Source organism: Hyla sarda, chromosome 8 (assembly GCF_029499605.1).
Source record: "Hyla sarda isolate aHylSar1 chromosome 8, aHylSar1.hap1, whole genome shotgun sequence".
Classification (NCBI taxonomy): domain Eukaryota; kingdom Metazoa; phylum Chordata; class Amphibia; order Anura; family Hylidae; genus Hyla; species Hyla sarda.
In genome coordinates, this window is record NC_079196.1 from 86,249,891 (window position 1) to 86,394,069 (window position 144,179).

Sequence of the window (144,179 nt, forward strand, 5' to 3'; positions counted from 1 at the left end):
GTGTCTCCAGCTGTTGCAAAACTACAACTCCCAGCATGCCTGGACTGTAGTTTTGCAACAGCTGGAGGCACCATGGTAGGAAAACACTGATCTATGCCCAGTCAATCTATCTATCTCAGTGTTTACCAACCAGTGTGCTTCCAGCTATTGCAAAACTACAACTCCCAGCATGCCCGGACAGTCTTTAGCTGTCCGGAAGTTGTAGTTTTGCAACAGCTGGAGGCTCCCTGATTGGGAAACACTGCCTTAATGGATTAATGATAAATAAATAAGCAGTGTGTCCACATGTTGTGGCCCCAGTGGGGTCACTTTCCCTCCTGCGGGGTCCACAGGTCACCTACAGGTCACATTACAAGAACAATTTTTTGAAAAATCGCGGCAAAAATGATGCAGTTTTACAGCGATTTTTCGAAATCGCAATAAAAACCACGCCATTTTTGCCGCAATTTGCCGCAAATTGTTCTTGTAATGTGACCTGTAGGTGACCTGTGGACACCGGAGCAGGGAAAGTGACCCCACTGGGCTGCTACCCCCAAGCCCCAGGTATACTGCTAGTGAGAAGAGAGGCAGGACAGGGGACATAACTTCCCCTCACAGCCGCTGTGCTCCTGGGAGGCCTGTCAGCTCTCGGCCTCCGTCCTCTTCCTGTGCTGGGGGCGGAGCCATGAATCAGATACCTTCATCCCTGCGATACTGCCTGTCTCCCTAATGATACCGGAGCAGGAGCAGCGCAGGGATTGTAAAAAAAAAAATAGCACTTGTCTGAGTGGGGATCGGGACAACTGTCCTGGATCCTCACCAGCTGCACCTCTCTCTCAAGGGGGCCCTTGGCCAGTGCCTGAGGGCCCATGTGTAGTGGCGGGCCCCTGTGCAGCTGAATATGCTGCACATGTGATTTGTCTGCCCCTGAGCAGGAGGCCAGCTGATCTTAGGCAGCCTCCTTACTTTTCCCTATCTATAGTGACACAAATTGGAATAATGCCTCCCTTAGTGTTTTGCACAGTAAAGTGTGTAGGTAAGGGGGATGAGCAGGTAGACCCCACTATTAGGTAGGTAGCTCATTGCAGTAGGTAACCTACCCCATTAGTTTTGTTGCCACAGTAGGTAATTTCCCCATTAGCCAGGTCCCTCCAGCAGTTGCTCATCAGGCCAGATTCCCCATGTAGGTTGTTTCCCCCATTAGACATGCTCCCCCTCAACAAGATTATAAACAAAATACCCACCTAACCTTCTTCCAGCTAGGTGGATCCTGGTTTTCAGAAATGTTTTATACTTTGTAGGGGTCTCAATGACAATTAAAAAGAACAGAATTGGCAGGGTAAAATACTTAGCTTACCTTTCTTTCTCCGAGATCCCCATTGTGAAGTCTTCCTGTCCACCTGCTAAGCATTACTGCTGCTACTTCCAAGAGGAACTTGTCTTGCGCAGGGACAACCCGCTCAGTCAAGCACCAGCTGCAGTGCTGTCCCTTCTCAGTTGTTGATTGGCCGAGCTGGGCCCTACTGCCAAGACAACTCCGTCTTGAAAGTAGCAGCTGGAGCATTCAGCGTGGATCAGAATACTTTACAAGGGAATCCCTAAGGGAGCTAAGTAGGAAAGTATATGGCCCCAGTATCCTGTAAAAAATTCTGCAGCCCACAATACTCCTTTAACAATAGAGCCAGTAAAGTAAAGAGTGGACTCTCTGAAACTGAACATTTGTTAAAGGGGCTATCCAGGAATCTAAAAACAGAGATACTTTTTTTTCAAAGACTGCTCCCTGTCTGTCTCCAGGTTGGGTATGGTTCTACAGCTCAGTTCCATTGAAGTGAATGGAGCCAAATTGTAATACCACACCCAAAGTGGAGACAGACAGGGAGCAGTCTTTGAAAGAAAATATGTCTGTTTTTTGATTCCTGGATAACCCCTTTAACCTCATCCTCCACACTAAAATACCATGAATGCAGCAGGAGCACCTGCTGGCTTGTTTTTTCTTACAGCATTCATTAGATTCCTCTAGTTATAGGTTTGTTTTTGTTATGAACTCTCTTTAAGTATATTGGCGCTCTCTCTCGTAATAAGCCATGCACCTGTGTCATTTGTACATTAGTGCCAATTAATACAAAAAGCATCAATAACATCCTCATAAACATTGATATTGTGCAACATGAGCATTAATATCACAGAATTAAATTAATTAAGAAATTAAGACTGTGCAATTTAATTACTTTAGTAGTGCACAATAAAGGGGCATTAATACAAAGCAATAACATAAACACTAATATCTCAAATTTAAATGAACATTAATAACGCATAATAAGAAATTGTGCTCGGGGTGTCACACTGGTGCTTGTGGCTGCAAACGTTGCATACAAACCTGAATATATATAAACAATAACTTACCAAAGCGGTTGAATTTTGCCATTAAAGGGGTACTCGGAGATACTCCCTTGTCCCTCATCGTGCCCACTAGTGACTTCACTCTACCAGGCACTCACGGATCTGCACACACCAGCGGGAACCAGTGGGGTAGAGATGCCACCGGCCGGGGCTCTCTCCCTATTTTCTCTGGGTCCCCCCTTGCAATCAATCCATCTATCGGCATACCCACAAGATAGATTATACAGCATTTCCATCCTACCTGACTACTGTACTATCATCCTCCCGGACTTCTGCAGAACGTTGCACCCGGACACTGCAGAGCAGCGAATCCTGCAGAAAAACCCGAGGAAACATCAGCAGGGCCGCGGACTTCAACAACCCCATTCATGAAGATACAGGTATCAATGTGAGTTTAGCACAGAGGATACTTAGTAACTTTGTTGCCAATTACAAGTTATATAGTGTTGCAATATTCTGATATAACATAACATCACATAGTCTCCCTAAGCGCTCATCCATATTATACTTCTTAGTGTTTTATAAGTGGGAAATTTTTCTATCACTTAATACTGTATGGTTTTCGGGGAAACATACAGGAGTGAGCAGCTAAGTGAGCAAAGCACTCTCCATCTGACAAGCGCCTAGGTATATTTATTTTCTTACCCTAATTTACAAATCTGTTTAACTTTCTGCATTGCACATGTAACTTTTTATTACTGCGTGTACGCTGCCATAAATAAGTATATTCATATGCAAGATAGCCCTTACCATTTTACTTTACTTAGTGTTGATGCAATGTTCACATTACTACAGCCAACATACCACGTATACATTAGTTTCATCACGCATATGTGTACAGTTATATTATGTGCATGCGTTACTACAGCTGATATACCGGTCATTCGTTCCACTGCTGATACGTCACACAAGTTATTATTAGTATTTCACATTTTAGTTACCAAGACAGCATTACGGTCATATGTTAGCATCTGTATCCTGACATCTCACACTCAGCTTCTACCTCCAAACCCTTTTTGTCTAAGGGTATGCACTAAGTTATTGCTGAAGACACATTTTTTATTTTTGTTTTTTGCATGATAACATCATGACACATAAGCAGTGGTTTACCCATCATACCTGCCATGTCTGCAGGGGGTTACACAGCGTAGTTGTTGTTTCTGACACGTCTTCAGAGCAACAACATCACGACACAGAGGTGGTTGTATACCCGTCATACCTGCCACGTCTGCAGGTGGATGCACTACGTAAGTGGTTGTTACTGACACGTCTTCAAATAGACAATCATCACGACACATAGGTGGTTGTATACCGTCATACCTGCCACATCTGCAGGGGGATGCACTACGTAAGTGGTTGTTACTGACACATCTTCAGAGCAACAACATCACAACACAAAGGTGGTTGTATACCCGTCATACCTGCCTCATTTGCAGGGGGATGCACTGCATAGTTATTGTTCCTGGAATAGGTCATAGAGTAAAAGCTTCATAAAAAAAAAAGACAGTTACGCTTTTCATGTCTACAGGCACGATGGTTTCTCAAAGACCTGTCACATCTACAGGCACGATGGTCACGCAGAGACCTGTCGAACCTACAAGTATGATGGTTATACAAAGATCTGTCACATCTACAGGCACGAGGTTTATACAAAGACCTGTCAAGTTTACAGGCACAATAGCTACACAAGGCTTGTCAAATCTACAGGCACAATGGTGACGAAGGGACCTGTCACCTGCAGCGGGCCATCACTCATGAGACCAGTTTGGGTTGGAATGTACAGTTTAGGGCATGACTGACTGTACAGTCCAGTTTAAAGGGGTACTCCGGTGGAAAACATATTTTTTAAATCAACTGGTGCCAGAACGTTAAAGGGGTTATCCAGGAAAAAACTGTTGGATAGGGGATAAGATGTGTAAGCACCGGAGTACCCCTTTAACTTAACTTAATATCGCTACCAGGGGCAGGCAAAGGCAGAAAAAGACCTGCTGGTTTAGAACGAGGGGTCTTATCCCGGGCACAGACTGAGCATGAATGGACAAAATCAACGACATCCTGTTTTAAGATTGGCCACCAATATTGTCTAAAGATGAGCTGTAGGGACTTACGAATTCCAGAATGACCGCCCATAAGAGAGGAATGGCCCCATTTCAAGACTTGGAGTCTCAAAAGGGGAGATTCGTAAGTCTTACCAGGAGGCAAATGCTGAAAACTTGCTGGCTCTGCTGAGATGAGACACTCTTGAGGAATAATATGCTGAGGAGGAGATTCATGGTCAAGCACATCAGAAGACCTGGAAAGAGTGTCAGTTCGTAAATTCTTCTCTGCAGGATGGAAGTGAATGTAGAAGTCAAATCTGAAGAAGAACAGAGACCATCAGGCCTGCCGTGGGTTGAGACGATGAGCTGTCTGAAGATAGAGCAAGTCAGAATATATAGTAACAGGATGTACAGAACCCTCCAAGAGATGACGCCATTCTTCCAAAGCCAGCTTTATAGCTAAGAGTTCACTGTCTCCAATTGTATAGTTTTACTCCATGGGAGAGAAGGTTTTAGAGAAAAAACCACAGGTTACAATCTTTCCCTTAGAGGACTTTTATATTACGACAGCACTTGCTCCAACTGAAGAAGCATCCACCTCTAAAAGAAACGGCTTGCCAGAATCGGATCTAGACAAGATCAGAGTCGAAGTGAAGGCAGTCTTTAACTGTTTAAAAGCATTTTCAGCCTCTGGAGTCCAGACCTTGGGATTAGAAGTCTTCTTGGTGAGAGAGACAATGGGCGCTACCAAGGTGGAGTAATGAGGAATAAATTGCCGATAGTAATTGGTAAAAGACGAAGTCAGACTAAGCAGAAGATCAAGGCAGGCAGCAAAGGTTTGTAGTCTAAATAACATAGCAGAGGGGTCAGAACACAGCAAGGCAAACATACAAAAGGGTACGCTTAATCTCAGGCAAATGGCACTGAAGATCCGGCCGGGAAGAGGGGGGAGGAGCAAGCGTAAATAACCTAGCAGAAGGACCAGGCACCAATAACCGTTGCGCTGGCCCTTCAAATCTTAGGAAGCCGGTGCGCGCGCCCTAGGAGGCAAGGTGATGTCAATTTACGGTCCGGAGCACTCACCGTAACATCTCTAAAATATTCGTGGTTGATATTGAAGTAACGTATGCAATAAAATGACCGCTTATGCGAACAGATGCACAATGTGAAAGTAAGTTTTTATTTATTTTTTATTAAATGTATAGCACAGTATAAAGCTAAGAAGAAGGTATATATGGTATATATGATATTAATGTAAGCTATGAAACTATGCACTGTGTAAATTACAGAAGCATGCATGATATACGTTCTACAAAGTCTGTACAGTAGAGCTGCTGATGTATATGCAGTGTGAATGCTACAAACGTCTGAAGTATAAACTAAAAACATGTACCCAATATAAACTATGTAGTCTGCACCATATGAATTACGAAATTATAAATAGTATGCTGCTGCAAACGTATAGACAGTACAATGCTATCAATGCATGCAGTGTGTAAATACCATTTATGCATGGTATGAATGCTATGAACGCATGGACAGTATAAATTTACAGTATAGATGCGCAGTATAAATACTATACACGTAAGTATGATAAAATGATATGAATGAATGCACAGTATAAATACTATGGATGAATGCAATATAACGCTATGAATTAATGCGCAGTATGAAATCTATGAGTGACACAGTATAAATACATAGTGTAAATGCTGTGAGTGACTGCACGGTATAGAAGCAATGAGTAAATGCATGGTAGAAATGCTATAAGTAACTGCAATGTATGATGCTATAAATTATGCACGGTATAAATTCTAAGAGTAAGTGCACAGTATGAATGCTATAAGTGAATGCACAGTATGAATGCAATGTATAATGCTATGAATTATGTATGGTATAAATGCTATGTACAATTTGAGTGCCCCATATAAATGCTATAAGTGAAGTCACAGTAGAATGCAATATATAACACTATGAATTATTGCACGGCACGAACGCTATGAGTAAGTGCACTGTATGAATTCAACGTGTGATGCTATGAATTATGTAAGGTATAACGCTATGAGTTAAACACAGTATAAATGCTATGAGTGAATGCTCACTGTAGATGCTAGGACGTAGGAACCCCCACAAATCTGGGGGGGGGGGGGGGGTTGCATTGCAATTGGGTGTGGCTTTGCAAAAGGTAGCGACATAAAAGGGGAGGGACCAAAAGTGGCGGAACCACTCAATTTTGCATGACAATACAGGCTCCTCATCACAGGTAACTTCAGGGAGCAGTGAATTCAAGATATAGGGTCTTGTTAGGACTGTGGGAGGTAGGCTGTATGCGTGTGTGAGGTCAGGACGAGGGGCACCATTAAAGGGGTATTCTCTCTACCTATTGCGCTAATGTGTAATGTGTTTTAAAATAAGAATTTACCTATGTTGGTTATAGTCCATGGCATGAATTTTTAGTTTTTCCGTCAATAGTTTCACCCATTTCCTACCAATTCTCACTATCTAGTTAACCATCCTTGAAAATTCCCTCTGTCTTCCTTCTGTAGACAGGCAAACATGGTTCCTATTGTGCATCACAATGCCAATTCACAACAGGCAACTACATAGTTAAAAAAATTTGCACCAGTTTAGCATTTAGTTATGTAGTTCTGTCATAAAGGGGACATGTGGTGTGAGGGTAGTAATGCCTGAAGTTTTACAAGGTGCTTTGTGGTTTACACAGACAGCAGAGGGCCCCTGTGCAAAGAATGTGCCGACAACTCCCCCACCCCCCCAAAAAAAGAAAAAAAAAGTACTATGCCATAAAATGGAACTGCAACTCCCATTAATCTGCCACATTAGTCCCCACATTAGGTAGCATAGTTTCCCCACATTAGGTTGCATAGTTTCCCCACATTAGGTTGCATAGTTTCCCCACATTAGGTAGCATAGTTTCCACATATTAGGCAGCATAGATTCCCCACATTAGGTAGCAGTCGCTTTAGAACAGTGAGCAGCGGCGGCGCAGCAAAAGGGCGGCGGGCCCCCTCACACGCTGGGCCCCTATGCAGCTGAACCGGCTGCACAGGCGATATGTCCGCCCCTGGGGTTGCCAGGAAACGCCTTATTGGAGAGGATGTCTATCAAGGACTTCCACATACTGGTCCGAAGCCTGCTATGAAACTATTCCATCACTGACGGTCCAGACGTTGTGGAGGAAGACGATTAACTCCCCTCTTCTTCCTCCTCTCCCTTTGTGTGTTTTGTCTCTCAATAAAGCTTTGGGCCTGTTATCCCCTGTCCCTACCCCCTTTTTTCCCAACGCCATCCCATATCACTGTCTGTAATGCCTTAGGCTATGTTCACACGTACGGAATCGGAACAACGGGATTCAGGAGCAGCGGAATGCAACGGGATTCCGTAACACAAATTCAGTTTTCTGTGTTCACAGAAAGAATGAACCTGTCCATTCTTTCTGAGGGCTCCGCACGGAATGCATAGCTATCTATGTCTATGAGATGGCACATTACTGTGTGGTCCTAGCGCCGGCATATCCCATGAGGAATTTGCGTGTGGACATTCTGGATGTGGGAATATAGTCTTATTGTTTGATGTTGAAAGTAATGACTGGGACATAACCATACCAGGGTACTCTTTATACAGAAGAGACAGAGAAGGTAAGAAAGGAGGAGGAGTGGTCCTGTATGTGAAAGATAGCATAAAATCTAACCTAATACGAGTTAGTGAGGCCAAAATAGAATCAGTTTGGGTTACCTTGCAGTTTGATAATCATGCAGTAACCCGTATAGGTGTGATATATAGACCACCTGGCCAAGTTAAAGAATTAGATGATCTACTAGTTGAAGAAATAGCTAAAATGACAACTAAAGGAGAGGTTATCATTATGGGAGACTTCAATCTCCCGGATATAAACTGGAAAACCAAAATAGCTAGTTCTGCCAGGAGTACAGATTCTAAATTGCCTACTGGGGTTATCTTTACAACAAGTGGTTGAGGAGCCAACCCGAAGGGAGGCCATTTTGGATTTGGTATTCAAAAATGGGGATTTGGTATATGATGTTATTGTAGGCAAAAGCTTGGGCTCTAGTGATCACCGGTCAGTGTGGTTTAATATAAGAACAGTGAAGGAGTCACACCACACACAATCGAGAGTTTTAGATTTTAGAAAAACACACTTTTCAAAAAACACTAGTCATAAATGAGTCCCTATCAGAGTGGAACGGATTACATGGAGTCCAAGAGAAATGGGACTACTTAAAAGACGCATTATTGAAGGCGAAATAAAATTGCATTAGACTTGTAAGTAAAAGGAGAAAAAGGAAGAGACCCCTGTGGTACTCAGCAGAAGTTCCCAAAATCATAAAAAACAAAAAAGATAGCTTTTAGTAATTATAAAATAACCCAGAGCAATGAAGTTAGTGAAATCTACAAGATTAGGCAGAAAAAGGCCAAGCAAGTTATAAGAACTTTTAAAGCGTAGGCAGAAGAAAAACTAGCTCAGTCTGTGAAAAAAGGGGATAAAACATTATTCAGATATATAAATGAAAAAAGGAAATTAAAACAAGGTATAACTAAATTAAAAACAAAGGAAAGAAGGTATGTAGAGGAGAATAAAGGGCTAGCCGACTGCTTTAAAGGGGTATTCCAGGAAAAAACTTTTTTATATATATCAACTGGCTCCAGAAAGTTAAACAGATTTGTAAATTACTTCTATTAAAAAATCTTAATCCTTTCAGTACTTATGAGCTTCTGAAATTAAGGTTGTTATTTTCTGTCTAAGTCCTCTCTGATGACACCTGTCTCGGGAAACGCCCAGTTTAGAAGTTTGCTATGGGGATTTGCTTCTAAACTAGGGGTTTCCCGAGACAGGTGTCATCAAAGAGGACTTAGAGAGAAAAGAACAACCTTAACTTCAGAAGCTCAGTACTGAAAGGATTAAGATTTTTTAATAGGAGTCATTTACAAATCTGTTTAACTTTCTGGAGCCAGTTGATATATATATATAAAAAAAGTTTTTTCCTGGATATCCCCTTTAATGAATACTTCTGTTCAGTTTTCACAGAAGAAAAAGAAGGAAAAGGACCTCCATTAGGGACAAAGACTAATGAATCGTTTGATGCATGTGTCTTTACAGCAAGAGGTTCTACGTTTGCTGTCTAAGATGAAGACAAATAAGTAACAGGGGCCTGATGGGATATGCCCAAAATTATTAAAAGAGCTTAGTGGTGAGCTAGCAAAACCGTTAACAGATTTATTTAACCAATCACTGGCAACAGGAGTCATCCCGGAGGATTGGAAATTAGCAAATGTCGTGCCCATTCATAAGAAAGGTAGTAGGGAGGAATCAAGCAACTAGGCTAGGCCAGTAAGTCTGACATCAATAGTGGGAAATTAATGGAAATCCTACTAAAGGATAGGATTGTGGAACATCTAAAATCCCATAGATTGCAAAATGAAAAACAACATAGGTTCACTTCAGGGAGATCATGTCAAACAAATCTTATTGATTTTTTTGACTGGGTGACTAAAATAATAGATGGCAGTAGACATTGCATATCTAGATTTTAGTAAGACTTTTGACACTGTCCCATATAGAAGCCCTATCAATAAACTGCAGTCATTGAGCTTGGACTCCCATATTGTTGAGTGGATTAGGCAGTGGCTGAGTGACAGACAACAGAGGGTTGTAGGCAATAGAGTATAATCAGAGTAAGGTCTTGTTACCAGTGGGATACTCAGGGATCTGTACTGGGACCAATTTTGTTTAATATCTTCATTAGTGATATTGCAAAAGGTCTCAATGATAAGGTATGTCTTTTTGCTGATGACACAAAGATATGTAACAGGGTTGATTTTCCTGGAGGGATACGCCAAATGGAAAAGGATTTAGGAAAACTAGAAGAATGGTCAGAACTCTGGCAACTGTGATGCAATGTGGATAAATGCAAGATAATGCACCTTGGGTGTAAAAACCCAAGGGCAGAATATAGAATATTTGACACAGTCCTGACCTCAATATCTGAGGAAAGGGATTTAGGAGTAATTATTTCAGAAGACTTAAAGGTAGGAAGACAATGTAATTGAGCAGCAGGAAACACAAGCAGAATGCTTGGATGTATAGGGAGAGGTATAACAGAGAGAAAGAGAGAAGTGCTCATGCCGCTGTACAGAACACTGGTGAGACCTCACTTGGAGTATTGTACGCAGTACTGGAGACACAATCTCCAGAAGGATATAGATACTCTATAGAGAGTTCAGAGAAGAGCTACTAAACTAGTACATAGATTGCAGGATAAAACTTACCAGGAAAGCTTTACCTCTTAAGGACGCCGGGCGTATGCATACGTCCTGCATCCCGCTTAAGGACGGGGGGTGTATGCATACGCCCGTGGGAATTCCGGTCCCCGCCGCTAGCCAGTTGGGGACCGGACCAGGATGCCTGCTGAAATCATTCAGCAGGCATCCCGCACATCGCCGAGGGGGGTCGGCAATGTCGGCAATCGCAGTCGGCAATCGCAGAAAATCGCATGTCAATTCAGACATGCGATTTTCTGCTATTCCGGGCTGATCGGGTCTCTGGTGACCTGATCACCCGGAAAATAGGGATGATCGGAGCTGTCAGTGACAGCCCCGATCATCCTGAGGGATAGGAGCGAGGTCGCAGTGCTGCGATCTCCTCCTATCCCCTGCCATTGGTCAGAACTGATTCTGACCAATGGCAGCGCAGGACACTGGGTTGTCATGGCAACCCCCCATTCTGCCCACTCCTGGATGTCGGGCAGAACGGGGGGAGTAGATGGAGGCCTGTACCTGCAAAGAAGATGCGTGGGGACCGAAGATCATCGCAGAGACAGCGGAGATCACGACGCAGGTAGGGAATCGACGGTGGGGGGGGAAAGGAAGGGGGCAGTAAGCGATATTTACTGCTGCCCTTCCTAGTGGGTGCCAAACTGCAACTCCCAGCATGCCCAGACAGCCAAAGGCTGTCTGGGCATGCTGGGAGTTGTAGTTTTGCAACATCTGGAGGGCCACAGTTTGGAGACCACTGTTACAGTGGTGCCCAAACGGTAGCCATCCAGATGTTGCCAAACTACAACTCTCAGCATGCCTAGAGTGCCCAGGAATGCTGGGAGTTGTAGTTCTGTAACATCTGTCCCTTCAGATTTTGCAATTTTCATGAAAGGTTTGAAAATTGCTGCTCTACTTTGAAGCCCTCTAATTTTTTCAAAAAGTTGAAATATGTCCATTGTATGATGCCAACATAAAGTGAACAAATTGTATTTGTGAATAAAAATAAAATGTATTTGGAATATCCATTTTCATTACAAGCAGAGAGCTTCAAAGTTAGAAAAATGCAAAATTTGCTAAATTTTCATGACATTTTGGGATTTTTCACCAAAAAAGGATGCAAGTAACAACGAAAATTTACCACCAAAATAAAGTAGAATATGTCACGAAAAAACAATTTCAAAATCAGAATATTCGGTTAAAGCGTTTAAGAGTTATTAATGCGTAAAGCGACGGTGGTCAGATTTCCGAAAAAGGGCTCAGTACTTAAGGTGAAAAAGGGCTGCGTCCTTAAAGGGGTACTCCGGTGAAAACCTTTTTTCTTTTAAATCAACTGGTGGCAGAAAGTTAAACATATTTGTAAATTACTTCTATTTAAAAATCTTAATCGTTTCAGTACTTATTAGCTGCTGAAAGCTACAGAGGAAATTCATTTCTTTTTGGAACACTGATGACATCACGAGCACAGTGCTCTCTGCTGACATATCTGTCCATTTTAGCAACCATGCATAGCAGATGTATGCTAAGGGCAGCATGGTGGCTCAGTGGTTTGCATTGCTGTCTTGGGTTAGCACTGTTGCCCTGCAGTGCTGGGGACTTGAGTTCAAATCCCACTAAGGACAACAAAAAATAAAGCGTTATTATTATTATAATAATGTTAGCAGAGAGAACTGTGGTCGTGATGTCATCAGAGAGCATTCCAAAAAGAAAATAATTTCCTCTGTTGTATTCAGCAGCTAATAAGTACTGGAAGGATTAATATTTTTTAATAGAAGTAATTTACAAATAGGTGCAACAGGTGCGGCACAGCTCACTCGATCGCCCCTCCCGCTCACGGACCGGACCGGACCTCAGTCCATATAATAGTGGAAAGAAATGGAGTTGTCCAGAGCAGGATGTCAAGCAATACGATATTTATTCAGCGGTAACTGTGGGTGATGACAAGGTGACGCGTTTCAGCCGCACTCAGCAGCCTTAGTCATACAAAACAATAGTGCAAGTGGCTTGCTTATATGGGGGTGGAAAATGGGGTCCGCCCCGATGGGAGTATTCACAGGGCTTAACCCATTATTCACCTCCATCCAGCAAGTATAGTAAATATAGTAAAAACGCACATATAGTGTGAACAGTAGTCAACATATTAAAACACTTGGGTTACAAGCAATAATGTAGAAAAAGACATACGTTAGTACTAAAAATACAAGAACAAATTACAAAATGTCAGATAATATATACATGTGCGATCCCAAAATGGAAGCGGAAAAAAGGGAGGATTTCCAATAGAAAAATCTATATAAATATTACCCTATATCATATCATATGAATCTAGATGAATTCAAGTAACCAATATGGTTGTATGCACTACCATAGGACATGAAAGAAATTTTTTAAATTTTTTTTTATTTTTTATATTCCAATTATATAATAGGATCGCAAATGGATATACGGACTAATATGGAACAATTGAATTGTCTCCACTCTCTCGGAATTACAACAATTGACAACATCCAGAAAACATATAGAACCCTCCTTCCCTACCCCCAACCCCGAATTTTATCCCATCATGTCCCGCACACCTGTATTGGAACAGTTTCAGAACTTAGTGGAAAGGGATCTATACAAATTATGTCAAAATGTCACAAACATTGAAACAATGAAACATAATTTAACAAAATGCGCAAAAGTGGCCCTGAAAGAGTTGTCTGAAACCAGAGATATAGTGATTTGTGGAGCAGACAAAGGTGGAGGGGTTGTGGTGTTGGATTCTAAATTATATAGAAAGCTTAATATGGACATTTTGTCGGATATAAATACATACAGAGTATTAAAAATGAATCCAACACCACAATTCAAATTGGAATTATATAATCTGGTAGATTTGGGAGTAAAGGATGGCCATTTCACATCTAAGGAGGCAGATTATATTAAAATAACTAACCCCGTCATGACAATTTTTCATTCGCTCCCTAAAATCCATAAGAACACATTTCCTCCTCAGATGCGTCCTATTGTAGCGGGGATTGGCTCTCTCAATGAGAGACTCTGTGAGTGGGTCGATTCCAGACTTCAGCCGTTGGTCCCTGTCATCCCGGGTTTCCTCCAAGACACCAGGGATGTCCTGGTTGCCATGGACAACATCCGGTGGGAACCCGGGATGAGATGGATAACAGCTGACGTCACCGCTTTGTATTCCGTGATTCCCCACAAGGAGGCACTGATTGCCCTCAGATGGTTTTTGTCCATTTATGCCCCATACTCCAGTGACCTGCAGAATTTCATTATTTTGGTGGTGGAGTATTTACTCACTCATAATTTTTTCATGTTTGATGGAGATTATTTTCTGCAGATCACCGGAGCATCTATGGGTGCTAAATTCTCGCCTTCATTGGCAAACATATACATGTGTTGGTGGGAAAGAAATTTTCTTTTCTCACATGACAATCCATTTGGGGAGCACATCCTGTGGTATGGTCGGTATATAGACGATCTCCTGTTTATCGGGGGGTCGTCTATGCCGACCATACAGCAGTTTGGCCTGTACCTCAATCAGAATCCTTGCAACCTCAGATTCACACTTCATAGTGATGAGCATGAGGTCAGTTTTTTGGATCTGATATTGAGGGGTGATCCTTTGAATTATAGGGTCACCACTTCTACATACCGTAAAGAATTGGCCACCAATTCGATACTGCAAGCAGCATCGTGCCACCCACCACATGTGGTCAAGAATCTCCCGGTAGGAGAAATGATTAAAGCCAGGAGGAATAACTCCACATTGGAGTTGTTTGAAAAGGAAGCGGAGGATATATCAGTGAGGCTGAGTCAGAGAGGTTATCAGACTTGGTCATTGAACCGAGCCAAGGACATTGCTAGGAGAAAAAATAGGTCTGACTTGGTATATGGCATCAAAGAGCCATCATCCCAAGTTCCTGAAAATAATAGTGAAGCAAAACCCCTTGTTTTTTCCACAAATTATAGCCATGATTTCAAACCAATATGTAAAATAATTGAGAAATATTTACCAATGGTAGCTAATGATGGCCAATATATAAAAATTTTTGAACATGGGTATAAATTTGTGTCACGGAGGGCTGGTGAGATTAAGAAACCCACCTGGCTCAATACCAAGGGCAATTTCAAATGTGGACATCTAAAGTGTATTTGTTGTAAAATCATGAAGAATTCCAAAACCTTTATGTCCACAGTAACTGGAGAAACATTTGGTATGTCAGAATATATTAATTGCAACACGAGTCATGTGGTTTATCTAATGACATGTAACATCTGCCAATTACAGTTTGTGGGGTGCACCTCCAATCCCCTGAAGGCTAGAACCAGAAAACACCTGTCGGACATTCCACATTTCCAGACCCGACATCTTTCCATGGTTAGTAAGCATTTTGCCGAAAAGCATGAGGGTGATTTTTCTGGTCTCAGCCTTCAGGGGATTGAGAGGGTCACCAATAATATTAGAGGAGGCAATATCAAGCAAAAATTATTGGATAGAGAAGTCTTCTGGATCATTAAACTTCAAACCAGGTGTCCCCTTGGCTTAAATTTAAGACAAGATGTCATTCTCCATTATTGATCTGCTGTTGTTCCCGTATAAAATTATACATTTTTGGTTTCCCTTGGAGTTTTGGGGGGAATTTTATTTTTATATAAATTATTTTTTTTTCCCACAATCATTTCCCGCACATATGATAATTAATAGCATATGTATAACTGAGTATTAAACAATATTTATACCACATGTGGGGATATTTTTGAGACAATTCAATTGTTCCATATTAGTCCATATATCCATTTGCGATCCTATTATATAATTGGAATATAAAAAATAAAAAAAATTTAAAAAAATTTCGTTCATGTCCTATGGTAGTGCATACAACCATATGGGTTACTTGAATTCATCTAGATTCATATGATATGATATAGGGTAATATTTATATAGATTTTTCTATTGGAAATCCTCCCTTTTTTCCTCTTCCATTTTGGGATCGCACATGTATATATTATCTGACATTTTGTAATTTGTTCTTGTATTTTTAGTACTAACGTATGTCTTTTTCTACATTATTGCTTGTAACCCAAGTGTTTTAATATGTTGACTACTGTTCACACTATATGTGCGTTTTTACTATATTTACTATACTTGCTGGATGGAGGTGAATAATGGGTTAAGCCCTGTGAATACTCCCATCGGGGCGGACCCCATTTTTCCACCCCCATATAAGCAAGCCACTTGCACTATTGTTTTGTATGACTAAGGCTGCTGAGTGCGGCTGAAACGCGTCACCTTGTCATCACCCACAGTTACCGCTGAATAAATATCGTATTGCTTGACATCCTGCTCTGGACAACTCCATTTCTTTCCACTAATTTACAAATATGTTTAACTTTCTGCCACCACTTGATTTAAAAGAAAAAAGGTTTTTACCGGAGTACCCCTTTAAGGGGTTAAAGGACCTTAACATGTATAGTTTGGAAGAAAGAAGAGACAGAGGGGATATGATAGAGACTTTTAAATACATAAAGGGAATCAACATGGTAAAGGAGGAGAGCATATTTAAAAGAAGAAAAACTTCCACAAGAGGACATAGTTTTAAATTAGAGGGGGAAAGGTTTAAAAGTAATATCAGGAAGTATTACTTTACTGAGAGAGTAGTGGATGCATGGAATAGCCTTCATGCAGAAGTGGTCGCTGTAAATACAGTGAAGGAGTTTAAGCATGCATGGGATAAGCATAAGGCTAACCTTCATATAAGATAGGACCAGGGATTATTGATAGGTTTCAGATTATTGGGCAGACTAGATGGGCCAAATGGTTCTTATCTGCCGACACATTCTATGTTTCTATGTGTGCAGGAATGTTAGTGTAGATTGTGATATGATGTATAGCGTATGTTGTACTTACTTTGTACTTGCTGTATGTTGTACTGTCATGCTATTATGGTTATTGTATTAATTTATTAGTGTGCGGTCTCCTAGCCTGCAGTCGCAGTACACTGTATGTATATTTATGACGACTGATTGCTAATAAAGTTATTTTCAATAAAAAAAGTATTTTTGATGTACCACAATCTTTTGTCTAATTAAGTTTTTTCCTTACACAAAGCCAAAGCAAAGGTTTCATGAAAAAACTTTAACTTTACGTAAAGAAGTACACTGGGATATAACTTGCTCAGAACTCCAAAAAACTGCTGCTTCCCCAGTGCCTTCGATATCCAACTCTCAGCCTCCGCAGTGATCCTCTTCCTTCTTCTTGTGGTCGTCATGTCACACTGCCGATCAGCTAATCACCGGCTGAAGTGATATCCCACCACAGCCGGTGATTGCATTGTAATATATTTGTAATGTCCCAGTACAGGACATGGTCCTGCACTGCACTTAGGCCCTGTCAGGTTGAGTCCCTTAATGACCTAGGGGCTCTCCTGCAGTGTCTCTCCTGCTGTTATTATAAGTGTCAGTTATTGTCATAGAATTATAGTCAGTGTCCTAATCTATAGCTAGTCTAAAGGACCTGTGAGATGTCTGAAGGACCTGTGGAATGTCACATGTTATGTTGTCATATGATGTTACCAAGAGAGCACCAGCTTAACCTATGACCCGCAGCTTGACCAATGGGCCTTAGTCCAGCCCCCCACTATATATAGGGGCGGCCATTACAATTTCTCTCAGACTCTTCCTTTACTGAGAACCAGCCAGTTCAGATGTCTCAGTGCTAGTGACCAGCATCTGGAAGGCCGCAAAGCTACAGTGATTCCAGTAAGTCAAAAGTCTATGTCTGCTGTCACTACAAATAGTCAAGCCCAGCCTATAGTCAAGCCTGAAGTCAAATCTCTAAAGACTATTACAAGTCTAATTGGTCACAGCAAGCTGCTTGGTCCTTCTGGGTTCCTGGCCACCTTTCTGGGAATCTGGCCTAGCTGTGAAGATAATTCCATCTGTCGTAACTCAGTAAAGCCTCCGTTAAACCATAACTGGTTGTGGACACTCCTTTCACTACCTAGCCATTGGAATAGTGGAGATACCGTTCGTGTTGTTCCAGGTACCCAAAAACCACTCTGGCGTCATGAACACTAGGGGTTAACAACATCTTGCCCCAGAGGTAATACCATCTTGCCCCACCACCTACACCGCTACACCCTGTGGTCCCACCATACACCATGGGTCACCACATATTGATCCTGGACCTGGTCTTCTTCCTGGTGGTGGGGTCCAATACACCCCACTGCTGATCACTGGCCAAGGCAGGACATTGCTGCAGCTGGTGATTAGCTTAGCCTCAGTGTGATGTGTCAAGCACAAGAAATAGGAAGAGGATCACTGAGCGGCATATCAGAGGCACCGGGGGGGAGCAGAGGGAGGTAAGTCCATTTTGGGAAAGTTAAAAAAAAAAAATGATATCCTGGAATGCTCCTTTAACTTCTTTGCAATTTCCAGAAAATTCAGTCACTTATAAACATCTTAGGTAGTACAGCTTTAAAGGGGTACTTCGATGGAAAGTTGGAAGAGTTGAAATTATTTTCTGTCTGTCCACGGTGCTCTCTGCTGACACCTCTGTTCATGTCAGGAACAGTTCCTGACATGAACTGATGTGTCAGCAGAGAGCACTGATAAGTACTGGAAGGATTAAGATTTTTTAAATAGAAGTAATATACAAATCTGTTTAACTTTCGGGCACCAGTTGATTTAAAATAAAATGCTTTCCTCCGGGGTACCCTTTTAAAGGGATTGTCCCACCTCTCGGTTTCAGTTTTCTAGCCAGATCCTGTCTACAGCCGCAGGAGGTGGTAAATAAATTTGGAAGCAGCTGAAGCAACTTGCATAACTCCTTTTGATTTCAATGGGGAAAGCAGAAACAGCGTAACCCTGCGAGCTATAATGCTTACGTGACTCCTGATTTTCTTCTTCTCTGACTGCTCATTTAGTGTATCCTTTTTTTGCTTTACTTCTTCTCTCCTTCTCCTTGTTGTCATGAATCCCCAAAGATCAGTCTTGGGTCCTCTCCTCTTTTCTCTTTACACAGGCCCCACTGGTCAAACAATCAGTAGATTTGGTTTTTAGTACCATTTCTACACTGATGACACTCAGCTCTATACCTCTTCCCATGATTTAACTCCTGCACTCCTACAAAATACCAGTGGCTGCCTCTCTGCTGTCTCAAACATCATGTCCTCCCTATAGCTCAAACTAAATCTTTCTAAAACAGAACGTCTTGTATTTCCTCCATTGAATAAACTACCCAAACCTGACATTTCCATCTTGGTGTGTGGTACTACCATAACTCTCGGGCAGCATGCTCGCTGTCTTGGAGTTATGCTAAACTCTGATCTATGTTTTGCTCTTTATCAGTCGCTTAATATCTGAACCTAAAAAACATCTCCAGAATCCACCCTTTTCTCACTGTTGAATACCCCGAATCCTCAGACCTATACCCAAAATTCACAGTTTTAAACGTGCCCTAAAGACATATCTCTTCAATTAGGCCTGTAACTTTCCCTGTTTTATATCCCCCACTACCATTTAGCAGTGTCTCCCTATGCTTCCTCATCATTTAGCAGTCTCACTTTATGCTCTCTGCACTTCAAACACTAGAGATTGACTGGTTTACCCACCTTTATGTAACTTATTGATAAAACATGGCTGGACCATTGAATATATAAAGCACTTGCTATCTTTTGTCCCAACCCAATGCCTCATAGACTGTAAGTTCTTGTGAGCATTGCCCTCACTCCTCTTGTGATCAGTGTGTATTATTGTATGTCTAATTTTGTCCTCATTTGTACCCTTAAAACTGTAAAGTGCTGTGTTATTTATTAGTGCTTTATAAAGTCTCTCACTAGAAAATCTCACTATATAACTCTCGCTCACTGGGTTTTGCAGGGTTGCTTACAAAGCAATAGGTGGTGTTTTACTCTCAGAAACATAAGAAACAAGTCCTTCTTCACATCATTGAAAAGTAAGAAATAAAGGTGGCACTCACCAGGTCTTTTTGCTTCAAGATGTATTCAATTCATACACAGGTACTTGACTCCAGTGTGTTTGTGGTCTGAGTGGTGACAGCTGTTATTAAAGAAGAAGTATCGTGGAAAAAAACGTATCCCCTGAAGGATAAGAAGTAAGTTTTGGATTGCGGGGGGGTCTGACCGCTGGGGCCCCTTGTGATCTCCTGTATGGAGCCCCCGCTCTTCTCCACAGTGGTGCGTCACGACCCCCACCCAAAGTAGGGGCCACCAAGCCCTCTTCATATATGGAGTAGGCGTGGAAGCCCCCGCTTCGGTCTTGATGCACCGCTGTGAAGGAGAGCAGGGGCTCCATACAGGAGATGACAAGGGGCCCCAGCGGTTGGATCCCTCAGCGATCTAAAACTTATCCACTATCTGCAGGATACATTTTTTCCCACGAGACTAATTAAGTGTTAAGTAGGCAGAGCTTCTCAAGTGCTACAGCCTGGAATACCTCCTTGCTGGCTGTGTCATGTATTAGGTTTGAGCCCTGCCTTCTTCCTGGTGCCCAGACGGGGTTAAGTGTTTAAGAGCTGAATGACCCCTTTACATTTTTGTATTTTCTCACACTAGGCAAACTATTCTCTTATTCATATTTCATAATGTCAGTGATGTGCCTCATGTGACACCTTCACTTTGCCATGGATTGTGCTTCAATGCACATTGGGGGAGATAAACAAAAACTGTGTGGTTCTTAGACATTTAGGCGGAGATTCAGTAAAACTTGTAACTGAGGAAAGGCTGACCAGTTGCCCAAAACAGCCAATCAGATTGCATCATTTATTTCTCAGAGGCCTTTTCAAAAATGAAAGAAGCGATCTGATTGGTTTCTATGAGCAACTGGTCGACTTTTCCTCAACACAAGTTTTTATGAATCTTCCCCTTAAACTCTACAGAGACATGACAGTTTGAGGCTATGTTTACATGGTGGAATGTCCGCAATGAAAATTTCCATGTGGACATTCCACTGCCAGCCAGCAGAGCATGCCGGAGCTAGGACCGCTTGGAAATGTGCCATCTCATAGCTGTCAATGCATTTCCGTGCGGAATCTGCAGAAAGAATAGACATGTCTATTCTTTCTGCAGACACCGGAATCTGGATTTCTGCCAAGTGAACAGTGTAGCAGAGTCCCATTGAAATCAATGGGACTCTGCTGCTGCACAATGTCTATGCAGAATATTTTTGTGGAATTCCGTGCGGACATTCTGCTGTGTGAAAAAGAATGTCCAAAAATCATGTGGGACAGTCTTTTCTGCAAAGTACACCAGCGCTTATATATAGAGATAAAAGATGGGGATAGAGCAGATTCAAGACAGTCTGGTGGGGGGGAATGGTATATGTATGGAGGGAAAATAGAGCCCATACAGTGAGGCGTGGAAGCAGAAGTAAGCACATTTTTTTATTTATATAAATGTATATAGTAAATTGTGTGACCATAGCCTTTATTTTTTCCACCATATACAGTATTATGCATACTATCTATCTTCTTTTAGAACACCACCACACCTAGAAGTCTATTTGTTAATGTCATTTTGAGTGGTCGTTTTAAAGAAGTTTCACTGTGCTTAGATCTACAGTAGCACATATACTGTTTACACAAGGAGATGTCCTGCACCGGCTAACAAACAATGATTTTATTGTCTATATAAAAGATGCGATCACTGCAAACAAACCAGAGTTTGTTTGTTTGTCTGCTGAGTGCTGGGATGTGTACACTGGGCAATGATCAGAAACCAATGTTCAAAGGAACGCTTGATCATCGGCCCATGTTAAAAGAGCTTTATTTCTCTAGGAGAAAGCCTTCAATACATCATTAATATATTTACTCAGAAGTAACCCAAATCCCTCCTGAAAAATGATCTGCAATGAATCTGTTAAGTATGAAAATGCTCATTTAGTTTCTTCTAAGGCTTTGTCCTTTTCGTCTGCATTTTCTTATTGGCCACTAGAGGTCTCTAACATACCATAAACAGTTTTATGATGGCTTTATATGTATTTTTTAAAATCTCTTGTAAATTTGGAAGGAGAAATCCTTGCTCAATTATTTTGTGTCATATCAGTGTGAGCATTGTGAGGGTTCATGAATCAGACCCTGTGAATTTCTGCATTTAAATGGAAGTTGGAGAGTTAAAATCCCTGCATACCTGCCCCACTGCAGAAAAGCATTGTTCATAGGGTACAATTTGGCTTATTATTTGTTGTTTTTTTTTCTTAACCCCTTAAGGACACAGCCCATTTTCACCTCTAGGACGCAGCCCTTTTTTGCACATCTGACCACTGTCACTTTAAACATTAATAACTCTGGAATGCTTTTACTTATCAATCTGATTCCGAGATTGTTTTTTCGTGACATATTCTACTTTAACATAGTGGTAAATTTTTGTGGTAACTTGCATCCTTTCTTGGTGAAAAATCCCAAAATTTGATGAAAAAATTGAAAATTTTGCATTTTTCTAACTTTGAAGCTCTCTGTTTGTAAGGAAAATGGATATTCCAAATATTATTTTTTTTGGATTCACATATACAATATGTCTACTTTATATTTTCATCATAAAATTGACATGTTTTTACTTTTGGAAGACACCAGAGGGCTTCAAAGTTCAGCAGCAATTTTACAATTTTACACAAAATTTTCAAACTTGCTATTTTTCATGGACCAGTTCAGGTTTGAAGTGGATTTGAAGGGTCTTCATATTAGAAATACCCCATAAATGACCCCATTACAAAAACTGCACCCCCCAAAGTATTCAAAATGACATTCAGTAAGTGTTTTAACCCTTTAGGTGTTTCACAGTAAAAGCAGCAAAGTGAAGGAGAAAATTCAAAATCTTCATTTTTTACACTTGCATGTTCTTGTAGACCCAATTTTTGAATTTTTACAAGGGGTAAAAGGATAAAATTTATACTTGAATTTGTAGCCCAATTTCTCTCGAGTAAGCACATACCTCATATGTCTATGTAAATTGTTCGGCGGGCGCAGTAGAGGGCTCAGAAGCGAAGGAGCGACAAGGGGATTTTGGAGAGTACGTTTTTCTGAAATGGTTTTTTGGGGGCATGTTGCATTTAGGAAGCCCCTATGGTGCCAAAACAGCAAATAAAAAAAACATGGCATACCATTTTGGAAACTAGACCCCTTGAGGAACGTAAAAAGGAATTAAGTGAGCCTTAATACCCCACAGGTGTTTCATGACTTTTTCATATGTAAAAAAAAAATAAAAAATTTTCACTAAAATGTGTGTTTCCCCCCAAATTTCACATTTTTGCAAGGGTTAATAGCAGAAAATACCCCCCAAAATTTGTAACCCCATCTCTTCTGAGTATGGAGGTACCCCATAAGTTGACCTGAAGTGCATTACGGGCGAACTACAATGCTCAGAAGAGAAGGAGTCATATTTGGCTTTTTGAGAGCAAATTTTGCTCAGGGGGCATGTCGCATTTAGGAAGCCCCTATGGTGCCAGGACAGCAAAAAAAAACGACATGGCATACCATTTTGGAAACTAGACTCCTTGAGGAACGTAACAAGGGATAAAGTGAACCTTAATACCCCACAGGTGTTTCACGACTTTTGCATATGTAAAAAAAATAATTTTTTTTTTACCAAAAATGCTTGGTTTAGCAAAAATTTAACATTTTTAAAAAAGGTAATAGCAGAAAATACCCCCCAACATTTGAAGCCCAATTTCTCCCGATTCAGAAGACACCCAATATGGGGATGAAAAGTGCTCTGCTGGCGCACTACAGGTCTCAGAAGAGAAGGAGTCACATTTGGCTTTTTGGAAGCAAATTTTGCTCTGGGGGCATGCCGCATTTAGGAAGCACCTATGGTGCCAGGACAGAAAAAAAAAACACATGGCATACCATTTTGGAAACTAGACCCCTTGGGGAACGTAACAAGGGGTAAAGTGAACCTTAATACCCCACAGGTGTTTCACGACTTTTGCATATGTAAAAAAAATATATTTTTTTTACACTAGCATGCTTGTTTTCCCCCAAATTTTACATTTTTACAAGGGATAATAGCAGAAAATACCCCGCAAAATTTGTAACCCCATCTCTTCTGAGTATGGAAATACCCAATAAGTGGACGTGAAGTGCACTGGGGGCGAACTACAATGCTCAGAATAGAAGGAGCATCATTGAGCTTTTGGAGAGAGAATTTGGCCATGTGCATTTCCAAAGCCCCCCGTGGTGCCAGAACAGTGGACCCCCCCACATGTGACCCCATTTTTAAAACTACACCCCTCACGGAAGGTAATAAGGGGTGCAGGGAGAATTTACACCCCACTGGCATTTGACGGATCTTTGGAACAGTGGGCTGTGTAAATTAAAAATTTTATTTTTCATTTTCACAGACCCCTGTTTCAAAGATCTGTCAGACACCTGTGAGGCGTAAATGCTCACTGTACCCCTTGTTACATTCCGTGAGGGGTGTAGTTTCCAAAATGGGGTCACATGTGGGTATTTATTGTTTTGCACTTATGTCAGAACCGCTGTAAAATCAGCCACCCCTGTGCAAATCACCAATTTAGACCTCAAATTTACATGGTGCACTCTCCCTTCTGAGCCTTGTTGTGCGTCCTCAGAACACTTTGCGCCCACATATGGGGTATCTCCGTCCTCAGGAGAAAATGCGTTACAAATTTTGGAGGCTTTTTTTCTTTTACCGCTTGTGAAATTTTAAAGTATGGGGGCAACACCAGTATGTTAGTGTACAAAAATGTTTTTTTTTTACACTAACATGCTGGTGTAGACCCCAACTTTACCTTTTCATAAGGGGTAAAAGGAGAAAAAGCCCCCCAAAATTTGTTAGGCAATTTCTCCCGAGTACGGCGATACCCCATATGTGGCCCTAAACTGTTGCCTTGAAATACGCCAGGGCTCCAAAGTGAGAGCGCCATGCGCATTTGAGGCCCAAATTAGGGATTTGCATAGGGGTGGACATAGGGGTATTCTAAGCCAGTGATTCCCAAACAGGGTGCCTCCAGCTGTTGCTAAACTCCCAGCATGCTTGGACAGTCAATGGCTGTCCGGAAATGCTGGGAGTTTTTGTTTTGCAACAGCTGGAGGCTCCGTTTTGGAAACACTGCTGTAGGATACGTTTTTCATTTTTATTGGGGGGGAAGGGGTGGTGGTGGGGGGGGCAGTGTACGTGTGTATATGTAGTGTTTTACTCTTTATTTTGTGTTAGCGTAGTGTAGTGTTTTTAGGTTACATTCACACTGACGGCGGATTACACTGAGTCTCCCGCTAGGAGTTTGAGCTGCGGCTACTGCAGCTCAAACCTGAAGCAGGGAATTCACTGTAATCCGCCGCCAGTGTGAATGTAACCTGTACATTCACATGGGAGGGGGGGGGCAAAACTACAACTCCCAGCATGCACTGACAGAACGTGCATGCTGGGAGTTGTAGTTTTGCAACAGCTGGAGGCACACTGGTTGGAAAATACTGAGTTAGGTAATAGAACCTATTACCTAACTCGGTATTTCCCAACCAGTGTGCCTCCAGCTGTTGCAGAACTACAACTCTCAGCATGTACTGATTGCCAAAGAGAATGCTGGGAGATGTAGTTATGCAACAGCTGGATGCACGCAAGTACAACTCCCAGCATGCCGAGACAGCCATTTGCTGTTCCTGAATGCTGGGAGTTGTAGTTTTGCAAGATTTAGAGGGGTTCAGGCTGGAGATCACTGACAGTGGTCTCTAAACTGTGGCCCTCCAGATGTTGCAAAACTACAAATCTCAGCATGCTAAGACAGCAAACTGCTGTCTGAGCATGCTGGGAGTTGTAGTTTTGTAATATCTGGAGGGCTACAGTTTAGAGACCACTGTCAATGATCTCTAGCCTGAACCCCTCTAAATCTTGCAAAACTACAACTCCCAGCATGCCAACACAGCAAACAGCTGTCAAGGCATGGTGGGAGTTGTAGTTTTGCAACATCTGGAGGGCGACAGTTTAGAGACCACTCTCTAAACTGTCGCCCTGCAGATGTTGCTAGGCAACAGACTCTGCACACGCGGCGTCATACTTACCTCCACCGCCGCCGTGATCACAGCCGCCGCCGGGTAAGTGATCACCGCCGCCGCCGCCGCCGCTACTACACGGTTCCCCCCGCTGTGCCCGGACACCGATGGGCGGGCATAGCGCGGGGAACCGAACTTTAACCCCCCCGCCCCCAGTCTGCTATTGGTCGGCCGCTCCGCCAATCAATAGCAGGGATAGGAGGGGTGGCAACCCTGCCACCTCACTCCTATCTCTTCAAGGGGGATCGAGGGTGTCTTGGACACCCCCGATCCCCCTTATTTTATCGCGGCGCCGCGATTGATGGGCAGGGGGAGAGCGCTCCCCCTGCAAACACCATAGATGCCGTGATCAGACTGATCACGGCATCTATGGGGTTAATGCTGCCGGGACCGGCGCGATCGCGGCCCCGGCAGCTGCGGTGGGACTCCGGCTGTTATTGACAGCTGAGTCCCACCTGCGATCTCCTGCGCTGCCCGCGGCAGAGCAGGAGATCGCTTGGACGTATGCATACGTCCATTTGCGCGAACGTGTAATTCGCCTGGACGTATGCATACGTCCAATAGCGGGAAGGGGTTAATTAAGCATATTATTGCAGAATGTATACAACTTGCAGACAAACCTCCCCAATTACAAAACTCGTCACTCATGGTCAATAAATAAAATAAATAAATAATGCATCCAGACTGAAATGTCAGATTGATGGAAAACTTGATGAAGGGAGATTTATCAAAACCTGTCCAGAGGAAAAGTTGCTGAGTTGCTCATAGCAACCAATCAGATTGCTTCTTTCATTTTTTAGAGGCCTTATCAAAAATGAAAGAAGCAATCTTATTGGTTGCTATGGGCAACTCAGCAACTTTTCCTCTGGACAGATTTTGATAACTCTCTCCTGATGTGTTTATGTCTCAAGCAGATGTTATTGATTATAGGTGTTGTCTGATTAGACACTGTGTCTTACCACATGAGGGCATAAAATGCTTCCTCTGACACACTTTCCTGTTGGAATTCCCTCCCTCCGACTACAAGTCTCAGGATCCTTTGTTCTCCCTTCCACACATCAGTCACCCCACCCTTCACTGCACACCTGAGCTACAATTCCCTGCAGCCCTGTGGAGAATGATCTCCTTCCCCCCTATCGGTCGCTTCACCCATTGAAGCAGACAGGCTCCCTTTTAACACCTGACTAGTCATGTAATCTCTAGGGCCGCACTGCAGCCTGGGAAAATCTGAGACAACACTAATTTTGTATTGTGTTAAAAAATAAACATCGGGGCAAAGATTCATCAAAACCTGTGCAGAGAAAAAGTTTACCAGTTGTCCATAGCAACCAGTAAGATTGCTTCTTTCAGTTTTGAGAAGGCCTCTGACAAATGAAAGAAGCGATCTGATTAGTTGGACAACTGGTCAACTTTTCCTCAGCACAGGTCCTGATGAATCTCCCCTACAGTGAACAGGCTCCAGATGGCCCGACAGACCATCAATAATGAGGATTGTTAAATCTGCCAATAAGCATCAGCACCTCCTACAGTTTCCTTGCCTACCCTCAAGACACAGGTAGCACCTTCATTACACTATCCTGTCTCTGCCCAGACCATTTCCAGGCAAAATTTGGTGTCACTGTGCCCATTATATTTCCTGCCATTGACATAAAGCCTCCGTCTTCCTTGCTTGCAGTGGTTTCATATACAAGAAACCTGGACTGCTATGGACTGGAACTGTATCATCTTTAGCGACAAGTCAAGGTTCTGTTTGGGATCTGGCAATGGTTGAGTTCTAGTTTAGAGGCCTTGTGGTGAGTACTTTAATCCTGTCTCTGCTGAGGAGGGACACACTGCTCCAACTGCTGGTGAGATGACCCAGGGAGTCATTGCATACAACAATCGGTCACCCCCCATAGTGAAATGAGACACACTCACAGCTCAGTGATATGTGCAGGACATCCTGCGTCCACATGTGTTGTAGCTCAGCGATATGTGCAGGACATCCTGCGTCCACATGTGTTGTAGCTCAGCGATATGTGCAGGACATCCTGCGGCCACATGTGTTGTTTCTTGTGGCAAGGCTTCTAAGGCTCCTATCACTATATGAAAAGGAGCAAAACTGGCATTTTTCAGGAAGACAATACTCATACTTTCGATGTCTCAGCCAGACTGCAAGGATTCCTTGTCCTGCTGAGTCTCCAAATTTAGTCTCCTTCCTTTATATGTCCTATTCCTTTTGAATACACTTCTCGCTTTGGCTCAAAAACTGCGTGGAAAAGGTGGAAACTTAGCCTAATACCGGCAACCTATAAATGTGTTTGGGTCAAAAACTGCAGTGGTAGTTTTCCAAAAAATGCCCGAAAAAAACCTGTGTGGAAACAGAGCCTAATTGCCAAACATTATCCCTGTAATAAAACATCACTGTCAGCATTATTACTGCACTGTGTCATCATTGTGTGGGTAATCCCTGTGCTGTGACATCCCAATGGACATTAGCAGGGGCGGACCGACTTGCCAGTCCAAATGGATGTTGTCTGAGGGCCCGCCGCTGCCTTCTCCTGTATGTGCGATACACGCATGTACAGGAGAAGGCGTCCCCTCTGTGTGAGCCGCATCTGCAGCGCAGGCCCCGATGACGTCACTCATCGGTGCCAGCTCTGTGGAGGAAAGAAGATGCGGGCCCCTGCTGCCTTCACCCTCTGGGGGGGGGGGACGCTAACTCTGCTGCCTACACCTACTGGGGGGACGCTAACTTTGCTGCCTACACCTACTGGGGGGACTAACTCTGCTGCCTGCACCTACTGAGGGGGGGACTCTAACTCTGTTTCCTACACCTACTGGGGGGACACTAACTCTGCTGCTTACACCTACTGGGGGAACTCTAACTCTGCTACCTACACCTACTGGGGTGGAGGAAGACTCTAACTCTGCTGCCTACACCTACCGAGGGGACACTAACTCTGCTGCCTACACCTACTGGGGGGGGGGGGACGTTAACACTGCTGCCTACAATTACTGGAGGGGGACTCTAACTCTGCTGCCTACACCTACCGAGGGGACGCTAACTCTGCTGCCTACACCTACTGGGGGGGACGTTAACACTGCTGCCTACAATTACTGGAGGGGGACTCTAACTCTGCTGCCTACACCTACTGGGGGAACACTAACTCTGCTGCCTACACCTACTGAGGGGGAGGAGGACTCTAACTCTGCTGCCTACACCTTCTGGGGGGGACTCTAACTCTGCTGCCTACACCTAACCGGGGGGGGGGGGAACTCTAACTCTGCTGCCTACACCTACTGGGGGGACTCTAACTCTGCTGCCTACACCTACTGTGGGGGGATCCTGCTGCCTACACCTACTGTGGGGGGACCCTGCTGCCTAAACCTACTGTGGGGGCCCTTCTGCCTACACCTACTGTGGGGGACCATGCTGCTTACACCTACTGTGGGGGGACCCTGCTGCCTACACCTACTGTGGGGGAACTCTGCTGCCTACACCTACTGTGGAGGAACTCTGTGGCCTACACCCCTTATGGGGGAACTTTGCAGCCTACACCCACTATGGGGAACTCTGCTGCCTACACCTACTATGGGGGAACTCTGCTGCCTACACCTACTATGGGGGAACTCTGCTGCCTACACCTAATGTAAGGGAACTCTGCTGCCTACACCTAATGTGAAGGACTATCTACTATGTTCCTGCCTAGCTCATTTGGGAACAAACTACTAAACTAATAGGAGGGCTACCTACTACCTACATAGGGGTTTTTCATAATGCCCCTCCTGAGACTTGACTCTGGATCCGCCACTGGGTGAGGGGGTGCTGTCTGCCTACTTGACTAACTCCCTGGCTAACTTTGCACCTGGATGCCTAACCAATTACCTACATACCTGGTTATCTAACTACCTACATACATGACTGTCTAACTACCTACATATCTTGCTACCTTCCTACATACCTGGCTACCTAATTATGTACATACATGGCTTCCTAACTACCTGGGAAGCAACCTACCTACCTGATAGTCACCTACCTACATATCTGGCTGAGGGCTTTATAACAGTTAGCGCCTTATAGATGGAACGATTGTGTAGAGGAAGGGGGGGAGGGCACTGGAAAACTGCAGAGTCTAACATGTTTGTCCTGCAGATGTTAAGAGATTGACATGGCAGTCTGATCCGGATGGGGAAGAAAAGGAAAGAGGACGACACTGATCAGAAAATATGTAATTGTGAGTTCCTAGATGTAACTGTAATCACTTATATGGTGTACAGATCCTGGGTACAGCTGATATCTATCCAGTTATTGTGTGGTGATAAATATTTACTTTTTATTATTGGTCATGGAAAATTATTTTACCTACCTTAGGGTATGTTCACACTGAGTAAATCAAGTGTAATTCTTTCCGAAAAATTTACAGGCGGAAAAAATAATGTTATTTTTGCGCAAAATCGGCAAGCAATTTGCGTGCGGAAATGGGGGAGTAAGAAGTGAAGGGTTTTTGAGCCATTTCAGCGCGAATTCCGCGTGAAAATGATGTCGGGTGGAATTTTTTTTTACCATTGACTTCTATTGATTTCTGCTAGCGGATTCCGCTTGAAGAATGAACATGCTCATTCTTCAAGCAGAACGGAATTCAGCGTCGGAATTCCGCTAGCAGAATTTCCGCAGTGTGAACAGGACAGCGGAAAAAACATTAAAGTCAATGGACAGAGGAGATGTGCATTAGTTTGGAGCGGATAATTCAAGAGGAATTACTCAAGTAAATTCCTCTTGAATTACTCAGTGTAAATGGGGCCTTAAAGTGTTTCTTATATATAAAATTTTGTTTATTTTGTGTGTAGGGCTGGTGGAGGGATTTGGGTAGAATAGGGGCAGAAGTGTGACCAGCAGCAGAGCATCGCAGGGGGCCATTACCTTTTTTGGTCCAGGGGCCCTGAGTGTTGTCAGTCCGCCCCTGGACATTAGTGACTCAAATAAGCACATGCATTTCTAGACTTGCTGCTGAAAGTGTTCATAGTTGAGCGGGCCCCATGGTTTTTTAGATACATGGTTGTACCCCTAATCATTAGCATGTATTAGGACTCTAATAGCCAATAGACATTTATGGCAATACACAATTTATATAGCTTCATGTTCTTTTTTCTTTTCACCAAAAATCCCTTTTTTTTAAATCTTTTTTGTTTATGTGCTATGTTCCAAAAACCATAACTTTTTAATTTTTCATCTGACTGCATTGTGTGAGGCCTTTTTTTCTTGTGGGACTGGCTGTAAATTTTATTGGTACCATTTCCCTTTTGGATAATTTTTATTCCACATTTGGAACCAAAATTAGATTCTTTTTTTTTTTCTTCACAGTGTTTACCATGCAATATAAATAACATTATCATTTTATTGTACAAGTCATTACAAATGTGGCAATACCTATTATGTAAATTGTATAGGTTGTGTGTGTGTGTGTGTGTGTGTGTGTGTGATAATACAGGGCCTTATTAGGAAAGAGGCATTTATTTAATTTTTTTTACACTTTATTTATCCAGCCTATGGCTGGACCTCACAGGCTGCCGTACTTGGCAGACAAGAGGCCATCAGCTGGCCTCTTGCTGCTATGGCAATCATTGGGACTGTTGATAGAGGACAGTCAGTGAACCCTCCCCCTGTCATTCCTATAGATGCCATGGTGAGTACTGTGATTGACAGCTGGCTCTTGCCACTGATGTCCTGCTGATCTATCGTCACACAAAGCAGGAGATCAGATGGATACGTCTAGTTGCGTGAACATGTTAGCAGCTGGGACGTATACATACATCCAGAAGCTGGAAGGGATTAACAGCCAATGGAATTACATCTTATGCACTATGAATTATGCACTAATAAACTATAATATAACACAATAGAAGGAAAAAAATGGCAGATTTTACAGTGAGTGAACAACAGCCTTATACAGTGAACCCTTGACATACGATGGCCTCATCATGCGATAGTTTCAACTTATGACGGGCTCTTATTGTAAGTTGAATGCGGTATCAACTTACGATGCCTTTGTCTGTCGGGGCCATTATGCAAAACCGCTATCTGAAAAGCGCAATCAGATTGCTTTTTTGATGTTTAAGAGGCCTTTTTAAAAATAAGAGAAACAACTTAATTAGTTGCTATGGGCAACTGCACCACTCTTCCTCTACACAGGTTTTGATAAATCTCATCCAGTGAGTCCCCATTGCTAACCTCAGCTTCCTTGTCTGTTGCGCAGTCCTCTCAGTTGCCCGGTGCTCTCAATGAGCGCTGCTCTCCTCTTCCCTCAGACACTAGTGTAGTGACCCAGTACAGAATATAGCATACTGCCCATCCTGTGTGGCAGATGTTGCCTTCAGTGTCCTTATAGGGCCCACACTACTCAGCACTCTATATCTACTACAGTCAATGTATTTTCATTTATTGTATACCTGTTGCTTTAAGCCCTGTTCTTAGAAACATTGTTGTTAGGGGAGTGTGTATGAGGTGAACCATGTGATTTATCTGCCCAATGGGAATGCTCCAAATCTGCTCCATATATAGTGTGGTAGGAGTTTAGAGTTCAGTTCTCTGCTGAGGTACAGTTTGGAGAAGTGTGAGGTGATCTGAGGAGGTCTCAAGTCTAATCCTGCAACCACGCATCTGCTAAGTCATAACCCCAGCACCCAGGTGAATGTCAAGCCTAGCAGTAAGCACTTAAGTCTCAGTGATTTAATTCAAGTCAAGTCAGTCAAGTTAGTCAAGTCCAAGTCACTAAAGTCAAGCGTGGGATGCCATACAGCAAATCAGTCATATACAGCACCATCAACTATAAATCCCAGCGAGCCGATACATTTTCAAGGTTCACCCTGCACCTCTCTTTATACCAATCAGAGCTATAAAGGATTTTATCATCTTTCCTGCCTCAGTAAAGTCAGTTTCCATGTAACCTTACATCTAAGTACTTATTGACCAAAGCCTGGCCCAGGAGAAGCTGGCTCAACCTCGGGTGAAGTATAGGTTAACTATGCCTTGGCATCACAAAAAGGTTAATTTGCACATTACCCTCACCCGACACTACAACTTTTCCACAACAGGATAAGGGTGTGTGCCTTATGCAAGAAAACACCCCCAGTCTGAACTGTGTCCATAGCGTGAGACAAATCGTGCAACAATTACTGCGCCAGACCGCAAGCCTGACGTGCCTCGTATTTTTTGAGAAAGCCATTCACAATGGCGAAAAGGTTTAGAGGAGAGGTGTAATGTTTTAATAGCATGCTTTGCCAGTGTCCTTTCTAGTTAGTACGCCGGGTGTCCGAACTGCAGCCGGACAGCGGAATACACTGGACATACCTAAGAATCAGTAGTCTCTATAGCAGACACTTAAAAAATTTCTTAGAACGGAAATAACTGATCACAGTGTTGCAACTTTTAAACATCACTGCCATCTAGTGGTAAGAAGGGGGAGGCTCCCCTACACGCACATTGAAGAAGGGGGAGGCTCCCCTGAAACGCGTAATCCTCCTATTTTATTGTTTTATGGTTTATCCAATAAACTGTCCAGTGTTTTGTACTACCTGCATCTCTGGCTACAGTTTGTTACCCACACCATTGGAACCAGCAGCGCCATCCAAAGGTTCTTTTTCGCTCTGCTATTGATTGTTCTACTCAGGAGGCGGTTTCACCACTCCTGCAACCTAAGGCTCAGCAGCGGTTCCGGATTCTTTCCCCAAACCCTGTTGTGGGTTGATATGCAAGTTTTTACTTGCTGCAAGGTGAGCAGTCACTACCTAGGGGTCTAAAGAGGCCCCATCTTTCTCGCTCTCTCTCTCTGACTACTCTTACGGTATCACACGAGGCGCCCCCTCTGGTCTCCCTATTTTTTTCTCCCTCTACAGATCCCATCATATAAACGCCTCCAGTAGACTGATAGATACTCACAAGACGCTAAAGACAATGAGCAGTGGTCCTGCAGTGGCAGGAGGCTGGGTTTGTGCTCCCACGCTCCCGGGGCCATTGTGAACTTACAATACTGCTGCATGTGGATAAGAGTCTTTATTATCTGCACACATACTGCCTTTTGCATATCCTATTACTATTTAGAGAGGGGGCCATTGTGTGTATAGTCTGCTCCATCATGTTATATGCCCTGCATTAGGGTAGTTGGTCCACCTTGATGCATTTGTTGTGATCCTAATACTAATATTCAGTTGTGAACACACAAGATATATTCCCCATAGGACATCCCCAAGTGTGATGTTTATACACTGGGGATAGAAACGTTCATTGGGAACAGCTATATTACTATTCTTGTAATTCATACTATTTTTATGACTAAGGTTTGCCATTCATATAGGCAAATGCATTACAAAATATTTTTCCTATTGTGTGTATTATTCTAACCAGTAAATATACTACTACAACTTTATCACGGTATTAATACTGATGTGAAATGAGATCAGTGGATCTTTGATATCTTTTAACTATAATGTAACTGGTGTTTGGAAATAACGTTTTCTTCACTATAGGGGACATGATATTCTAGACAATTTAAAGTATACCATTAAAAGTTAGTTTTTAAATTGGTACTTCCCTCCGATTTTTGTTAAGTTGGTAATGCCTGGGAATCACTTGTATGTGGTTTACAGATTGCCCAAATTCTTATATGTGTTGATTACCATATATAGTGTGCAGGCCCGTCGCTACAGGACAGGCAAACCAAGCAGAGCCGGTGCTTGTTGTGTCGGGCTGTCCTCCTGCCCCTCTCCCGGTTTGGCAGCTCGCCCTGTTGGCCGGCCTGGCCAGCAGAGCGAGAGGCAGAGACTAAAGCCGCTCGGCCTCCAGCTCCTATTTTGTGTGCCCTGCTAACTTGTAGTTGCCGGGAACTCAGGATGTCACCACCCCCAGTTAAGTGCTGTACAGCTACGCGTGTCGGTCTCATATTGACGTTCGCTCACGTCACGTCACACTCCCAGAATTCAAGGGCCGGCGTTACTACGTTCTGACGCCGGCCCTAGGTATTGAGAGAGTGTGATGTGCGCGAACATCATTACCGGTCCGTGCGTAGCTGTGCAAGCCCTTATTTGGGGACTGGGGAAGGTTCCAGCCTGAATTCCCAGCAACTGCAGAGCCTCTCTTCAGCAGAGGTACCAGCCGGGGGGGGGGGGGGTAAGGCTTGGGGGGTCTAATCTAGGGGTACTACCTGCCTACTGGGGGGAGGGGGTTAATCCGGGGGTACGACCTTCCTACTGGGGGAAGGTGTTAATCTGGGGGTACTACTTGCCCACTGAGCGGGGAGTGGGTTAATCTGGGGGTACTACCTGCCTACTAGGGGGAGGTGAGGGGGTTAATCTGGGGGTACTACCTGCCTACTGGGGGGAGGGGGTTAATCTGGGGGTACTACCTGCCTACTGGGAGGAGGGGGTTAACCACTGTATGATTTATTTAGTGGTACATGTGTTTATCAGGGGAAATTGTCCTACCTATGTTAATGTATGTGTGTGTATATATATATATCTATATCTATATATATATATATCTATATATATATATATATATGTATAGAAACAATCCAAGTGAAGAAGCACCATGCGTGGCTGTTGCCAAGGATTCCAGATCCCGTTGGGTGCTCAGCTCCAGGGTCCGACTCAGGCCCCAAGAAATTCACCACAGAACAAAGAGAGCTGCACTCCAGATACATATAACCCCGTGCGGGTGTATTTATTCACACATCTGTAGGAAAGCGCTTTCCTACAGATGTGTGAATAAATACACCCGCACGGGGTTATACGTATCTGGAGTGCAGCTCTCTTTGTTCTGTGGTATATATATATATATATATATATATATATATATATACATATATATATATATGATTTCTTACTTTTTTTCATTATGTACCCTATTATAACTAACTATGATTGACATTTGGTCCCTCTCTTTTTTTTGGCTCTGCCTTCACATAGCCACACCCATTTTGCTTGGGGCCCCCAAATTCCTTCAAACGGCCCTGATAGTGTGGTGGGTGAGAGTTCAGTTCTCTGCTGAGGTACAGTTTGGAGAAGTGTGAAGTGAGTCTATGAGGTGATTTTGAGGAGGCCTCAAGTCTAATCCTGCAACCACCAAGTCACTAAAGTCAAGCGTGGAATGCTATACAGCAAATCAGTCTTATACATCACAATCAACTATAAGTCCCAGCAAGCCGATAAGCTTCCAAGGTTCAACCTGCACCTCTCTTTGTACCAATCTGAGCTGTAAAGGATTTTATCATCTATTCTGCCTCAGTAAAGTCAGTTTCCATGTAACCTTGCGTCAGAGTACTTATTGCCCCGTGCCTGGCCAAGGAGAAGCTGGCTCAACCTTGGGTGGTGTACAGGCTAACCACGCCCTGACATCAGAAAAAGGTTAATTGGCATATTACCCCCACCCAACACCACACTAGGGGTCCCACTGTACCTCTAGCGTGCACAGCGAGCATCGAGACGTCGACCCTTATTACCTATTGAAATCCAGCGGGGGTCTGTACTGTGGGCTGAAGCAGGACACTTTTGATAAATTAGGTGGCCTGGGTAAGAGCTGGTGGCCGGTTTGTTCCTGAGAATGCCTGCATTGTGTTAGTTTGTGATGCCAAGTTGTAATGTCCTGAACTAAAAGTCATCCTCAGGCTTGAAAAAAAGTTAGAGGCGATCTCCATCTATATTTATTATTTAAAAGAAATCTGATTAATAGCACGGCCTTAGCTAAACAGTGCGATAAGGAACCACCAAACCTCTCTTTCCCAATCAGGGTGCCTCCAGCTGTTGCAAAGCTACAGCTTTCGGCATGGCCATCCAGCCAAAGGCTCTCCGGGCATGCTGGGAGTTGTTTTGCAACAGTTGGATGCACACTTGTTGGGAAACACTGCTATTCTCTATGCTCACTACTGACAGTGTTCAAAACATAATAACACTGTACAATACTGTTCATTTTTCTTTCTCAGCCAGGAACTGATGTCAACATCTAGGGACATTTCGTTGTATAACCTCTTCCTTGCCATCTCCTCTCTCTGGGACTCTGTAAGCATTTCTTTTGCTGGCACTGTCTGGTCTGGTATGCAAATGGTTGAAAAGGGGCAATATTTTTTTTGCTGGCCAGAACCAGAATTCCATTCTGAAATTCTGCAGCAAAACTTCCACTGCAATTCCACACAAATGCAGCTCCAATTTCGTTCAGAATTGAAAAAAGCCACACATTTCTGAAAAAAGCGGTGGATTAAATGGGCACTGTCAGATTCAGAAACTTTTTATATGTTGTACATCTTGGAAGAACATTAACCTTTCTAATATACTTCATAAGACAATTTTATTTCCTTTTTATAGAAATCATGGCTTATAAAATCATGGCTTTGTACAAGCTGAAGCACAGGCATGGACAAAGTCCAGTAAGTGAGGGTGGGCTAGCACTCCTCCGTGTCTGAAAGGACAGGAGAGAGCATAGAGGAGTGCTATCAGACAGGAGAGAACACAGAGGAGTCCTATCAGACAGGAGAGAGCACAGAGGAGTCCTATCAGACAGGAGAGAGTACAGAGGAGTGCTATCAGGCAGGAGAGAGCACAGAGGAGTGCTATCAGACAATAGAGAGCACAGATGAGTCCTATCAGACAACAGAGAGCACTGAGGAGTGCTATCAGACAGGAGAGAGCACAGAGGAGTACTATCAGACAGGAGAGCGTACAGTGGAATACTATCACACAGGAGAGAGCACCGAGGAGTGCTATCAGACAGGAGAGAGCACAGAGGAGTACTATCAGATAGGAGAGAGCATAGAGGAGTCCTATCAGACAGGAAAGAGCACAGAGGAGTCCTATCAGACAGGACAGAACACAGAGGCGTCCTATCAGACAGGAGAGAGCACAGAGGAGTACTATCAGAAAGGAGAGAGCACAGAGGAGTCCTGTCAGACAGGAGAGAACACAGAGGAGTCCTATCAGACAGGAGAAAGCAAAGAGGAGTACTATCAGAAAGGAGAGAGCACAGACAAGTGCTATTAGACAGGAGAGAGCACAGAGGAGTCCTATCAGACAGGAGAGAGCACCGAGGAGTGCTATCAGACAGGAGAGAGCACAGAGGAGTCATATCAGACAGGAGAGAGCAAAGAGGAGTGCTATAAGACAGAAGAGAGCACAGGTGTGCTATCAGACAGGAGAGAGCACAGAGGAGTCCTATCAGACAACAGAGAGCACAGAGGAGTGCTTTCAGACAGGAGAGAGAACAGAGAAGTCCTGTCAGACAGGAGGGAGCACAGAGGAGTCCTACCAGACAGGAGGGAGCAAAAAGGTGTGCTATCAGGCAGGAGAGAGCACAGAGGAGTGCTATCAGACAAGAGAGAGCACAGAGGAGTCCTATCAGACAACAGAGAGCACAGATGAGTGCTATCAGACAGGAGAGAGCACAGAGGAGTACTATCAGACAGGAGAGCGTACAGAGGAATACTATCACACAGGAGAGAGCACCGAGGAGTGCTATCAGACAGGAGAGAGCACAGAGGAGTCCTATCAGACAGGAGAGAACACAGAGGAGTCCTATCAGACAGGAGAGAGCACAGAGGAGTACTATCAGACAGGAGAGAACACAGAGGAGTCCTATCAGACAGGAGAGAGCACAGAGGAGTACTATCAGAAAGGAGAGAGCACAGAGGAGTCCTGTCAGACAAGAGAGAACACAGAGGAGTCCTATCAGACAGGAGAAAGCACAGAGGAGTACTATCAGAAAGGAGAGAGCACAGAGAAGTGCTATTAGACAGGAGAGAGCACAGATGAGTCCTATCAGACAGGAGAGAGCACAGAGGAGTCCTATCAGAAAGGAGAGAGCACAGAGGAGTGCTAGCCCACCCTCACTTACTGGACATTGTCTATGCCTGTGCTTCAGCTTGGACAAAGCCATGATTTCTATATAAAGGAAATACATTTTTCTTATGAAGTAAATTAGAAAATTAGAAAGGTCAATGTTTTGCCAAGATATAAAACCTTTAAAAAGTTTTTGTATCTGACAGTTGCTGAATTTCAGTAATGTTTCAACAGTGACTCCTACCTACCTAGTTTTTGCCAGACTCCTAAATGTCAGATTTGCTTATCAGCAAAACCTCTTTGAGAAGACCACCAACAATTGCATTGTAAATTGGTCTTCTCAAAGAAAATTTCCTCTATAAATAATGTATGGATGTGTAAAGATAGTCACATGAAAACTTGTCTAGACAAAGGGGTACTCTGTTCGAGGGGTGTGATTGTAAAGGCTTTCTTCATACTACTGCATAGAGTGCTTACGTTCCTTAGTGGGTGTAAGCAGATGCATGAAACTATTATTAAAATCAGTTTATGCCTGAAATAATACTGGAAACAATACTGGAAACAATTCAAAGTAACATTTACAAAAAAAATCTAAATGCTGGATTTTACAGGAGTAATTATAGTCATTAATAAGCCCCATACACGCGGAATATAAAAGTTCTCTTCTGCTATTGCAGAACACCCTTTATTCTTCACCACCCAGCTATTTCACAAATGTTGTGTTCATTAATAATAATAAAAAAGAAACCAAATTAGCTTGCTACCCGGTAAAGACCAGACACTTGTTTCCCCTGTATTGGTCCCAGCTTCATTAGTGGAGAAGGTATCCAAAAATATTCCAAATACTACAGATACCTGGCGTTGGTAACTGTCTTAGTGTATGCCTTTTAGGGGCAAATGCTGCATAGAGGGAGAGCAATGGGAACAGTTTATTTTTTCTTCTTATAGCTGCAATGACTATGTGAAATACAGGGTTCATTATTTAATTTCAAGAATATTTGGGGTATATTTTAAGAGTAATTGATAAATGTAACATTTTAAAGGCACATATTATTTGTTAGATTAAAGTGTACCTCTAATGTTTTTAATACAAATTACTATAATGCTGCACAGTGCAACTAGCTGTCAAAGAGATTTTTGATTTTTTTGATCGGTCTTTTTGATCGCTTTTTATTCATTTTTGAAGGTATAAAAAGTGACCAAAAAGACGCTTTTTTTGACTTTGGCATTTTTTTGCACACACACCATTGACCAATGCGGTTTAATTAACAATATATTTTTATGGTTCAGACATTTACGCACGCAGCGATACCATGTTTGTTTTTATTTTAATTTACACACTTTTTTTATTTAATGGGAAAAGGGGGGTGATTCTGATTTTTATTAGGGAAGGGGTTAAATCACATTTATTCACTTTTTTTTAAACTTTTTTAATGCAGTGTTATAGCCCCCTCTAATGGCTATAAAACTGCATGCACTGATCTCTTACACTGTTCAATGCATTGCCATAGGAATGCATTGATCAGTGTTTTCTGCGCTTGATTGCTCAAGCCTGGATTTCAGGCTTGGAGCAATAAAACGCCGACCGGATAGCTGGGAGCAAGGTTAGACACCTCCCACTGTCCTGGCAGCTATTCAGGATGCTGCGATTTCACCACGGCGATCCTGAACAGCTCCAGCAGTGTATCACGGCGTCTAAAGGGATAATACCGGACATCAGCCCGATCGGCAATTAGCCGCAGGTCCTGGTTGCTGATAGCAACCGGGACCTCACAGATACGAAGCACGCTCAGCTTCTGATCGCGCTTCAGATCCGGAGCCGGCCACAGGATGTAAATATACGTCCGTGGTCGTTAAAGGGGTACTCCGGCGCTTAGACATCTTATCCCCTATCCAAAGGACGCACCACCCCAGTTAAAATCAGCCCCCGGAGCTCCGGGCCTGATTACCGGTTACCACAGGTCCGGTGGCGTGTGACGTCACGCCTTCGCCCCGTGTGACGTCATGCTCCGCCCCTCAATGCAAGCCTATGGGAGGGGGGACTTCTGCTCTGGTCTGAGATCGAGCAGAATAGAGCAGAAGATCACCGATAATACTGATCAGTGCTATGCCCTATACATAGCACTGAACAGTATTAGCGATCAAAGGATGGCTATAGCTAGTCCCCTATGGGGACATAAAAAGTGTAAAAAAAAAAACAGTTGAGAAATGTAAAAATAAAAAGTAAAAAAAAAAAGTGAAAAATCCCCCCCCCCCCAATAAAAATGAAAATTGTCAGTTTTTCCCATTTTACCCCCAAAAAGCATAAACTTTTTTTTGTAAACATATTTGGTATTGCCGCATGTGTAAATGTCCTAACTATAAAAATATAATGTTAGTGATCCCGTAGGTGAATGGCGTAAACGTAAAAAATGTAAAAGTCCAAAAATGCAGTTTTTTGTCACATTTTATAAAAAAAATGAATAAAAAATTATCTAAAAGCTTTATATATGCAAATGTGGTATCAATAAAAAGTACAGATGATGGTGAAAAAAATGAGCCCTCATACCGCCTTATTTATAGAAAAATGAAAAAGTTATAGGTGGTCAAAATAGGGCGATTTTAGATTACTGATTTTGTACAAAAAGTTTTAGATTTTTTTTAAGCGGTACAAAAATATAAAAGTATCTAGCCATGGGTATCATTTTAATCGTATTGACCCACAGAATAAAGAACACATGTCATATTTACCGTAAAGTGTACAGTGTGAAAACAAAACCCTTCAAAATGTGCAAAATTGTGGTTTTCATTTAAATTTCCTCCCTAAAATGTTTTTTATTTGGGTTCGCCGTACATTTAATGGTAAAATGAGAGGTTTCATTACAAAGTACAATTGGTCAAGCAAAAAACAAGCCCTTTATATGGGTCTGTAGATGGAAATATAAATGAGTTATGGATTTTAGAAGGCGAGGAGGAAAAAACAAAAATGCAAAAATAAAACTGGCCTTGTCCTGAAGGTGAAAACGGGCTTGGTCCTTAAAGGGGTACTCCGGTGCTTAGATATCTTATCCCCTATCCAAAGGATAGGGGATAAGATGCCTGACCGCTGGAGTCCCGCCGCTGGGGACCCCCCGTGATCTTGCACACGGCACCCCATTTGTAATCAGTCCCCGGAGCATGTTCGCTCCGGGTCTGATTATGGGCGATCACAGGGTGGGCGGCGTGTGATGTCACGCCTGCACCCCCGTGTGACGTCATGCGTGTATTTAGAGTCTAAAGTAGAGTTTCACATGTTTGTGCCCTAATTAGGGCTAATAGATGCACCTTATATGCTTTTGAAACTGTTGTGCACCACAGACACGGACAAGCTACTGTGGTATCTGCCACCTATTTTAGCAACCCCAATGCATGATATGTGTATGGTATGAACTACAGAGACTCAGGAACTGCAATCTGAAATCAGAAACTGTCACACTGCAACATTTTTCGCCACTAACACTGTGGCTTTCTCAAGGAGAACAAATTTATGACTCCTGCAATTCTCCCTGGCATGCTGGATATCAGCTTTTGGGCCACATGTTGCATTATTGGTGTTCAGAGTTTATCACAACTTCTGTGATTTTGTTTGTGCATGCACTTTTCGAGGATTGACCACAAGTTTGGTATGTGGTAGTCTGTAATTTATGAAGATACAAAAATACAGCACAAAGCACAAAAATCACAAATCTCCACTACTCCAAGCAGAGATCTAGAAAAAGACCTAGTTATATGTTTTTAATCTCATAGCCTTCTTTAGTGTACTTGTGATAAATTTCCCTCAAGTTAACAAAATTCAATGCAAAAAAAAAGCACAAAGAAAAGCAACTACACACAATGACAAATTATAAACTCCCAATTATCCTTTGGATAGTGGATAAGATGTGCCCTTTTAAGGCTGGATTTGCACATTGTACTGTTCAGTATTTGGTACTTATGTTTTTTTGGTCAGAGGGAACATAAGCTACGGTTACAAATCATTGATTCACATGATTAATAAATTACGAGTTGTAATGAGAAAAGTGAAACTGACAAAATGTCACAAAAATTGCATCACAGAGAACAGAAAAACAGGCATTTTTGGGCTTTTTTTGTAAAAAACAAAGCAAAAAAGATGAACATAAAGATTGTGTGTGAAATCAGCCATAACATGGTTTCTTCTGTTTTATATTTTGATTATATCTAATTATTATTTTGCACATATATTGCATGTAGCATTAATATATATCACAATAAACAATATAATAAACAATGTCTGAAGATATTGGTAAACTGAAAGGAGTTAAAAGTGGTGAATGCAAGAAGACTGTACTAAAGAAAAACACAAAGCAAGTAATGAGACTAAATATGTCTTTAAATGTCTTGTTTGCTGAAAGAAAGTAAATGTGAAATGAATGGAAATGGAAATAATCATAGCAGCTGGTTATACAGAAAAACATTAATTCATGAAAAACTGTGGGTGCAAAAAACTGTGGGTACAAAGGTTGGTACAAAATGCTGTTTAACCTTATGCACAAATAATAAGTTGATTTTAAAAATGGGTCATTGGAGGCGTTTGCTTGGGTAAAGTGGGTCTGTGGAAGAAAATTGTAGCTGTGTTAGTGTTAAAATGAGGTCAAAATAAGCAGATGCACACAAAGGCTTTAAAATTAGCATTTGAAGAAAACAGCTTTTCCATTTGGAACCTCCTCCTCTATAGTCTCCATTTGGAAATTATGACGTGTTGTTATTTTTGGTCCTTATAAAAAACAAGTCATACAAAAGTAAAAAAAAAAAAGTTAATGAAAAGCAATATACAGTGTACTATATATACAGTATACTATATATATATATATATATATATATATATATATATATATATATATAGTGTATAGTACTAAATAATGTATTCTCCATAGGATAGTTGTAGAGTGCCAATGTGTAAAAACATGACTAAATAGATCTCTGTTAATATATGTGTACATTGTGATCAAATCGCCCCTAAGACTTCTTTCTTCCAAACTAAATAACCCCAAGCTTGATAACCTGTCTTGGTCCTGTAATTCATTCCCTTAATTACCTTGGTCACCCTTCTCTGCAACCACTCCATTTTAGCCATGTCCTTCTTATAAGTGCTTTTGTCATTGAATGTAAATAAAATTGGGCACATATTTTCCAACTTTTGTTCTGACTTTTCAAGGTCAACTGTTGCCTGTTTACCGAAGTTCATGTACCACAGAGAAATGTAGAGTTTCCGTACTGTTATCCCACATAATTTCATCACTTAGCTAAAAACAATTTTCTGACATCTTTATGGTTTTCTTCTATGGACTTACCCCAGAAAAAGATTGTATTGTGAAGCTTGTGTTTTCAACATCATACATTTTACTTACACCGTATTTGTTACCTTGACGAGCTCCTGTGACAAGTCCCTGTCAGCTGCAGCAGCTCCGGGCAACTTCCTTCACTAGTATCTTTCTTCTTTGCCTCTACCCCTGCCCTGCTGTATGTGGCATTTCAATGCCTGAATAACTGATGCCTGATAATGATGGCAGGCCTCACATTCTTTTTAAAGGGGAATTGCCCTGCCATGTCTTGGCCACTAATTGCAATTTCCCTCCCTAGCTCTTGACTCTGATACTGACTCATGTTTTACCCTGACCTTTATCTCTGTCTTGTCCCTGGAAATTACTTCTGCTTTGCTCTTGAGATTTTTTTACCTGGCACTGATGGTTGTTTCTGTTCCTGAATATGTATTCCTCTCCTTCTTTAATTTGTTGCATACAGACTGCTCTCTATGGACCACAACCTGGAAATTTGTATAAGAAAGTCCATATCTCCTTCGGGTAAAGTAAAGAGTAAAGGAAAAAAATGTATACTCTGTATCACAATGTAGCCATTGCCACCCTGTTGGTGACTTAGAGAATCCACATATCCGGTAAAAGACAGTACAGGCCATGGATTCCAATAGCACATCAATCTTTACTCCCCTGCCTGCAGATTGTTATAAACCTGCTAAACAAGTGTTCCAACTGTGCTCTTGCCAGCAAAAAAGATCTTGATCATTTGATGTCCCTAGGTACTTGGCTTTCAAATGAGGCCTTAAAAGAAGGTATACACTTGCTGGTATTCCTGCCTGGCTCCAGACTCCTATAATCCTTTTGCTGCTGTTGCAGAGAAGCCCATGTAATTGTATCACATAGCTTTGTTCTGAGAAGGAAAAAAAATTCTTGTTTACTTTTCTTTACTCTGGACATAGAGGTTATCTGCAAGTCAATTATTTTGTTTGTCCTGTAAACCAGAAAATGTAAATGCCTAGGTGACAGCAGGGAATCATCTTAGGCCTGACTAATTGTTGGTTGCTGTCAGCTCAAGTTTAAGAGACTCAATAAATCGTGCCTTGCTTTCATGGACTCAAGAGTTGCAGAAGGACACTCGATTCCATTCCACTATAAATTAGTCCTCTGGTCAGATTGTCTGCTAGTGTACCCCCTGATTCTAGCACTGCCTTAAAGATCTAGTTGGCACTTGCCTAATCTCACTAAGGTCAATTTCATCTCCTGCTGGTGCCCCTGATTGGCATCAGGAATCTGCATGTGTCTTCTCCAAGAAAAATCAGAGACCCTTCAAGGGCACCTTTTTTACGATTGTGCCATTCCACTTCTGGGCACGAGTAGGGTACATTCACTCCTCCTACCACAGACTGTGGCAAGGTGAGACTACTTGAAGGAGAATCGGATAAGAGATTTCATATGGAAATATTCTGCTGCTGGTGTCCAATTATTTTTTGTTTAAAAGGACAGGAGGGTTTACATCAAATACCACAACTTGAAAAAGATCACCGTAAAGAATACGCACCTACTTTCAGTCATCTCAAAGCAGTTTGATTGCACTAAGGAATGTATATTTTGTCAAATTTGAGTTAAAGTGGTGTTATGGCCAAAGATTATTGATGGTCTTTGCCGATTGGTAGTGTGCCAGGTGTCCCACTGGACAGTTGATTGTTGGGGCTGCCTGGTGTCAGCATCTTACTGTATCTAGACAATGATTGTGTTGGATTATACACTAATAAACAAAAAAAAATAATAAAATAATGCACCAAAAAGGAGTTGAATCAAAGTCCTTTTGTGCACATAAGTGTTTTAAAATATAATTGCGAAAATATACATTTAAGCTCTAAGGGGAAGAGTTAAAACCTGTCCAGAGAAAAAGTTGCTGAGTTGCCCATAGCAACCAATAAATCTCCCCCTAAGTGTTAAAAGAAAGCCCTAGTATTCTGTTGGACTGCCTCTAGAAATCACAAAAAGAGACAATATTGACTAGATACTTGTATTAGGGCACTGTAAAAACCTATTACCATCAGGAATATGTAGACCTGCCATAATGCTGCTAAAATATACCAATTGTAAGCCCTGTCACAAGAGGCAACACACATGGCCACATGATGTCCTGCAAATATAGTTGTACTGTTAGTGTTCCTTGTATCACTACTGAGGTGACCAACTGTTGTATGCAATGGCTCACAGATCATCACACCAGTAGTTGGGGCAGTGTATGACTCCACAACATAGGCAGGATTTAAGCACTCACCATAACGCCTCCATACTCCACTGCAGACAATGTTGGCCAGACTATTAATGGCAGGAAACCTAATAGGCACAGTGACACCAAATTTATTTTTGCTAAGCTTTTGAAAATGGAACGGGCAGGGACAGGGGTGTTTAGTGAAGTTGCCACCTGTGTCTAAATAGTGTGTCTAAATGGAGCCTTTCATTCCTGTTGGCTAATCAACCAATTCACTTTTCTGGTGGTCTGCATGGACCACTTCTCCCAACTCCTGCACTGCTCCCAACTCCTGCTAACAGCTTGGTTAGGACAGCCTTGATGATTCGTCAAAAGGACCACCCTGCTTTCCAATGCTTATCAAAGTCTATTAGCTGGGAAAAAGGGGAGATTTATCAAAACCTGTAAAGAGGAAGAGTGGTGCAGTTGTCCATAGCACCAAATCAGATTGCTTCTTTCATTTTTCACAGGCCTCTTGAAAAGGGAAAGAAGCAATCTGATTGGTTGCTGTGGGCATCTACTCTTTCTCTAAGCAGGTTTTGATAAATCTCCCCCAATGTCTTTAAGTATTGTAGAAACATGTCTAACAGTCAACAATCTCTCACCAAGAGATACTATACCCAAAAGTAGCATCTGAGAGACTTTTTGCAGGGCCCTGCCGAAGCACTTTTACACCATCTTGTGGCAAGTACTAATTTCTAATCAGACCACACCTGTAATCATTTACTTATCTGAAACATAACTGCATGCCAAATTTTGCTTCAATGTAACATTTCTATCTAGGTGTATTATTTTGTCAATGAGTGTATACCATAGTCTGACAAGACAATATCCATTCCAAGGATTTAAAGGTGTACTCCCAGTAGGATTTTTTTTTTTTTTTATATCAACTGGCTCCAGAAAGTTAAACAGATTTGTAAATTATAAGTAAAAAAATAGATTACTCAGTCCTCGGTACACTAACCAAAATAGGAAATGTGATGGATGGATGGTTCACATCGGAGAAAAAATGCAGATTTCCAGATCTATTTAAGATAAAATGTATTAAATATGTATAGTTAATATATCAGGTATATAGAGTGACAGCCGCAGGGCCCTACGGCTGTATACAATAAACATAATAATGTTCACAAGTGTAACAAAGATATGTAAGCCTAGAGAGAAAGTAGAACATATAGAACAATATAACCAGATTAGACTGTGTGGACAAATTAAACCTGTAAACCTGTAAAAGAAGGATGAAACACAAAATAGCAATATGTATTTTTGCTATTGCAAAATGTTGTTGCATCCTTCTTTTACAGGTTTAATTTGTCCACACCATCTAATCTGGTTATATTGTTCTATATGTTCTATTTTCTCTCCAGGCTTACATATCTTTGTTACACTTGTGAACATTATTATGTTTATTGTATACAGGTGTAGATCTTCAACTACAGACTGTCACGTGAAAGACGCTATGTGGAGTGCAGGCAAATGGCGGATCTTCACATGGCCAATCCAACTGCACCCGCATGTGGTTGATCAGGTTGTTAAGGCAGCTGTTGTTCTCCACAACTTCTTCCTAACCTAGGAGTCTCCCCCAGTGATCATGAAGAAGTGGAAGCAGCTCTGCCTGGCCTACAGCAGTCATCAAGAAAATCAACCCAGTCCATCACGCTTCTCGGAGACGATTTTGCACGGTATTTACTGACAGAAGCTGGCAGAGTGTCTTAGCAGGATCATATGTTCTGAGCTTTCTTGGACATTTTTTTTTTAACCTCTTAAGGTTAAAAAAAAACGTTTTTGCATTTTCATTTTTTTTCCTCATCACCTTCTAAAAATCATAACGCTTTCAATTTTGCACATAAAATTCCATATGATGGCTTACTTTTTGTGCCACCAATTCTACTTTGCAGTGACATTAGTCATTTTACCCAAAAATCCACGATGAAATGGAAAAAAAATTCATTGTGCGACGAAATTGAAGAAAAAATTTCATTTTGTAACTTTTGGGGGCTTTCGTTTCTACACAGTGCATTTTTTGGTAAAAATAACACCTTATCTTTATTCTGTAGGTCCATATGGTTAAAATGATACCCTACTTATATAGGTTGGATATTTTCGTACTTCGGAAAAAAATCATAACTACATGCAGGAAAATGTATATGTTAAAAATTCTCATCTTCTAACCCCTATAACTTTTTTATTTTTCTGCGTACGGGCCAGTATTAGGGCTAATTTTTTGTGCCGTGTTCTGAAGTTTTTATCGGTACCATTTTTGTATTGATCGGACTTTTTGATCGCTTTTTATTCATTTTTTCATGATATAAAAAGTGACCAAAATACACTATTTTGGAATTTTGAATTTTTTTGCGCGCACGCCATTGACCGTGCGATTTAATTAACGATATATTTTTATAGTTCGGACATTTTTGCAAGCGGCAATACCACATATGTTTATTTTTATTTACACAGTTTTTTTTTATGGGAAAAGGGGGGTGATTCAAACTTTTATTAGGGAAGGGGTTAAATGACCTTTGTTAACTTATTTTTTCACTTTTTTTTGCAGTGTTATAGCTCCCATAGGGACCTATAACACTACACACACTGATCTCCTATGCTGATCCCTGCAAAGCCATAGCTTTGCACGGATCAGTCAGATAGGGGCTTGATTGTTCAAGCCTGTAGCTCAGGCTTGGAGCAACCAATCGACGATTGGACGCCACGGAGTCAGGTAAGGAGACCTCCGCCTGCGTCTCAGCTGATCGGAACATCGAGATTTTATTGCGATGTCCTGATCAGCCCGACTGAGCTGCCGGGAAGCGTTTACTTTCGTTTTGAGATGCGGCATTCAACTTTGATCGCCGCGTCTGAAGGGTTAACAGTGCGCGGCACAATGATCAATGCCGCGCGCTGTTAGCCCAGGGTCCCACAAAGTGGCGCAACATGGTCCAAAATTGTACTGTGCAATTCAAAAGAAATTATCCAACTGGAATAAAAAAATGAAATCTAGATGAAATATGGAAACACATTTATGCAAAAAAATTTAAATACTTACACTGGGCCTTGGAGAACTTCGGCTCCGATAATCCGGTTCCTCATCCTCCGATGAGGTTGGGTCTACAATCTGTAAAATACAAATTACCCCCCCCCCCAAAAAAAATTATTAAAAAATAATAGCAATTATATAATGTCAAAATAATAAAATAAATAATTCCAAAATGTGAGAACTCCCCTTCTTTTCTGCCTGCTTGGGCTCTCTTGTTTTTTTAAATTATTTTCTTAGGCATTCGGTCTAAAAAAAACATTAAAAAAAATAAAAAATTAACAAAAGTGCACATTAATTATAGAAAAAAATTAAAAATAAATAAAATAAAAGGACAAAGTTGCACCTCACGGTACAAAATAATTCTGTACACTACCCTAGCCAAAACATTCATGCCCCCATACAAACTGCATGCAAAAATGCCCATGTCCTGCAAAAATGCGAGGACATGGCAGACAGAAGAATGCCGCAGACTGGCACCACACGGTCCAAAATGATCATGCACACTTCGCAACCAAAAACATTCATGCCCCCAAACAAACCGCGGGCAAAAATGCCTGTGTCCTGCAAAAAAGCAAGCACATGGGGGACAGAAAAAGGGCACAGAGTGGCACCACACAGTTCAAAATAATCATACACATTTCCCTACCAAAAGCATTCATGCCCCAATGCAAACTGTGGGCAAAAATGCCCGTGTCCTGCAAAAATGCAAGCACATGGCAAGCACTTGGCAGACAGAAAAATGGCACAGAGTGGCACCACATGGTTCAAAATGACCATGCACACTTCCCTACCAAAAAGCATTTATGCTCCCATACAAACTGCAGGCAAAAATCCCTGCAGCTACAAGCACATGTTCCAACATACACTGAAAAAGTCACAAAACATACCGCGTAGGAGCCATCCATGTACCCACCTTCAGTCAAAAAAGATTTTTCCAGTGAAAAGCAAAGGATGACGAAGGATTGTGTTGGAACCAACTTCAATGCTGCCTCCTGCAGGATCCAGAAAGAAGAGAGGGGGTGTGACAGGGGTTGTGAGCACTACACCATGTGACTTCAGGGTCGTGAAGGCTTTACTGAGCATGCTCAGTAAAAATAGCGGCCGTTATAATAACGGACATTAATGGATGTATTTGCTAACGTCCCTCAGCCATAGACCTCAATGTTAAAAATAACGGCCGTTAATTTATCCGTTTCTTGTGACGGAAGAAAAATTAGTGCATGTTCCGTTAATTCTTCCGTCACAACTAACGTCTGTTAGTTTTGACGGACTATAACGGGTCATAACGGATAATCAAAAAATCCCATAGACTTTAATCTGATTTTGTGATGGACGTTTAACATCCTTTTTTTTAAAGGGGTACTCCGGTGAAAACCTTTTTTCTTTTAAATCAACTGGTGGCAGAAAGTTAAACATATTTGTAAATTACTTCTATTAAAAAATCTTAATCCTTCCAGTACTTATTAGCTGCTGAATGCTACAGAGGAAATTCCTTTCTTTTTGGAACACTGATGACATCACGAACACAGTGCTCTCTGCTGACATCTCTGTCCATTTTAGCAACCATGCATAGCAGATGTATGCTAAGGGCAGCATGGTGGCTCAATGGTTAGCACTGCTGCCCTGCAGTGCTGGGGACTTGGGTTCAAATCCCACTAAGGACAACGATAAATAGAGCGTTATTATTATTATTATAACGTCAGCAGAGAGAACTGTGGTTGTGATGTCATCAGAGAGCATTCCAAAAAGAAAATAATTTCCTCTGTAGTATTCAGCAGGCAGCTAAAGTACAGGAAGGATTAAGATTTTTTTAATAGAAGTCATTTACAAATATGTTTAACTTACTGCAACCAGTTGATTTAAAAGAAAAAAGGTTTTCACCGGAGTACCCCTTTAAAGCTTTTCTAACGGGCATTTATGATGGATCTTTTAACTAATTTTAGAGTATGAAAGCAGCCTAAGACTTGAATGATCAACCTGAACTTTTCCTCTGGATACTATCCTTAGGCTGGCTTCACACATGCTTCTTATGGGCATGTATATGTATCTGTAATACAGTCACAAGTCCTGAGCCTTACTGCTGGTCTGATGACCCAAACTAAGTTGTCAGTTTATTCTTTCTGACCCATGGTCCGACTTTTACTTGTATAACGTATAACGAACGTTCTTATGCATTCATAATATGTCCGTGTAAAGCCAGCCATAGATTAACATCCTTCATATTACCATAAAATATACTGAAAAATAAAAACAATAATATTTGTGAGGAGAAAAAACTAAACAAAATTAATGTAATTTAGCAAATGTGGCGGTGTTAGTTTTTACACTGTTTACTGTGCAGTAAAATTTACATATTGGCCTATATTTATGAATCATCTGAAACTCTAATTGTCTGTTTTTTCCCATAACAACCAATCACAGCTCAACTTTCACTTTACAAGAGCTTATTAAGACATGAAAATTGAGCTGTGATTGGTTGTTATGGGAAATAATAGACAATTTGGGTTTCAGGCTGATTGATAAATCTGGGCAATTATCTGTTTCCACAGGTTGGTACCGTTACAATGATACCCAATTTGTATTGTTTTTGTCAGATTTACTTATGATTAAAAAATTATATTTAACTCACCATTTTCTAGCCCCTATAGCTTTTAACTTTTCTATGTTTTTTGTGACATAATCTGAGTCTTTTCATTGGTACCATTTTGGCAAAAAAAAAAAACACAATGCTGGATTTTGGTATGTTTTTTTCATTAATTCACCATGTGGTTCCATTACTATTTAATCATTTTGACATTTCTACATTGATAGCAAATATGTTTATGTTTTTTTGTTTACATTTTGTTATTTGAAGAATGGAAAAGGAGAGGGGTGACGTCCTGTGCCTTCTTACTGCAGTGGGTTTAAACAGACAGCTGCTGGCCACAGTCACCTGCAATTGGGCTTTTATGCCTTATGAGTTCTTCCTGTACTTCTGTACTGTTCTAGCTTTGCTTGTTATCTAGATTACCTTTTTTGGACCTTACTGTCTTCCCTATCCCTCTCACTTTGCAGTCGGGTAAAGGACCAATACTCAGTTGGGGGCTGCTACCTATGGCAGACACAACAGCCGTGTCTCCATTTGACACAGTCTATTACCATGACCAATGTGTTTGTCTGATCTTGGTACAGCCAGAGGTACATACTGTTGCGGATTTTGATCAAAAATCTCAGCACATCTAGACTGAGTTTACAAGAATCTTGTTGCTGCTAAGCTCAAGAGGTCCAAAACCCAGGTCCAAAATTGCTTTTGGGGATATAGGGGGAGATTTATCAAAACCTGAGTTGCCCATAGCAACCAATTAGATTGCTTCTTTCATTTTTTAAAAAGGCCTCTGAAAATTAGATCTGATTGGTTGCTATCGGCAACTCAGCAACTTTTCCTCTGGACAGGTTTGATAATGTTGTCTACTAAACATATGTCACATCTGGGGTAGGGAGCAAAGCAGCCCTGATGCTACCAAAACTAGTGTTGAGCGGCATAGGCCATATTCGAATTCGCGAATATTCGCGAATATATGGACGAATATTCGTCATATATTCGCGAATATTCGCATATTCGTTATATTCTTGTTTTATTTTCGCATTTGCGAATATTCGCGCACGCGAAAATTAACACTCGTGAATATTCGCATATGCGAACATTATCATATGCTAATTTTCGCATATGCGAATTTTCGCGCGACAGTCTCACACAGTAGTATTACAGCCTTCTTTACACCACACAAGCTGGAAGCAGAGAGGGATGATCACTGTGAGGTGTACTGTGAAAAAAAAAACAAAAAAAAAAAAACGAATATTCGTAATTACGAATATATAGCGCTATATTCGCGAAATTCGCGAATTCGCGAATATGCGATATTCGCGAATAATATTCGAATTGCGAATATTCGTGAGCAACACTAACCAAAACCACCTTCCCCCCTACTTGGACTATTCACCCTAAACAGCGAGCCCAACTGGGCGATGGACCTTATGCTAGACAAGGTGCAGGGGCGTCAAAAGTATTTAGTCAGTCCAAGCCAGCAACAATCAGTAAAAAGTTATCAATACTGCAAACAAACACCATACAGAAGTCAGGAAAGCCGGTCAGGATAGACAGACAAGGAATACACACACAGAAAAGGCAATGTCTGGCAGGCAAAGTCAAAATCAGGATGGAGCAAAGGTAAAAACCACATAGGCAAAGGCAGTATCAGGAAATGTGCAAAGGGTCAAAACAAGAGAACTACAACAGAATGGTCAATAAACAGGCAGGAGGTCAGAGAAACATATGAGACAATAACAGACTGAAAGCTAGTAAATGAAGATAAACTGCAATCACAAGTAGGGCTGGGACACACTGCAGGGATTTAAAGGGGTACTCCTGTGAAAAACGTTTTCTTTTTTAAATCAACTGCTGCCAGAAAGTTAAACAGATTTGTAAATTACTTCTATTAAAAAATCTTAATCCTTCCTGTACTTATTAGCTGCTGAATACTACAGTGGAAATTATTTTCCGTTTGAACCACAGAGCTGTCTGCTGACATCATGAGCACAGTGCTCTCTGCTGACATCTCTGTCCATTTTAGGAACTGCCAGCGTAAAAGGAAATCCCCATAGCAAACATATGCTGTTCTGGGCAGTTCCTAAAATGGACAGAGATGTCAGCAGAGAGCACTGTGCTCATGATGTCAGCAGACAGCTCTGTGTTTCAAAAAGAAAATAATTTTCAGCAGCTAATAAGTACAGGAAGGATTAAGATTTTTTAATAGAAGTAATTTACAAATCTGTTTAACTTTCTGGCACCAGTTGATTTAAAAAAAAAAAAAAAAAAGTTTTTCACCGGAGTACCCCTTTAACCCCTTAAGGACGCAGGACGTAAATGTACGTCCTGGTGAGGTGGTACTTAACGCACCAGGACGTACATTTACGTCCTAAGCATAACCGCGGGCATCGGAGCGATGCCCGTGTCATGCGCGGCTGATCCCGGCTGCTGATCGCAGCCAGGGACCCGCCGGCAATGGCCGACGCCCGCGATCTCGCGGGCGTCCGCCATTAACCCCTCAGGTGCCGGGATCAATACAGATCCCGGCATCTGCGGGAGTTCGCGATTAAAATGAACGATCGGATCGCCCGCAGCGCTGCTGCGGGGATCCGATCATTCATAACGCCGCACGGAGGTCCCCTCTCCTTCCTCCGTGCGGCTCCCGGCGTCTCCTGCTCTGGTCTGTGATCGAGCAGACCAGAGCAGAAGATGACCGATAATACTGATCTGTTCTATGTCCTATACATAGAACAGATCAGTATTAGCAATCATGGTATTGCTATGAATAGTCCCCTATGGGGACTATTCAAGTGTAAAAAAAAATGTAAAAAAATGTAAAAGTAAAAGTAAAAAAAAAGTGAAAAATCCCCTCCCCCAATAAAAAAGTAAAACGTCCGTTTTTTCCTATTTTACCCCCAAAAAGCGTAAAAAACATTTTTTATAGACATATTTGGTATCGCCGCGTGCGTAAATGTCCGAACTATTAAAATAAAATGTTAATGATCCCGTACGGTGAACGGCGTGAACGAAAAAAAATTAAAAAAGTCCAAAATTCCTACTTTTTTAATACATTTTATTAAAAAAAAATTATAAAAAATGTATTAAAAGTTTTTTATATACAAATGTGGTATCAAAAAAAAGTACAGATCATGGCTCAAAAAATGAGCCCCCATACCGCCGCTTATACGGAAAAATAAAAAAGTTATAGGTCATCAAAATAAAGGGATTATAAACGTACTAATTTGGTTAAAAAGTTTGTGATTTTTTTTAAGCGCAACAATAATATAAAAGTATATAATAATGGGTATCATTTTAATCGTATTGACCCTCAGAATAAAGAACACACGTCATTTTTACCAGAAATTGTACGGCGTGAAAACAAAACCTTCCAAAATTAGCAAAATTGCGTTTTTCGTTTTAATTTCCCCACAAAAATAGTGTTTTTTGGTTGCGCCATACATTTTATGATATAATGAGTGATGTCATTACAAAGGACAACTGGTCGCGCAAAAAACAAGCCCTCATACTAGTCTGTGGATGAAAATATAAAAGAGTTATGATTTTTAGAAGGCGAGGAGGAAAAAATGAAAACGTAAAAATGAAATTGTCTGAGTCCTTAAGGCCAAAATGGGCTGAGTCCTTAAGGGGTTAACCCCTTAAGGACTCAGCCCCTTTGGACCTTAAGGACTCAGACAATTTTATTTTTACGTTTTCGTTTTTTCCTCCTCCCCTTCAAAAAATCATAACTCTTTTATATTTTCATCCACAGACTAGTATGAGGGCTTGTTTTTTGCGAGATCAGTTGTCCGTTGTAATGCTATCACTCACTTTATCATAAAATGTATGGCGCAACCAAAAAAATACTATTTGTGTGGGGAAATTAAAAAGAAAACCGCAATTTTGCAAATTTCGGAAGGTTTTGTTTTCATGCCGTACAATTTATGGTAAAAATGACATGTGTTCTTTATTCTCTGGGTCAATACGATTAAAATGATACCCATGATTATACACTTTTCTACTGTTACTGTTGCGCTTAAAAAAAATCGTAAACTTTTTAACCAAATTAGTACTTTAAAATCCCCCTATTTTGAAGACCTATAACTTTTTCATTTTTCCGTATAAGCGGTGGAATGAGGGCTCATTTTTTGCGCCGTGATCTGTACTTTTTATTAGTACCATATTTGCTTATACAAAACTTTTATTACATTTTTTATAAAATTTTTTGGGAATAAAATGTTATAAAAAAGCAGCTATTTTGGACTTTTTTTTTTTACGTTCACGCCGTTCACCGCAAGGGATCATTTACATTTTATTTTAATATTTCGGATATTTACACATGCCAAATATGTATATAAAATAATTTTCTTTTACACTTTTTGGGGGTAAAATAGGGAAAATTAGACAATTTACGTTTTTATTGGGGGAGGGTTTTTTTTAAAAATGTTTTCACTAGATTGATAATCAGTGATCTTCTGCTCTGGTCTGCCGGAAGGCAGATCAGAGCAGAAGACTCCCGGAAGACAGGGGACCTCCGTCTGCCGTGCAGGATGATCGGATCGCCGCGGCAGCGCTGAGGCCGATCAGATCATCCTGTTAAGTGACCGCGATGCTGCAGATGCCGTGATTGGTATTGATCACGGCATCTGAGGGGTTAATGGCAGACATCCACGGGATCCACAGCCGGGACCTGCCGCGCATGATGCCGGCATCGCTCCGATGCCCGCGGTTATGCTCAGGACGTAAATGTACGTCCTGGTGCGTTAAGTACCACGTCACCAGGACTTACATTTACGTCCTGCGTCGTTAAGGGGTTAAATACCCCAGCAAGCACCTGCAGCTCCCTAATGGCCAGTCCGCAGCATGTGATCACTGACCAGAAGCGATCATTACTATATATCTGACTAAAAGCTTTATCATACAAGCTTCCTTCACATTTTCCAGGACCATTACAGGTACTGAAACAGATTAACCATGTTATGATTCTGAATAGTTTACATATATCTCTTCTCTGCAGTATTTTGTCTTGTCTTTTAATGAAAGTCAAGGCACCTTCAGCCTCTGCTCAAAATCATTGGCGTATTTTGAGATTAAGCAAATTCTGGAATGTAAGAAGGTTAAAGGGGTACTCGGGAGGAAATTCTTTGCTTTTTTAATTTCTTTTTTGTCTTCTCCGCAGTGCTCTCTGCTCACACCTGATGCCCATATCAGGAACTGTCCAGAGCAGGAGAAAATTCTCATAGCAAACCTATGCTACTCTGGACAGTTCCTGACACGGACAGAGGTGTCAGCAGAGAGCACTGTGGACAAGACAAAAAAGAAATTCAAAAAGCGAAGAATTTCCTCTGTAGCATACAGCTGCTAAAAAGTACTGGAAGGATAAAGATTTTTTTATTTTTTTAAGTAATTTACAAATCTGTTTAACTTTCTGGCACCAGTTCATTTAAAAAAATTTTTTTCCACTGGAGCACCCCTTTAAAGGGGAAAACTATTTCTGTATTTATTTGAAGGGAATATTATCTTGAGGAGGGAATTTAGGTTCCAAAGAAGGATGTTCATGCTTTACAGCTCATCAACAGACTTTACTTTTAATACCTCCTAAAACCTCACAAAATCCCTTTGGGGAGGTATGTATTCTCCCCTGCCATTGTGTTTTTTTTGCAGCCATACTAAATTCAGGTATGTATTTTTCCTTCATCATGTCAAGTTGCCAAAAACTGGTGCACACCTTCTTCCCTTTTCTGGATTTAGTTCCTATCAATCCTGACTCCTAATAGACCCTAACTTAGGCCTTGGCCTTTTTGTTTGGTCATAGTTTCTACCTTGTTTTGGGGATTTGTTTGTCTGGTATCTTTTGTTCTGTTTTGACACTTGTTTTGTCTGATTAAGCTTCCATTTCATGTTTTGCCTGGTAATGACCTTTGGCTCCACTGCCACCAGTCACTGACTGTTGGGCACTGCAACCTGGGAATCTGAGGTAAGAGTAAAGAATGGGGAATTCTTTAGACTCTGCACCTTTGTATACACAGTACCAAACCAATTGTGCCTAAGAAAATACAAAAGCGTGATGCTAGAAGTTACAATATATAGTTCTAAATAGTGTTGCTCACAAATATTCGCAATTCGAATATTATTCGCGAATATCGCATATTCGCGAATTCGCGAATTTCGCGAATATAGCGCTATATATTCGTAATTACGAATATTCGTTTTTTTTTTTTGTTTTTTTTTGTTTTTTTTTTTCACAGTACACATCACAGTGATCACCCCTCTCTGCTTCCAGCTTGTGTGGTGTAAAAAAGGCTCTAATACTACTGTGTGAGACTGGCGTGCAAAAATTCGCATATGCGAAAATTAGCATATGCCAATTTTCGCATATGCGAATTGTCGCGTGTGTTAATTTTGCATATGCTAATATTCACATATGTTAATTTTCGCATATGTGAATTTCGCATATGCGAAAATAAAACGGGAATATAACGAATATGCGAATATTCGCGAATATATGACGAATATTCGTCCATATATTCGCGAATATTCGCGAATTCGAATATGGCCTATGCCGGTCAACACTAGTTCTAAAGGGAAAAACTCTAGTGTTTCTGCAAACAGAAAGTTGTCCACCACCCAGTTCTTTGAAAGAACACCTCAACATCTTCCATTATACAGTTGGAAGTTTTTATTTGGGGATTACAGGGGATGTGGTATAAGAACAATAAATAAGCAATACTCAGCTCATCTGGTGCCCCGTTACTGCCGAACCAACACTCCTGGTCCTCTGCTGGTCACTGATTCTTCCTGCTCAAGTTAGTCATTCAGTGGCCGCAGCGTTATCCTGCCTCAGGCATTGATTGAGCAGGTCCGTTCCTGAGGGGTTGGGAAGTCACAGGAACCAGGATGTATCGGTGGCTTGCAGGGGACTGGAAGTAATGGTGGGACACTTGGAGGGGACTGGGAGAGGTGAGTATAGGTTGTTATTGTTTTTACACTACCCCCAGCCATAGTGATCCCCCTCCCCCTCCAGACAAGGTCTCTAATGACATGATGAAGATTAAAAGGCTCACTGGATTGATGAGACATTCAACTGCACGTGGTAACCATGCAATCATTTTTTAGTCACTACTTGTATGACTCCCCATACTTAGTTACACCCCTACAATCCCTCCAGCCTTTTTACTAGTACTATAAGTACTATAAAAATAAATAGATGCATAAAATACATTCAACAACTGTGTTTGTGAACCCAACTTAAGCATTTTTATAGCATTTCTAATGATATATTTAGATATATAACGTAACTTTAAATCTTTTTTTTTTTTTTTACAAAAAGGCTACAAAAACACCATGTGATAGCATACCCTAATAGCTACAACAGATCTTAAAACATAAATTCTATGTATGAACCAAGCCTAAAATTGGGGACATGCTAGTTCTTCCCCTAAATAAATCCCCAGAATATTAATGAGTTGGCTTGTTTTAGTTTTTGTCACAGGGAACATAAATGATATTGATTGTGTAATGAAATTCATTTTGGCCTCAGACATTAGCTATAGACACAGACTTACTGTATGTGGTTTATTGTAAATCCAAGGCTGACTGCAGATATTCACCTGAAGTGTTATAAAACCACAATAACCTACAATGTAGGGGAAAACAAAGTTTCTCTTTTAGTATAAAAGGAAAATATTTGAATTCTTTCACTTTCAAACTTATGTTTGTCACCTTTAATATACTTTTTCACATAAAAAAAGTTTTCCCCATAAGACTAGGATTAACCCCTTAAGGACCACGTTTTTTTTTCATTATTGCACTTTTGTTTTTTCCTCCTCACCTTTTAAAAATCATAACCCCTTCAATTTTTCACCTACAGGCTTGTTTTTTGCGAGATTAATTGTACTTTGTAATACCATCAATCATTTCACGACAAAATCTACAGCAAAAACAGAAAAAAAATATTTGTGCAGCAAAATTGAAAAAAACAAATAAACGTCATTTTGTAACTTTTGGGGACTTACGGTTCTACATAGTGCACTTTTCGGTAAAAATAACACCTTATCTTTATTCTGTAGGTCAATACGATTAAATTGATGCTCAACTTAAATAAGTTTGATTTTGTTTTACTTCTGTTAAAAAATTATAATGTTTTGCACCAAAATTAGTACGTCTTCTAACCTCTATAACTTTTTTATTTTTCCGTTTACGATGATGTGTGACAATTCACTTATTATAGGGGGCTGCCAATCTATAAAGAACTGCAGTGGTGCACATGCTACTGACAGTGGTGTGAATAAAGGGGGACTTATAGCACCTAGTAATGACAGTAGTGTGAGGAATATTGAAGGTGACCTGACGGAGCACCCCTAGTATTTACAGTTCACCGTAAATACCCACTGTGGCAGTGATTTAGTGCAGTAGAAGTTACTCCAGCAATTGTCACTAAGTATGCGTATATAAGCATACAATTGAGATTGGTAGCCGTATGACCAGTGCCCAGATCTGTTGTCTCCCGGTAGTGACATTGTTGCAAATAGGTACATATGTGATGCAATTGGATTAGTGTTTTTAGTTGTGTGTTTCTCACCTTTTTTGCTTTTATAACACATCATTTAACCACTTAGGAACCCAGGGCGTACAGGTACGCCCTGACACCCTGGAACTTAAGGACCCAGGGCGTACCTGTACGCTCGTGGGAATTCCGGTCCCTTCCACTGCCACTGTTCCAAAGATCTGTCAAACGCCAGTGGGGTGAAAATGCTCACTGCACCCCTTATTAAATTCTGTGAGGGGTGTAGTTTCCAAAATGGGGTTACATGTGGGGGGGTCCACTCTTCTGGCACCACGGGGGGCTTTGTAAATGCACATGGCCCCCGACTTCTATTCCAACCAAATCCTCTCTCCAAAAGCTCAATGGCACTTCTTCTCTTCTGAGCATTGTAGTTCGTCCACAGAGCACTTTACATTCACATATGGGGTATTTCCTTACTCAGAAGAAATGGTGTTACAAATTTTGGGAGGCTTTTTCTCCTATTACTCCTTGTGAAAATGAAAAATTTGGGGTAACACCAGCATTTTAGTGAAAAAAAATCTAATTTTTCATTTACACGTTCAACTTTAGCGGAAATTTGTCAAACACCTGTGGGATGTAAATGCTCACAATACCCCTTGTTATGTGCCTTGAGGGGTGTAGTTTCCAAAATAATATGCGTGTGGGTTTTGTTTGGTGTTCTGGCACCATAGGGGCTTCCTAAATGTTACATGCCCCCCAAAAACCATTTCAGCAAAATTTGCTTTCCAAAAGCCAAATGGGGCTCCTTCTCTTCTGAGCATTGTAGTGCACCCGCAATGCACTTGACGTCCACACATGGGGTATTTCCATACTTAGAAGAGATGGGTTTAGCAATTTTGGGGAGCATTTTCTCCTATTATCCCTTGTAAAAAGGTAAAATTTGGGGAAAAAAATGCATTTTAGTGAAAAAAAAAATGTACTCATCCAACTTTAACGAAAAGTCGTCAAACACCTGTGGGGTAGTAAGGCTCACTGGACCCCTTGTTACATTCCTTGAGGGGTGTAGTTTCCAAAATAGTATGCCATGTGTTTTTTTTCTGTTCTGGCACCATAGGGGCTTCCTAAATGCGACATTGGAAAATTGCTGCTGAACTTTGAAGCCCTCTGATGTCTTCCAAAAGTAAAAACATGTCAACTTTATGATGCCAACATAAAGTAGACATATTGTATATATGAATCAATGCATAATTTATTTGGCATGTCCATTTTCCTTATAAGCAGAGAGTTGCAAAGTAAAAAAAAAAAAAATCCAAATTTTCATCAAATTTTGGAATTTTTCACCAAGAAATGATGCAAGTATCGATCGAAAATTTACCACTAACATAAAGTAGAATATGTCACAAAAAACAAACAAACGCAGAATCAGAATGAAAAGTTAAAGCATCCCAGAGTAATTAGAGTAACAATATGATGGTAATGTGCAAGATGATACTTCCTCCTTGTATTATTGGTAATATTGTTCCCAATATATATGTAATGCTCTGGGGCTGGTCTACAACTATTTCCATTGCTTTTTTTTATGCCCAGTTTGGCCCTATTTATTGCTGACATCACTTTGTGAACTTTAAACATTTCTCTGCACCGTCTGCAAGCATGCTGGAGGTTGTCAGAAGATGATGGTATCTCGCTCTTTGCAGAAAAAAACACTTTCTTTTGTAAAATGTTTACTGTTGTTGTTTTATGTGCATCTGCCAAGTGTCGTGCCATCACCATGGCTACCAGCCTCGCTTCTAGTGGGACTAGTTAGCTAATCACTGCGTCAGGATGCCGATCCTTTAGAGCCTGGCTCAGCAACCCATGCTTGCATAACCCGAGCTATTTAAATTAGGCTTCTGCCTATGAGAGGTGCATGTGATTGTTTCTTCCATGGACTTTGCTAGTCTGTTGGATGTGAGTTTTGGTCTTCAAATTTTTGACTTTGCTTCGATTTATCCCTCTTGCTACTGAATCTGTACTATGTGACGTGCTGGCTTGGACCGTACATTATAACCCTCGGACTGCTGATTCTGTTCTGTGCTAGTTGGGGTAGTTTTCTTAATGTCCCAGTCCTCCCTGTCACTATAGCATAGGAAAGAACATCTTCATGTTTGGGAGTTGACTCCATCAGGGTGGATGTTTTAAGAGGCAGGAAAAGGGGTTTGGGAATATATTAGTGCTTCACATAAAAGATATGGTGATCAAAGATTTTTTTTTGTTTCCTGTGAATGATTTTTAAACAAATACCATGAGAACATTTACTGTAATAAGAAACAGCATATAGCTGGGGTGACTGCATTTAACTAAGCATTCCTCAGCTTACAGTGCATGGTACAACCAATTTAGGTGGACATTTTGCACCATCTTTTAGGTGGCTTCTTTGCGGATTCATAATATTGCACATATGACAAAGTTAGCATTTTGAGAGCACAGAGGAAACACTCATGCTACATAAACCAGCAAGGATCCTGTCTGATGTTTTTCATACTGGCCATAGATAAGACACATAGACTTTCAGGATAAAATTTCAATTTTTATTTTATTGAAAGGCAAGAATTCAGTAGAAAAACAAACTCCAATTGCGCAAATAATCCCTTAAGTGCTAGAAATGCACCAGTCAGCCAAATGTACTATAGAGTAGAATTTATTTGTCCATAACAAGCGCTTTCGGAATCCAAATGACTCCTTCATCAGGTTCAAGGACTATGACAAACAATATTATGACCACAATATATATACTCACACATACATAAAGAACAACAAAAGTAATAATAGAATAATTGGTAAACACCTTCGTTGCGGCGTTCGCGTGTTCCCACAGCTCACCGGAAATGTGCTGCGGGGGGTAGGAGTGACGGAAGTTGTAACTCCGCTCACCCACCTCATACCTCCTAAAAAAACATCTTATAGTACTCATATAACACGATAAACTCAATGTCTCATAATACTCACATGAGTTTTGGCCCCCTCCTTTGCAAATATATATATGGGTGACTTTGAAACCCAATTTATCCTGTCTGACCATCCTTCGACCACACATATTAAATTCTTTAAACGTTACATTGATGACTTAATTTTTGTGTGGGACGGAACAACAACAGCCCTTGAGAAATATTTAGAATTCCTTAACTGTAATGATTGGGGTCTAACCTTCACACACAGAATTAAAAAAGAAAACATTTTTAGATCTTGTCCTGTTTTCTGAAGGAAATAGGATAGTTACCAAAACTTATTTTAAGACAGTAGACACTAATAGTTTACTGAACTATAAAAGTGCACACCACAAGAAGTGGAAAAAAAAATGTCCCTTATGGACAGTTCTGCCGATTGAGGCGGAACTGTACCTCAGTCAAGGATTTTGATAAACAGAGTAAAATTATGAGAGAACGTTTTAGTGAAAAAGGGTATCCTTGAAAATTGTTCAAGATGCACAAGAAAAAGTGAGAAACCTGTCCCAATTAGAATGCGTGGCCCCGAAAAATATAGAAAAAATAGAAAACCCAGCAAATGCAACCAAAGCAATCACCAACGATTTTAGCTGTTGTTTTATCACTACGTATACCACGGCACATAAAGCCATCCAAAATGTACTCGCCAAACATTGGAATTTACTTTGCAATGACCCTTTTCTTAAAGACGTTTTACCACTTAAACCAAGGATTATCTATAGGAGAGCCAAAACTATTAAAAGCATTGTGGCATCTAGTAACTTAAAAAATCAGCCAAAAAATAGATCTGAGGCCTTTGGCAAATTTCCAGTAGGTTCCTACAGATTTGGATCTACCAAATGTAAGTGTTGCACGAATATCCACCATAACAAAAAAACCTTCTCCAATTCTAGTACAGGCAAGGTTTTTAAAATGAATCCATTTTTAAACTGTAGTTCATCTTTTGTTGTTTATTTATTGGAGTGTAGTTGCTCTTTACAATATGTGGGACGGACCATTCAGAATCTAAGGGTAAGAGTCAATCAACATCGCTTAAATGTACAACGAGGTTATCACCTCCATAGTGTCTCACGACATGCCACACTTTGCCATAACAGTAATTTTAAGGATTTTAGAGTCACCCCCTTGGAAATCATTTCCACTGAGGTCACTAATAGATATGAACAACTGAGGAAACGTGAAAATTATTGGATTTTTAAGTTAAATTCACTAATGCCATTGGGAGTTAATAGAATCCAATTTTTTTTTTATATTGCTATTTATTGTAGTTTTATGATAATATGGGGGTTCAACCACATGTACACATGTAAATGTACACATGCATATATAGACTCATATGCATGTATGCCAGTGTGTGTGTGTGTGTGTGTGTGTATGTGTGCATAGGTGTGTGCGTATGCCTATGTGTGTGTGTGTATGTGTGTGGATTTGTTTGTGTGCATACATGTGAATATTTATTTATTTATTTATATATACAAGTATATGTTATCCATTTTTAATATTAGATACGACTTTTTTAACCATATTATATTATATACCCATTTATCCTTTAGTCTAACGTTTCCTCAGATATACTGTGTTTTTTATATGGATTAATTACAATGAATTTCTGTTGATAGCGCCACTTCCATTTTTTGTGCGGTTGTTATATGCGCTTTGCGCGGTTGCTATGATGCCGTCTGGTGGCAACTGGTGAAGCTCTGATCAGCGTAGCATCCACTTTACACGGTTGCTAAGACGCTGTCCGATGGTTACCAGAGACGTCACCTCTTCATCATTTCCGCCTTGTGCGGTTGCTTAGACGCCGTCGGGTGTTACCGGCGATGTCACATCCGCCCAGAGCAGCCAGCCATACAGACGTTCTCGGCTACGATTGGTCCCGCTCTCGGGATCCAGTGACACCGCCGAGAGCGAGACTGTTGTAATTTCCGGCTAGCGGAAAGTAATTATACGTTGTTTATCCATTTTTAACCATACTTCTAATTTAATCATGTGAGTATTATGAGACATTGAGTTTATCGTGTTATATGGGTACTATAAGATGTTTTTTTTATGGGGTATGAGGTGGGTGAGCGGAGTTACAACTTCCGCCACTCCTCCCCCTCGCAGCACATTTCCGGTGAGCTGTGGGAACAAGAGAACGCCGCAACAAAGGTGTTTACCAACTATTCTATTATTACTTTTGTTGTTCTTTATGTATGTGTGTGTATTTATATTGTGGTCATATATATTGTTTGTCATAGTCCTTGAACCTGATGGAGTCATTTGGATTCCGAAAGCGCTTGTTATGGACAAATAAGTGAGTGAGTGTGAGTGAGGGAGGTTCCAGTCTGTAGCACTTCAGCACTTGGCTGACACTTTTTTTTTTTTTTAAAGCACAGACTGCACTATTGAAGATAACATGTGTCTTATTGATCTGCAGCTGACAGATTCCCTTTAATGCTTATTATTCAGAAATTACAAATCATGAATACTGAGGACTAGTGAGCATGCATTTGCTCCGTAGTCCCAGGTAATACAGTAAACAGTTTTTCCCCCCCTAAAACTATAGCATTGGGGATAACCCTGACTCACCAGATTTGTGCTGGACTCAGATAGGGGACAGATTTCTTGTAAGGCTCATAGACATGTAAAATCCTTATCCCTTTTAACAAGGCAAAATTGATAACTAAGTGGCTCAGAAAACAATACACTGAAATGTTGGGTCCATGAGCAAAAACTCCCCAGATTTCATTTCCATTGAGAATCTGCAGACTAAACTAAAGCATAGACTTGTGATAATTGTCAGGCAGTGGTTAGACAAGAACGGCAAGTCATCATTTAGCATTTGGCCCAGAGGCTAATTGTTACGCCGAGCGCTCCGGGTCCCCGCTCCTCCCCGGAGCGCTCGCAACATCCTCGCTACGGCAGCGCCCCGGTCAGATCCACTGACCGGGTGCGCTGCGATACCGCCTCCAGCCGGGATGCGATTCGCGATGCGGGTGGCGCCCGCTCGCGATGCGCACCCCGGCTTCCGTACCTGACTCGCTCTCCCTCGGTCCTGTCCCGGCGCGCGCGGCCCCGCTCCCTAGGGCGCGCGCGCGCCGGGTCTCTGCGATTTAAAGGGCCACTGCGCCACTGATTGGCGCAGTGGTTCCAATTAGTGTCTTCACCTGTGCACTCCCTATGTATACCTCACTTCCCCTGCACTCCCTCGCCGGATCTTGTTGCCATCGTGCCTAGTGAAAGCGTTCCTGTGTGTGTTCCTAGCCTGTGTTCCAGACCTCCTGCCGTTGCCCCTGACTACGATCCTTGCTGCCTGCCCCGACCTTCTGCTACGTCCGACCTTGCTTTTGTCTACTCCCTTGTACCGCGCCTATCTTCAGCAGTCAGAGAGGTTGAGCCGTTGCTAGTGGATACGACCTGGTTACTACCGCCGCAGCAAGACCATCCCGCTTTGCGGCGGGCTCTGGTGAATACCAGTAGTGACTTAGAACCGGTCCACTAGCACGGTCCACGCCAATCCCTCTCTGGCACAGAGGATCCACCTCCTGCCAGCCGGCATCGTGACAGTAGATCCGGCCATGGATCCCGCTGAAGTTCCTCTGCCAGTTGTCGCCGACCTCACCACGGTGGTCGCCCAGCAGTCGCAACAGATAGCGCAACAAGGCCACCAGCTGTCTCAACTGACCGTGATGCTACAGCAGCTACTACCACAGCTTCAGCAATCATCTCCTCCGCCAGCTCCTGCACCTCCTCCGCAGCGAGCGGCCGCTTCCAGCCTACGACTATTCCTTCCGGATAAATTTGATGGGGACTCTAAGTTTTGCCGTGGCTTTCTTTCACAATGTTCCCTGCACTTGGAGATGATGTCGGACCAGTTTCCTACTGAAAGGTCTAAGGTGGCTTTCGTAGTCAGCCTGCTCTCTGGGAAAGCTCTGTCATGGGCCACACCGCTCTGGGACCGCAATGACCCCGTCACTGCCTCTGTACACTCCTTCTTCTCGGAAATTCGAAGTGTCTTTGAGGAACCTGCCCGAGCCTCTTCTGCTGAGACTGCCCTGCTGAACCTGGTCCAGGGTAATTCTTCCGTTGGCGAGTACGCCATACAATTCCGTACTCTTGCTTCTGAACTATCCTGGAATAATGAGGCCCTCTGCGCCTGGAAAGACGTACGCAGACTCCGCACAAAAGTGAGACAGTCCTTGATGTCAACTCTGCTTCTCCACGTCTTACTGTGCCTGTGCGGATATCTGCCTCTACCTTCTCCTTCTCTACTATGGCCTTCTTGGATTCCGGATCTGCAGGAAACTTTATTTTGGCCTCTCTCATCAACAGGTTCAACATCCCGGTAACCAGTCTCGCCAGACCCCTCTACATCAATTGTGTTAACAATGAAAGATTGGACTGTACCATACATTACCGCACGGAGCCCCTCCTAATGTGCATCGGACCTCATCATGAAAAAATTGAGTTTTTGGTCCTCCCCAATTGCACTTCCGAAATTCTCCTTGGACTACCGTGGCTTCAACGCCATTCCCCAACCCTGGATTGGTCCACAGGGGAGATCAAGAGCTGGGGTACCTCTTGTTTCAAGGACTGCCTTAAACCGGTTCCCAGTACTCCCTGCCGTGACCCTGTGGTTCCCCCTGTAACCGGTCTCCCTAAGGCCTATATGGACTATGCTGACGTATTTTGCAAGAAACAAGCTGAGACTCTACCTCCTCACAGGCCTTATGACTGTCCTATTGATCTCCTCCCGGGCACTACTCCACCCCGGGGCAGAATTTATCCTCTGTCCGCCCCAGAGACTCTTGCTATGTCTGAGTACATCCAGGAAAATTTAAAAAAGGGGTTTATCCGCAAATCCTCCTCTCCTGCCGGAGCTGGATTTTTCTTTGTGTCCAAAAAAGATGGCTCCCTATGTCCTTGCATTGACTACCGCGGACTTAATAAAATCACGGTAAAGAACCGCTACCCTCTACCTCTTATCTCTGAACTCTTTGATCGCCTCCAAGGTGCCCACATCTTTACCAAACTGGACTTAAGAGGTGCTTATAATCTCATCCGCATCAGGGAGGGGGACGAATGGAAAACGGGATTTAACACTAGAGATGGACACTTTGAGTATCTGGTCATGCCCTTTGGCCTGTGCAACGCCCCTGCCGTCTTCCAAGACTTTGTTAATGAAATTTTTCGTGATCTCTTATATTCCTGTGTTGTTGTGTATCTGGACGATATTCTGATTTTTTCTGCCAACCTAGAAGAACACCGCCAGCATGTCCGCATGGTTCTTCAGAGACTTCGAGACAATCAACTTTATGCCAAAATGGAGAAATGTCTGTTTGAATGTCAATCTCTTCCTTTCCTAGGATACTTGGTCTCTGGCCAGGGACTACAAATGGACCCAGACAAACTCTCTGCCGTCTTAGATTGGCCACGCCCCTCCGGACTCCGTGCTATCCAACGTTTTTTGGGGTTCGCCAATTATTACAGACAATTTATTCCACATTTTTCCACCATTGTGGCTCCTATCGTGGCTTTAACCAAGAAGAATGCCAATCCTAAGTCATGGCCTCCTCAAGCGGAAGACGCCTTTAAACGGCTCAAGTCTGCCTTTTCTTCTGCTCCCGTGCTCTCCAGACCTGACCCATCTAAACCCTTCCTATTGGAGGTTGATGCCTCCTCAGTAGGAGCTGGAGCGGTTCTTCTACAAAAAAATTCTTCTGGGCATGCTGTTACTTGTGGTTTTTTTTCTAGGACCTTCTCTCCGGCGGAGAGGAACTACTCCATCAGGGATCGAGAGCTACTGACCATTAAATTAGCACTTGAGGAATGGAGGCATCTCCTGGAGGGATCAAAATTTCCAGTTATTATTTACACCGATCACAAGAATCTCTCCTATCTCCAGTCTGTCCAACGGCTGAACCCTCGCCAGGCCAGGTGGTCTCTGTTCTTTGCCCGGTTTAATTTTGAAATTCACTTTCGCCCTGCCGATAAGAACATTAGGGCCGATGCTCTCTCTCGTTCCTCGGATGCCTCGGAAGTAGAGCTCTCTCCGCAACACATCATTCCTCCTGACTGCCTGATCTCCACTTCTCCAGTCTCCATCAGGCAAACTCCTCCAGGGAAGACCTTCGTCTCTCCACGCCAACGCCTCGGAATCCTCAAATGGGGTCACTCCTCCCATCTCGCAGGCCATGCGGGCATCAAGAAATCCTTGCAACTCATCTCTCGTTTCTATTGGTGGCCGACTCTGGAAACGGATGTTGTTGATTTTGTGCGGGCCTGCACTGTCTGTGCCCGGGATAAGACTCCTCGCCAGAAGCCTGCTGGTCTTCTTCATCCTCTGCCTGTCCCCGAACAGCCTTGGTCTCTGATTGGTATGGACTTTATTACAGACTTACCCCCATCCCGTGGCAACACTGTTGTTTGGGTGGTCGTTGATCGATTTTCCAAGATGGCACATTTTATTCCTCTTCCTGGTCTTCCTTCAGCGCCTCAGTTGGCAAAACAATTTTTTGTACACATTTTTCGTCTTCACGGGTTACCCACGCAGATCGTCTCGGATAGAGGCGTCCAATTCGTGTCAAAATTCTGGAGGGCTCTCTGTAAACAACTCAAGATTAAATTAAACTTTTCTTCTGCTTATCATCCTCAATCCAATGGGCAAGTAGAAAGAATTAACCAGGTCCTGGGTGATTATTTACGGCATTTTGTTTCCTCCCGCCAGGATGACTGGGCAGATCTTCTTCCATGGGCCGAATTCTCGTACAACTTCAGAGTCTCTGAATCTTCTTCCAAATCCCCATTTTTCGTGGTGTACGGCCGTCACCCTCTTCCCCCCCTCCCTACTCCCTTGCCCTCTGGTTTGCCCGCTGTGGATGAAATAACTCGTGATCTTTCCACCATAAGGAAAGAGACCCAAAATTCTCTCTTACAGGCTTCATCACGCATGAAGAAGTTTGCTGATAAGAAAAGAAGAGCTCCCCCCATTTTTTCTCCCGGAGACAAGGTATGGCTCTCCGCTAAATATGTCCGCTTCCGTGTTCCCAGCTACAAATTGGGACCACGCTATCTTGGTCCTTTCAAAATCTTGTGCCAAATTAATCCTGTCTCTTACAAACTCCTTCTTCCTCCTTCTCTTCGTATTCCTAATGCCTTTCATGTCTCTCTTCTTAAACCACTCATCATCAACCGTTTCTCTCCCAAACTTATTTCTCCTACTCCTGTCTCCGGTTCTTCAGACATCTTCTCTGTAAAGGAGATACTGGCCTCCAAAAAGGTCAGAGGAAAAACTTTTTTTTTAGTGGACTGGGAGGGCTGTGGTCCTGAAGAGAGATCCTGGGAACCTGAGGACAATATCCTAGATAAAAGTCTGGTCCTCAGGTTCTCAGGCTCTAAGAAGAGGGGGAGACCCAAGGGGGGGGGGGGGGTACTGTTACGCCGAGCGCTCCGGGTCCCCGCTCCTCCCCGGAGCGCTCGCAACATCCTCGCTACGGCAGCGCCCCGGTCAGATCCACTGACCGGGTGCGCTGCGATACCGCCTCCAGCCGGGATGCGATTCGCGATGCGGGTGGCGCCCGCTCGCGATGCGCACCCCGGCTTCCGTACCTGACTCGCTCTCCCTCGGTCCTGTCCCGGCGCGCGCGGCCCCGCTCCCTAGGGCGCGCGCGCGCCGGGTCTCTGCGATTTAAAGGGCCACTGCGCCACTGATTGGCGCAGTGGTTCCAATTAGTGTCTTCACCTGTGCACTCCCTATGTATACCTCACTTCCCCTGCACTCCCTCGCCGGATCTTGTTGCCATCGTGCCTAGTGAAAGCGTTCCTGTGTGTGTTCCTAGCCTGTGTTCCAGACCTCCTGCCGTTGCCCCTGACTACGATCCTTGCTGCCTGCCCCGACCTTCTGCTACGTCCGACCTTGCTTTTGTCTACTCCCTTGTACCGCGCCTATCTTCAGCAGTCAGAGAGGTTGAGCCGTTGCTAGTGGATACGACCTGGTTACTACCGCCGCAGCAAGACCATCCCGCTTTGCGGCGGGCTCTGGTGAATACCAGTAGTGACTTAGAACCGGTCCACTAGCACGGTCCACGCCAATCCCTCTCTGGCACAGAGGATCCACCTCCTGCCAGCCGGCATCGTGACACTAATATCCAGCTTGCATACACTTAAGGTATTTTCAATAAAAGTTTAACAACATATGAAATGCTAATAATAGTACTCCAGTAACCATAAACACATATTACTAAAACATCTAAAAACAATGGAGCAACAAACTTTGTTAAGAAAATTTAGGCCATGACTGTAGTACTACTAACTAAGCACTCTGTCTATCGCTGTATATCGCTGTATAGTGCTCGCACGAGACAACAAATTATCCCATAAAGCAATGCTTCTATAAAAGAGAAACCAATGTAGTGTAATGTACAGTGATATCATATCTAGTAAACTCTGATTGAAGAAGTTGCAACTATCAAGTTTTTATCATGAGGTCAAACATCCCTGTATAGTATATTGGAAACCATTCTATAGAAGCCCAATTCATTCAATCATGAGCAATGATTGTTACCTTTATAGGGTGACAATTCTATGCCAAACAACCAGCCAGAGCCCACCTTCATAGACCAACATTCTGCAGAGCTGTACTGAGTCACTCACGTCTTTTCTGTTTCCTGATTTCAAACTCCCACTAGGGCCAAATTCTGTCAGTATGTTGTTCAGTGTATGTAGAAATGTAAGGAAACACACTGAGAAAATATAAAGTCCAAAAAGATGTTGCGCTTGTTCAGATTTAAAACCTGAACCCCTAGTCTATCCTTTAAGCCTCCAGACAGCACATGCTTTTCTAATTTAATTATTATTATTTTGATAATTATTATAATTATTATTACTACTGCCAGCTAAGTGTGCAGCGTTGCCCAGTATTCCTAACTAAACATTATGGGAAAGTAAAAGCAACACTCTTCAGGAGACTGAGAAAGCTGGGTGGCATGAATACTGCATGTCATCCAGCTTTCCCAGTCTTCTAAAGTCCCAGCAGTAATAGGCTGCTCATCCTTCCTGCACTCTGAGAGTAACATGATCAGGAGATGTACTGGACATACTATAGAATTGTGTGGGACTTCAGAAACATCTCCTGATTGTGTTACTCTCAGGCTACGCTGATTGCCCAGGAGTTTTAAACATCCTGTTGCCAATGCAGCGGTGACCGGATCACTTAAGATAGCACAGCCGGTCACTCACCAGGCCACGGTCGGCGCGCATCCTCCTGTCGTCCTCCTGGTCCTGCGCTCCTCTGCCTCTATGGTTGTAGGCCCGTGACGTCACTGACATCCCGTGCGTACAACCATAGAGACGGAGGACCGGACCGCAGTAGGACCGAAGGAGGATCACAGGAGGACACGCGGCGCCGGGGAATGGTAAGTGAATGGTAAAAGATTTTTCGGGACACAGGGATGTCCGGCATAGGAATACCTATGATTATATGCCCGGGACGGCTCCCGTGTGTGGCTGCAGGCGGGGGCCGGCCAGAGCTGGTAAAAACTAATACTGTATACTAAAAACCAGGGGGCCTCCAGCTGTTGTAAAACTGCAACTCCCAGCATGCCCGGTCAGCCTTTGCCGTGCTGGGAGTTGTAGTTTCACAACAGCTGGAGGCCCCCTGGTTTTTAGTATACAGTATTAGTTTTTACTTGCTCTGGCCGGGCCCCGCCTGCAGCCACACACCGGAGCTGGCCTGGGCAGATAATCAGAAGTATTCCTATCCCGGACCTCAATACCCGGCGTATAAGACGACCCCCGACTTTTCAGAAGAAAATTTGGGGTTAAAAAGTCGTCTTATATGCCAGGATATACGGTATATACACACATGCGTTGAAAAAAAAAATATATATATATATGTATAATTATTGTTGTTATTATATTAGTGTGTACATATACCTGAAATACCTTGTTTAATACAAAAAGCATAAGACTTTTTTTTTGCTGTGCTGATGAATTAAAATGCTTTAGCAGTTTGGACTTAACAATTGCTATGTGTCGCTCAACATTTTTCACTGTTTCATTTAAAACAAAAAACAAAAAAAGGATTTTTGCTGAAGAAAATAAAATAAAAACTGCACTTTGGATACTTTTGTGAATGACCAAAGTGCCATCTACTGGTTCCTATGCAGACTGCAAACACTATACAAACCTGAAATGTATGGAGGCCCACAAAGTCCCTGTGGCATTTTGCAGGCTAGTAAGCCCTTCAATACTGTTGTACTGCTGTATGGTACTCTTCTGTACAATAAAAATGCTACATGTCCTACGTATATGTATGGTATGCTAATATTTTAAGCATGCTAGAGAAGAAACTAATGCCAAGCACAGTAGGGCCTTGTTGAAGTTTTTTGGTAATGTTTTGGCTCTGCACATTACCAGCTGTAATGTGTCCTTAGACATTAGCTGTAAGGATAGGTGTAGGGCCTTTCTTTGGGGTATGTGACCTGTGCGATTGCACAGGGTGCATATGTTGGCCCTACTTAAAGGGTTATTCTGGGCAAAAACATTTTATCCCCTATCCAAAGAATAGGGGATAAGATGTCTGATCATGGGCAGACCGCTGCTGAGACCCCCCACAATCTCCCTGTAGCACCCACATTCTGTGCTGAAACTCCAGTTTCGGAAACCTCCAGGTTTCCGGGACTGGGGACGTGACGTCACGCCACGCCCCCTCCTTTCATGTCTATGGGAGGGGGCGTGGTGTGACGTCATGTCCCCGTCTCGGAAGCCCGGCAGTTTCCGAAACTGCAGACTCAGCTATGCATAGAATGTAGGCTGCTGCAGGGAGATCGCGGGGGTCCCAGCGGTGGGCCCCCCGAGATCAGACATCTTATCCCCTATCCTTTCGATAGGGGATAAGATGTTTTTGCCGGAATACCCCTTTAAACATTCTAGAAGTTTCAACAGTCTTTCATACAAAAGGCAATATTATCACACCTGGAGAAATTATCACAGACAAACTGGACAACCATAATCTATTAGCTGCACAGACTTTCCAGAAGGAGCTACACATTTCATCCAAGAATTGGCAGTGCTAATGTTCTAGAACCAAACTATCCACACCATTTTGCAGGCTACAGAGCAGCCATTTTTCCACTATATGTTGGTCACAGGTCTTCCCTTGGTTGAAGGCTAACTCAACCTTTTCCTGACCCAGCTATTGCAGCCTGCAGGGCTGAAGTCTCTGATGACCCTACCCATTTTGACTTCCGACAGGCTGATGTCTACCTTAAGAAACAAATCAGGTCCGGACAGGTCTGGGGCTGATGGGAGTAGAGACGTCACGTGCCCCACGCAGGCACGTCTACTCCAATCACCTGACCTGTCCCTGTCTACGTCCCCACACGATCTCCAGCATCCTCCCCGTGCAGTGACAGGAACAGCAGCAGACTCACGACGCTGCAACGATCCCCGGCAGGGTAAGTAAACTGGTGCGGGGGGCCCGTGGGGGGGGGGGGGGGGGGGAGGGGGGATTGTATGGTGGTTAGGGGACTACAATGGTGATGAGAGGTGTGTGTGTGTGTGTCTGTGTGGGGGGGGGGTATTATGGGGGTCATGAGAGATGCAGGGGTGTTATGGAGTGATAAGAGGTGCAGGGGTGTTATGGGGTGATTAGAGGTGCAGGGGTGTTATGGGGAATGTTATGGGGGGTTATGGGGGTGATGAGAGGTGCAGGGTACAGTGTGTGGCAGCATTATATTCAGGGTACAGTGTGTGGCAGAATTATATTTAGTGGGTACAGTGTGTGGCAGAATTATATTTAGTGGGTACAGCATGTGGCAGTATTCAGCTTACAGTGTGTGGCAGTATTATATTCAGTGGATACAGTGTGCGGCAGTATTATATTCAGAGTACAGTGTGTGGCAGTAATATATTCAGGGTACAGTGTGTGGCAGTATTATATTTAGTGGGTACAGCGTATGGCAGTATTATATTTAGTGGGTACAGTGTGTGGCAATATTATATTCAGGTTACAGTGTGTGGCAGTATTATATTCAGTGGATACAGTGTGTGGCAGTATTCAGGGGTACAGTGTATGGCAGTATTATATTTAGTGGGTAGAGTGTGTGGCAGTATTATATTCAGGGTACAGTGTGGAGCAGTATTATATTTAGTGGATACAGTGTATAGCAGTATTTTATTCAGGGTACAGTGTATGGCAGTATTATATTCAGGGTACAGTGTGGGGCAGTATTTTATTTAGGGTACAGTGTGGGGCAGTATTTTTTTTAGGGTACAGTGTGGGGCAGTATTATATTTAGGGTACAGTGTATAGCAGTATTATATTTAGTGGGTACAGTGAATAGCAGTATTATATTTAGTGGGTACAGTGTATAGCAGTATTATATTCAGGGTACAATGTGTGGCAGTATTATATTCAGGGTACAGTGTGGGGCAGTATTTCATTTAGGGTACACTTTCTGGCAAGGTTATAATGATTTCTGTCTTCATGCAGAGGATGAGGATCTGCTGACAAAGTGAGGAGCCAACGATGTCTGGATGTCAGACTCTGCAGAGAAGATGGAGCTGGAGAAAGACCTGGTCTCTGGACCAGATGAAGAAGAAAAGATAACAGAGAAGATATCACTCAAGTCAGAAGATGTCACTCAGGTCACTGATATCATTGTGTGTTCTCCTGACTGTCCCATCAGAGCTGTAGTCACTTGTAAGTTCTGCAGTGATGATGGGTAAAACTGTGTCCAATCTGTGTCTCTCCAGCTGTTCCAAAACTACAACTCCCATTGCCAGAGGCTCTTCAGACATGATGGGAGTTTTAGCTTTCCAACAGCTGGAGAACCACTTTAACCGAGGTGATCGGTGGGGGTCTCAGCAGTCAGACCACCACCAAAGAAAATGGCCCTGGAGGGGGGGGGGTCTGGACAGGGGGTATGGGTAGGGAACACTGCTGCACCTAATGTGGGGAGAACTATGCTGCACCTAATGTGGGGGGAACACTGCCTACCTAATGTGGAGGGAACACTGCCTACCTAATGTGGGGGAACTCTGCTGCACCTAATGTGGGGGGTACACTGCTCTGCACCTAATGTGCGTCGTATCGACGTTCGCTCATGTTGTGCTCCCAGAATTCAAGGGCTGGCGTTACTATGTCCTGACGCCGGCCCTAGAGTGTGACGTGCGTGAACATCAAAGGGGGGGGGGGGGCTCCATGTCCATTTTGCTTGGGGCCCCCAAATTCCTTCAAACGGCCCTGCAGACACTTATGTCCTATCCTGACAATCCTGGCCGGACAACCCCTTTAGGCACCATTTAAACAGGCTGGATATCACACCCAAAAAAATAGGCCACAAAATAACAATGAATATAATACTCATAATTAATTCAACTTTATTAAACATATATTAAAAACACACACAATATTAAAATAAGTAATAGGTAAAGCAGATTTCAAATTAGAAAAATGAGGGGTAAACTCAGGAACATTATACATATGTATTGGGAGACACAGATGTAGCCCTTTGGATATATATATAGTGCATATCGCATAGAAAGGCTGCGTAAAGCAAGCAAACAAGGGATAAAAAGCACTGTGAACCAAACCGATAAATGCAGGATTAAGCAGTAACAGACTGTGCACCCTGTAGAGAGATACCTCATCTCCAGCCCCAAACGCACGTTTTCGCCCTTCGCTTCGTCAGGGGGCGTGGATGGATATCAGTCAAATGAACATCTATGGGAAAGTTAATTTCCAATAATTTTCCTATGTAAAAGATACAACAATCAGCTGACAGAAGAGAAAACACTTGTTTATCAACTGATCATATTGTTGCTTCAGGCCTAAAAATCATTTTAGGACACAGTCTATTTTACTTTTTGAGTTTTTGCTTTTTATACTTCTCATTGTAGGAGCCATAAGCTTTTCATTTTTCCATCTACAGGTCCATAAAATATACAGTAAAAAAACACAAAAAAAAATAATTTGCTAATTCGGGAGATTTTGTTTTTATGCTGTTCACTGTGCAGTAAAACTGACATGTTATTTGAGTGTTTCATGCCAGTATAATTACAACAATACCTACTTTAGTTTTTTTTAGTGCTTTTAAAAATTTTAACATTTTTCAAAGAAAAAAATTATTTAAATTGCCCTGTTGTGCCCCATATAATTTTTTATTTGAATTGCATCTATAGTTTTATCTGTTCCATTATGGTATAAATTTGATTTCTTATCACATTTTATTCCATTTTATGTAGAATGGGATACAAAAAACAAAAAAAAAACACAACATTTTTTAGTTTACCCTGTTCACAGTGAGGTGTTAGTGCATGTGCAGCAATACCACATTTTGGTAACAATAGGAAAAGGTAAGTAATTAAAATTTTTATTTGTTATATTTTTATTTTTCAAAACACTTTTTGACATATTTCTGACTTAGACACTGATGCTTTGTCACGTACACTTGATAAGCAACTTTGAATTAAGGAAACTTTAAAAATCTTCTACCACCATGTGTATCCACAGTAAGAGACTACACGCAAATCCTGTGTAGTCTGGTCTTGCAGTCATACGCTCTTCTACTCATTCCTATTGTATAGTTAAGATTTATATTCAGTAAACAGGCAGAAAAACATGGGGAAGATATGAGAACATTATTCAGTTGCTATCTCATATTCAGCCCATAGCCCCTCTTACACGTAAGTCATCCTCACTAATATAAACTAGTGCAGTCTACAGTAAAACAATCTCATAAGTTCAGTATATAAAAAAAATAGTATTATAAAGTATTGAGAAATTACCTAGTTGCATGTGACATACAAATCAGAAGTCAGCTTGGAGTTGTAACCCCTCTCAAGACTGTCCAAACACGTATCAGATTAGAGACAACTCTCAACAGACACTAGTTTATCATATGACCATCTGGTCAGCTTGTCTTTGTCTGGTATTAACTCATTAATACAAATTCCAGTCTGTTTAGTCACTTTCAGAGAAGTTATAGACTATTGGGGACATTTTTTATATTTTTTAAATACTTTATTTTCCTTTTCTACATTTTACAAACAAAAAAAAAGTACATCCTTCAATGTATACAAATACATTATTTTGACTCCTCCCTTTTACCACCCTCCTCCCTACATGACAGAGGAGAAAAAAGAAGAAAAAAAAAAACCTAAACATTCAATATACTCCAAATTTTATCCCAATTTCCTATGTTGTTTTCAACTTTACTTTTGATTTTTTCAAAACTTTTTACCTTATTAATCTCTTCTAATCAACTTGACATTTTTGGGACATCAGAAGTTATCCATTTTCTCATAATCTCAAGTCTACCCAGAAATAATATTCTAGTAATCAGATATTTCTCTACATTAGGCGGAATTCCAAACAAAAATGCTCTGGTTCAAAACATATTTTTATTGCTGTCCTACTTTCACTTTTTCACCTGAATTTCCTTAAAATAAGCATTAATCTATCCACACAACCATAACATATGCAATAAGTCAGCATCAGGTGCCCTACATCTGCATGAGCTGGGATCCCCCATTTGTGCAACTTACTTGGAGTGTAATATAATCTGTGTATTAACATAAATTGTGACTCTATGGCCGACATTTATCATTGTCTTTAGACTGTTTTTTTGTGTCTAGAAAAGGCGCCTTTTTTGCACCTTTTGGTTTACACATTTTTGCTGATTTTGAGTTACAATCCATTGAGTTTGGCAATACACATGATATGGAAGGGTTTTATGAACTGATCTTTTTTGAAAAGGCACAAAAAAGATGCAAAGCCACTGAAAAGTCTCTAAAACTACACCAGCCCAGACATAGCTCAGCTTTTTGGTGTATGTGAAGATTAAAATTTCAGAAAATGTGACCTGCGCAAAATTTATGAAATGCTTTGCGACCATTTAATAAATGTGGTGCTCCTACACATTACCAGCACACCCCCCAAAAAAAAGGTGTAGAAAAATGCTTCACTTACACCTACAATGATAAATGCCGGTCTATGTCTTTCATTACATCACACTTCCAATGGGCTTTTCAATATATTAGCCCATTGCAGTTTGTCAATATCACCTATATCCTTCACCCATTTTTCCTTACTAACAAACACCTTTCTGTCAGTTTTTTCCGCCAAGATAGTCTTGTATATAAAAGAAATCCTAAGTTTGTTAAGTGCATCTATTGAATTAGTCAAGGGTTATTTTTAATACTAAATAAATCATCTTATGTACATTTCACTGTGTGTTCGATTTGCTTAAATCTAAACAGTTGTGTTGATTCTATGCCATAACTATACAGAATCTCACAAAATCTTTTAGTACACTATTTGTGAAGAATTGGGAAACATACCTCATCCCTTTCCTATCCCAATAACCGTGATCCTCTATTTTAACAATTTTCATCAAATTTTTATTTTCCCACATCGGCATGAAACGCACACACCACTTAAACCTAATGACTTTCTAGTTTTCCACCCAACCAGCTTAGTTTGATTCAATACCGACTTATTCCTTCCTTCTATTTTAGACATCCCACCTATTTCTAATATTTCAAAAATTTGTTTAGTTTTGTATTTATATTTAAATTTCAAAAACTCATGCAAAATGAGTTAATTCAACCATGTGAGTTGTGAAATCTGTGCTGCTTGGTAATACGCTCTAAAATTTGGGATCCCCAATCCCCCTTTGACCCTAGGCATCATCAGAGTCTCCATTCTTATCCTAGCCCACTTTTTACCGCATATTTATTCATGCCCTGGGGTCCCGATAGAGAGTCTTCACTAATCCAGTAAACCCATCTCCAAACCCCAACTGATTCATAACCTCCCAGAGGAAGGCCCACTCCACCCTGTCAAATACCTTTGCTGCATTTAGCGACAGAATGGAGCGGGCCGACCCCTTCCCTAATTGTATCGATGAGAAGACTCTTTTGACATTATCCAGGACATTCCTATTGTTCATAAAACCCACCTGATCATACCCAATTATTCTATCCATACAAGGCTTAAGCCATAAAGTTAATAATTTAGAATTTTTTTTTTACATCTGTGTTTAAAAAAGAGATGGGTCTACATGACTCCATCTCTTTAACATCTTTATTTTTTTAGGTATTAAAATAATCAGGGCCTCATACATAGAAGGTGCCAGCCACATCTCTTTACAGGATTCATATATGACCTCATACAGTTTCTTCAGTAGGGTGGGCAACAACCATCAATAAATCTCAAAAGGTAGCCCATCTGGGCCTGGTGCAGTATTTCCTGAAATTTTTTTTAATGCCCTTTCAAATTCATAATATTCAAGTTCTGCATCCAAAAGTTATTTTTTATTCGTGTTGATTTTGGATCAACTGAGCCAACAATGCGTTAGGCCGGCCAGTTTCAAAGAATTGCCATTGTCCTTTAAATTTTTTTTATATTTTGTACCTTCTCTTCTATAAATTTTTGTATGTTCCTTTTTCTTCCCCACAAGTTCTTGTAGCCATTCTTTTGATGGGGCGACTGCCAATCTCTCTGCTAATTCTTCTATCTCCCTTTCCAGTAAATCCCTTTTTTCCCCTACCAATGTCTCTATAAAGTAACCCTCTTAGAAAGGCCTTTTTGTCCCAGACCACCCCATTTTCTGCCAACCATTATTTATAGCCCAAAACTCATCTATTTCTGATTTTATTTGATCTTTTTCATCTAAAATGTTTAGCCAATGTGGATTTATTTTCCTTACCCTGTTATCTCTGATGTTCTTCCTCAAGTTCTTTCACAAGCCTCATTGGAGCATGGTCGGATATTGCCATATGCTCATATCTAAATTTCTTGATTTTGGATAAATCCGATGTATTGCAGAGTATCATATCTATATGTGAGTTGCTAACTTTTTTGCTACCATGCATCTCTCTCCATGCATCCAACCATCCAACACATATATTTCTTTATTGGAGAAGACCACTTCCCAGCTGGCTGCACTCTAGAAAGATTCCTTCCACTCTATAATACAATTAAAGTCTCCCGAGATATAGAGGTTATAGAGCTCATACTGCTCCTTGTCTTTGAGAAACTCAATAAGATGTATTAATACCTTGGTGGAGAAAGGAGGAGGAACATATATCAATGCTAGTGTCACATGGACTCCTTCCAACATACCCTACATATTTCTTAGACATAAGTTCAAAATGTATCCCTGAATGTATAAAAACGGAAACCCTGGATTAGAAATTTGACCCAAACGAGTGTTATTCCTTTACCGCCCATCTCTTTTGAATGAGAGACACTGTATCAGCAACTAAATGAGTCTCAATCAGACACATAGGACCTCATTTACTAAGAGTGTCGGGTTTTTACTAGTGGGAAAAGTTGTTTCAGACTTGCAGGATTCCTCTCTATTTACTATTGGGAAAAGTCGGGAACATTTTCTGACCAGCTTTTTCTAGGTCGATATTTCCAGCCATTTATCCACAGGATTTTCTGTGAATTCAATAGTAAATTGGTCGGGTTGTGAAACCACGCCCCTTTTCGGTCAAACCACGTCCCTTTGTGACCTGTCACACCCCTTTTTCGGCTTTTCACAGTGCAATGTTGGGTTTGTCGGATTTTTCAGGCGCACACTGTCACACACTGTTGCACACTGGCACAGACTGGCGCAGACATGTCTCGGACACTCTGCGTCAAAATAACCAGACAAAAACTGGTCGGTTTCAGCTTAGTAAATGAGGCCCATAATGGCTGACAGGTGTCCCCCAATACAATCAAATATGGCACATCTTTTACTTAAATCTTTTAACCCCTTAAGGATATAGTGTTTTTCAGTTTTTGCACTTTCGTTTTCTCCTCCTTACCTTTTAAAAATCATAACCCTTTCAATTTTGCACCTAAAAATCCATATGATGGCTTATTTTTTGTGCCACTAAGTCTTCTTTGTAATGAGATCTGTCATTTTACCCAAAAATCTAAAACAAAATTGAAGAAAAAATGCCATTTTGTAACTTTTGGGGCTTCCGTTTCTATGCAGTAAATTTTTCTGTAAAAATGACATCTTATCTTTATTCTGTAGGTCCATATGATTAAAATAATACCCTACTTATGTAAGTTGGATTTTGTCTTACTTCTGGAAAAAATCCTAACTACTTGCACCAAAATGTATATGTTTAAAATTGTCATCTTCTGACCCCTATAACTTTTTTTTTTCACCTACGGGGCGGTATGAGGGCTCATTTTTTGCGCTGTGATCGGAAATTTTTATCAGTACTCTATTTGTTTTGATTTAGACTTTTTGATCGCTTTTTATTCATTTTTAATGGTATAAAAAGTAACAAAAAATAAGCTATTTTGGACTTTGGACATTTCCGTACACGGCGATACCACATATGTTCATTTTTATTTACACAGTTTTTTTTATGGGAAAAAGGGGGGAGGGGGTGATTCAAATTTTTATTAGGGGAGGGGTTAAATCTTTATTGACTATTTTTTTCACTTTTTTTTGCAATGTTATAGCAAAAAATAGGGAACTATAACATGCATTACACTGATCTCTTACACTGTTCAATGCATCAGGTGACACCATGACTGGCCTGCCTGGCACAAAATAGCTGCACTCCAGCTATCTAGCAACAACCTATCCACCCTCCTCAGAAATTAAAAAACACTAAAAACGTACTGTGCCGCACCTTGAACATCCGTACTCTGGAGGCTTTTTTGTCTAATGTTTAGCCCGCATTTTGTGACGTTGGTTGGCAAAATCTTGCATCACTGCGCTGAGGCCGGAGTTTATGTCAGGAAGGAGGACAGCGCAGCACCAACAGGCACATAAACAATAGTGAAGCCACACACACACACACAAAAAAACGGCTCAGTACATTACGCACCCCAAAAAGTGGATGGATGTTTCTTTTTTTTTAAAGAAAAAATGTAGTGCCACATATGGGTTATTTATGTAGTCTTTATTCTATTTTAACACAACATTAATTTTAAAATTTGGTGGGTATGCCAGCATGTACGTGTCCTAAAATTAACAGTGTGCAGTGTGTTTTTCCAACCTTAAAATTAGTTATTAGTTATATAATAAATTTTTTCTATAATTAACATTAATGTAGTAGCTTTGTTTTGTAAGGCAGAACAAGAACAGTTGTTAAAGTGGGTGTTAATGTCCTTTTCTGCAGAAGTATGCACTTTCTGTAAGCCAGGTTGGACCTGGAATACATATGCGACTTTAAAATGGAGATGCTTTTTTTCTTCATAAATAGCGACTATTGCATATGATAAATACATGACCTACAAAGTAAAAAATAAAAAATTACTACGTGAGCAGCGGTGTTACGTCATCCCACTCCAAGGACCTCCCCACTACTGCAGCATTTTCATATTGGGGACATTTATCAATGTTGGTGGGTGGTAGTATAGATTTTACCCATGTTAGTTTGGTGTCTTTTGTGCACAGTTGCTGCTCAATAATTACCAAAATGGTACACAGGGCTATCTACCAGCTCACCAGGACTAGGGATCCCTCCTCAGTCTTTAGGAAGGAGATACATTTTGCGCAATTATAGAAACCAGTGAACTGCAGAGCTAGGTTTAAGATTCGTGCTCTGGCATCTGACACATTTATACGTGTCCTATTAGTTTTGCACAAAAATAGCAGGCTTTGAGCAAAAGTTGTGTGCAAAAAAAACAATTTACTGCACATGATAACTTCATGCCCACTGCATAATGTGCTCCACAATGCCCCAAAATATACATTAGTTTAAAATATACTCTATTTTAAAAAAAAAATGCACAAAAAAGCTGCAACAACCGCAACTGAGCAAAACTTGGTGCCCAATATACACTAAAAAAACATTGTACATCTATTGATCAATGCCCCTTTATGTGTGTCCACTTGTGTGATAGAAACCTGCCATACTTTTTATATAACTGACTCCTATTCAGGACACTTGCAGCTTCATTCCTGACAGCCGTACTGCCTTTGATCAGTTTCAAAGAGTATTTTTTTTTCAACTTTCTTTGCTGATTTTAATTCTTTTATTAATACACTGTCAGGCTGAGCCATGTACTTAAGGGGAATATTTATGCTGGAAGGAAAATGTTGTTCTTGTGAAGCCAGATGGACAGGAATTCCAGGATGTTTTGTGTGTAGTTATATATAATGCACCTGTTGCCGGACATCTTTCAGATTAGCTGCTGGCGGTAATAGCCCTTCCCTATACCTCACTGCACATTTCAGGATTACAGGATTTGGCCCTTATTCACTGCAGAGTCAGTCTTATAGTCCTAGCAATGACACAAGTGAATTTAATTTAACTATTTAAGCATATACCAGCCACAGACTCACTGTCTAAAGTGCCCGCTGCGCTATTAAACGCTGTGGCTGCTTTAGAACAGTGAGCAGTTGCGACGAAGCGGCAGGGCCGGCCCTACCATGAACCTACTAGGCACAAAAAAAAAAGGGGCAGCAAAGTGCCACCCCTGAAAAGTGCTGCCTGGGACCAATGGTCCCACCGGGTCCCATGGTAGGGCCGGCCCTGTGTATAGGCCCCCAGCAGATAAGGGGGGGTTATTGTTACTTCATGAGACTAATCGACTAATCTGTAGGTTTCATGACATGTTCCATTAGGGCTCATGCACATGGTCGTGTTTTGGCTCCTTTAGGGCTTCCACAGAGGTACATACATCCTCTGCTGTACCATATGTGCCTCCAATTTCATACAGAGTAATTTTCTGTCAAGCTACATTCACACTTAGTGGGGGAGATTTATCAAAACCTTTCCAGAGGAAAAGTTGCTGAGTTGCCCATAGCAACTGATAAGATCTCTTCTTTCCTTTTTCAGAGACCTTTTCAAAAATGAAAGAAGCGATCTGATTGGTTGCTATGGACTACTCAGCAACTTTTCCTCTGGACAGGTTTTGATAAATCTTCCCCACTGTGTTTGCTGCGGATTGTTTGTTGCAAACTTGATGCTGCATATTTGATGCTGTGCTTAATCATTTAGCTACATTGAGTTACACAGCACCAAATTTGCAGCAAACACAGTGTCAGAGATTTATCAAAACCTGTCTAGATGAAAAGTTGCTGAGGTGCATCAGATCGCTTCTTTTATTTCTGAAAAGGCCTCTGAAAAATGAAAGCAGCGATGTGGTTGGTTGCTATGGGCAACTAATCAACTTTTCCTCTGGACGGGTTTTGATAAATCGGCCACCTCATGTGTGAATTTACCCTAAAGGGGTATGTTTACACATACTGTGTATGCTGCAGATTTTGTGCTGGTAAATCAATCATAAAATCTGCTGCATGAAATCAGAGGTATGCTCCCCTAGAAACATTGCTTTTTGGTAGACAAGCAGTCTGATGAAATCTGTGCACAAGTGCATAAAGACTGTGCCAGCATTTTTGCTTAGTTTCTCTTCTACAGTCTCTAAAGTTTGCTATAAGCATCTAAAGCTTTCTCTGTGTGCTCTAGTTCTATCTAAACCAATACATCTATACTACAGGGTGGGCCATTTCTATGGATACACCATGATAAAATGGGAATGGTTGGTGATATTAACTTTCTGTTTGTGGCACATTAGTATATGTGAGGGGGGGAAACTTTTCAAGATGGGTGGTGAGCATGGCGGCCATTTTGAAGTTGGCCATCTTGAATCCAACTTTTGTTTTTTCAATAGGAAGAGGGTCATGTGACACATCAAACTTATTGAGAATTTCACAAGAAAAACACTGGTGTGCTTTGTTTTAATGTAACTTTATTCTTTCATTAGTTATCTACAAGTTTCTCTTTGTTTACAGCCATTGACATGTCGCCGAGGTGATACCCCTTTAAAGACAGGTGTTAAAATATTGCAGAATACGTAATTGCCACAGTGTTAATTCTGCTATGTGAATGGGTCAACAGAAACCCATGGAAGTTAATGGGCAGTGAATTTTGGCACAATTCTTCCACGGAAATCCGCACGGATATTCTACTTACTAAACATGTCCTAAAACTGAGAGAGCAGACTGTCTGACAGATTTATCTTTCGTCTTATAATTTTTTTTATTTTTTTTTATAAAGTACTATTTAGAAAGTATATTTTGCATTTAGAAAACATATCAACACCAGTGTTTTCTAACCAGGGTGCCTCAAGCTGTTTCAAAACTATAATTCCTTGCAGTATGATCTCCCTCCTACCCAGCGGTCGCTCCACCCATTGAAGCAGACAAACTCCTTTAAACACCTGACAAGTGATGTGATGTCTCAGGCCGCACTGCAACCTAGGAAAACTTGAGATGACAATAATTTTGTATGTTGTTAAAAATAAACCTCTGGGAAAAGATCACATAAAAATTGTGGGACTGGCACAGGTTCAGACGCTATGTTATAACTAGACCAACTTAACAGCCCCTGTAGCACAGTGAAATAAAAAAAAATAATTCCAAAATATCCCTGTAACTCATTCTTGGGTAATTTACCTCAGTTCTCGGAATTGGTGGGAGCCCCTCTAGTTGGACCCACACAGATCAGCTAGATTTTAACAAATATTTTACACAAATACCATGCAGTAGGTCTAATAAGAAGTTTGGTTCACTATTAAGTGGAGACATCACTGTTAAAAGGGCATCTGATACATATCCTAATTTATAGAACTTTCTCAGGGGCAGGTTCTAGAGTTCATACATTTTCCACTGTAACACCTGGAGTTCCCTTTTATGCTTCTAAATATATATGTGTAACAACACAAGCAGGTTTGTGTACTAGAAAAGTCTTACAGAACAAAATTTTCATGGTTTTAGGGGAACTGCTTATTTCCGTTCCTGCTATTGTCCAAAAGAAGTGTTTTAGTTTTAATTTCACCTTTCCTTTTCCCTGCAAAGACCTGTCCTCAGGGAATCTTATTATTTTTGTCCAACAACTTAAAAGGGTTGTCTGAGATTACTATGTTGTGCCATCTGAACGTTTTACTAGAAATTAAATGAGACTGTAACTGTTTTTTTTTTTAATATATATATATATATATATATATATATATATATATATAATTGCTGCCCCCTTTATTACTTCATGCTTCTCTCCACCTGGCTGTGAAATCTCTTGAGTGACACCACAGATTGGTGACCGTTAATAATTTAAATCAATACTACAAGGAAGAGAGGGCTAAAATCCCATTTGGCCATTCGTTGCTAATCCAGGTTTTAGACTCATTCATAAATTTACTCTGTTAGTAACAGCTCTGCTGAAATAGGGTCATCCAAATAGTATTATTGTGGTTAATGGTAGATCTCTCACATGTTTCATTTTTTTAGCTATTGAACTATTCCAGTCCCTTTCCATTGATGACTGTGCTTTCCTCGTATCAGTTGTCTGTGTATTAGAATTAGGGATGAGTAAACTGAATCTGACTAATCCGAATTCTTTACGAATTTCAGGACAAATTTGATTTGCAACGAATGCGAATAAAGCCACGATTCAATCGCACAAATCGCTTAATTAAACTCCATTTAGTGCGGTCCTGGCTCCAGGGCATCTAAAATGGCAGATCCACATGTGAGGGCATGGGGCAAGGAAGCCTGGGAAGGTGGGAATAAGGGTAGGCGGGATGACCCTGAATCACATACAGCATGCAGCCTATCAGCAGCCAGTCACCCCTGTGATGTTACAGCCCTATATAATCAGCAGCCATCTTGCGGCCAGTCACTTCAGCCTTTTATTTCAGAGAGAGAGAGAGAGGGACAGACAGCGCTGTGTGTTGCACAGAAAAGCATTTTTCCAGCAGTGATTCACCTCCCAGTTACATAAGCGTTCTGTTGCACAGAGAGAGGGACAGAGAGCAGTGTGTCAGTGTGTGTTGCACAAAAAAGCATTTTTACAGCAGCGATTCACCTCCCAGTCACATCAGCGTTCTATTACAGAGAGGGACAGAGAGCAGTGTGTTGCACAGAAAAGCTTTTTTACAGCAGCGATTCACCTCAAGCCCAAATCCAGCCTAGAACCACTGATAGGGAAGGGAGTGAGATTGAGAGAGAAAGTGCAATATTGGGTGTAGTACACAGCGACTGTGTGCTGCAGCACTGGTGTGTACTGCTGGTGTTGTACACAAATACTTTTTTAAATGTACTGGAGCGCATTGTTCTCCCCTCATATACGCACTAAGTATGTCAGGCAGAGAAGTGTATCATCTAGCGGCAACCCAACTGCTGTCATCAATTGGTTAACATGGTCATCCACTTCATCACAAGTGACATCTGACACCCTGTCACGATTCGGCTTACGGGTTGTGGATCCGCTGTGTCAGCGAGGGATTGGCGTGGACCGTGCTAGTGGACCGGTTCTAAGAGGCTACTGGTTTTCACCAGAGCCCGCCGCAAAGCGGGATGGTCTTGCTGCGGCAGTAGCAACCAGGTCGTATCCACTAGCAACGGCTCAACCTCGCTGACTGCTGAGAAGGCGTGGGACAGAAGGACTAGGCAGAGGCAAGGTCAGACGTAGCAGAAGGTCGGGGGCAGGCGGCAAGGTTCGTAGTCAGGATGGATAGCAGAAGTTCAGGTACACAGGCTTTGGACACACTAAACGCTTTCACTGGCACAAGGCAACAAGATCCGGCAAGGGAGTGCAGGGGCAGTGAGCAGATATAGCCTGGAAGCAGGTGGGAGCCAATTAAGCTAATTGGGCCAGGCACCAATCATTGGTGCACTGGCCCTTTAAGTCGCAGAGAGCTGGCGCGCGCGCGCCCTAGAGAGCGGAGCCGCGCGCGCCAGCACATGACAGCAGGGGACCGGGACGGGTAAGTGACCTGGGATGCGATTCGCGAGCGGGCGCGTCCCGCTGTGCGAATCGCATCCCCGACGGCCATGACAGTGCAGCGCTCCCGGTCAGCGGGACTGACCGGGGCGCTGCGGGGAGATAGACGCCGTGAGCGCTCCGGGGAGGAGCGGGGACCCGGAGCGCTAGGCGTAACAGTACCCCCCCCCCTTAGGTCTCCCCTTTTCTTTGACCGGTAACTGCCTCCCCTGGGATGAGGACACCGGGAAAGAATGGAGGGTTTCCTCAACGGCAGGCAGTACAGCAGGAGTGGGAATGGAGAGGGAGGGCAGAGGGCGAAGCCTGGCACGGGGCAGTGTGACACCAGGACGGGGGCCATGAGGAGGCACTGAGGTTTGCCTGACAGGACTGGGAGGGGGGGAGAGGCACTTCCTATGGCAGGCAGAGTCCCAGTTCTTGATCTCCCTGGTGGTCCAATCAAGGGTGGGAGAATGAAGCCGGAGCCAAGGCAGACCGAGGAGGACCTCAGAGGTACAGTTGGGGAGGACGAATAGCTCAATCCTTTCGTGGTGGGGTCCAATACACATCAGGAGGGGTTCTGTGCGATAACGCACGGTGCAATCCAGTCTGACTCCATTGACCGCGGAAATGTAGAGCGGCTTGACTAGACGGGTCACCGGGATGCTGAATTTATTCACAAATGACTCCAAAATAAAATTCCCAGAGGCACCAGAGTCCAAGCAGGCCACGGCTGAGAGGGAGGAGTTGGCTGAAGGAGAAATCCGCACGGGCACCGTGAGACGTGGAGAAGCAGACTTAGAACCAAGAGACGCCACACCCACGTGAGCTGGGTGCGTGCGTGCGTTTCCCAGACGTGGAGGACGGATAGGGCAATCCACCAAGAAATGCTCGGTACTGGCACAGTACAGACAAAGATTTTCTTCTCTACGGCGATTCCTCTCTTCCTGGGTCAGGCGAGACCGATCCACTTGCATGGCCTCCTCGGCGGGAGGCCCAGGCGTAGACTGCAAAGGATGCTGTGGGAGAGGTGCCCAGAGATCTAAGTCTTTTTCCTGGCGGAGCTCTTGGTGTCGCTCAGAAAAACGCATGTCAATGCGGGTAGCCAAATGGATGAGTTCTTGGAGGTTGGCAGGAATCTCTCGTGCGGCCAGCACATCCTTGATGCGACTGGATAGGCCTTTTTTAAAGGTCGCGCAGAGAGCCTCGTTATTCCATGATAACTCGGAAGCAAGAGTACGAAATTGGATGGCGTACTCGCCCACTGAAGAATTACCCTGGACCAGGTTCAACAGGGCAGTCTCGGCAGAAGAAGCTCGGGCTGGCTCCTCGAAGACACTCCGGACTTCAGCGAAGAAGGACTGGACTGTGGCTGTGGCAGGATCATTGCGGTCCCAGAGCGGTGTGGCCCAAGACAAGGCCTTTCCTGAAAGAAGGCTTACTACGAACGCCACCTTAGACCGTTCTGTAGGAAACAAGTCCGACAACATCTCCATATGCAGGGAACACTGAGACAAAAATCCACGGCAGAGTTTAGAGTCCCCATCAAATTTGTCCGGCAGGGACAGGCGGAGGCTAGGAGCGGCCACTCGCTGCGGAGGAGGTGCAGGAGCTGGCGGAGGAGATGGTTGCTGCTGTAGCAGAGGCAGAAGTTGCTGTAACGTGGCGGTCAACTGCGACAGCTGCTGTCCTTGTTGGGCAATTTGCTGCGATTGCTGAGCGACCACCGTGGTAAGGTCAGCGAGACTTGGCAGCAGCACCTCAGCGGGATCCATGGCCGGATCTACTGTCACGATTCGGCTTACGGGTTGTGGATCCGCTGTGTCAGCGAGGGATTGGCGTGGACCGTGCTAGTGGACCGGTTCTAAGAGGCTACTGGTTTTCACCAGAGCCCGCCGCAAAGCGGGATGGTCTTGCTGCAGCAGTAGCAACCAGGTCGTATCCACTAGCAACGGCTCAACCTCGCTGACTGCTGAGAAGGCGTGGGACAGAAGGACTAGGCAGAGGCAAGGTCAGACGTAGCAGAAGGTCGGGGGCAGACGGCAAGGTTCGTAGTCAGGATGGATAGCAGAAGTTCAGGTACACAGGCTTTGGACACACTAAACGCTTTCACTGGCACAAGGCAACAAGATCCGGCAAGGGAGTGCAGGGGCAGTGAGCAGATATAGCCTGGAAGCAGGTGGGAGCCAATTAAGCTAATTGGGCCAGACACCAATCATTGGTGCACTGGCCCTTTAAGTCGCAGAGAGCTGGCGCGCGCGCGCCCTAGAGAGCGGAGCCGCGCGCGCCAGCACATGACAGCAGGGGACCGGGACGGGTAAGTGACCTGGGATGCGATTCGCGAGCGGGCGCGTCCCGCTGTGCGAATCGCATCCCCGACGGCCATGACAGTGCAGCGCTCCCGGTCAGCGGGACTGACCGGGGCGCTGCGGGGAGATAGACGCCGTGAGCGCTCCGGGGAGGAGCGGGGACCCGGAGCGCTAGGCGTAACACACCCCCAGTCAACAGCCGGTGGGTTCCTCAGACACAAACCTCAGTTGGCATGGCCCGGGAGCAGTCCCTGTCCTCCCATTGCCTCTGTCCTATGCTGTTCCCTCCCCCACAGAAGCATCTTATGCTGTGGGTTCAGCTCCACTATTTAGTGAGGAAGATCTAGAGGACAGTCAGCAGCTACTGCCCAGCCAAGAAGTGGAGGAGACATTCGCCGCTTCCTCCACAAGTAGTGATGAGGATAGGGGTGTGGGAGGTGGTGTTGCAAGGGCTCAGGCTCCTGAAGCAGACACTCTTGAGGAACCTGAGGAGGACATCAGTGACGTGAAGACACAATTCGAAGGGATGGGTGCAGAAGGGGTTCATCAGGAGAAGAGGGTTGCAGGTTGCCCTTGAGGCAGAAGCTGAGCCAGCAAGATGGTAGCATGGTTGGCAGTCAGCATGGTGGTAGAAGTGGAAAGTCTGGAGCCAAACGTGCCCGGGGTAGACCACCTGCTTCACGGCAGCCTACCTTCCCGGGACAGGAAACCAGAAAAGGTGGACCCTATGAAGGCACTGCTCACATCCAGAATATACGACACAAAGGTGTAGAGAAAAGTGCCAGTTTCTTCCAATAACGCGTTTCGGAGGGTATCTCCTCCTTCATCAGATTGGCATTTTATGGTTTCCTGTCTACATGCTTATGGGAGAGGACCTCTTCCTCTCCCATTTGGGCCTTGGGCTTGCAGCTTGCTATCACCCACTTCCCCAGCTTATGTAACCCTGAAGGGTTGATATGCCTGTTTTCTCCACTACCTGGTGAGCGACCACTCTACAGAGTCTACGTTTTTAGAGTCCTGCCTTGGACTGCTGGTGTCAAGGGTAATACACGAGGCACTGTCCTCTGTCTCCCTGTTTTTTCCCTCTGCATTTAGGGCTACCTTCCCGGGAGGTAGTGAAACAAGGGTTCCTATAGTCGGCGGCAGTAGCAGTCTATCAGTGCGGACTGTTGGTGGGAAAATCAGCTACTCGGCGGTGTGGCAGTTTTTCATCTAGCATCCGGAGGAGGTTAACATGGCCACATGCAAGATGTGTCGGCAGAAGGTGAAGCGTGGCCAGGGTCCCAATGTTGACACCATGGCCCTGCATCAACATATGCAGCGTCACCATATAGTGGCCTGGGAGAACAGTGGCTCCGATGTAGTGGTCCAGCCTGCTACATTAACCAGTGGCACGCTGCACCCTGTTTCAGCCAGCAAAGGCTTTACCAACTCAGCCGAAGGGAGCTGTGTGTCATACCCTCCTTATGTCGCTCCAGATGCTCCTGCTCCTCCTACTTCGACTCAGTCATTCCACCAGCAATCCATCGGCGAAGCAGTATGCGCCCACTCATCCAATGGCGCAGAAGCTGAATGTGCTCCTGTCCAAGTTGCTCCTGCTGCAGTCCCTCCCTTTTCAAGTGGTGGACTCTGTACCTTTCAGAGAACTGATGGCTTGTGCAGAGCCAAGGAGAAGAGTCCCAAGCAGTCATTTCTTTGCGAAGAAGGCAGTACCAGCCCTGCACAGAAGGTGGTCCAGTCCTTGAGCCTGTCGGTGTGTACCAAAGTGCACGGCAGCGCCGATGTGTGGAGCTGTAACTACGGTCAGGGACAATACATGTCCTTTACGGCCCACTGGGTGAATGTGGTTCCTGCACAGCCACAACAGCAACTTGGAAAGGTCACGCTCCTTCCCCCTCCACGCTCTCAGGACATTGGTCCTGCGACTCCAGCTCCTCATCCTCCACCGTGTCCTCAGCCTCCATTGCATGGACAAGTCTCAGTGCCCCTCCAGCATACCATGTATGCAGGGCACGGGGGTGTCACACTGTTCTTCACATGGTTTACCTTGGCGAACGGAATCACATAGGGGAGGAACTGCTAAAAGTCATTCATCAAGAAATCAAATAATGGCCTACTCCATGAAGACTGGAAATGGGAACCATGGTGACTGACCATGGGAAAAACATCTTGTCTGAGCTGTGACAAGGAAACCTGAGCCATGCGCCCTGCATGACACACGTGTCCTTGACCCGAAACGCTTTGGCATGAAGGGACCCATCTCCAAGCTGGTAACTGTACGTGATATTGCCTGATGTTCTCCCCTACCTGCCTTTATATGGAACTTTTAATGAGATATCAATAAACTCCGGATTTTATGTGCTGGCTACATTCGTCTATTGTGCTGCTTCTCTTGAGGATTGCCGTGCATAGGGGCTCAGGTGAGCTGATCAACTCCTTTTCTACTTAATGTACAAATCTGTTTAACTTTCTGGCACCAGTTGATTTAAAAAAAAAAAAAGTTTTCCACTGGAGTACCCCTTTAAGGCTCTTTTATATGGGCTCATTATAAAGTGAATGAGAATTTTTAGAATAATCGACCAATAATCAACCTGTCTAAAAGGGCCAGTGATCAGATGGCAAACCACGAAATGCTTGTTTGTGGGCTGGTTGCATCTTTTGTGCAGCCAATAAAATCATTGTTACCAACCACACCTTGCCCCGTGTCAACAGGCAGGTGATGTGTAGCTGATGATTATTAACATTACTATACTGCAGTGCCAAAGCCTTGTTAGCCTCAATGGGAGAGTGAGTCACAAGGATTGCAGAAAGACATAGGGCCGGTTCAGCCACAAGGAAGGTTACTGAATGCTGTTGATGGCAAAACATTTTTTTAACTGGTGACAAAAAGTTTAATACATTTGTAAATTACTTCTATGTAATAATCTTAATCCTTCCAGTACTGGAATGCTCCAGAGGAAGTTGTGTGGTTATTTTCTGTCTGATCACAGTGCTCTCTGCTGACACATCTGTCCATGTCAGGAACTGTCTAGAGCAGGAACAAATCCCCATAGCAAACCTATCCTGCTCAGGGACAAATTGGTATTAACAACTATGACTTGTCATTTATGTGATTAGACGGTGGTGTGGTTTCTGATCATCCAGAGCTGCATGTTAAGGATTGTGATCTAAACTGAAGGGCCTAAAGGTAGGGGCCTAGAGCATGTATAGCTGGGATCCAATATATTTGAGGCTGACATTGTTAAATAAGACCTCGTGGAGAAAACCACAACCACATGCTGGACCCTGATCCTCATAAAGAGAATGTTTATTCTGTGACTGTCAAGCATCGGTCCCCCTTATCACTATACCTAAGAAAAGCAAAAAAAAAAAAAAAAAAAGGAAGTTTGTGCATCAGAGCCAGGCCCACAGTATGTATTTATTCCATCACCTACTGGGGTTTGGAGCCAGCAGATAAATGACTTTCCCACCACTGTGGCCCTAATGACAGCAGCTGCTATAATAAGGGAGGTGTAACACAGCCTTTTGTGTCTGTTTTTTGAAGCAAAGCCAGAAGTGGATCCAGCTAGAACATGAAGTATAAACCCTTACTCAGGGCTCAAGTCCTGCAGCAACGCATGGGAACTGTGTTCCTGTACTTTTGCCAAGAAAACTGTTCCCATTAGCACAAGTCCTGCTGGACCAACCCTTGAGTTGAAATCGGGTGATTTCCCACACTTTTTTTTCCCCCAGGACTTGACCCCTGCCCTTACTTTATATTTCTTTTAAATCCACTTCAGCTTGAAAAACTGAATGTAGAACCACCACAAAATGCTGTGTGTTAAAGGGATTCTCCCTTGTTTATACTGTTTTTTTGTTATTATGTTTGTGTGTTATGTGTGTAGAAGTATGTGTTTTTTTATGTGTGTTGTGATTATGTATATATGTATTTTCTTACCTTTTGTGAAGATTCAGAAGCTGGCCCCTTTTTCTTCCAGTGGCTTGCTGTGCACCTAGGCCTCCGCCATGTTGTGTTCGGTAAGTGGGATGTCGGAGGGTGTGTTCTTGCTTCTGTCCTTCCTATCTTCTGACGTCCGAGGCAAATCTTTTCTTCCTGTTTCTTCCGTGGCTCAGCGCCGAATCTGCAGCCTCTTCCGGCGCATGCGCAGGTAGTTTATTTTTCATTTTTACCAATAACGTTTTTTTGTCTAATTGACAAACTGTCTGCGCATGCGCGAGTACGCAAGGGCTACGCTGACAGCGTAGCGTACGTTAGATCTACGCTAATAGCGTAGCTTCGCGCAAGCGCAGACAGTTTGTCAATTAGACAAAAAAAACTTTATTGGTAAAAAAAAAAACCACCTGCGCATGCGCCGGAAGAGGCTGCAGATTCGGCGCTGAGCCACGGAAGAAACAGGAAGAAAAGATTTGCCTCGGGCGTCAGAAGATAGGAAGGACAGAAGCAAGAACACACCCCCCGACATCCCACTTTCCGAACACAACATGGCGGAGGCCGAGGTGCACAGCAAGCCACTGGAAGAAAAAGGGGCCAGCTTCTGGATCTTCACAAAAGGTAAGAAAACACATATATACATAATCACAACACACATAAAAAAACACATACTTATACACACATAACACACAAACATAATAACAAAAAACAGTATAAGCAAGGGAGAACCCCTTTAAACCTCCCTAGATGGAGTTGTAGTGGTCAAAGACATTTGTACAGAACAATACACAATCTAAAATTGAATGATAATTTTTTTTATAAAATAACAGAAAAGTTACATTTTACCGTAATTCAGATTATTGTTTTACCAGGCACAAACAAGTTTAACAACAGGATACTTAATACTTCTGCAATTTTTATATATATATATATATATATATATATATATATATATTCCAGGCCACTTGATCTTTATCCGCTTACCAAATACTTAAGTTCTACATAATGTATTATAACAATCCTTTCTATACCTTGTTATTGTATAAAGTATATAGGAACATAAACAGAGATTAAATTTACATACCTTATTTACCTACTTTAGATGTTTGATCACACTGTATATTATGTGGTTAAATTCCCTTGCAGGTTGTCTATTATCAAAGAACCATTGGTTCATCTTTATGTCTTAACTTGTTTTTTTGCATCTCTATACAGTATAAACGCTATGTTTACTATTAAATAAAGTACCGTATTATTCGCCCTATAGGACGCACCGGCGTATAAGACGCACCCAATTTATAGGTGCAAAATCTAAAAAAAATCAAGATTTTGAACCCAATAGTGGTCTTCAACCTGTGGACCTCCAGATATTTCAAAACTACAACTCCCAGCATTCCCGGACAGCCGTTGGCTGTACGGCATGCTGGGAGTTGTAGTTTTGCAACATCTGGAGGTCCGCAGATTGAAGACCACTGCATAGGAGGTAATACTCACGTGTAATACTCACGGTGTCCTGTAAGCACTGACCCGGCTATTCAGTCGGCCATTCAGTGAAATCGCGGCGGTCCCGAACAGCCCGACTGAACAGCCGGGTTAGTGTCACTTTCCCTTCAGACGTGGCGGTCAGCTTTGATCGCCGCGTCTGAAGGGTTAATACAGGGCATCACCGCGATCGGTAATGTCCTGTATTAGCCGCGGGTCCCGGCCGTTGATGGCCGCAGGGACCGCCGCGATAGGGGTGTATTCACTGTATAAGACGCAACCGACTTTTTCCCCCCAGTTTTGGGGAAGAAAAAGTGCGTCTTATACGGCGAAAGATACGGTATTTATTTGTGGATTATATTTTGTATAGTATATTTCTGTTACTTACTGTTTTCTTAAATAACTGTGGACTATAGACTTTTTCTCTAAGTCTTAGCTTCCATATCTGCAAGGTTTTCAATTTATTTTCTTTCCATCTTATTTAGTTTGTTGCCCTCTCAAAGATAAATGTACCTGCTTCATAAATCCAAGAACATTAAAAGGAATTAAGTAAAATCATCAATCTGCACTTAGTATAAAACGATTTAATACTTTTACACCAGCCTTTCGTTTCCCTGCAAATAAATCCGATTTTAATTATTGTGAAATTACTGGTTCATATTATAGCTAATTTGTTTCGTTTTTTTTTTTTGTGTTACTGGTACAAGAATGTAGGTGCACTACTGGGGTAGATGTATACAATGACATTGGCTATCCCTCAACACTGATGTTAAAATAGAGACATTAGCCAGTATATCGTTGTATGAAGTACATACCTGAGCCTGCACAGTAGTGCACCTACATTCCTGTATTATTCTAATTGTTACACATCCACACCGTCTATCTGGTGTAGGATCTTATTGTGGCACTTGTGGTCTGCTGCAGGCATCCTCCATTGTATGCATTTTAATGCTGGGGATTGCCCCTAGCAACGGACTACAAGGGCAGGATCTGCTCCCCCAGCTTAAATGCACAATTGTACAACTGCATTTGGGGTTGAGCACCTCCAGCCATTTGAGACCACGTTTTTGTTGTTGTTTAAAATATTATACTTGGAGGTGTGTAAACTCCATATGTAATGCGGCTTGAACATTTTCTAGGCAGCTTTAACCTGTTGGGGACGAAGGGCGTATGCATACGCCCTTGCGTCCTGGTACTTAAGGACGAAGGGCGTATCCATACGCCCGTGGGAATTTCGGCCCCCGCCGCGTGCTGGGCGGGGACCGGGCCGGGGTGACTGCTGATATCTATCAGCAGGCACCCCGTGCAAATGCCCAGGGGGGTCATTAGACCCCCCCATGTCGGCGATCGGCGCAAATCGCAAGTGAATTCACACTTGCGATTTGCGCCGATTCCGGGTCATTACGGGTCTATGGTGACCCGGTGACCCGGAATAGAAGGGGGATCGCGGGTGTCTAAGACACCCACGATCCCCCTGAAGCGATAGGAGTGAGGTGGCAGAGTTGCCACCCCTCCTATCTCTGCTATTGGTGATCTAGACGCGACCACCAATAGCAGATCTGGGGCGGAGGGGTTTACTTTCGTTTTCCCCGTCCTGCCCACCCACAATAGGCGGGGCAGAACGGGGAAAATGAAGAGGAGCGACGCCGGAGTCCACTTACCCCTCCAGAGGCAGCGGAGCGACGGGTATCGGCGGGCGGCGACGGAGATCTGCGGCGGCGTGCGGCAGAAGAGGACGGCTCCCGGATGCGACGGAAGCCGGTGAGTAGTTGCCTAGCAACATCTAGAGGGCTACAGTCTGAGACCACTATAGTGGTCTCTAGACTGTAGCCCTCCAGATGTTGCAAAACTACAACTCCCAGCATGCCCAGACAGCTGTTTGCTGTGTGGGCATGCTGGAATTTGTAGTTTTGCAACAGCTGGAGGTCTGCAGTTTAGAGACCACTGCACAGTGATCTCTATACTGCCCTCTAGATCTTGCAAAACTACAACTCCTAGCATGCCCACACAGCTGTTTGCTGTCTGGGCATGCTGGGAGTTGTAGTTTTGCAACATCTGGAGGTCCACAGTTTGGAGATCACTGTTCAGTGGTCTCTAAATTGTAGCACTCCAGATGTTGCAAAACTATAAATTCCAGCATGCCCACACAGAAAACAGCTGTCTCGGCATGCTGGGAGTTGTAGTTGCGTACCTCCAGCTGTTGCATAACTACATCTCCCAGCATGCCCTTCTGTGATCAGACATGCTGGGAATTGTAGTTTTGCAACAGCTGGAGGCACACTGGTTGGAAAATACTGAGTTAGGTAACAGAACCCAACTCAGTATTTTCCAACCAGTGTGCCTCCAGCTGTTTCAAAACTACAACTTCCAGCATGTACTGACAGACTGTGCATGCTGGGAGTTGTAGTTTTGCAACAGCTGGAGGCTCACTGGTTGGAAAATACTGAGTTAGGTAACCGAACCTAACTGAAGGTTTTCCAACCAGTGTGCCTCCAGCTGTTGCAAAACTACAACTCCCAGCATGTACTGACAGACCGTGCATGCTGGGAGTTGTAGTTTTGCAACAGCTGGAGGCTCACTGGTTGGAAAATACTGAGTTAGGTAACAGAACCTAACTGAAGGTTTTCCAACCAGTGTGCCTCCAGCTGTTGCAAAACTACAACTCCCAGCATTTACTGACAGACCGTGCATGCTGGGAGTTGTAGTTTTGAAACAGCTGGAGGTTTGCCCCCCCCCATGTGAACGTACAGGGTACATTCACACGGGTGGGTTTACAGCAAGTTTCCTGCTTCAAGTATGAGCTGCGGCAAATTTTTCGCCGCAGCGCAAATTCCTAGCGGGAGACTCACCGTAACCCGCCAGTGTGAATGTACCCTAAAAACACTACACTATACTAACACCTAATAAATAGTAAAACACTACATAAACACCCCCTTACACTGTCCCCCCCAATAAAAATGAAAAACGTATTGTACAGCAGTGTTTCCAAAACGGAGCCTCCAGCTGTTTCAAAACAACAACTCCCAGCATTTCCGGACAGCCACTGACTGTCCAGGCATGCTGGGAGTTTAGCAACAGCTGGAGGCACCCTGTTTGGGAATCACTGGCGTAGAATACCCCTATGTCCACCCCTATGCAATCCCTAATTTAGTCGTCAAATGCGCATGGTGCTCTCTCACTTTGGAGCCCTGTCGTATTTCAAGGAAACAGTTTAAGGCCACATATGGGGGAGAAATTGCACTACAAATTTTGGGGGGCTTTTTCTCCTTTTACCCCTTATGAAAAGGAAAAGTTTGGGTCTACACCAGCCTGTTAGTGTAAAAAAAAAAAATTTTTACACTAACAGGCTGGTGTTGCCCTTTACTTTTTATTTTCACAAGAGGTAAAAGGGAAAAAAAGACCCCCAAAATTTGTAACGCAATTTCTCCTGAGTACGGAAATACCCCATATGTGGGCGTAAAATGCTCTGCGGACGCACAACAAGGCTCAGGAGTGAGAGTGCACCATGTACATTTGAGGCCTAAATTGGTGATTTGCACAGGGGTGGCTGATTTTACAGCGGTTCTGACATAAATGCAAAAAAATAAATACCCACATGTGACCCCATTTTGGAAACTACACCCCTCGTGTAATGTAATAAGGGGTACAGTGAGCATTTACGCCCCACAGGGGTCTGACAGATTTTTGGAACAGTGATCCGTGAAAATGAAAAATTTTATTTTTTTGTTTGCACAGCCCACTGTTCCAAAGATCTGTCAAACGCCAGTGGGGTGTAAATGCTCACTGTACCCCTTATTACATTCCGTGAGGGGTGTAGTTTCCAAAATGGGGTCACATGTGGGGGGGTCCACTGTTCTGGCACCACGGGGGGCTTTGTAAATGCACATGGCCCCCGACTTCCATTCCAAACAAATTATCTCTCTAAAAGCTCAATGGCGCTCCTTCTCATCTGAGCATTGTAGTTCGCTCGCAGTGCACTTGACGTCCAAACATGGGGTATTTCCATACTCAGAAGAAATGGGGTTACAAATTTTGGGGGGCATTTTCTCCTATTACCCTTTTTTTTTAAAAAAAAGTAAAATTTGGGGAAAAACCAGCATTTTAGTGGAAATTTTTTTTTTCATTTACACATCCGACTTTAACAAAAAGTTGTCAGACACCTGTGGGGTGTTAAGGCTCACCGTACCCCTTGTTATGTTCCTTGAGGGGTGTCGTTTCCATAATAGTGTGCAATGTGTTTTTTTTTGCTGTCCTGGCACCATAGGGGCTTCCTAAATGGGACATGCCCCCCAAAAACCATTTCAGAAAAACTCACTCTCCTAAATCCCATTGTTGCTCCTTCGCTTCTGAGCCCTCTAGTGCACCCGCCGAACACTTGACATACACATATGAGGTATTTTCTTACTCGAGAGAAATTGGGTTACAAATTTTGAGAGGATTTTTTTCCTTTTACCCCTTGTAAAAATTCAAAAACTGGGTCTACAAGAACATGCCAGTGTAAAAAATGAAGATTTTGAATTTTCTCCTTCACTTTGCTGCTATTCCTGTGAAACACCTAAAGGGTTAAAACGCTGACTGAATGTCATTTTGAATACTTTGAGGGGTGCAGTTTTTATAATGGGGTCATTTATCAGGTATTTCTAACCAGAAGACCCTTCAAATCCACTTCAAACCTGAACTGGTCCCTGAAAAATTCCAATTTTGAAAATTTTGCGAAAAATTGGAAAATTGTTGCTGAACTTTGAAGCCCTCTGGTGTCTTCCAAAAGTAAAAACTCATCAATTTTATGATGCAAACATAAAGTAGACATATTGTATATGTGAATCAATATATAATTTATTTGGAATATCCATATTCCTTATAAGCAGAGAGCTTCAAAGTTAGAAAAATGCAAAATTTTCACATTTTTCATGAAATTTTTTAATTTTTCACCAAGAAAGGATGCAAGTATCGCCGAAAATTTACCACTAACATAAAGTAGAATATGTCACGAAAAAACAATCTCGGAATCAAATTTATAAGTAAAAGCATCCCAGAGTTATTAATGCTTAAAGTGACAGTGGTCAGATTTGCAAAAAAATGCTCCCGTCCTTAGGGTCATAATGGGCTCCGTCCCCAAGGGGTTAAGGTGCACATGTGAGGCCATGCAACTATATCAGCCAACTTAGGCGGGGCTTGTAGTCTGCCTCCCTCCTCCCATTGTATGTGTGCTCAGCAACACTGGAGGTTACTGGGAGGAGGCTGTGAGTTGGCCTAATGCTGCTGTAATTGTCCACTGGCCCCTGGTTTTGCTTATTACGCACAGGTAGGTTAGCGTTAGGTCCCGTGCCACTTGAGAAACCTTGGCGTTGGTGTACGGGCTTAGGTATGTCCTTCATATAAGGATATACTGGCTAATGTCTCAATTTTAACATCAGTGTTGAGGGATAGCCAATGTCATTGTATACATCTATCACAGTAGTGCACCTACATTCCTGTATTATTCTAATTGTTACACATCCACATCGTCTATATGGTGTAGGATCTTATTGTGGCACTTGTCTGCTGCAGGCATCCTCCATTGTATGCATTTTTATGGTAGGGATAGCCCCTAGCAACGGACCACAAGGGCAGGATCTGCTCCCCCAGCATAAATGCACAATTGTACAACTGCATTTGGGGTTGAGCACCTCCAGCCATTTGAGACCACGTTTTTGTTGTTGTTACTGGTACAAGACCTGTTGTAGTCACCACAGCTAAACTGCTGTGTTGTTTTGTGGATGTTGAGTGCAGCAATGTAATCTGATTCTATTTGTTGCAATAGTGACATCTCCTATGCATAAAAATAAACTCCTGCAATTTAGAAATTTGGTGGCTGCTAGCTGATAATACAGTCATGTTTCAATGCTCGTAAAAGGGGTATTCAAGTATTAAAAAATTATATTTTACTGGAGCTGATAAAAAAAGGTAAACTTACTCTGGTCCGGTGTAGTTCCTGTTTCAGCTTCTTCCAGTCCCCAGCTTCCCATCTTGTCTCCTTGTTTCTGAGATTTCGGTTGGAGTTGGACTGCAGCGGTGTCCCGTCTTGGCCAGTGAGGAGTAGGTAGGTCCTGCTCAGAGATGAGCAACAAGGGACCAGGAGAACCTGGAACAGGAGTTGCGTTTCAAGTATCACTTTTTTTTTATAGCAGTGATATGCAAGTACACAACCTTCAATTGGTGGCCCAAGAAAGCAAGCTTTCTACCTTTTCTTCCTTTGGGAGGGGGGTTAATTTACATATTCTTTTTAGCCAATACAGTATAGCATGGCCTATAAGACTCCACAACAATTTGGCACGTTCCTTATGGAGAAACTTTAACCCTTCAGTTCTGTGGCAGATTGAGGAAAGTAAAGCTGTAGTTACAGTGGACCAAGTGTTAGATGAAAGTAGCCCCATAGCACTACAACCAATGTCACCAATTAAATGGGTTTTCATGGCAGCCACAGGACCTATACAATGCCCTCCAAAATTGAAACGCATAGGAGCCTATTTAACCTTGATAGAGGCAGGGCCTTATAGCAGCAAATCAATACCAAATCTTGCAGATTTTTAGTGAAAATTATGTTGATGTGAAAAAATATGGATTTTCATTTTAATTACAAGGTTCTTGTGGATTTTAATTTCCCCATTGTAGTCAATCTAGTCAGTCATTGTAGTCAGTATAAATTGACCTCCAGTTAACAGGTGAATTTCTCTGTGAATATTGTACAGATTTTACCAGCAATGTGTGAATGAGATTTCTTAAAAAGTCATTGCTACTGCTATAATATGCTGAAGATTTTCCACAAAAACTCGCTGCAGAAAATCATGTGAACACCCTTATGCAATGTTCACACATTGTTTTTCCAGCCATCTTTAGTACTTAAACACATTTGTTTTTTTATCTATTTTACTGTACAAAAAACTGTCAAATGTTTTCTTAAATATTAAAAAGTGCACATCATTTCTAACACTGCAAATGTACTGATCTGTAAGATGAACACTATTTATCACAGTGAACAATGACAACCCACAGAAAATAAATACTACGAACATTTATAGGATATGTTCAGACAGAAAACCTATTTGAGACATTTGGCAATTATGGGCAGGTGGGCAGAGGCATCACTGACTCTCTGGCTGTGTACTGCCTGCTTTCGTGTGTAGGTTCTTTGAGCCTACACCACATCCCAACATAGGAGACACACTATAGAAACAGTGTGTCTGCCCTTATGTTATGTTACCTTTAAAGGGGTACTCCGGTGCTTAAACATCTTATCCCCTATCCAAAGGATAGGGGATAAGATGCCTGATTGCGGGAGTCCCGCAGCTGGGGACCCCCGAGATCATGCACACGGCACCCCGTTTGTAATCAGACCCGGAGCGTGTTCGCTCCGGGTCTGATTATGGTCGACCGCAGGGCGGGCGGCGTGTGACATCACGCCTCCGCCCCCGTGTGACGTCACGCTCCCCCCTCAATGCAAGCCTACGGGAGGGGGCGTGATAGCTATAGCGCCCCCTCCCGTAGGCTTGCATTGAGGGGCGGAGCATGACGTCACACGGGGCGGAGGCGTGATGTCACACTCCGCCGGCCCTGCGGTCGCCAGTAATCAGTCCCGGAGCGAAAACGGGGTGCCGTGTGCATGAGATAAGATGTTTAAGCACCGGAGTACCCCTTTAAAGCCCAAAACATCTGTTTCCTTAAAGCATACCTGCCACCAAGGAAGGAAAAAAAAACGCCTAAGGATGTTACGCTGTAATTAGGATCATCCTCTTGTCACTTTTATCTGTGTTAACTCTAGTTGTGATCAGATAACAGCCACATTGTGTTGCTCTGGTCTCCTGTATTCCTCTCCCTAGCAAGGGGCATGTCCCTGAGCAAGCTGTTCCTTAGCCTGCATGGGGACGTCTAGTGGCAGAAACTATAATGGACAAATATAAGTTAAAAACCACAATATTTGTAAAATACATATATTAGAAACAGTCTTAGAATTACTATATTTGCAACATATCAATATTTCATGCTGGTGACAGTGTCTCTTTAAAGATATGCATCGCTGATATGGTGCAACATATATTTTTCTTTATTTTAGGTAAGAAAAAAAAACATTACTGTTTAATTTCATAAAGGCTGCAGACATCACCAATTGTTACTCGTACATTTCCCACACTCTAATATATGTAATTTGCTGTAACCAGGCATTCATGCTTTTTACTACTGCGATGGAAAAGAATGCAGAGTTTACATTTCTCCAGTACTGACGGGGTTCAATGTATAACTGCTTCATAATTGGAAAATAATCTGTTTACTCTAGAAAATGGAAACATCTGTACATGATTACATTATAATTACAAAATAACTACTGTGTGATTACATAGGTACAGTAGGCAGCCATTTGTTTCATGTCGTTTCAGTATTCAAGTGGAATTGATTTTTGATATATGATTTAGTGAAACTAATTTTACTGATACGTGCAGTTAGTATTCTAGTTATCTGACAATGACATAGTTTACATTTATATATTTATGGGTGTGTCTATAAACAATACTGATGACATCACAAAGTCCATCAGTCTTTAAACACCACTAACTGATCAGATTATTACTCTTCTCTGTATCATTTCCTACTGTTTGTAGAACTATAAACATGTAATTTATCACACAAAGAAGCCCTCATGTGACTATATCTACAGAAAAATAAAAATGAGTTCATGTCTTAAGTAAGAAAAGAAAAACAGTTTGTGGCTGCAAGGGATTGAATATACCGTATTTTTCGCCGTATAAGACGTACTTTTTCTTCCCCAAAACTGGGGGGGAAAAGTCGGTGCGTCTTATACGGCGAATACACCTATCGCGGTGGTCCCTGCGGCCATCAAGGGCACGGACCCGCGGCTTATACAGGACATCACCGATCGCGGTGATGCGCTGTATTAACCCTTCAGACGCGGCGATCAAAGCTGACCGCCACGTCTGAAGGGAAAGTGAAACTAACCCGGCTGTTCAGTCGGGCTGTTCGGGACCGCCGCGATTTCGAACAGCCCGACTGAATAGCCGGGTTAGTGCTTACAGGACACCGGGGGGGACCTTACCTGCCTCCTCCGTGTCTTCTCTCTTCAGGGATCCCCTGTATGGCCGGCACTCTCCTTCCTCGTCATCACGTCGTCGCGTACGTGCGTCGGCGTGCGTAACGACGTGATGGTGGCGACGGAGAGCGAGGATACCCGGCCGGCAGCGGAGACGTTCCAGAGCGACGGGGACACGGCGACAGCGATGGAGCGACATCCAGGGCAGCGGTGACGGGTCCGGAGCGGCGGGGACACGTAAGTATTACCTCCTCCTGCAGTGGTCTTCAATCTGCGGACCACCAGATGTTGCAAAACTACAACTCCCAGCATGCCCGGAAAGCCAACGGCTCTCCGGGCATGCTGGGAGTTGTAGCTTTGCAAAATCTGGAGGTCCGCAGGTTGAAGACCACTATTGGGTTCAAAATCTTTATTTTTTTAGATTTTGCCCCTAAAAATTGGGTGCGTCTTATACGCCGGTGTGTCCTATAGGACAAAAAATACGGTATAACATAAAACACAAGTATTTTTTGATTGGTATTTCCAGCCAATAAAAAAATGGCAGTTATTGATGCAAGAACTGCAGTTTTTTTTTTCCAGATTTTTTTTCATAACCATTGGCCAATTTTTCCCATTATTGTTTTCTTTGCACAGAAGGCCGTCCCCTGCTTTACTACTATCAGTTTTACTGTATTATTTTACCCATGAGTACATATAGCTAGCAATGTGCCAGTATCAGAGCTTTGAAATGAATTGGTAACCAGTTTATAACTCAGTTCACACTAAATGAGCAGGTACCTTCATTTTCTTCACTTGTAATCCATTCAAATATCATGCCGCTTCCAAGTGTCTAGCCAATTCAACAACATATAGCATTCATCACACATAGAAGTTATGTATAATTAATGCATTGATGATATGGTCTTATGCACACTGTCCAGTACTGCATGAAACAAAGCTAAAATCTGAAAAAAATTAGTAAATGGACATAGAATAGACCAATCCACTGGAAAATAGGTTAAAGTTTTAAATAAATACTCACAAACATCAAAATAATCAGTGCATATCATGAAATGGTAAAGTACAAATCTACATGGACAGCTTGCATCTATGGATTTCTCCCTTTATCGGCTTCTTTTGAGATGTGGTCTGTATGCATTCGTAGTGCACTCTAATATAAACTGTAGTCGATTGATATGTACTAATATATATATATATATATATATATATATATATAAATACTTATTAAAATGTCTATTTTTTCCTAAACTGCATACAGAGATCCTTGCTGCGCTGAACTGCTCCCTCCTCCTCCACCTGTATGCTCCTTTTCCCTCCCTCCATCGAGCATTGAAGATGGCGTCCTGGATTTGAATGTGGTAGAGATAAGGAATACGTAGAAGGATTTTTAACTAATTAGCAGTTTTTTACACCCAATTCACGTAACCTCCTGCACACAGCATTGTGTAACCGTATAAAATCCCCCTGTAGTCTCTTGCTCTGTAATAAAGAAAGTATCATCTCAGCTAACAGGTGTCTGGGAGGTCTTACTAGCTCGTGCACCGCTCCTGATTAAACTAATCATGAAAGGAGCAGATCTTCTCTGGGTACAACCAGGATCTATTTTCCATTAACCTTTTACCTCAAATTGTGCAACAATCACATGTATGAAACCTCATTGTTCTGTCAAAAAGAAAGAGAAAGTTTGTCGCACAGTTTGTCTCAGATGCAGTTCGGAGACTTTTCATTGTGACTTTTGCTTTAGATTTTTTTGTTTTTAAAAGCACATACCTAGTTGTGATTTTAGTAGATATCATGCAGTGGTTAGGAATTTTTGATATGCGACTTTTCAGCTTGTTGCATTGTTTGGTGCAACTGCGCTAACTGAGGCGCAAACCTACACCAGCCGTGACTTTGCGTGGAAATCCTGATTCTGACATTCACAGAAAAAATAAACATGTCTATTCTTTCTATGGATTTTGCTCCGAAATGTAGTGTCGTCTATGATACAGCGCATTTCCGAGTGGTCCTAGCGACCACAGGCCCTTTCAAATTTGCACCATTGGATTGGCATCTATGAGACAACCCATTTTTAAACAGTCCTAGCATTGGCCAGATGTCCACCTGTGTTTTCTGGGCGGACATACCGCACATTTTACAGCCATGTTCACATACTCTAAGACCATGTTCACACAGAGTGAAATGTGTGGGATGTCTGCCCGGAAAACACAGATGGATATGCCGCACATTTGAATAATCTGTCCGGCTCTAGGACTGCTCGAAAATGTGCAGTCTCATAGACTTCAATGCATAACCAAGCAGATTCCGTAGAAAGAATAGACATTATTATTCTGTCTGCGGATGCCGGAATCTGGATGTTTTGGCAGAATTTTATGTGGTCATTCCGCCATGTGAATATACCCTTAGAAAGAAAAATTTATAAAAGCTGGGGGGAAAAAATGAAGAAATTAAAAGTATTTTGGAGCCGTTTAAAGGTCATGAAGACAATTATTAGCAAATTTCCAGGAAGTGGTTACAAATGCTCAGAATAAAGTTAAAATAAAACAAAACAAAAAAATTATACAGTTTATCATAATACGGTTTTTCATTGTAACAAAAATAAGTGGAGGGAACTGATAGTGGAACTGAAACTAACACCAATGGGACTGAAGCTATAGAAGGAGATTTATCAAAACCTGCGCAGAGGAAAAGTTGACCAGTTGCTTCTTTCATTTTTTAGGGGCCTTTATTAAAAGTTAAAGAAGCGATCTGATTGGTTGCTATGGGCAACTGGTTCCACTTTTCCTTTGCATAGGTTTTAATAAATCTCCCCGATAGATACTAAGAGAGAGGATAAATTTAGGAACAATAAAGATAAGAGCCATAAACTGGACAGACTCATAGACATGGACATGGTTCATAGACTAATGAATGCCCAGGAACTTTGCCTCATCAAGGGACTAATTATATGAGCACAGGGAAATGCAGTTTTCAACTATATCATAATCCTTTCAAGACAGTATTCGGCTGTCTGTGGCACAACAGATCGTTCGATGGCTATTAGCAACCAGGTTTTGGATACCAATCCAGACCTCAGCATAAAAGGGACTATAGATGGAGAGTTCCCAGGAAAGATTTTGCGGACCAATCTGATAGACCCTATAGTCATTTCTAGCCATTTTACGACCTTACGGACAGGGTCACATGTAACGGATCCGCAGAATATTTTACACTGCAGATCCTCCGATGACCAACCCTAAATCAGCAATTCGCCACTACAAGCAGACACACAGGCATGTGCGAGTAGCCGCGCGCATGTGCAGTGTACTCAGCCTAGCTCAGGGAGCAGGGGGTGCGACCGCGATGTCTGTGAGTACACTGTACATGCGCGCATTGTCTCGCAGGTCCCTGTGTTTCTGCTCGTAGTGGCAGATTGCTGCTTTGAGCAGACAAAATAGGCAAAACAGGAGGCACACTATAGGTTTAGTCATTGGCAGATCCGCAGAGTAAAAAAAGTTGCGAATCCGTTACGTGTGACCCTACCCTAACCTACTTAACAAACATTTTGTCAATTAGAGAACAGCAGAATTAACAACAAAAAAACTTTGAAGGATTTAGCCAGTAAAGAATGCAGACAAAGGTGGTGGGGTTGTCACTTTGGAAACACAAATTATTTGGCAAAAAATTTGTCATTTAGTAAAGGGCCAGCTTCAGATAGAATAAATATATATATTTTAATAGAAACAGGTATGAACACATAAGTGAGTGAAAATGAATATCAAAACTTAAATGGGACTTTGGAAGGGATCAAAATGATCAAATGTTTTCTTTTGTGATATCTACTGATTTTTTTTTCTGAAGAAAAATATTTTTTGGGTTTCAGGGGGGAGTTTAATATCCAAATATTGCATATTTATACATAAAAAAACATTGCCACTTATCTCACTATTTCTTTGAGACAACAGTACCTGCTAATTCCAGTTTTTTTAAGCTCTCCACAAGTGGCCCTTGGCTCTTGGACAACTCTTCTGATTATTATTTTTAAGAGCACCTTGCGAGGAGCACCTGGTCAAGGCAAATTTAGGGTAAAATGATTGTCTTTTCTATTCCATATTATGGCCTCAACAGTGCTCACTGGAACATCAAGAAGCTTAGAAATGTGCCTGTAATGCCATTGTTATGTTTTGTAACAATTAGGTAGCATAGATCTTGAAAAAGCTATTTGCATTTATCTATCATGAGATGACAATGAGAGCTTTTTTGTAGGTCATCAGTTTGGATTGAACCCGTTGATAGTAATTTGTACTGACATGGGGCTGGATTGTTTTTTAATTACAGAAAGATTTCAGCTGTTGTCTTGGCTTTCCATGTCTTTTTTTTGCACCACCCTTTCTTCATTTGTTTAATACTTTTTCCCTGTCATTTTACATTATTACCCATAACTTAATTACTGAGCCTATTTGTGTTGACCAGGAGTAGATGATGGAGGAGGAGGCGCAGGAGCAGGAGGAGGAGGCGCAGGAGGAGGAGGCGCAGGAGGAGGAGCAGCCAGGGCCCTCCCACGGTTGCCAAAACCCCTCACCACCACCACCACAGGATGAAGAGGAGGGGGATTCCTCCACAAGTTTTGTGGCCTACACTCCAATTCAGGAGAGTAAGTATATGCACACATCCTTAGAATTTTGTATGCATAAGATGTAAAGAATAAAGAGGGCAACATTCAAGGTGAAACAACACAATACAGTAATATCTTTTAAAAATTTCAATAACAATATTCGCTGAATATTCTCCAAAACTTTGTTTTGCTCATAATTTTTTTTAATGTAGTAGCAGCATGAGGAGACAATTTAGTGGTGGCAGAATTACTACGGTTTTATGTGACAGCAGCATAATCAGACATTATAGTGGCAGATTGACTCAAGTTTTACGTGACAGCAGCATAATCAGACAATATAGTGGCAGAATTACTCAGCCTGATGGCAGCAGCAGTAGTAGTAAAATCTAATGTCATTATCACTCAGGCAAGAGTTACAAGCAGTAGTGGTAATAGTACTAGATAGCTTCCAAACACTTGGGCAAGAGGTGACAGCAGCAGTAGTGATAAGAGTAGTATATAGTGGCAAAGAGGTGCCAGCAGCAGCAGTAGTGGTAATAGTAGTATATAGTGGCAAATCAATCTGGCAAGAGGTGCCATCAGCAGCAGTGGTAATAGTAATAAATAGTGGCAAATCACTCTGGCAAGAGGTGTCATCCGAAGCAACAGCAGTAGTGATAGTAATAGATAGTGGCAAATCACTCTGGCAAGAGGTGCCATCAGCAGCAGCAGTAGTAATAGTAATAAATAGTGGCAAATCACTCTGGCAAGAGGTGCCATCAGCAGCAGTGGTAATAGTAATAAAATATGGCTAATCACTCGGGCAAGAGGTGCCATCAGAAGCAGTAGTGATAGTAATGGATAGTGGCAAATCACTCTGGCAAGAGGTGCCATCAGCAGCAGTAGTAATAGTATTAGATAGTGGCAAATCATTTTGGCAAGAGGTACCAGCAGCAGCAGCAGTAGTAATAGTATTAAATAGTGGCAAATCACTCTGGCAAGAGGTGCCATCAGCAGCAGTGGTAATAGTAATAAAAAAATGGCAAATCACTCGGGCAAGAGGGGCCATCAGAAGCAGCAGCAGTAGTGATAGTAATAGATAGTGGCAAATCACTCTGGCAAGAGGTGCCATCAGCAGCAGCGGTAATAATAATAAAAAATGGCTAATCAGTCGGGCAAGAGGTGCCATCAGAAGCAGCAGCAGTAGTAATAGTAATAGATAGTGGCAAATCACTCTGGCAAAAGGTGCCAGCAGCAGAAGTATGAGTACTATATAGGTACATAATCACTTAGCCTTTTGGCATCAACAGTAGGAGACCATATCGTGGCAAAATGGCAAAGACTTGAAGTTGCAGCAGCATGAGAGTACATTGGAAAAGAAGAATGACACAGGCCTGAAGTTGCTGTAGCCTGACTAGACCATAGGGCCTCAAAATTTAAAAGTTTAAATAACTTTTTTTATATGCAATACATTACTTTTTAAATAGATGAGCAATTAAATTTTAAACTAATGTGCCAGCAGCATGAGGACAGCATATAGCGGCTTAATGACACAGCCTGGACATATTTATGCTCTTTAACGCTAACTGCCCACTATGAGTTTAAAAGGTAAATAATAAAAAGTCCAAAGTGCAAATTAAATACATTTCTTGGAAAAAATAATAAAAATAGATACATCTCTAAAACCTCACCAGTGTTACTGGTGCATGAATGTGGTATTGTAATAAAATATTTAATTTATATAACAATATGAGGAAACTTAAAAAAATGTAATATCATAAAAGAAAAAAGAAAAAGAAAATAATACACACAATTACTGCAATGGGAATGTCTTTTATGGTTGAAAGTATGTTGCTATCGGCCTTAAAACTTCTCACTCACAGACACAAAATAGAAGTCTAAATAATGTTAGATAGAAGTAGGTAAGTTGTGGAGGTCCTGCATAGAGTCAGCTCTAACAGGAGAGGATGGTGGGCACCGCTCTGCGACAGGCCGTATTATGGATTAAAAAACACCATCTCCACTGTCCCACTCCGTTTTGGTTTGTTGCTCCAGTCGGGAAGACCAGAGCTCCATCTGAGTGGCTTCTGACATCATGATCAGGTCAAAATAGAGTGAGATGTTGGTAGCAAAGGCTGACTGATTGAAAGTGCATTAACGGGATTGTACTATTCAGTCTGGGCTAAAGAAAAATAGCTTTCCTAAAAATAGAAAATTCATTGCAGTAGTAGTGTGTATTCTAAAATCGACAATGTAATCACTTTTCTGGTCAAGAAAAAAAAAAAAATCCTCATATATATATATATATATATATATATATATATATATATATATGTTATACATTTTATTATAATACCTCAGTCATGCACCAGTATCTATGGTGAGGTCCTTAAGGTTTATGATTATAGTTTTATTTTTCTTACATAATGGTGGGGATTTCAGGTGAATTTATTCACAGCTGATAAGATATTTTTTGTAAATTAATTTAAAAAAAATTATTTGGACAATTAGATTCGCTCATCTATTTAAATAATAAATGATTTGTTAATGTTATTTATAAAGCATTTATACTTATACTGATATATTGTTATGTAATGTATTGTAAGCGCTTTTACATATACTATACACGAATACATGTTACTCTTCATTAATAGAAATTCTAATTGTCCAACAAATTACAAAAAAAATAAAACAAATGAAGAAGGAGCACAAGGAGGACATTTGCGACATACATCGCAAAATAAGAGTTATGGAGCAGAAACATGAGAGAAGAATTGCCGAGATTGAAAATCTTCTCAACAAGTTGGGATAGTCCCTTTTCTTTATTTTTTTTGTTCTTAATCTAGTGGCTTTTCCTTTCCCTTTTCCACTACGTTGTTTGTTTTGCTACTTTTTATCCTGATATTGGTTCTCTGGGTGTATTCTAATTATGGACTAAAACCTTTGAATGCCTTATTGCTGTTTATATCCAGTACCATATCTCTGTTATGATTTATCTTTAGCTCTGAATTCTGTATTCCATGTACTAGTATCCATACTGTTAGCTCCCCATCTTCTGTGATTGAGACCTTAGTGCCTTTTACTCTTTCTCCATTTTAAATGTATGTTTATGTTTTTGCATATATGTCAATAAAATTAATTTATTTTTACACAGTCTGGTTCTCTTTGATGGTATTGAGTTTTTGGGTATACCAGCTGTGGCTCTGAACCACATATTGCTGGCTTTTTTCTGTTTGAATATCACTAACTTTACAGCCCCTATAGCATAGTCAAATAAAATAAATTCCTGGAATACCCCTTTAATGTGATTAATATGGATCTGCATATTTCAAGCATTTTACCCTTTTTAAGTACACTTGTATCACACAGATTTTTTTTAAAAGCACCAGATAGTTTTATATGGATATCAACATGATGAAAATTAATACTTTGCACTTTATGAAAATTATTGTTTATACTGGATAAAGCACTTTATGAGGTTATTGTTTACACTTGATGAGCACTTGATTTTGCATTTGTAGTGAGCACTAGTCTTGGGTATTTAAACCCCCCTATTAATGTGTGTCAGTTAAGCTTGAAAATGGCTGCATAGAGAGCAGAAACGTTGCTTGACTTGATATGAAGAAATAAATACACCTTTGCTGAAATTGGAGTGCTGCGTCTCTTGTTGGATATCTATCTAGAGAAACCCTGGTCAGGTTTTTTGGATGCTGGCACCATCTATTGCTACGGTATTTTTTATCGATAGTGCTGCATATATTGGCTTCTATATCTATATCTATTTATATTTCCTAAGATAAAAATAAAAATAAAGTAAAATAAACTATTTATCTGCTGACAATCCTATATGTTTCTGCATTTAAATTTTTTAACCATAACATTAAAATAACCTTCTGACCTCCTTTCTGTTGATGAAACAGCAATGACTGATCGGGGCATAGACAACTCCACAAGACCGTTTGACCTGTCTATGGTTACGCAGCACCATACACAGCAAAATGCGATTTACTATGTGTTTTGGCACCTCTCTGTCATAGCTAGAATTAACTGTTTTTAGAAATATTTGCTAGAGTGAGGTAAGACCACATTTGTTTCCCACATATAAAAGAGCACAGAAGATACATGACCCAGTTGCTGATTCATTGGTTATCCTTTCTTGCCCCACTTTTTGTAGATACTAACCGCTGCTTATTGAGAACATCCCACAAACCCTGCCAGTTTGGAGATAATCTGGCCCTTGTCAAAGTTGCTCAGTCACTGGCCCATATTTCCTGAATCCAATACATCAAATTTAAGAACTGACTGTTGACTTGCTGCCCAATATATCCTACATCTTTCTAAGTGTGATTGTAACAAGATAACCAATCTTATTCACTTCCCCTGGCATTAGGCATTAGGGTTATGGCTGATCGGTGTGTGTGGAACGTGAATATTGTAGTTGTACTAATCTTTTGTATATAAAAACCTCATTCAAGTTCGTTGAGAAAAAATATCATGGCATGCACCTTCAGCCTCTGCATTAATTGACATGGTTTACAATATCTCTGTACATCTGGAGTCCAGTGGAACCACTATAGCTGTGCATGAAGTCTGCATTGTTTTGTATTTAAATTGTACCTGTTGTTTGCAAAAACTTTTTATATAATGTTGATAATAACATTACATGAATATTTGTAATATACATTGGTTAAAAAATGTGTATATTTTTGGGTGAGAGGTGAGATAAAAGCTGTCTTGTCCCTGCTGCTATTGCCTGTGTGTCTCTGTGCGTAGACAAAATACAGAAAGTGTTGGCGGGACAAGTAGGGCTCTGTGTAGTCTCCTGGCTAGTCAATGAGCCTGCTGTGTGAGCGAGGAGGGTGTCACAGAGCCTTACTGCACAGAGCCCTGCTAGTCCTTATTTTGTCTCTGCACAGAAACACACAGACAATAGCTGCAGGGACAAGAACGGATTTTTACACTCAAAATTATACACATTTTTTAACCAATGTATTATACAAATACCGTATTTTTCGACGTATAAGATGCACTTTTTCTTCCCCAAAACTGGGGGAGGAAAAGTTGGTGCGTCTTATATGGCAAATACACATTAAAATCCTGACATATCGCGGCGGTCCCTTCGGCCATCAACGGCCGGGACCTGCGGCTAATACAGGACATCACAGATCGCAGTGATGCCCTGTATTAACCCTTCAGACGCAGCGATCAAAGCTGACCCCCACATCTGAAGCAAAAGGGAAACTAACCCGGCTGCTCAGTTAGGCTGTTCGGGACCGTCGCGGCATGCCGAACAGCTTACAGGATGCCGGGAGGGACCTTACCTGCCTCCTTTGTGTCCGATCCGCGAATGACTGCTCCGTGCCAGAATCCCCTGCATGGCCGTCGCTCTCCTTCGTCATCGCGCACGCCGTCCTGTCATCCATTAGGAGCGGCGTGTGTAGCGGTGTGCATAGCGACGTGATGGTGGCGACGGAGAGAGAGCATACCGGTCAGCAGAGATGTTCTGGAGCGACGAGGACACCCCGGATACGCGGCGACAGCGATGGAGGGTGACATCCAGGGAGGGCAGCGGTGACGGGTCCGGAGCGGCGGGGACACGTGAGTATTACCTTCTATACCAGTGGTCTTCAACCTGCGGACCTCCAGATGTTACATGCTGGGAGTTGTAGTTTTGCAACATCTGGAGGTCCGCAGGTTGAAGATCACTGTCCTATACTTTACATTGTATTTGGTTCAGAATCAGTTTTTTATAGATTTTCCTCCTTCAAAATTGGGTGCGTCTTATATGCCGGAGCGTCTTATATGGCGAAAAATACGGTATACATATAATGGTATTATCGACATTTTATAATGACAAATGCACATTTTGCAAATGACAAATACACTTTAAGGACAAACTCTGTGTACTCCTGTACAGGCTCAATGCTGCTCTTTATCTTTTTATTTCTCAAATATATATTCAATAATAACAAATGTGTGAATGTGTTTGCATGCCCTATGCAATCATGCATGTTAGATATAATAAAAAAAAACACAATGGGCCATACGATTACATGTCCAAGATATAGTGGAGGAAATTTACTAAGAACAGTGTTTCATACACCACTTTAATGTGAGATCCTGCGCACGTCTGCTGTACAAGATTTATTGAGAAGTGCAAGCGTCTGTCCATGCAGCAGCCGTAGAAACCTATGGCAGTTTGGAGCTGATGTACATTTCAGTTACAATTGACACCCTTCTGCAGGCCTAAATTGCAATTAATATGGTGCACGTTGAGGATCCCCCTCCCCCTCCCCCCCCATTTGCGCAAAGCAATGCACAACTCCCGCTTAGGCTGGGTTCACATATATCAGTCTTCCGGCAAAGTTTTCCTCCGGCGTGCACTGGAGGGAAACTGATGCTAGAACTGATCCCAGCCTGATGGACATGCCGGAGGGCACCGGACAGGGGAACGCAATTTGCGCATGCCATACAACTGATGACAAGTTGGCATCAGTTGTGGCATCAGTTGCGTCGAGATTTAGGCTGAGTTCGCCTATGCCAGATGCCGGACATACGTGAACCCAGCCTTACTTGGCGAGGATGGCACAGAGCAGCATAAAGTTTTTTTTAAGAGAGTCAACATGATACTCTGTGTTGTCATCTTATAATATGAGCTATAATTTATAAATGAAATATGTATAGAGATGAAACATAGACATAATGATTGACTGTGTCAAGGTGAGCTTGTGATCAGAAAACAGCATTAAAGGGGCATTCCAGGAATATCAATATCAACTGGCTCCAGAAAGTTAAACAGATTTGTAAATTTTATATTAAACAGTAACCAACCCCTCAAGACTAATATCAGTTGACTGATACATAGATGAATAAACTTTTATAATGATGGACTGGGTCGTGCTTCAATTATAAGATACAATTTGTAAAAGTGTTTTATTTAAAATTGTATCTTACAATTGAAGCACGATCCAGTCCATCATTATTAAAGTTTATTCATCTATGTATCAGGCAACTGATACTAGTCTTGAGGGGTTGGTTACTGTTTAATATATTATTTCAAATCCCTAACACCAGGTGTAGGTGTATAACCTCCTTACCTCGACTAGTTAATTGTGAGCTGCACAACTCTTTGTTTTAGATTTGTAAATTACTTCTATTAAAAAATCTTAATCCTTCCAATAATTATCAGCTGCTGAAGTTGAGTTGTTCATTTCTGTCTGGCAACAGTGCTCTCTGCTGACATCTCTGCTTTTCTCAGGAACTGCACAGAGTAGAAGAGGTTTGCTATGGGGATTTGCTTCTACTCTGGACAGATCCCGAGACAGTTGTCATCAGGGAGCACATAGACAGAAAAGAACAACTCAACTTCAGCAGCTCATAAGTACTGAAAGGATTAAGATTTTTTTTTTAATAGAAGTAATTTACAAATCTGTTTAACTTTCTGGAGCCAGTTGATATATAAAAAGAAAGTTTTTTCCTGGATAACCCCTTTAACCCCCTAAGGACTCAGCCCATTTTGGCCTTAAGGACTCAGACAATTAAATTTTTACGTTTTCATTTTTTCCTCCTCGCCTTCTAAAAATCATAACTCTTTTATATTTTCATCCACAGACTAGTATGAAGGCTTGTTTTTTGCGCGACCAGTTGTCCTTTGTATTGACATCACTCATTATATCATAAAATGTATGGCGCAACCAAAAAACACTATTTTTGTGGGGAAATTAAAACGAAAAATGCAATTTTGCTAATTTTGGAAGGTTTTGTTTTCACGCCGTACAATTTATGGTAAAAATGACGTGTGTTCTTTATTCTGAGGGTCAATACGATTAAAATGATACCCATTATTATATACTTTTATATTATTGTTGCGCTTAAAAAAAATCACAAACTTTTTAACCAAATTAGTATGTTTATAATCCCTTTATTTTGATGACCTCTAACTTTTTTATTTTTCCGTATAAGTGGCGGTATGGGGGCTCATTTTTTGCGCCATGATCTGTACTTTTTTTTGATACCACATTTGCATATAAAAAACTTTTAATACATTTTTTATAATTTTTTTTAATAAAATGTATTAAAAAAGTAGGAATTTTGGACTTTTTTTATTTTTTTTTCGTTCACGCCGTTCACCGTACGGGATCATTAACATTTTATTTTAATAGTTCGGACATTTACGCACGCGGCGATACCAAATATGTCTATAAAAAATGTTTTTTACGCTTTTTGGGGGTAAAATAGGAAAAAACGGACGTTTTACTTTTTTATTGGGGGAGGGGATTTTTCACTTTTTTTTTACTTTTACTTTTACATTTTTTTACATTTTTTTTTACACTTGAATAGTCCCCATAGGGGACTATTCATAGCAATACCATGATTGCTAATACTGATCTGTTCTATGTATAGGACATAGAACAGATCAGTATTATCGGTCATCTCCTGCTCTGGTCTGCTCGATCTCAGACCAGAGCAGGAGATGCCGGGAGCCGCACGGAGGAAGGTGAGGGGACCTCCGTGCGGCGTTCTGAATGATCGGATCCCCGCAGCAGCGCTGCTGGCGATCCGATCGTTCATTTAAATCGCGAACCGCCGCAGATGCCGGGATCTGTATTGATCCCGGCACCTGAGGGGTTAATGGCGGACGCCCGCGAGATCGCGGGCGTCGGCCATTGCCGGCGGGTCCCTGGCTGCGATCAGCAGCCGGGATCAGCCGCGCATGACACGAGCATCGCTCCGATGCCCGCGGTTATGCTTAGGACGTAAATGTACGTCCTGGTGCGTTAAGTACCACCTCACCAGGACGTACATTTACGTCCTGCGTCCTTAAGGGGTTAAAGGTCTTAGTGTGCTTGCATTCTATGTATATGTAAGATATACATGGAACAGGGATCCTTTAGTTCAGGGGTTAATGTTAATATCTTGTTCTGTTGCCAACCTGTATGGCATTTGCAGACAGTAACCCCTTAACAACTTAGCAACATTCTGTTACCAGTCTCCAAGAACGATAGATCCTTTAAAGAAAATGCCTAATCTTTTTGTGATCCCCATTTGATGTGAAAGAAAGCCAAATTTAAGGTTTTATTTAAAATGTACCACCACTGTTTTACTCAATTTAATGAAAATGACTATAGTACGTCACTGTGCATTAGAGATGAGCGAACTTACAGTAAATTCGATTCGTCACGAACTTCTCGGCTCGGCAGTTGATGACTTATCCTGCATAAATTAGTTCAGCTTTCATGTGCTCCGGTGGGCTGGAAAAGGTGGATACAGTCCTAGGAAAGAGTCTCATAGGACTGTATCAACCTTTTCCAGCCCACGGGAGCACCAGAAAGCTGAACTAATTTATGCAGGATAAGACATCAACTGCCGAGCCGAGAAGTTCGTGAGGAATCGAATTTACTGTAAGTTCGCTCATCTCTACTGTGCATGATACCCAGTGTAATGTGATTCTATGGCACTGGATGTCACGCTGGAGACAGGTGCTATAGAGATGGAGCTGGAAGCTCGGTCACTTAATGCAGAATGTGGTGGGGTAAAGCTATTCCAGTGCCTAATTTAAAAGGAAATCTTGCCTAGGGCTGCACTGTAGTCATTTTTCATAAAAGTTAAACACTGGAGGTACAGTTTTATAAAGAGTCAAATTTTGTTTAATTGAAAAAAACTGCTTCCTAGGCTTTCGTTAAGAAATATTTGAGATTATTATTGTCAGATTATAGTTGGTTGTTATTGCAGTCGGTAAGGGTCCTACTTCAACCTTTCGCTGCTTGAATTGATTATTAAGAAAAATTCTATTTGCTAGTATTAAGCAGCCAAGTGGCTGAAAGGGTTAATACTACATTATGATTTACTAACCTTTTCTTTCCCCTATCCATTTCTGTGTACAGGCAGCCCTGGGATAAAGGTGTAAGTTAGACTCCCTAAGGGCTACGCACCCATAGGTCATAATGTGCATAGTTAGACACCACTTTAAACCTACTTTCCTCCTACACACTAAGTCCAGTGGAAAGTCATCATCTTCATCCGTTATTCTAAAATAGAAGCCTGAGCCTCATATCATGTAAAACTCAACCCCATCACACAATACACCCACTCAGACTGAGTGCTTCTGTGGTTTTATTGCCTGCTACCCACGCAGACCTGAAAAGATCTGTCTCCACCACTGTAAGCTTACATCTCAGGGTTTTTATGGGGGTGATATGTTTCTAAGTGTGAAGATGGCAAAAATAAATGTATGGTACCTTTTCCCCTCAGTTTTACACATAGCTCAGTGATAGCTAGATGTACTGTATATAAATATAATATATATATTTATATATATATGTACATATGTATATATATTATTATTTTTTTCATTCTTAAACTGTCCCATTTTTATTTACCGTACATACTCGAGTTTCTTGCTGAAAACGCCCCCCTCGGCTTATACTTGAGTGAACTCTCCGCCTGTCAATCCCTTCTCAGTGGTCTTCAACCTGCGGCCCTCCAGATGTTGCAAAACTACAACTCCCAGCATGCCCGGACAGCTATCAGCTGTCCGGGCATGCTGGGAGTTGTAGCTTTGAAACATCTGGAGGTCCGCAGGTTGAAGACCACTGCGGCCTTCGTCGTCATCCAGACCCTCCTTCAGCCGATGGCTTTTCGGGCATGCTGGGAGTTGTAGTTTTGCAACATCTGGAGGTCCGCAGGTTGAAAGGATTGACACTGAAGGGATTGACAGGCGGTGATGATGAAGGGGGGGGGGATGATGGGAAGGGGGATGATGACAGGGTGTTGATGATAGGGGTGTTGATGACAGGGGTATTGATGACAGGGGTGTTAATGATGGGGGTGTTAATGACGGGGGTCTGGATGATGACGGGGGGGGGGGGGATAATGTATTTCCCACCCTAGGCTTATAGTCGAGTCAATAACTTTTCCTGGGTTTTTGGGGGGAAAGTAGGGGCCTTGGCTTATATTCGGGTCGGCTTCTACTCGAGTATATACGGTACTATATACAGTACTCTCTCAATTCAGTTTGAAAAATAAATGTAGGGTATTGCCGCTAACTAACTCAGATCAGATCATATATTGCTTATCGTGGTCATTTAGTTACTTCATGTCACTGATTTATGTCAATGAATTCATATATGTGCAACTTCTTATCATTCAAGTTTGAGGACCCCTTTTTTACAGGATTAGTGTGTGAGGAGGGATCTACTAATTTATTTGCATGTTTATATATTCAATATTGTTTTGTAGCCAGGGAAACAAAAGTGTGGGAACTCTTCCAGTCAAGGGCTGGTCCTCCAGGACTCCTACTAATGGCAACGGTGTTCCTGTTGTGGAAAAAGTACAGTAGCTCAGTTCCCATGCGTTCCTGCAGGACTTGAGCCCTAGTTATAGGCTGATGTCACACCTGACGTCTTCAAAAAAACTAAAATATATGGATTTTGTGATAGTTTTTCTGGTATTTTTACCAGTTTTTTTTTATTGCAGAAAATTCTGCAGACAGATAGAGATAATGGAAACATAAAAGTCAATAGGGTAGAGAATATGGAAATATAAAATGAACTACAAATAATCATTAACCCAATAACGACCATGGATATCTATGCTAGTCCAATGGCCGTTAACGGGGTATGACGCGGGCTCCCGACTCGAGCCCGCGTCATACCGGCCGGCCGCCAGCTGATTCCTGTAGCTGGGGGCCGGCGTTAATAGCCGACATGCGGTGATCGCCATGGTGGCTATTAACCCTTTAGATCACCGCTGTCAAAGCTGACAGCGGCATCTAAAGGTGCCTGTATCCCGAGCCTGGTGGTCCAGTCTGGTGGATCGCGTGCGCGCAGGGGGGTGCGGTGATCCCCTATTGAGGTAGCCTATGGGCCTACCTCTCCTGCTGCAGCGGCTCCAGTGCTCAGAATCATAAAGCCTGGCAGGACCAGGCTTTCAATCGAGCGCAGAGCACACAGATCAATGGGATTGTATGTAACCCCATTGATCTGTATGAGGAATCAAATGATTCCTCTTAAAAGTCCCCTAAGGGGACTAAAAGTGTAAAAAAAAAGTTTAAAAAAAGTTTAAAAACACACACATTAAGTCCAAATCACCCCTTTTCCCAAATTCCATATAAAAAATATAGAACCATAATAAACGTATATGGTATCGCCACGTGTGTAAATGTCCAAACTATAAAAATATATTGTAAATTAAACCGCACGGTCAATGGCGTATGCGCCAAAAAATTCCAAAGTCCAAAATAGCGTATTTTTGGTCACTTTTTATTCCATAAAAAAAGGAATAAAAAGTGATCAAAAAGTCTGATCAAAATAAAAATGGTACCGATTAAAACTTCAGATCACAGCAGAAAAAATTAGCCACCCCGTATGCAGAGAAATAAAAAAGTTATAGGGGTTAGAAGAGGCCAATTTTAAATGTATTAATTTTCGTGCATGTAGTTATAATTTTTTCCAAAAGTACGACAAAATCAAACCTATATAAGTAGGGTATCATTTTAATTGCATGGACCTACAGAATAAAGATAAAGGCCCTCATTTACTAAAGTCCAACCGACTCTTTTTCTCAGTTATTGCGCCTAAATTTTAGTCGCAAATCTGTCCGACTATTTATGCGACCAAATTTTAGTTGCACAAATTACACTTTAGAAAACACTCTGAGTGTTTTTTTTCACTCTGAAATGGGCGTGTTTTCTACAAAAATGGGCGTTTTACCGACAAAAAACTAAAACTACTCGGAGTACCGTACTTCCAAATTCACTCGAGAAAAAGTGTGAGTTTGCCTCACACAATAACCGACAGCCAAGAGGCCGAGTGAAATTCCAAAAATGTAGTTATTTATTACAAGGAATTGTTTGCCATTGTATTTTTTGTGAAAGTAACTTGTTTTATAACCTGAAAACATTTTGTACAGTTCAACACTTTTATGAATAAAATATCGAATGCTTTTGTGATTGTTAATGTTTATATATTTTTTTTTCTTTTTAACACGTTTGTAAAATTAGGTTTAAATCAATTTAACACCCAAGCTGATAAACAAGGAGAATTGTTGTAACGTTTGAAAAATTATAACACATGAATACTTTTGATTCATGGAAACATTTTTAAACAAACAAGTCTAAACCATTTTGACTCACACAACTAATTTCTTTAGCTCGGAGTTTGTGCGACACAAAAAAACGTGCGACAAAAAATAACCGACATGTGCGACAGAATAGTAAATAAGCCAGAAAAAAAAGACGAGTGATATTGAAATCACTTCAGAATAAACACTCCACTCTTAGTAAATCAGGGCCAAAGTGTCATTTTTACCAAAAAATGTACGGCGTAGAAACAGAAGCCCCCAAAAGTTACAAAATGGCATTTTTTCTTCAATTTCGTCGCACAATGATTTTTTTTCCGTTTCGCTGTAGATTTTTGGGTAAAAGGACTGATGTCACTGCAAAGTAGAATTGATGGCGCAAAAAATAAGCCATCATATGGTTTTTGTAGGTGCAAAATTGAAAGGGTTATGATTTTTAAAAGGTGAGGAGGAAAAAACAAAAGTGCAAAAACGGAAAAACCCTGCGTCCTTAAGGGGTTAAAGGGGTATTCCACTGGTAAACTTTTTTTTTTTAAATCAACTGGTGCCAAAAAGTTAAACAGATTTGTAAATTACTTCCATTATAAAAAATATTAATCCTTCCAGTACTTATCAGCTGCTATATGTTCCACAGGGAGTTCTTTTCTTTTTGAATTTCCTTTCTGTCTGACCACATTGCTCTCTGCTGACACCTCTGTCCATTTTAGGAACTGTCCAGAGCAGGAGGGGTTTGCTATGGGGATTTTCTCCTACGACAGTTCCTAAAATGGACAGAGGTGTCAGCAGAGAGCAATGTGGTCAGACAGAAAGGGAATTCAAAAAGAAAAGAACATCCTGTGGAGCAAATAGCAGCAAATAAGTACTGGAAGGATTAAGATTTTTTTAATAGAAGTAATTTAAAAATATGTTTAACTTTCTGGCACCAGTTGATTTGAAAAAAAAATAAAAAAAAATTAAATATATATATATATATATATATATATATATATATTTTCCAGTCAAGTACCCCTTTAAGTCCCATAATCATTGAATCTTATGTATGCAGTGTCATCTTTGTCCAAGCTGAAGCACAGGCAGGGATAAAGTCTAGGAAATGAGGGTGGGACTAGCACTCCTCTGTGCTCAATCCTGTCCTATCAGACTGCAGCATGAAAACAGACATTTAACTACAATGCATGAAAAAAAAGAAAAGAAAATGAAAGACATTGTTCATCTATTTAATGGACTATTAATACCTATTTCTCTGTTGCAAAAATGTTTACAGTGATACAAGTACCAGGATATTCACTGTAATAATGCTTTGCAAGATGAGTACGGTACGTTGTTTAAGGCTACATGGTTAATAGTTACAACCAAAATGTAGAGTGGATATTGTTTTGTGGCAATGTTGGTTATTTAAGTAATACTTTATTTAAAAATAAAATAAATGAACCAAGATAACCAATCACATCCAGAAATGTTTGTAAGAGCGTGTTTAAATTTTATATTTTTATAAAAGCAAAACACTTAAAGGGGTACTCCCTCCTCAGACATCTTATCCCCTATTCAAGGGATAGAGGATAAGATGTCTGATCGCGGGCGTCCTGCCGCTGGGAACCCCCGCGGTCACCTCAACTCCCCTCTATTTATTTCTATGGGAGGGTTGTGGCGGTTGTCACGCCCCCTCCCATAGACATCAAAGTGGGGAGTTCAGTGGGGTTCCGAACTGACTAGGGGTGGAGTACCTCTTCAAAGGGGTACTGTAGTAAAAAGTTACTTATTACCTATCCACAGAATAGGGGATAGGTGTGAGATCGCAGGGGTTCCGACCTCTAGGACCCCTCATGATCTCCCAAATGGGCCTTGGCTCTCTGAGAGGAGCGTGTGCTGGGGTCGACACACAATCCTTTCATTCTTTATGGGTGGGCCCAAGAGACCCTTGTGTTGTACTCAGGCACCTCCAGAACTCCCATAGAAGTTAATGAAGTGGATGCCAACCCCACTTCAGGACCCATTCAGGAGATAGCAGGGGTCCCAGCGGTCAGACCCCCAGCAATCTAACACTTGTACCCCATCCTGTGGATAGGGGATAAGTTACTTTTTGCTAAAATAGCCCTTTAAGTTTTGCCTTGATTTTAACAATAAAAGCACAACTAAACGTAAAAAATAAATGAACTCTCACGTACAATTAATACACAAAAACGCTGATGTTTTCTAAACAGTGTACCTCCAGCTGTTGCACAATTAAAACTCCCAGATCTTATTTTATCATAAAATGTACAGGACAAGAAAACCTAAATTTTGAAAAAAAAAATTTTAGGTTGTTTTTACAGAGTGCACTTTATGGTAAAAATAACATGTACTCTTTATTCTGTGGACCGATACAATTAACCCCTTAACCCCTTAAGGACCAATGCAAATAAACCTGTACGCCCCTGAAAGACCAGGCCTGTTTTTTCAAATCGGGGATGTCTGTCTTTATTAGAGAATAACTTTGGTAACGTTTTGCCAATCACGATAATTCTGACATTGTTTTTTTGTCACAAGTTATCCTTCATGTACATAGTAAAAGTAAGCCGATATCATTTGTAGTTTTTTTTTACAATGCAAAAAATCATGAAATTTTTGCAAAAAATTAAGATTTTTTGCTATTTTAACACTAATTGGTTGCATATATTTATACTTACTGACCAAATAGTTGATGAAACTTATACTTTCAGATGTCTACTTTATTTTGACGTCATTTTTTAATTTTTAATTAACATTTTAAATTAGTTAGAACCCTAACAATTTAACTTGAAATTTTGAAAATTTTGAAAATTTGAAAAGTAAATTTTTTTTATGTGCTATGCAAGGTTTGCAGAAATTAAAAGGTAGTAGAACATAGGAACACCCCCCAAATGACCCCATTTTAAAAACTAGACCCCTCAAGGTATTCGCTAGGGGGTACAGTGAGTATTTTAACACCATAGTTTTTTGGCAGGAATTATTACAAAGTCAGTGTTAAAAATTAGAAAATTGCAATTTTTCACAAATGCATAATTTGGGGGGCATATTTTTTGTACATCACTTCTGATATTGAAAGAAATGCACCCTATATTTTATGTTCGGAAATACCCCCACTTTGGCCATATATGGTTCCTTGGCCGCGTGGTAGGACTCAGAAGGAGAGGAGCGCCATTTGGCTTTCAGGGCAGAACAGTACCCCCACCCCCACAAGTGACCCCATTTATATACCGCACCCCTACAAGTTATTGGCTGGTCGGCTGGCAGTATAACGCGTCTGTCTGTGACAGTTAAGACTCCTGATGGATATATCCGCCATGTTGTGGGAATAAGCACCCGCTCGTGGCGAATATATCCATCACTGCTGCGGCTGGGTAGCTCAGTGTGTCCGCTCATGACTGCTGGCGGGAAATCCGCCGCTATGAGTGGACGCACAAAGCTACCCAGCCGCAGCAGCGAGCTCATTACCGTGACTGCTGCATAATGTGTAGGATCACGTGGCGGACATCCGCAGCATATTACATGCTGCGGATGTCCGCCAATGCGATCCTACACATTATGCTTTTTTTTTATTAGATTCATTTAATAAATGTATATTTAATATATATTTTATTTTTACACTTTTATTACATTTTTATTTATTTTTACCCTTTTATTTTATTTATTTATTTATTTTTACACTTTTTAATGCTTTGGAATACTTAGTATTCCAAAGCATTGCAGTTATATGCTGCCTGCCAGTTTTCACTAGCAGGCAGCATATTTCACTGGCAGGCAATACCCAGGGCAGACCTGGGGGTCTTTGTAGCCCAGCGATCGCGATGCGGGGTGCTGCAGGAGAGACAGAGGGAGCCCCCTCCCTCTGTCAGAACTCCTTACAGCGCGCGGTCACTTCTGACCGCGGCTGTAAGGGTTAAACTGCCGGGAGTGAAGTGAACTTCACTCCCGGCAGTGCGGCAGGTCCCGGCCAGCCGCGGACACACACAGCACCCCGCGATCGCGATGCGGGGTGCTGCAGGAGTGACAGAGGGAGCTCCCTCCCTCTGTCATAACACTTACAGCCCGCGGTCACTTCCGACCGCGGCTGTAAGGGTTAAAACTGCCGGGACCGAAGTTTACTTCGGTCCTGGCAGTGCAGCAGGGTCCCGGCTGTGTGATACTGTAGGTGTTAAACTGTAGGGAGTGAAGTGAACTTCACTCCCGGCAGTGCGGCCACACACAGCACCCCGCGATCGCGCTGCGGGGTGCTGCAGAGGAGACAGAGGGAGCCCCCTCCCTCTGTCAGAACTCCTTACAGCCGCGGTCACTTCTGACCGCGGCTGTAAGGGTTAAACTGCCGGGAGTGAAGTGAACTTCACTCCCGGCAGTGCGGCAGGTCCCGGCCAGCCGCGGACACACACAGCACCCCGCGATCGCGATGCGGGGTGCTGCAGGAGTGACAGAGGGAGCTCCCTCCCTCTGTCATAACACTTACAGCCCGCGGTCACTTCCGACCGCGGCTGTAAGGGTTAAAACTGCCGGGACCGAAGTTTACTTCGGTCCTGGCAGTGCAGCAGGGTCCCGGCTGTGTGATACAGCCGAGTCCCTGCCGCGATCTCGTGGGTGCACTGAGCAGCACCCACGAGAAGAATGGACGAGTATAGACGTCCAGGTGCGGGAACGCCCTCCAACCTGGACGTCTATACTCGTCCTTGGTCGTTATCGGGTTAAGGACGCAACCCTTTTTCACCTTAAGGACTGAACCTTTTTCGCAATTCTGACCACCGTCGCTTTACGCATTAATAACTCTAAAACGCTTTTACCGAATATTCTGATTCTGAGATTGTTTTTCATGACATATTCTACTTTATTTTGGTGGTAAATTTTCGTTGTTACTTGCATCCTTTTTTGGTTAAAAATCCCCAAATTTCATGAAAATTTTGAAAATTTTGAATTTTTCTAACTTTAATGCTCTCTACTTGTAAGGAAAATGGATATTCCAAATACATTTTATTTTTATTCACAAATACAATATGTCCACTCTATGTTGGCATCATAAAATGAACATATTTTAACTTTTTGAAAAAATTAGAGGGCTTCAAAGTAGAGCAGCAATTTTCAAAAGTTTCATGAAAATTGCAAAATCTGAAGGGACAGATGTTACAGAACTATAACTCCCAGCATTCCTCGGCAGTCTAGGCATGCTGAGAGTTGTAGTTTGGCAACATCTGGAGGGCTACCGTTTGGGCACCACTGTAACAGTGGTCTCCAAACTGTGATCCTCCAGATGTTGCAAAACTACAACTCCCAGCATGCCCAGACAGCCAGTTTGGCACCCTCTAGGAAGGGCAGCAGTAAATATCACTTACTGCCCCCTTCCTTCCCCCCCCCCCCCCACCGTCGTTTCCCTACCTGCTCCGTGATCTCTGTTGTCTCCAGGCATCTTCTTTGCAGGTACCGGCCTCCATCTTCTCCCCCCGTTCTGCCTGATATCCAGGGTTGGGCAGAAGGGGGGCGGTTGCCATGCAACCCACTGTCCTGCGCTACCATTGGTCAGAATCAGTTCTGACCAATGGCAGGGGATATCCCTCAGGATGATCGGGGCTGTCCCTGACAGCTCCGATCATCCCTATTTTCCAGGTGATCGGGCCACCAGAGACCCGATCAGCCCGGAATAGCAGAAAATCGCATGTCTGAATTGACATGCGATTTTCTGCGATCGCTGACATGGGGGGGTCTCAGGACCCCTCTCGGCGAAGTGCCGGGATGCCTGCTGAATGATTTCAGCAGGCATCCAGGTCCGGTCCCCATCCAGCTAGCCGCTGGGACCAGAATTCCCACGGGCGTATGCATACGCCCCACGTCCTTAAGGACTCGGGGTGCAGGGCGTATGCATACGCCTGGCATCCTGAAGAGGTTAAAAATAAAACCCCATGTATATATTGACATAAGTAAACTGTAGTCTTCATTAATTTTTTTGTTACTATTTTTTGACGTCATTTTTTTGTTGTCACATTTTGTACATGTGTTTATTTGGTTGCCTTTTAAGTCCTAGAAGAAAACAGTCTATGTATTTGAAAAAAAATCCATACCTAGAGCAAGCAGTATTTTAATGAAAAAAAAATTGCTAATGTGATGCAAAGAGGAATTACATGATCTATGAATCAAAAAAATGTAGAGGGGGAGAAGAAGCACTGAAACAAAATGCAATAAAAAAACGCAGGTCCAGTCTAATACACACATTTGCATTTTTCTGTATTTCTGGATCGATCATTAGATAGATTTGGCTTACAAATACTCATGTGAAGTGTTAACCAGAATACTGCTGTGTGAGACAATCTATATAAGAAATGCTCTATAATATTTTTTCAAACTGTACTTGTGCTGTACAGTGCTGTGCTGTGACAGATGCTGTCTGCACATGTGACAAAAGTATTGGGCCTCATTACTCAAAGACTACCTCTCATGATATTGTTACATTTTATAATCTGCCCTGTTCACTGCCCCCTTCATGATAAACCACCCCCTGCCATTCTTTTTTATTATTTCTCTACCTTGATATTGATCTGTATTTTCTGCTCAGTCAGATTCACAGACTGGGAAGGGGCGTTACCCAGCAGGGGTGACATCATCTGAAGCCATACAGGGGAGAACTTCCTCCCTCACTCTGCTACACACAGCCCAGAGCAGTTCAGTGTGTAAGATGAACTTTGATTATTAAGGCTGCACACACACCCCTCAGCACTCCAGACTGCATTTCCTGATTTTGGCCAGAGTCCAAAGTCTGTGCAAGAGATGGGGAAAATGTGCTCTGGACAACTAGGGAGACACCTAGTGGCAGTTTTTTTTAAAAGACAAATAAAACATAGAAAGCTAAAAAAAATTTAAGACAAAGTACATTAGAATGATTTTATATTTACCATAAAGAGTGCAATAGCAAAAATGAGTTTTAATGAGAGTGCCCATTTAAATTCAGAATGCCCCACACACCTCCTGCAGTCCTGCCCAACCTGCTTTGTGTAATTGTTATGTAAGAACTTGACTGGCCTGCATAGAGTTCTAACCTCAACTACATTGCACTCCTTCAGAATGAACTAGGTAAAGATTTTGATCCATGCCCTGTCATCTAACATCAGTATCTGACCTCACAAATACTCTTCTGGATCCCCCAGAGACACACTAAAATCTTGTCGTTAATCTTCAGAGAAGAGTGAAAGCTGTTGTAACTGCAAATCCGACTCCTATAAGATTAAATGGGGATGTCATAGTTACATAGTTACATAGTTCATAAGGTTGAAAAAAGACCAGAGTCCATCAAGTTCAATGTCCTTTATCTCCTGTAGGTGTAAGGTGTAGGTGTCCCAATACTTTCATCCATATAGTGTATTTATTTTTATTGAGTCACATCAGAAAAGGCAGATCTAGACAGAAGGTTAGCAGTATCAGGAGTGAAACTGATCTGACTAGTGTTCGCATGTCTCAGATGTTTGTGTTTACACATTAATGTTGTCCCCCCCCCCCATTGAACTGGCATCAAGAGTAATCATAGTCTGACACATTTATACGCTAAGATATGCATTGTGTGCAGTTGTCTATTAAGACACATAACAATCCTAACTATAAAATATATATTAAGAGAGTATCTTATAGGCAGGTCAGATAAATATTAGCCAAAGGGCAGTATAGTTTCCATCCAGCTTGATTCCGATGTATGCAACAATTTTTGACCCAGTGACACCACACTGGAGGGAAACTATCCGGGCTCAAGTCCTGCAGGAACGCCTGGGAACTGAGTTCCTGCACTTTTTTCCACAGCAGGAACACCATTCCCATTAGCATGACCAGCCCTTGAGTGGAAATCTTGGGTGAGTTCCCACACTTTTTTTTTCTCCAGGACTTGTGCCCCATTGCAGCCTATGCAGATGGAGCATTTCCAAGCAGTCCTAGCGCCGGCTTGTTCTGCTGATGTCTGTCGCAGAAATTCTGCAGTATGAATGGGACCTAAGGAGGGAATAAAATTCAAGTATATCAGAAGACTGACCAACATGATAAAGCCATGTTCATACATTTGAATGAAAACCCCTGGCACATACTCTAAAATAGCCATAGTCCCCCATTTATTCAACAGATACAGGATTGTTATTTTGGCCTATGTCGGGGTGGTACGTCAACATACCTACTTTTTTTTTTTACTGTGCAGAAAAGTGCAGCAGAATGCTTTCCTTAACAGATGCTCTAAAAAACCCGATGCACAATGTTAAGTATACTTTACTTTGCATTGTGGCTAATAGCCATACAGTGGCATACAGTACATCTGGGGAAATAATCCCAACAGGTCCCAGAGGTAGGACCCATATCTATGAGACATTTATGGCAATCTTGCGCATATGCCACAAATGTTGGAATTGGTAAAACAAATTTCAGCCACATGGAACTTCAGAAATGAATCAGTTAGTACAGTATGAATATTTATGTAATGCCCCAAAGGGTGTAGACCTGCTGTGCCTCTTGACCTTGGGCCAAACTTAGGAGTGGAGTGTTTTCCTGTTTTTCACCCTTTATCCTGCTCTAGAAGGCGGAAGCTGGTCTTAGCAGCAGGGGGAGACACCAGGTCCCTACTACAAGATTGGTCCCGGAAAAGTAGCAGCTGCCAAACAGGCCAGAACGATCTGTTGCCAAGTGCCGAGGTAACAGGTAGGTAGGGTGAGCTGACACATGGAAGAAATAAAGCAGCAGAGTGAGATGAAGCAGAGCTGACTAAGTTTATAGCAGAGCTGGTGCTGTGAGGAGCTCAGGTTCAGCTAGATGGCAAGAGCTTGATCAGCAGACAGACGTGGTGGTCATTCCAAGTCATGTACAAGAGAAACAGGCTGAAACAAAGGGATCAGGCTGAGGAAGAATCAAGTATGGTCAAATACTGGTCTGGAACAGGACAGACACCTTAGCTGTAGACTAATTACACTATTCCTTAGGTACCACAGGAAGGAAGGAGTGCTCTCTTATAGGTGGTGTCTGGCAGGGATTGGAGGAGGACAGGAATCAGGGAGGGGACAGATCTTTAAAGAGAGAGCCTGTCCAAACCTAGGGTGTCAAACAGTGTCTATACAAACTTCAAAAAAGGTGCTTGCACAACATTGAGCTACAAACTAGACATCCAGCTATAGGTGTTTCATTGACCTCACACATCACTCTCATAGGCTATCATGGTGCAGAGCAAGACAGCAATGGGGGCTGGAATGGAGGTCTATCCTCTTCAGCAATGAGTCCCGCTTTTGTCTCTGATGCAATGATAGCTGGAGATTGATCTGGAAACCGTAAGGGATTGTCACACTGTTCCTATTACCGGGATTATGATAGGGGGTGGCATGGTACCTGTACTCCTCTAGTCTTCATTCCATCTAGACTAAGTGTGGCATTACATTGATTCATTGTGGAACAAGTGGTATGGCCATTTCTATGAAAAGTCTCAGGAGCTGTTTTTCAACACAACAAGGCTGCATGTTGCTTGTGCTACTTTGAGCAGCCTGTGTGGGACAACATCAGCATGTCTATTGATCCCGTAATTTCCACCACTCTATAACTTTTCCTTCTTGGTAGTGCAATTTCAATGTTAAGAAGTGCAGATAAATCTGCTGATTTATACATCAACAATATGCCCTGGGACAGTCACTATTTCCTTACATGAATAAACCGGTTAGAATTATGACTATTAAAGGCAGAAATGCTTATTCACTTTCATCAGTGCTGCCATATGAAATATGGGAAATCTAAAAATAAATTATACTATTATAAAGAATTCACAAACCTTGGAAAAGACTAAAAGGATACTAATAACTGAAAACTGTGTCCTTTACATCTGTATCACCTCAGTGGAGCTTAGGACAAATTTTTTCAGGATAAAAAAAAAACAGACGATTTACAAACTGCTGAATATATTATATTGTATGTCAACGAAAATATAGTAGCGTTAATTCAACTCTAACCCACCACTTATGCAAGGGTGGGCGGTTTTGTTTAAAGTCCCATGCAAGCCTATGGGAATTTCGGGACATCTCCTGACCACGTTATGCTCGGACTGCATAAACTGCCCAGGAATTTTAAACATCCTGCCCAGCAGGACATCAGGTAGGGATATGAGGACAGTATATGAGGTAGGGATATGAGGATGGGATATGAGGTTGGGATATAAGGACGGGGTATATTGATGGGATATGAGGTTGGGATATGAGGTCGGGATATGAGGTCGGGATATAAGGCCAGGATATGAAGTTGACATTTTAGGACATGATATGAGGTCAGGATTTGAGGTCAGGATATGAGGACGGGATATGAGGGACAGAGCATCATTGTTTCTTTCGCTCTTCCACAAGGTTTAGGTAGGAAGAACAGGCAACACCAGGTACTCAGCTAGATAAGGTAGTAACAATACATGACACAACCAATAGGCCCCGCAGGGTACCCAGTGGAACACTGCACTTATATCTAATGAGTATTGTCCAAAGTGGAAAACATGTGTAATATGTTATTTGCATAGGCATAATTGTTACTGTTTGTTGTTATAAGTGCTATTTAATTATAGAGGTTTTGTGCCTTAATGCTCTGATCTCTGAGCAGTACCTTTAATGGCTTGTTGTTGCACTTATTCTGTGTGCCTTATTGTGTGGTTTATACAATAATTTGGGGATATGCTGTGTATCAGACAGGCCTGACAGGCAGGTAGGCTGAAGGATGAGGAAGACTGGAAAGGCATTTTTCTTTAACTCTGGAGTTCTCCTTTATGGATGCAAAGATTTTGTAACGGAACTGGATGTGGATCCTCTAACCTGTGTGGCTGATGACACGGACTGTATCGGGGAGCGGAGTCTAAGGTGCCACTGGTCTTCACCAGAGCCCGCAGCAAGGCAGGATGGGCTTACTGCGGCAGGTGACACCCAGGTTGCTACCCCCGACACAGCTTGACAACACAGGTAGCTGGGCAAGGCAAGGAGGATAAGGCAGTAGCATAGTCAAATGTAGCAGAAGGTCAAGGCAGGCGGAAAAGGTGCAGAGTCAAATAACGTAGCAGGAAGGTGTGGATACACGGGTAAGGCAACAGGCAAAATGGAACGCTTATTCTCAGGCTAGGGGCACTGAAGTGTGGGAGGTGCAGGTACTTATAATGTGGTGTTAGGTGCATACACTAATTATGGGGGCACTGGCCCTTTAAATTTCAGAGCTCCGGCGTGCTCTAGGAGATGGGGACGCCAGAGCTGAGAGACAGAGGCAGCAGAGCGAGGTGAGTGACGGCCTGCAGGCAGACGGGGACCCAGGGACACTGCTCTCACGGCCAGAGCTTGCGGCCGGAGCGCAGACTGAAACAGATTTTTAATTAAAGCCAAAATGCTTTCAGTTTCCCACCAATTGTACTTGGTAATGACATCACAAGATCTATGATGAAAAAAAATTTCTGGGTCAAAAAAAAAAATGCAATTTTGCAACTTTTAGGCAAGGCTTCGTCTCTACGCAGTGTACTTTTCAGTAAAAATTATGTGAAATTATTTCTGTGGGTAAATGAGATTACAATCATGCATAGGTTTTATTTTATTTTACTGCTTTACAACCTTTTTGTAAGAAAATGAGTACACTTTAATTGTGCCTGTCCTTTGCAAAAACTTTTTAAATAATGGAAATAACAACATTATATTTATATTTGTAAGATATATATTGATTACAAAATGTGTATATTTTTTGGTGAAAAAAATGCTTTCTTATCCTTCAGCTATTGCCTGGGTGTGTCTGCTTGAAAAAAATAAAGGAAGTGTGGGTGGAACAAGCAGGGCTCTGTGCATGCTCCTGGCTTATCGTTGAGCCTGGGGGGGCATGTCACAGAGCCTCAGTGCACAGAGCCCTGCTTATACCGCCCACACTTCTTGTATTTTGCCTTTGCACATATACAGGCAATAGCTGCAGGGACAGACAGTGTTCTCTAGTGGTAAGAATTATAGTGGATTTTTTTCACATAAAAATACACATTTTGCAAAAAATGTGTAGTACAAGTATACATATAACGTCACTATCTACATTATAGAAAAAGTTTGTGCAAATGACAGTGCCCATTTAAAATAGTCATTTTTGACCCCTAGCAACACTTTTATTTTTTTTGTACATGGGGCTGTATAAACGTAGGGAGGTAGGGACCCTCTGGCCATCATCTCAGCTAATCAGGACCCTGCAATTTTGCTGTAGAGTCTAAATCAGCTTCCCTAAAGGTCTGGCACACTCATTTTCCTATGTTTAGATGTACTGATTAACTTTCTCATGGCATCTATAGGGTTAATGGCAGACATCAGTCTCATCAGTGAAGTCCAGCATTAGCCTTGGGTCCCCGCTGCTGGATTTACAAATCTGTATCACCTTCCGTCACCAGTTGATTTAAAACTCGAACAGGCCAACTGAATAGCTGGGTTAGTGCTTACAGGACACCGAGGGGGACCTTACCTGCCTCCTGGGTGTCTTCTCCGTTCAGGGATCCCCTGTATGGCCGGAGCTCTCCTTCCTCGTCATCACGTCGTCTCGTACGTGCGTCGGCGTGCGTAATGACGTGATGGCGGCGACGGAGAGCGAGGATACCGGCCGGCAGCAGAGACGTTCCGGAGCGACGGGGACAGGGCGACAGCGATGGAGCAACATCCAGGGCAGCGGTGACGGGTCGAGTGCGGCGGGGACATGTGAGTATTACCTCCTCCTGCAGTGGTCTTCAATCTGCGGACCTCCAGATGTTTCAAAACTACAACTCCCAGCATGCCCGGACAGCCAACGGCTGTCCGGGCATGCTGGGAGTTGTAGTTTTGCAACATCTGGAGGTCCGCAGGTTGAAGACCACTATTGGGTCAAAATCTTTATTTTTTTAGATTTTGCCCCTAAAAACGCTGGTGCGTCCTATAGGACGAAAAATACGGTAATATAACCCCAAGTAAAGTGACTCACTTGCTGTGAAACCCTATTCTTATTGTCTTTATGTTTCAGTAAAGACTGGTAGACTGGTACTGTATTCATCCCACCTTGCCTCTGCTGTTTTCTATCTCCTAGTGGCACCTACCCCAGGCCTGCATCAGATACACGCTCGCCCAAACTAACAAATGAGGACATTACTGCAAGCACCTCCCTATCCCACCCCTGCCTGCCCTGTATGATTCATATACAGGGCTCTGCCTCCAATACTGAGCCCTGTATGTCAATGAGTCAAGGTAGGGAGCACGCCTTTGTAACACTATGAGCAGGACATGGAGCTGACAGATTACTTTGAAAGAGGAATCATGTAGTATCAGGTTATGGTAACTTTATCTGGTTGCCTTTTGCTACCACCAAATGCTCAGACTATTTTGAGACAGAACTCTTCCCAAATTGGTACTTCTAAGCCATGAACATTTGTACATATATTATGGCTTTCAGAAATGCAGAAGTGGCCACAATCATTTGTATGACATCTCACATAATTTCAGGTAAGAGGAAATATATATTATGAAAATATATTTCCAAATGAGCATATGCCACAACAGGAAGACCAATTATTTCACTTAAATATCAAGTATTGCATAAAGAGTAATCTGAGTTTCAGAATGTGTAATCTAAATATTTTGGCAGGACTTTATAAGATATATTTCATAGATATCTTCTGCCTAACCAACACATCTTTCTTTTAATCAAATTTGACATTAACATTTTTAGGCTCTATCTGGTGTTATTAAAAGCTTATTCCAGGGGAGTATTTATTTATTTATTTTAAAAGGCACCCAAAGAAAGCATACCAAAAATGGTGTATTTACCTTCACTGCTCCTCTGCTGCTGGCGTTCTGCTTAAACTACATACTGAAAGGTGTCTGTCAGTGTAGTGGATTAGTAAGTACTAACATAAATACTTATATTAATATGTCTATTTTTTCCTAAACTGTTTATCTTTGCTGAGCTGAATACTGCTCTCTCCTCGCCTACCTGTATGCTCCTTCCGCCTCCCATCGAGTATCTAAGACGATGCCTCCGAGCTGGAATTCAGGAGAGATAAAAGAAATGCTTATCAGAAGAAGAAGTACACAGAATGAGTTTTAACCAATTAGCTGCTTTTAACTCACAATTCCCACAACCCCTTTTGCAGACGTCACTATCGTCTATATAAGCTATGTACAGTCTTTTCCTGGTTTAATAAAGAAAGTATCATACAACTGTCAGCTTGTGTTGTACTTTCTAGCGTGTGCACCGCTTCTGATAGAATTAATCTGGAAAGAGGCAGGTACAACCAGGATCTATTTTACCAGCCTTGGTCTTCTGCCTGAATACAAAAATGTTATCAGTCCTGACCTCTGCCTGTCCAATAGAATTTCAGTCTTCTGCTTTGGTACCATGATTTGGTATCTATCCACATGCGCACAATCTATCCACATGAGTTAGTACATTTTGGGTGCTCTTCTTTAGAGTGACGACCATAAAAGTGCATAAAGCAGTGTTTCCCAAACAGGGAGCATCCAGACTAGTAAACAATTCCATACAGTAATCAAATTCCTGCGCAATCACAAACAGTAATGACAATTACACAATGTTAAGCAGCCCCAGTATTCGCAGCCACAGTATAAGCAATATTACCAGCCAGCGTTCGGTCAAGAAGAGGGAGAAAAGTTAGCAATACATCGCATAATAGGTACAGGAGCAGGTGTCCCCCAAAAAACAGGTTCCCACGCGTTCCGTCACCAAGGGTGACTTCCTCAGGGGCACATGACATGAAATGATGGTAACATTGCCTATACTGTGGCTGCGAATACTGTGGCTGCTTAACATTGTGTAATTGTCATTACTGTTTGTGATTGCGCAGGAATTTGATTACTGTATGGAATTGTTTACTAGTCTTACATTTCTTTGACTGTTAGGAATTGTGCAATAATACCTCATACCTACTTATTTGTATAGGGGTACACGGTAATAAGGGAGTGTTTGCTACACAGTGTTTGGAATCTGTGGGTTTCCCTTGGGGGGACCCTCCAGGTGACTGGGGGTTCTGCCCCGTGGCTTTGGGAGACCACATGTTATCTGGCTCCCATATTTTAATTGTTTTTAAATGTGTGTCACATAAACTGTTTATCATACGATCTGAATAAAGTATTTATTGTTATTTATCTATTGGTGTGCTCCCTTGTGTGCTTTTTCTTTTTCTTGTTTGTAATTCTTCTGCCTCTATTGACATCATCACTAAAGATGGGGATATACCGAACCAGGCATTGACCAGGACCAAAGTGGTAAGAGGACTTCTCTGCCCACAATATCTTACTAGCACAACTTAAAGGGGTAATCCGGCAATAGACATCTTATCCCCTATCCAAAGGATAGGGGATAAGATCTCCTATCATGGGGGCCCATCACTGGGACCACTTGTGATCTCCGTGCAACACCCTGCATTCTGTGCCAGGTTGCTGCTCAAATCTCGGAAACCTCTGAGTGATGTGATGTCACGCCACGCCCCCATCATTCATGTCTATGCCCATAGATATGAATGGAGGGGGTGGCGTGACATCATGCCTCCAATCCTGTAAACTCAGAGGTTTGTGAGACTGGAGCAGCAGCCTGGCACAGAATGCTGGGTGCTGCATGGAAATCGCGGGGGTTCCCAGTGGCGGGTCCACCATAATCAGACATCTTATCTCCTAGCTTTTGGATAGGGGATAAGATGTCCATGGCCGGAATACCCCTTTATGTTATAGGGGTAAGAAGAGGACAATTTTAGGCATACTGAAAAAGGGCCAATTTTGAAGCTTGCTTCCGTCGCCCTATGCATTGATCCGATATGGCAGTATATAAAAGAGTTATCAATCTTAATAAATTAGGAGGAAAAAACTAAAACACAATAATGCTAATTGGCTGTGTTCTCAAGGCCAAATTGGGCTGTGTTCTTAAGGGGTTAATGATAATCTCTTGCGGTTGCTGGGGGTGTCAGGTCTACACTTTGTTTGCAGTGGCCACAGCAGAAGAACCATGTAACATATGGAGGAGCTGGAACTGTCAGCCTGAACTGCTGGTTGTTGTTGCAGTGCAAATATGAGAAATATTAACGTGAGAATCTAAACGACAGTAAGTCCTAAATGTCAACAATTTGTATCATGCAGGGGGTTTCACTATCATCTCCATGCATTGAGATGATAATTTGTAACCCAAGAACACCTGCTGCTTAAGTGTCTCAAACCCAATTTTGTAAAATAATGAGCCATTTTCTCGCCAGGATGTTTGTTCACCACTATAGCCATCTTTATACATTTTCCATTACATACCACAGAATATTTTATATTTACTGATAGGAATAACATGATAATTTTCATCATTTTCGGACAACATTTTACCTAATGATACCTAATCAAGAAAAATAAATACATATAAAAAGGAAAACTGTTCTTAGGACATAATGGCTGCAATTCTATAAAATACTATAGGCCCTTACTTAAGTTTTGCATGCTGTAGATTTCACACTGACGTACACTAAGGAAGATAACGAATGATTCATCCAAGGTTCCGAATGTTGCAATTATGAAGCCTTAGTGCCCCACTGTGAGACTTGTCAAATTTTTCTAAAAGACTTCTGTGGCAAAACACAACAGAGCTTGTGTATCGTGTTAATAAATATAGGGCTTGCTGCACCGATTAGAGAATAGCAAAATAAATCTAATAAATCTAATTTTTCATAATGCAGTTGGAATAAAAGAAGCAATTTTTCCACAGTTTACACTTTTACTACCTGTGCTGTGCTTCATTAGTAATATATTTTCTTCCTTTAATTAATTTTCTTTTTGAACAATACACTGTAATATTATTTCCCAACTATATGGGCACACATAATTGTGGTACTGCTACTACTCCCAGCATGGAACAGAGTCTGTTCCATGTTGGGAGCTGTAGAAACTGCACTAAAGGACAGATCGCACAGGGTCTCACTCTTCAGACCCGTTGCGATCCCAATTTTTAATCTAGAGAAGTGGGCGGCATTCTGCAGTGCTCTGCTATGAACTTCGACCGACCAGTGATGTGAATAGAAATTCACATCACTGATTCATATTTGCCGCTGAGAATTGTGATTGGATTGGCCAGATGGTGCCGGCCAATCACAACTCTCAGCGGCAAATATAACTATGAATCAGTAAAATTTCTATTCACATCACTGGTCGGCCGGATTTCATAAAAATATATTACTAATAAAAAAAAATTCAAATAAAAAATAGAAGAAAATAGTTTAATTCAGAACTTATTTTTATTGAACAATTCTCTTCAATTGAATCAATTAAATTTTATTGAACAAACCTCCTAATGATAACAGTATTTTTTATTTTTAAACTTACAATGCACTGTTCTAAATTATCACGCACAGTGGCCCTGATTTATCAATCTGTCTGAGACAGAAACTGGAGTGATTTTCCCAAGCAAACAATCACGGCTCAGCTTTCATTTTACCAGAGCTCCTTAAGATATAAAACATGAGCTGTGATTGGTTACTTGGGAAAATCACTCCAATTTCTGTCTCAGACAGATTGATAAATCAGGGCCAGTAAGTTTCAAAACACTTTATAGGTTGTAAAGAACTGAAAATTGTCATGTGTTGTGCTTGCAGCATATTTACTGAAATCAAAAGCTATTTCAATCAAACTTTTAACAACATTTTAACCTCTTTGGGACGTAGAACACATGCATACGCCCTGCATCCCTGATCCTTAAGGACCCAGGGCATACCTGTACACCAGTGACGTCTCCAGCATTCATATTTAGGGGGGGCATATGGGGGGCCAGTGACAAAAGTGGGGGGGCAATTTTAAAACATGTGTGCGTGTATGTATATATATGATAAACTAGCAGTGTGTTCACATGTTGTCCTTCCAGAGGGGTCACTTTCCCTCCTCCAGTGTCCACAGGTCTCCAAAAGGTCACATTACCAGAACAATTTATGGAAAATCGCGGCAAAAATTGCGCTGTTTTACCGCGATTTTTCCCAAAAATTGTTGTGATAATGTGGCCTGTTGGTGACCTGTGGACACTGGAGGAGGGAAAGTGACCCCTCTGGACTGTTACCATGCACATTACTCAGCCCCGGGTTATACTGTTGATCAGGGGGGAGAGAGGCAGGACACGGGGACATCACTCACCTCACATGAAGCGGCAGCTCTGCTGTGGGATCTGTCAGCTCTCGGCCCGTCCTCTCCTGTGCTGGGGGCGGAGCCATTAATGTATCGGGACATCCCTATTTATTTTAAATTGGGGGGGCCCAAGGGGGGGCACGGCCTGATCTAGGGGGGGCCATGGCCCCCTCCGCCCCCCCCCCCCTAGCGACGCCGCTACTGTACACCCATGGGAATTCCGGTCCCGGCCACTCATTGGGAGGGGACCGGACCAAGATGCCTGCTGAAATCATTCAGCAGGCATCCCGTGACATCGCCGAGGTGGATCCTGAGACCCCCCCCCCCCATATCAGCGATCGCTGCAAATCGCTGGTCAATTCAGACCAGCAATTTGCGGCGATTACGGGTCATACGGGTCTCTGGTGATCCGGAAAATAAGGCGGAACGGGGCTGTCCGACACAGGCCTAGTCCCCCTGAAGGGATAGGAGTGAGGTGGCAGGGGTGCCACCCCTCCTATCCCTGCGATTGATCGGTCATAAGCGACCGACCAATCGCAGAAGGGGGCAGGGCTTAAAGTTCAGTTCCCCCTCTGTGCCCACCCATGGGTGTCCGGGCAGAGTGGGGGAACGGTTGTGCAGCTCAACAGATCCAGCAGCGATGATGTCATCTGGCGGCGTCGGTGGTCATGGCAACGCCGGCGATCTGGGTAAGTGGCCTGGAGATCTGGAGGACTACAGTTTAGAATCTCTAAACTGTGGCCCTTCAGATCTTGAAAAACTACAACTCCCAGCATGCCCACATAGCCATTTTCTGTCTGGGCATGCTGGGATTTGTAGATTTGCAACATCTGGAAGGCCACAGTTTGGAGATCACTGTGCAGTGGTGTCTAAACTGTGGCCTTTCAGATCTTGCAAAACTGCAACTCCCAGCATGCTAAGACAGCCATTTGCTGTCTGGGCATGCTGGGATTTGTAGTTTTACTACATGTGGAGGGCCACAGTTTGGAGATCACTGTGCAGTAGTCTCTAAACTGTGGCCCTCCATATGTTGCATAACTACAACTCCCAGCATGCATGAACAGCAAAGTGCTGTCTCAGCATGCTGGGAGTTTTAGTTGTGTGCCTCAAGCTGTTGCATAACCACAACTCCCAGCATTTCCTTTGGCTATCAGTAGCTTTGCTACAGCTGGAGAGGTTTGTGCACCACCCCATGTCAATGTACAGGGTACATTCACATGGGCGGGGGTTTACAGTAAGTTTACCGCTGCAGCTCAAACTCCCAGCGGGAAACTCGATGTGAACCCCCCCCCCCTGTGTGACTGTGCCCTAAAAATACTACACTAACACAACACAAAATAAAGAGTAAAACACTACATATACACACCTTTACACAGTCCTCCTTCCTCCCCATAAAAATTCAAAACGTCTCATACAGCAGTGCTTCCGAGTCCACCCCTAAGCAAATTTCTAATTTAGCCCTCAAATGTACATGGTGTTCTCTCACTTCAGAGCCCTGTTGTATTTTAACAGTTTAGGGCCCCATATGGGGTATTTCCATACTCGGAAGAAATTGCATTACAAATTTTGGGGGGCTTTTTCTCCTTTTACCCCTTCTGAAATGGAAAAGTTGGGGTTTACACCAGTATGTTAGTGTAAAAAATGTAATTTAACGAAACATAACAAGGGGTATAGTGAGCCTTAACAGCCCACATGTGTTTGACGAATTTTCATTAAAGTTGGACGTGAAAAAATGCTGGTGTTTCCCCAAATTTTTCATTTTCACAAGGGGTAATAGGAGAAAAATGGGGTATTTCCTTACTCAGAAGAAATGGGGTTACATATTATGGGGGGCGTTTTCTCCTATTACCCCTTGTGAAAATGAAAAATTTGGGGTAACACAAGCATTTTAGTGAAAAAAATAGCATTTTTCATTTTCAAGTCCCACTTTTACACATGTTTATCAATAATCTGTAGGCTGTTAAGGCTTACTTTAGAAGAAAATAGAAGAAAATAGTTTAATTCAGAAATTATTTTTATTGAACAATTCTCTTCAATTGAATCAATTAAATTTTATTGAACAAACCTCCTAATGATAACAGTATTTTTTATTTTTAAACTTACAATGCACTGTTCTAAATTATCACGCACAGTGGCCCTGATTTATCAATCTGTCTGAGACAGAAACTGGAGTGATTTTCCCAAGCAAACAATCACGGCTCAGCTTTCATTTTACCAGAGCTCCTTAAGATATAAAACATGAGCTGTGATTGGTTACTTGGGAAAATCACTCCAATTTCTGTCTCAGACAGATTGATAAATCAGGGCCAGTAAGTTTCAAAACACTTTATAGGTTGTAAAGAACTGAAAATTGTCATGTGTTGTGCTTGCAGCATATTTACTGAAATCAAAAGCTATTTCAATCAAACTTTTAACAACATTTTAACCTCTTTGGGACGTAGAACGCATGCATACGCCCTGCATACCTGATCCTTAAGGACCCAGGGCATACCTGTACACCAGTGACGTCTCCAGCATTCATATTTAGGGGGGGGCATATGGGGGGCCAGTGACAAAAGTGGGGGGCAATTTTAAAACATGTGTGCGTGTATGTATATATATGATAAACTAGCAGTGTGTTCACATGTTGTCCTTCCAGACGGGTCAGTTTCCCTCCTCCAGTGTCCACAGGTCTCCAAAAGGTCACATTACCAGAACAATTTATGGAAAATCGCGACAAAAATTGC

General features: G+C 42.2%; 1 protein-coding gene across 1 annotated transcript; it reads left to right on the plus strand.

Moving 5' to 3' along the window:
* Positions 1-31,381: 31,381 nt before the first annotated feature.
* On the plus strand, positions 31,382-113,336 carry LOC130284785 (glucosidase 2 subunit beta-like). Its single transcript, XM_056535535.1, has 3 exons — positions 31,382-31,406; positions 110,155-110,335; positions 112,930-113,336. Exons 2-3 carry the CDS (start codon positions 110,161-110,163, stop codon positions 113,085-113,087), a joined length of 333 nt encoding a protein of 110 aa, XP_056391510.1. The 5' UTR covers positions 31,382-31,406; positions 110,155-110,160; the 3' UTR covers positions 113,088-113,336.
* The last annotated feature ends 30,843 nt before the right edge of the window (positions 113,337-144,179 follow it).

Bases quoted from the DNA above. Each gene is read 5' to 3' on its own strand.
- LOC130284785 (XM_056535535.1), top strand. From the start codon at position 110,161: ATGATGGAGGAGGAGGCGCAGGAGCAGGAGGAGGAGGCGCAGGAGGAG. The intron at 110,336-112,929 runs GTAAGTATATGC...CTTCATTAATAG, and splicing joins CTACACTCCAATTCAGGAGA to AAATTCTAATTGTCCAACAA.